The 144,179-nt window shown below is 36.0% G+C and overlaps 4 protein-coding genes across 6 annotated transcripts; 3 read left to right on the top strand and 1 right to left on the bottom strand.

The window, feature by feature from the left end:
- Positions 1–50,131: 50,131 nt before the first annotated feature.
- LOC149212775 (uncharacterized) lies at positions 50,132–56,786 on the top strand. 3 transcript variants are annotated; one of them, XM_089390660.1, is made up of 4 exons: positions 50,132–50,296; positions 52,735–52,800; positions 54,551–54,616; positions 54,719–54,890. In XM_089390660.1, the coding sequence occupies exons 1-4, from the start codon at positions 50,240–50,242 to the stop codon at positions 54,722–54,724; spliced, it is 195 nt and encodes a 64-aa protein (XP_089246786.1). In that variant the 5' UTR covers positions 50,132–50,239; the 3' UTR covers positions 54,725–54,890. The 3 variants fall into 3 exon arrangements, with proteins under 3 accessions (XP_089246786.1, XP_089246784.1, XP_089246785.1); XM_089390658.1 differs by lacking the exons at positions 52,735–52,800; positions 54,719–54,890 and adding an exon at positions 56,423–56,786; XM_089390659.1 differs by having other exon boundaries at positions 54,551–54,890.
- Positions 56,787–56,792: 6 nt separating this feature from the next.
- On the top strand, positions 56,793–58,127 carry LOC149212774 (uncharacterized). The gene is made up of 2 exons (XM_089388812.1): positions 56,793–57,197; positions 57,309–58,127. Exons 1-2 carry the CDS (start codon positions 56,793–56,795, stop codon positions 58,125–58,127), a joined length of 1,224 nt encoding a protein of 407 aa, XP_089244938.1.
- A 15,006-nt stretch (positions 58,128–73,133) lies between these two features.
- Positions 73,134–75,341, top strand: LOC149212773 (uncharacterized). Its single transcript, XM_089388811.1, has 2 exons — positions 73,134–74,234; positions 74,727–75,341. The coding sequence occupies exons 1-2, from the start codon at positions 73,134–73,136 to the stop codon at positions 75,339–75,341; spliced, it is 1,716 nt and encodes a 571-aa protein (XP_089244937.1).
- Positions 75,342–93,123: 17,782 nt separating this feature from the next.
- LOC149212772 (uncharacterized) lies at positions 93,124–93,912 on the bottom strand. Its single transcript, XM_089388810.1, has one exon. It carries the CDS (start codon positions 93,910–93,912, stop codon positions 93,124–93,126), a length of 789 nt encoding a protein of 262 aa, XP_089244936.1.
- Between the last annotated feature and the right edge of the window lie 50,267 nt (positions 93,913–144,179).

Below are 144,179 nucleotides of genomic sequence, written 5' to 3'. Positions count from 1 at the left end.
ATCTACCTAAGGGTTGGTTGAGAGTTAGAAAGCTTTCTTATTCATTTGCCTGTCAAAGGCACTAAAAAGAAAAGGGTTTCTCGTTATAGAGAGAATAATCACTATGAGATTTAAATCTAGATATAACTTCTATTTCTTATCACTAATGCTCAGGTTCACTTACAGTGATAAGTCTCATTTCTATTGAATTACAACAATGAAAAATATAGTTAGAAATAGAATTAGGTTAAAATCTAGTTAGAAAGAGAATTAGGCAAAAGAAATAGCTCTATGCTCTATACTAATAGGAGACAAATTTAAATCTTACCTTTTTCTTTCTATGGACCTAGAAGTCTCATGTCCGTAATAGGCTATGGAACTTACTGCTTATGGTTGACACACTCTAAGGCTTAAGGAGCTTATGGTTGGCACACTCTAAGTCTTAAGGATCTTACTGATTATGGCTGGTAAGGCTTAAGGAAATCTTGAACTCCATGGAACTGGACTTCAACTAGTGCAAGTAGACCTTACTCCAGAGAACTTACAATAGTAAAGCTTGTATGGGTGTCTGTTATATTCTTATTCTTTCCATGGACCACAACTAGTCACACGTGTGCGCGGGTCAAAGGGGGCTTTCGCCTCTTGTTTATTTTGTCTTATTAGAAGTACCGGAGATCATAGGGGGCTGCGCTCCCTGTGAGGAATTTCAGGGGTGATAGCCTCCTTATAGGGTGCACCCCTTACAGGGTCTAGGGAAATGCCCAAGAAATTTGTTTTTTGATACCATATTAGGTGGGCAGACCTACATATGGTTTTGTGCATGGGTTTTGCTGGGTATGATGGTTTTTTTCCCATGGTATTTTGTAGATCCGATCAAAGGAAGAATAAGGGGCAAGACTCACTAGTACTGTCTAGAGGCCATGGAACTAAAGCTCAGAAGAGGGCTAGTCTTAGCTCATTGACATTAATTAACAAAACTTAGATACTACCTTGAGAAACTTCCTACCTGGAGAAACTACCTTATATGGAGAGATGTTATAGCAACCATTGACATTAATTAACCAGCCTTAGATATTGCCTTATATGGAGAGAGGCTATAGCAACCGGTCGGAGGAGAATTCGACCACTAGTTCAATTCTTACTTTAAGAAACTTGCTTATATGAAGAGAGGCCATAACAACCAGTTGGGGCAGAATTTGACCACTAGTTCGATTCTTCCTTTATCATCTAGGTCAATTCTTTATGCTCGGGTGGGGGAAGGAGCTATATTAGTTAGGGAGGGAGCTTAGGTTGGAGAACCCTATAGGTAATATGAGAGGACTTACCTACATTACCTATCTTCTAGCTCAGGATTCCATGTCATATCAGGTTCATTCTCATCCATGTCACATGTGGGCTATGCAGAGGCTATTTAACTCAAGTATTTTTTCTCCTCAAACTCGGACCTAGAGATCATTTGGCCTCCTCGCCATCTTTCCTTCTCCTCAAATTGTTACCTAGAAGGTAGGTAAGTTAGTCGAGTAAGAAAGGTACATGTTTTAAAAGCCTGTGACAAAAGCATATGAAGAAGAACGTAAAGAGAAGAGCCAAAAATGCAAAGCCTGTGACAAAAACGGAATAGTGTAAAAGCTTCTTTAATTTTTGTAGTCCAACACAAGGATGAAGAACTCTAGCTTAACCTGTGATTTGTTGAAAACAGGATGGTGGCATCACATGCCTTTCTATGGCTTCTCATGTTAGAAATGAGTTTTATCTATTAGATAATGGTTTAGCTAATATCGAAGTCATTTCTATCTCAACGACGTACTGTATATTTTTTTCCCCTGTAGGCTAAAAACCTCCAGGATCTTATAAAGAAAGACTATGACATTTGAAAATGTTGTTTTTCGTTTTATATTCTCATGATGTGTTGTACTTTTGTATATTTCCCTTACAATTTTCTTTTGATATTCTTGTTGTTGGAAGTACCACACACCTACATGCAGAGTCTTAGTTAGAGCATGGGACTACATGCAAGATTCCTTTTGCATGATTTACTCCATGATTTTCTCCTTCTTTAACTCCGCAACTGGTTAGTTCTTCTGCATGATTTACTCCCTGATTTGCTCCTTCTTTCACTCCGCAACTGGCTAGTTCTCTCCACAACTTGTTGTAGGTGTTGAGTCTTCTCATTAATCACCACTATGGTGCATTACCTTAGGGTCTTCACCTAGTAATGTTATATCATGAGCATTGTAACCTATTTTCTAATTGAATCATTCTTTTGTTCTTTCGATTTTCTTTTAGTGTTTTTGCTCTGCAAAGCTGTGTGTTCAACCTTTACAAGCTAGATTCATCTATGCAGGTTTTCTAACACATTTACATGGTATCAGAGCCCACAGGTTGCTAGATAAAAGGTGCACCAATACTTTATTTTGCAGGTATTACAGCTTGGAGATCGAAGATCGACAGAAAAATGGAGTTTCCCAAAGCATCGATCCTAACACCATACAACTATCATGAATGGAAGGACCAAATGTCTCGATAACTTGATCAAAAAGGGTTGTACAGGATTACCATGGCTGCAGAAGTGGAACCCACTTCAGCCATAGAGAAATCCAGGTACCTCAACCACATGCATGAGATCCACGAATCCATATGCATGTGCATCTCTCCAGAGTTGCAGTTTCATCTATCTGCCTGCAATACTCCCAATGAGATTTGGATGAAGGTTGAAGAACTCTATGGGAAATAGGATGAGATGAAAGGACATCTACTTGAAGTGGAGTTAATGTCATTAGATCCACCAAACTATGACAGAATTCATGACTTCTTCACCAAATATAATGATTTATTGTTGCAACTGAAGGGTTGTGGAATTGACAAATCCAGTGAGGAGAGTCGCCAATTTATCTCTATTATGTCAAAGCTCGGACAGGAATACTCGGTCTTTGTGTCTACATTTGATTCAGTAAGGCTTGCAACAGGTAAATCTTTCACTATGCCTTCTCTCAAATAATTCATGGAGTCCCTTACTTTTGAGCAAGATAAACTCATTGGCGTGGGGAAAATCAAACCTCCAAAAGAGCATTCACTCACTGTGCATGATGGCATCCACAATAAAAATCATAGATCTGATCCAAATCAGAAAAATTAGTAGAAAAAAGACAAGGGAAAAGTGCATTCCCATCCAAAGAAGGAAGGGTACACCAAGCCCTTCAATGACTCCTCTGGCTCGAGAAATGAGAAAGGGAAGAAAGGAAACATACGCACCTATTGTCAAAGAGGACTCCATGTAGAATCCTCTTGCATGAAGAAACAAATTGACCAAATGGCAGAAATCCTTCAGAAGCACAACCTTGGGGACCACATCCCTCAGGGCGCCAAGAAGAAAACTAAGGATCTGCCACATGGGAAAGGTAACAATTTTCATGCTTTAGTTGCAATTAATTCTTCCCCTGATGCATGGAATATAGATTATGGTGCATCACATCATATGACTACTGCAAAGGAAGTCTATTACTCTTTGGATGCATGCAAAGGACCCCCATCCTCATGGGAGATGACTCACCTATTTAGGTCACTGGAAAAAGTAGAGTGAAACTTTTACACAGAAGCTTTGAAGATGTGCTTCATGTTCCAAAACTTTCTATAAACTTGCTTTCATTTTATCAGATCACTCATTATGGCACCGGAAAGAGAGTGGAATTCACTCCAGATGCAGTGAACATATATGACCTACATAGCAGTTCCAAAATTGCAACCGGTGACGTAAACAATGGAGCCAGACTATATAAATTTTCTGAATTTATTGAATCTGAATCCTCCTTATTGCTTACACATGCTGATGATAGTAGTAGGCTTTGGCACGAGACGTTTGGTCACTTAAATTATAGGAATATGAGGCAGCTAAGAAAGCATGATATGGTGGAAGGCTTGCCAAATATCAGTTTCTCCAAAGGCGTTTGTGAAGGGTGTGTCCTTGGCTAACATCCTAGAGAAAAGTTTGACATTGGCAAGACTCACAGAGCATCCTCTCCTCTAGATCTGATCCATAGTGATCTCATGGGGCTTTTTCCTCATCCTTCCATCAACAAAGAAAGGTATGTGCTTACATTTATTGATGATTTCTCATGGTCTACTTGGGTGTATCTTCTCAGGGACAAATCTGAAGTTTTTGCGCACTTTGAAGATTTCAAAGCACTAGTTCAGACACAGTCAGAGAGAAAGATCAAAGCCCTCCATACAGACAATGGGGGGGGAATATGTTAACACGGCACTTCAGAACCTTTGCCTTCAGTTCAGAATACAGTTGCAGTACACAGTTCCATACACTCCACAGCAGAACGGAGTTGCTGAGAGAAAGAACCGATCTCTCAAAGAGATGGCTTCCTGCATGTTTCATGCTAAGTCACTGCCTCATAAGCTATGGGATGAAGCACTTAATTGTGCGAAGTACATCCATAATATATCTCCTCATAGGTCTGTCAAGGATCAGACCCCCTTTGAGGCTTGGAGCGGCACTAAACCAGAGGTCACCCACTTCCGTGTTTTGGGCTCCCGAGCATGGGCCAGGATCCCCTTTGAAAAGAGGAAAGCTCTTGATCCACATAGCATTGAGTGCATCTTTGTTGGATACCCTGATGGTGTGAAGGGATATGGACTCCTGAATTCCTCTACAGACAAGCTCATCATTGAGGGAAGTGTCAAATTTGAGGAAAGTCTCTGGCATGCACCTCAATCGCCACATGCAAACACCTTTTATCTACCTCATGTCCGAGATGATGACTCTGTACACTCAGATGTAGATACAGAGCATGCCGATGCCGAGGTAGAGCATGTAGATGCAGAGACAGAGTCTTTAGATACAAATCTAGTGCATGCATATGATGATCCATATCCAAGCCCAGACCGAGCTTCCAGTAGTGAATCATATTCCCCTATCATAAATCATAGAACAAGGAGCTTACGTGAGATCTATGCCCAAGACCACCCAGCTGCTAGAAATGGTCTTGTGGGGGATAATTCTAATCCATGGAGGACTAGCTCAGAGTTTATTGAGCCTCCTCTTGCCCTCACTTCCACTGAACCAATTCCATCTTGGCATTGTCATTTGGTTCAGTCTGTTGATCCATAGTCTTATGCTGAGGCTGCTGGGCATCCATCTTGGGAGTCCGCCATGGAGGATGGGTATAACTCCCTCCTCGAGAACCAGACCTGGGACCTAGTTCCCCTTCCTTCAGGAAGGAAACTTGTCCGATGCGAATGGGTCTACAAGACCAAGAGTGTTGCAGATGGGAAAATCACCAGACAGAAAGCTAGGCTAGTAGCCAAAGGCTTCCAACAAGTGCATGGCATTGATTATGATGAGAACTTTTCTCCAGTAGAAAAGATGGATTCCATACGCCTTACACTTGCCATTGCGGTTGCCCAAGGGTGGGAAGTACATCAGATGGATGTGAAGAATGCCTTTCTTCACAGAGACCTATCTGAGGAGATCTACATGGAGCAGCCACATGGTTTGATTCAGGATTCATATTTGGTCTACAGACTGAAGAAATCTCTCTACGGCCTTAAGCAAGCCCCGAGAGCTTGGTATGCGAAGATGGATTATTTTCTCTTATCACAAAACTTTGAAATATGTAAGTCTGATCCGAATGTTTACAAGCTTAGGACACATGATTCTCTTCTTATCTTAGTTTAGTATGTGGATGATCTCCTAATCATCGGCAGCTCAACTTCAGCCATTGCTAGAGTCAAGAGGGCCTTGCATGATAGGTTCTTGATGATGGACATGGGTCCATTACACTTCTTTCTTGGTCTTGAGATCAGCCACGATGCCACAGGCATCAAACTCTCTCATGCTAAGTATGCACGGGATCTCCTCGAGAGATTTTGCATGACTAACTGCAAGCCAGCACCAACTCCTTTTCTGTCTGGGGTCCGCCTTGAGGATGGAGGTGACACTCCATTAGTTGACAACACTCTCTACTGACAACTAAGGGGAGCTTATTGTACCTCACCCACTCCAGACTAGATCTCTGATATGCAGTAGGGGCAGTTTCCAGATACATGCAGGAGATGCATGAGCTACACTGGAATGCTGCCAAGTGCATCCTCCGATATGTGCAGGGCACCATCACCTTCGAGATTCATTATGCAGCAGGCACTGAATTGAATCTCCTTGGCTTCACAGATTCTGATTGGGTGGGAGACAACATTGATTGCAAGTCCACCTCCTGATATTCACTCAGTCTAGGATCTGGCCATATCCGTTGGTCGAGCAAGAAGCAGGTTGCTATTGCTCTCTCTTCAGCTGAGGCCGAGTAGAGAGGAGTAGTCAACATCACCATTCAGGCTCTATGGCTACAGTACTTCCTCACTGTGTTGGGCATCCATTTCCACCACCCCATTGTCATATGGCGTGACAACCATAGCACTCTCAAATTTTGTAGGGATCCAGTATAATAGCAGCAGACGAAGCACATGGAGATCCATATGCACTACATCAGATACTTAGTACATGATCAGGTCATTGATTTGCAGTTCTGTCCTTCAGCAGAACAGACTGCAGACATCTCACCAAGACATTCATTGAGTAGAAGTTTCGCTCTTTGCGTGATCGTCTTGGAGTGAAGGACACAGTTGCTTAGAACTTGTCTTTTCTTCCTCTTTTCTTTTGATTACATTGTATTTTGAGGGGGGATTTTTCCCATGAGGTTTTCCCTCTTTCGTCAATTTTAGTACAAGTTGCACTGTATTTTGGGTGACCTTTGGCCTTAGTTGCGAGGACCCATTTACTATTTTTCCCCATAGTGGTGTTTAGGGGGGGTGTTGGAAGTACCACACACCTACATGCGGACTCTTAGTTAGAGCATGGGACTACATGCAAGATTCCTTTTGCATGATTTACTCCATGATTTTCTCCTTCTTTAACTCCACAATTGGTTAGTTCTTCTGCATGATTTACTCCCTGATTTGCTCCTTCTTTCAGTCCGCAACTGGCTAGTTCTCTCCAGAACTTGTTGTAGGTGTTGAGTCTTATCATTGATCACCACTATGGTGCATTACCTTGGGATCTTCACCGAGTAATGCTATATCATGAGCATTGTAACATATTTTCTAATTGAATCATTCTTTTGTTCTTTCGATTTTCTTTTAGTGTTTTTTCTCTGCAAAGTTGTGTGTTCAACCTTTACAAGCTAGATTCATCTGTGCAGGTTTTCTAACAAATTTACACTTACGATGTGTTATTATTTTGTATATTATTTTATATATTTCCCTTCAACTATAAGAGATAAAACAATTCACATATTGTATCATGGTTTATGCTTTTTATATCCATTTGCAACTAAAAGGGATAAAAAATTCACACACAGTGTCGTGGTTTACAGGAGAGGCTTGCTAGTTGGATGAAAAGATGATGTATCATTTGCTCTTTAGAGTATTTCGCCTCTTTTCCTACCCAAAGAAAACATACTATTGTTTTGGATGTCCTGCTAACACATACATTATATATGACACAAAATCATTGCATATTTAAAATTTCTTATTCAATCAAGGGTAAATTTCAATATTACCCTTGCTAAGACATAATCATGGGAAATGCATTGGAACTGATGATGAAGAATGCAAGTGGCAGAATTTTCTAGTTCAACAACCATCACCACAATTTCTGCAGCAAAATTTGCAAGTTGGGATTACCGCAATTTCTATTGCAAAATTTGCAAGTTCAACAACCATTATCGCTATTTCTGCAATAGAATTTGCAAGTTGGTACCCTGCAAAATCACTCAAGCAAGCCTAAAATTTATACTCAAATCATTTTTTCCATAATATATGAGCCTAGAATTTTATGCCCAACTCATTGGAATCTATGCAAAATCGCTTGTATATAAGCTTGAAATTTTATGCCCATGCCCATCTCATTGGAATCTATGAAAAATCGCTTGTATATAAGCTTGAAATTTTATGCCCATGCCTAGCTTATTGGCATCTATGCAAAATCGCTCGTATATAAAATTTTATACCCATGCCCAACTCATTGGTATCTATACAAAATCGCTCATATATAAGCTTGAAATTTTATGCCCAACTCATTGGTAGGAACTTGCTACTTCGCAACTATCCTTTTTTATTGGCATAACTAAATTAATCACAATCCATCATAAATATAAAATATTGTTGAATTTTAATATATATTGTAAGAGGGTCGATCAACTAGGAATTGAAAAGTTAGAGTAGTTTTAAACTTAGGTTGAATCAAACAAAATGGATGAATACAAATACAAGGAATAATCTCTGTTGTAATTAAATTAATCACAATCCATCACAAATATAAAATATTGTTGAAATTTAATATATACCTTAAGAGTGTCTATCAACTAAGAATTGAAAAGATAAAGTAGTTTTAAACTTAGTTTTGAATCAAACAAATTGGATGAATACAGATACAAGGAATAATCTTTAATAATGTTAATAGAAAATGATAAATTAAGAAAAAGTATTATGAAAATTGAGATATAAATATGAAAATTGAGATATAAATATGGAAGATATAGTATGAGAATGTCTATATTTAATAATTTAGATATTAAAATTTCAGTTTGCCTGATTAAATCGGTTTAGATTCATTTAATTTAGAATCTATCATGTAAAGAGATCAAATTAATATTGTCAAATATTATAATTTTGATATGGACATATTTATAATTTTAGTGAAGATGTTTAAAATTTTATTAAGCAGACATTAGCCAAAATTATTTTCGGTATTTGTTTTTTATATATATAGGATACATGTCATACTTACACATTCTCATCATACAGGGTAGTAAAATGTGCTTCTCGCCATAATCATATTGGGTTGTAGAATGCACCTCTCAGCATAATCATATTGGCTTGTAGAATGCACCTATCAATCCAATAAAAATAAAAATAAAATAAAATAAGTGTCAAGGTTTTTGAGTGGTTGGAAACAGGATAGACCAATTCCTTAATACATATGGAATTTTTTTGCACTTGTGAAATTCTTTCTAGCTTATGTCAATAGGTTTACTCTCATCTGGTACTTGAAAAAAAAATTGAAATCAAATAAACTGAAAGTTCCTAAAAATCCTTAAATAAAAGTCAATAACCTAGGCTAGAAAAATGTTTTTCTATATCATTAGGTAGTAATTTATCTAAATAAATTTCAAAGCTGCCAAGAAGTGGAAAATAAATTCTTACCTTTTGGGCATCTTTACCATGTATCAAACTTTTATTCTTTCAAGACTAATAGCTATTCAATCTCCTTTATGAATTATGAAATTATTTTCACATAATGGAAAGAAAAATACAAAAAAGTATTGATAGGAAAGATTCTTCTTATTCTCCAATTAATTGGAATGAAGGAGATTCCCCTTTGATATAGATTGGAGGTGATCATTGTTTACCATGAATTAAAAAAGGTTGTCTCAAAAACATGAATGATAAATCACTTGTTCAAACCATGACCATTATTATGAGAGGTTATAGCCCACTATGAGGAGATGTTGTGACATTACCATTAGATATCATTCTATTTAAAAAAATAAAAAGTAAATAAAATTACTAGTCACATTTAAATTTTAACTTTAAATTAATTTTTATATTGAAATGCTATTTGTATTAATAACATTACAAACTTTTACTTGGGATAAAAAATCATAATATGCATATCACATTAAAAAAATAAAACAATGATGATTCATATTCTTATACAAAAATAACCTATACATTTTTTTACTAAGCTTTACACATACAATATAGGGATTGAAAGAATAACCTATTACATAAAAAAAAATGTTTCTCCTTACATTTGGATTCACAAGGCAAACCTTTTCAACTAATACATTTGGACAAAAATATCTAACATTAATGCTAATAGGATTTATATTTCAATTTGTTATTCAATTCTTATTAATTATATCTTCTATAAACCTTGGATGTGGTGATGAATGTGGTAGAGGCGGGGTGGGGGGGAGGCGATGTGGGATGGGAGGGGACGTCACTTCCCTACCTGGAAATTGAGACAAGGTATGTGGCACCCAGCCCCAATGATGTTTAATGTAGACAACACTTAAGATTGATGGACTCTGTGAGAATTAATACTCTCAATGGGAAGTTAGAGATGGCAGGTTGCAAATGGGGAGCAATGACAGTGCATCCATATGAAGACAAGCGAGGAAAATAATTCTACTTAGGTGGTTAAATTTGTAGCAACAAAATGATTTGCACCTTCTTTTAGATAGAGGGAAACCACTAGTGAAAATTATTAGCACCCTGTTGATGGTCGGGAAGAGTATACTAGGGGATGGTAAGGTAGATGCTTGGAAAGTAGTTATCCCTTTCTCTCAAGTGGTTAATTTTCTACATGTTATTGGTTTCTTTGTTCATAAATCATGGCTTTGTAGATCTCTTACTCAATGGGTCATCCAACAAAAAGGGTTTACCTTTTCACCTAATCAGCCACAAAAAATCCAACTTATGGGTAAATTTCTATTGTCTTTTGGCTCTATTTTTAACATTTTACGTTGTCCTAACTATAGGCTCGTCAACACATATAACATGCAATGAAGAACTATAGTGTTGTTTGTGTTTCAATATGAAAGGAATGTTTTCTTCTAGGTCATTTTCCTTGGAATTGTAGCCATAGTCCTAAAAGTTGTCTATACTCCTATAATTGTAGGTTTCATTTGTCTCCTATCTGTTTGAATTCATCTTTGTTGGCCTGGACTTGGATGAAGAATTGGATATTTTCTGTGAATTTTCAAAGTAATCATATGGTCCAGTGTGTTAGGGAGGTTGGGAGGGATCAATATTTGGATTACTTAGCTCCTCTCCCCATTGCACCAATATTTATGTTTTCCTTTGTGTATCATCCCTCACATGGAATCAACCATTTGGGAAATTTTGTGGTCAAGGGTGGAAAGTAGTGATGGGATGTATCTAGTTGTCGCAGGGGTTCTTAAGAGTCCTGTCATCAACTCTAGCTTGCATAAAAGTTCTTTAGTTCCTAGTTTTTGGCTATATCATTGTAGCCCCTACTTCCTATTTTTAATTGACTATTTGAGATTTTGGACCACTGGTTCTACATAGTGATTGTGGCTTTCCAAGGGAATCATTATAGTATTGGTTTATAGTGGAGGCGAATAGGATGTAGGAAGCATTGTTCAGAGCATACTACATTAGTACAATATTGGCTAATGGCATGTCAGTGTCTCCCCTTGTCTGTTACAGGTCATTAGTTTAAGAGATTCTTGGCACTATAAACTGTCTAAGGTTTAAATTTTTTTAGTTGTCTTCAATCCCTTTTCCAAGTTACCATTTGATTGAGTTTATTCCCAATACAATGTCAAAGGGCATGAGTTAGGAGGGTGGAAGCATATTATCAGGAGTGTTCCCAAAGGAGGGACACTTGCATGTATCATCAATTGGAGAAACTTTCTGGATAATACTAGGAATTGAACTTATGCCTTATCTAGGAAGACATTTCTCAAGAAAAGGGAGAGGCATCCATCAATAGAGCCCCTCTCTCAAATACTGAGGTATTAGTAGAGTAGGGTGATGAGATTGCTGATACTAGGCATACCAAGGATCTGTTCAACTAGTAAATACAAACCATTGAATTGTATTAGGGATGAAATACTTATTATGACACACATTAGTGGATAGGAAAGAGCATCAAGAGGATACTCTCCATTCACTAGAGTGCCTTCACTGCCATGTGAGAAATGCAGATCATAGGGTACACAAAATAGAGCAACGCCTTCACATACCCCCTGCGATGGGAATAACTCATGAAGGCCCTAAGGAACTAGTTTAGAATACAATGTCAAATTCAAATTGTTAGACACAACAATGACGAAGATAGGAGATATGAAATAACAGCCTTGAATGCATTATTATTCACAATGACACATATTTATACAAGTCTAGTGACCCTTGGTTTCATATTCCAAGTGGTCTCTTGGACTCCCTTTGACTGCTCAGCTTCCACACCAACCCTTAGAGGATTAGGTGTCCAACATTCTCCCCCTTAATCTGAAGGGGTATTCCTCAGTCCAAGAAGAGATGTGTAATACAAAAATGCAGAAAAATATGCATGGAAGCACTAGGTTGAATGTGCTCTCTGAAATGTTGGCAGAAGGGGGTGATTTAAGGATGACCAATGACACTGGAATGCTTAGTGAATTTCTCGGAACTCTTCCAAATATGGCAAGAAGCTGAAATATTCTACTAGAGGAAGTGTCCCTAATAATTTGGATAGGGATAGATTCAACCATGGAAAGGGAGGTCTACAACTTGCGGTAGTTTAAGGATGACCACCAACTCTGGAATGCTTAATGAAATTCCTGGAAATCTTCAAAAAATGACAAGAAACTAAAGTCTTATACAAGAGGAAGTGTCCCCAATTATTTGAAGAGGGAGAAGCTCGACCTAGAAAGGGAGGTCTCAACCTCACATAGATGGTTTAAGGATGAACACCAACCAAAGGCATGATTTGGGGAATCTCTGTATCTGGCTACAACTTTGAATCTGTATGGTAGGTTGTGGCTCAGGCTCGCTTGATGTGACTTTGAACCTTATATATGACCAATACTCCCCCCTCCAAGATACAAGGCAAAATAATGGAGAAAACTCAACTACAATATTGTTCAGTACTGTAAAACAAGTTCTAACATATGAGTGAAATATCTTCTTGGATATTGAAGCCCATTACCAAGAAGTGATCCATCCAATGTGAATATTTGTTCTTGCAGGAGGTTTGTTTTGAAGCATCTTCTTGAAGAATGAGTGGTTTTATGATAGTAATCACATGGATGTAGATCAAAATAATGATCTTTAATATATCCAAATCTGTCACAATGTTGCCATTTAACATTCTGTTATGGTTGTTTTTGAAGAGGAGTATGATCTAGAACAACTGAAGATGAACTGTCATAAAGAAATCTAGCACTCTAAGACTAGATTGGCTTTGAGTAATCTGAAATATGAAAGGACACATCCTTGTCATATCCAAGACCAATTTTGTGCTTGTTATGGAGAAGCTCTTCCCAAGGTTTGATGATGGGCTTGGGAAGTGTATGTTGAATTTTTTCTTTTGCATTCAAATCTTCTCTTGTATCGGGCTTAGTGATTTGAACAATTTCAACATTATTGACTTGATGCTGATGGGAGTTTGTCTCAATGTTATGAACATAAACAGGTTCAGAGTTATGTCTTTTATGTTGTAACTCATCTCGCTGGAATTGAGATTCAAGTTGCAGAAACTTGATCATTTCCTGTGCATTTTGTAGATATGTTTGAATGTTGAAGAGAGACTTTGCTAATTTTTACCATCCCATCAATAGTGGAATGAATTAGGGTATTCAACAACTCTAATGCATCACAAATGTTAGCCATTTTCCAAACAACTCAAGCTGAACAAAAGTAACCTGGAAATGTGAGCTATTGAGACATCGACAAATCTACAAAAATAGAGGGACCATATAACACTAAAATTTTGTAGCTTGTGTAGATTCTAAAACCTCCTCTAGCTCCCCCAGAAACAATACCTCCTTTTGACAGTTTTTAATAGGCCAGTACTTCAATAAACCCCTAATAACAATATCTACCAATTTGTAGTCTTTTTCAACAAACTGTGTGATGCAATAGGAGAGTTGTTGATGATAAAGAGAAACACACTTAGGCTTGTGTAGAGGAATAAGAGCTCTTACTAGAAACAAACAATTTATGCTCCTCTTTCATGGGTAGTGCAAAACCATTAATTATGCTCCCTAAAATTTGTAATAGCTCACCAATGCCATATGAATTTCTGTCTCCACTACAAAATGATAGAATATATTATTGATTGATTTCCGTATGAAGGGACGGTGCACCATGAACTTCCCATAAATATGGTGCAATATCATTTTCAAATACTCTCTCTCCCGATGATCCTCATAATCAAACAATTCAAGCAATCTCAAGACAATAGAGTGATCAATATATCTCTTTGTAATTTTGGGAAATATTTCTGTAGATATTATGTATCGCATAAGAACATTAGAAGTTCATACACTATTTCAAAATATAGCTAGGTGGTCTCCACACATGGTTCCTCTTCTTTAGGGTCAAATATCTCAGAGGGAAACTGCGATATATGTGATAACTCTTTGCCACATGGGGATCTTGGATGGCTTCCCTGGCTTTGAAGGAATAATATCTTGGCTATTTAAGATGACATTATGTCTTGCATAAGCAAAGGAAACACAAATAGTTGACAATGCACGACCTTCAAGACTCCAATCATTCACATGTCATTCATACCATTAAACGTGGGAATTAAACATAGGAATTAAACATCACACAAGATGTAATTCAAGCGTAGATGGTGGTAGTTAAAATACTCACTACAGAGATAATATAAATGGGTATTGGAGTAGACTAAGCATACAAAGATAGAATGAAAAGAACGCAGACTAAGGTGTACGATCCAATTCCTCATTTCTCAAGATTCCTAAAAATTTGTCTTCCATAGTAACACCCATGTCAGTTCATGCATGAATATTATGTCTCAAGGACCACATTTAGATAAGAATTAGGGTGTTGCATTACAACATTGGCAAAGAGAAGGAAAATGGTTTGGTCTTCAGGTAAAGCACTCAAGTGTGGTTATGAAACCATGACATTGTGCCACTTTAAAAAAATAACAAAAGAACCCGAAATGGTCGAGGATTTCTAAGTTATCAATGTCAAGATCCTCGCGTAAATGGGTATGGTGGACAAAATAATGTACATAGACTACGATAGTTAGGGATCTAGCAGGTCAGACCAACACAAAAATTGGAAGAATGCACTAAAATTATAGAGGAAGAGAAAAATTAGACTAGGAGATATTTAGAATACCAAAGTGCCCAAGTGTAGAGCCCAAGGAAGCAGGACTAAAGGCAGAATTGGTCACAAGACAGGTGGCTCAAATGGAGCAGGGCCATAATTTACCTTGCTTTTATAACATGTTAGAAAAAATAATGACAAAGACAAGACATATGAAAGATCAACCTTGAATGGATTATTATTCACAATGATACCTATTTATACAATTCTAGTGACCCTTGGTTTCATATTCCAGGTGGTTTCTTGGACTCCCTTTGAATTTTCAGCTTCCACACCAACACTCAGAGGATTTGGTGTCCAACACAAATCCATCAAAATATCCATCCTATACAAATGTTATATATGTCTTATTTCACTAGTAGTTTGACAACGTATCCTAATATAAGCCTTGGGTTATCTTTTGAGTTTTGTAGTCTCATTTTCTTTTCAGTTATCTCTATCCCCTCTCGGGAGAGTTTTGTTTTGTTTATGGCTAGGTCTCCTCAATAAGAAGCTGAGAAGACAGATCATATTGATGTAATCTACTATTTTTAAGGCAATGAAAGTTCACCTTACAAAAACAAATCTAGCTTCTATAATAAAAACAATCTACATAAAATTTTCCCCTCTAATATCATAGAGTAAGATATTCATAACTTGAGGAATGAAGTTAATATCCTCTTCTTAGAGAATTTAATTCTATAATTTCAACTAAACAAGCTATTCTTCTAAGCAATTAGTCCAACTATAATCCTTTGGGTCTAGATAACAAACTTTTTTTAGCTAGAATACAAAATAAACTTTGAATACCTATCTGAAATTTTATTTGGTACCAATCTAGTGAAGTGTTGTAGTTCTGAATATCTAATAATTTTCAATGGAATAATTAAACAGCCAAACTCCAACAATATCACTTTTTTATTTGTCAGTCAATTCAATTGTACTAGAATTCTGGAACATTTTATTATTATCAATTTGAGTTTGTAAGCTTAGGAAATGTAAAGAAAAGCATATGCAAGGACATAGATTCTAATTCTATCAGATTTACATTTACATTAAAAGAAATTATGTTCTATTAACGAAAATGAATCTAATATATCTCAACATGATCATGGTTTTGAGACATTTATAGACCATCTTTGCCATGTAGAAATTCAACAATGTTTTTTTAATATCTTTCGATATAATTGTTTGTAGTTTTAAGCATTTGACTCTTATTCAATATGAATTTTCATATGATCAACCTACATCATATTGACATACCAAAAGTAATCAAGATGCACACTGTTAAAATTGAAATGCACACTGCAAATAAACCTTAGTGATCACTTGACCAATTCTATAATTCAATTATTTTTGTAGTAATTTTTCAAGTGCTTGCTTGGAAAACTACATTGAAAACCTAGTACTTATTTAATGGCTAAGGAAAACAAAGTATTTCTAATGTTGTAGGAACTTGAGTATGTAAACTAGGCTATGAAAAATAAATAAAAGTAGACTATGAAAATCTTATGAAAAGCGTTGCATATCACTAGCACTGGAGGGCCTCCTAGTGGTCAAATGCACTTTAAAGGAAATTAGAACCTAACTACTAATCAATCATAGTTGCATTACACACAAAGATAATAGAACACCTCTAGTGTGAAAAATATATTTAACATAAATATTTAACACAGTAAGCTTAAATGCCAAATATATCTTGGCTCTATTAAGTGATACTGCAATATATAAGTTTACAAAAATAAAAATTCGCAGAATTCTCTTGCTATAAATAAGAACTAGATTCGATTACTAAGAGTTCTAATGTTATAGACCATACAAGTTGAGTTGTGTGATGATGTACAAGTCGAGAAGATCACAAATTTCAACATCAAATCTTGTTCTCCAACACTTAATCCTACAAAGGTGCTTTATCATTATCAATGCTCTATCATAATGCCATGTCACAATTATTCAGGGATTTTCCTCTATGTTATTATGAGATGATTTACTATCATTTATTGATGACGAGGATTTTTTCTAGAATTGTGCCTCTTTTAATCCTAGGTTATAGAGACATGTCCATTATTCTATGTTCTATTGTTTTACGTTAATAAAAATAAGCATATGTTTTACCTTTGTTCCCTCAGCAAGTTGAATGTTATTTGAAACAATACCTTTGAAGCTATTGTTATTGTTGGAGTTGAAATTTTTTATTCTTCTACTTGATTTTTTATGCTGGATCACTGCTAAAAATATCTTTGGCTACATAATTTGGTGAACTACTAAAATTTACGGTAAAGGATTTTGATTTTATTATGAACTTAAAGATGATGCTGAATAGTCCTCTAATGTTGTTGTTACTAATTATTTTGATCTTGTAAAGAGAAATAAATTTCTACATGTTGAAAATTGGTAGACTTACAAAAAAAACCAAATTTCAAAGATATTAAGGGGGAGAATCCTAACTGGCAAAAAATTGTTTCAATTATAATTCTTGTATAGTTATGCAAATACCAGGGTACCGACAAAGCTATACAAGAATTGTAATTGAAAACAAGTTTTTGGTATATATATATATATATATATATATATATATATATATATATATATATATATATATATATATATATATATATATATATATATATGTTGAGTTTGGTGGAGAAGAAGAATGATCTCCCTTTTTTACAAAATCAATTCCTAAATGTTGCCGCAAATTTTGATCAAAATCTTCTGTTGTTAGGGGCTTATGATATGATTTTAATCTATGCCCATTAACAAGAAAAGTAACATCTTCTTCATCAATACTTTTAATCCTTACTAATTTATTCTGATAGAATGCTTCTATCTCATATGGACCTAACCAATATGTTTGAAACTTTCCTTTAAATCCTTTAATCTTTGAACCAAATAAGAGAACCCAATTACCTAGTTTAAACTTCTTCATCTTGATGAACTTGCTATGCCACATTTTTCTTTGTTACTCGATGATATTAGTTCTGTGAATGACATCTTGTATAATTTCATCTAGTTCATTTAACTATGTTAACCTTTAATGTTGCACCTCTAAAATATTTAGCCCCAATCTTGTTGTTTTTCTAAAGGTCTCCACTTGGAATTCTATGGGAAGTAGAACTTGCTTTCCATAAACATTTTCATATATTGCTTGTCCAATTTCATTCTTCCATATGGTATGGTATGCCCAAAGTGTTTAGGGAAGCTTATATGCCCAATGTTTCTGATATATATGAATTGTCTTGGTCATAATAGCTTCAAAAGGTTTGTTTGTTGACTCTACTTATCCATTTGGGTGATATGGAGTAGACTTTCAATGCTTGATTTTATTGCTACACAATATGTTGTGCAAGCTTAGATGTAAATTGTACATATTGGTGTATAATAATTTCTCTTGGGACACCAAAACAAGTGAATATACCCTAAAAAAAAAATGTTACAACAAAAATTTCAATAGTAGAAATTAAAGGTTTAGCTTCTACCCATTTTGTTACATAATCCATATAAACACATTAGAGGAAATTTCAGCCTTAAAGTGGCCTACTAAGGAAAAATCAAGAAATTTATAAAAAATGCTATGTAGATAATATTTTAATATTATCTTACTTTTATCTATGTTCCATAATATTTATTAACACGCAATTTAATAAAGCATTTAATATATTATGTCTATTTTTTTTACTTTTATCGAGATCTTCAATATATGACACTTTTATTAAAACAATTGTCTATATAATTTTTATATTTAAAGTTAACGACCTATATTTATATTTTATATTTAAATGTGTATATATATTTTATATTTAAGAATTTATTTGGTGTTTTTTCTAACGACATTATCTACTGAGATCACAATTTCACATGAAATATATTTTTTAGATGGAATTCAGTAATTTGTCCTTTCTCGAATAACTTTTTTTAGCCATTTAATTATATTATATTTAGATTTTTTTTTAGCTATTTAACTATTTTTTATTTAATTATATTTAACTGTTTAACTATTTTATATTTAACTATATATTTTATATTTTTGGCCAAAATACTGTAATTTGTCATTTTTGGAATATGATTTTTAAATATTTTATATTTAACTATATATTTTATATTTTTGGCCGGAATCCAATAATTTGTCCTTTCTCGAATATATTTTTTAACTATTTAACTATAACTATATTTTATTTTTAACTATTTAACAATTTTATATTTTATATTTAAGTACTTTTTAATCGTTTAACTATTTTATATTTAACTATAATTATATTTTCTTTTTAATTATTTAAATAGAATTGTCTATATTTATATTTTATATTTAATTGTCTATATATATTTTATATTTAACTTTTTTTTGGTGTTTTTTTTAGCATGGTTATTAATGTCAAATGGACCTGCATTTTTAATTTATATTTTTTCACTAATATCAAGATTTACATTGCATTAATAACTTTTTCGATATTCTAATTCATATGGGTAAGGTAGGTAAATAATATTAATAAAATATTTCACGAATACCCAAATTAATAATAAAATATTTCATCGATACCTAAATTAATAATAAAATATTTCACAGATACCCAAATTAAACAATTTAAAATTATTTAGGACATGTACCTCTTTTTAAATTTAAAGGATTTTGATTGGTTTACATATTATGACATGGAAATTACGTGAAAATTTCATGGGCACTTTTAGGCTGAAATTTCCTCTAATGAGAGTATACCTTTTCTGCATAGATGTTGGATTAATTGGACCTACAAAATCTAGATCCCATTTGCCAAATGGCTCTACACGTTCCTGAGGTTACAAAGGAATCTCATCTATTTGAGCTAGTCTTCCCATTATTGTCACATCTTCTGACGTATTGTTTGGCATCCTTAGAAAGGGTGGGTCAAGAATATCTAGAAACAATAACTTTGTATGCAATTTTATTGTCAACAAAATTTCCTCCACATGGTTCATCATGGCATGCTTTTAGTATTTCTAGCACTTCATCTTCTCTTACACACCTTTGATGATCAATTCAGGTCCATTTCAAAAAATGTATCCTCATATCCAAGGAAAGGTGCACAGAGTTTGATAACTATTTTTTGCTCTTTGGCTCATAATTGTGTTAGTAATTTCTTGTTGCCAAATATCTAATAATATCTACAAACTAAAAAGATTTAGTAGAAATAGTAAAAAGATGTTCATAAAGAAAATTATCTTCTATAGTAATTGTTGTATTATCATTTTGGATCCTAGAAAGAAAGTCAACAATTGCATTTTATTTTCTAGGTTTATCCAATATATTGATGTTGAATTCGTGTAATAACAAAATCCATCTGCCAAATCTACCATTATTTATTGGTTTATTGATTAAATACCTAATTGTACAATGATCAGTATCAATAAGGTTTTCATGTCCAGTTATATAATGCCTGAATTTATTGATACCATGGAGTATTGTTAAAAACTCATTTTTAGTAATTGTAAAATTTAACTTTGTAGGAATTAAATCTTACTTATATAATAAATGGCATAAGGAATCTGTGGATATTTTTTTCCAAGTATAGCCCCAAGGGTTGTATCTGAAACGTATATAGACATATGGAATGGGAGGGGATCAAATTGACCCTCTTATAATAGATGCTTTAGAAACTTTTTGTTTTAAATAATCAAAGCTAATTGACATGAAGAATTCCAATAAAATTCATAATCTTTAGTAATCAATTTGAAAAGTGGTGAAGCTCATTTTGTAAAATTTTCAATAAATTCTATATAGTAGCCTGCATATTCAAAGAAACTTCTTACATCCCTATAGCACTTAGGTACTAAGAGCTAAATAATCAAAGCTAATTGACATGAAGAATTCCAATAAAATTCACAATCTTTAGTAATCAATTTGAAAAGTGGCGAAGCTAATTTTGTAAAATTTTCAATAAATTTTGTATAGTAGCCTGCATATTCAAGGAAACTTCTTACATCCCTATAGCACTTAGGTACTAAGAGCTTGATAATGACCTCAATATTTGTTGAATCAACTCTAATTCTATTACGAAAATATAATGTCCCAGAAAAATACCTCCATTAAACATCATAAAAAAAATCATGGCTTAACAAAAGGTTATTTTCCTCGCATCTTATATGAAATTTTTTGAGATTTGCTAAAGCTTCTTCAAAATAATTTCCATATATCGTGAAATCATCCATATAAACTTGTACACAATCATGAAGCAAATCAAAGAAAATGCCTAGTACTGCTTTTTGGAATGTTGCGGGGGCATTGCATAGTCCAAAGGGTAATACTTTGTAGGCCATGTATGTTTCCCATGGACATGTAAATGTAGTCTTGTCCTGATCTTCAAGTGATATTTGAATTTGGTTGTGGCCAATAAACCATCAAGAAAACAAAAATATTTTTTCCCTACTAATGTATCTAAAAATTGATCTATGAAGGGAAGTGGAAAATAATATTTTAAAATAGGTTTATTTAACTTTATATAGTCTATGCATACTTGCCACTTATCATTTTTCTTTGGCATATAACCAATGGAAAAACCCACTACCTATCAAAAATTGGATATATGAAGTTTAGATTTAATAGGTTTTGTCATTTTTCTCTTACAATTTCCCTCACATTAGGATTCATCCCTTTTTGAGGTTGTGTAATAGGTATATAATTCTCTTGTGTGTGTGTGTGAATACAAGTATTGGGTTTAACACATTTCATATCTGTATATTCCCATGCAAAATCAAAGGAATGTATTTGTACTAACCTTCCATAGTTTATCTTTTTGAAAATCTTCAAGTTTGGTATTAATGTTTAAATTTTTACCTAGATTAATTTCTATAGGAATATTACCAAATTTATCCATAGAATTTAATGATTTCATGGAAGTGTATGATGAAAAATATTATATTTTGCAGTTTTGTTGAAAATCCTTTTTATAACATATTCACATGATAATTTTGTTCTTCAAAACAATGAGGAAAATCTTAATTATTTATAACATGTATTATTTTATTTTCTTCATCATCTTTCTTAAAAGACATTTCTTGTGAGATTGTTATAACAAGTTGTATATATTCTTGATCAATTTCATCATGAATCTATTTACTATCTTCAAATTCAATAATTGCTTTAGCTAGAGGATATAGTGCAAAATTCTTTATTGAATTTTTGATAGATATTGTCATATCACAAGATATACAACTAATAAATGCATTGACCATGGCTAACCAAGGCCACCATAATATTAATGGATGACCACCTAGATTGGTTTTTGGTGTTAACACCATGAAGTCAACTGGTTATTCTGAAGAATCTAAAGACACAAGGATAACTTCTAGTACACCTTATTCTTTTATGGTGGATCTATCTGCTAATTGTAACACAAGCATGTATATCAAAGATTGCTTAATGTAATTCATCCATGAAAATTTTGGTAATTACATTTATTATTGCTCCTAGATCAACCAATGTGTTTGGAATTGAAATACTATTGATATGAATTTTCATGATGGGACTTCTTGCATCTAGATATTTTTCTATGTAAGTTTTTCCCATCATGATATCTATTAAATTTCCACCAAGTTTTACTTTTGGAGGCTCTTTTATTTTTCTTCTTGGTTTTTTAATACATAATTCCTTTATTGATTTTGCATATATATTAAAATGTATTTTATTCCTTGCAATAAAGAAATTTGAATAACAAAATTTTGTAACTCATCTAGCATATCCTAATAAAATAAAATCAATTGCTTCTCTACATTTATATCTATTTTTAGTCTCTCTTGAAAAGGAGGATTTTGAGAAGATTTGGAAGGTTGTTCTGCTAGAGGAGTAGGGAGAGGTTGTCTTATTATTGTGCCATATATTTTATTAGGATTTGTTTCCTCTTTTGTTATTCTATGGAAACAAGGGAATAATTTTGTAATGCTCTTCCTAATCTAAGATGAATGTTATAAATATTAAGAGGAACAATCATATATGTTTGAAATTTACATATCTCAACATTATAAGTTGGTTGAGTTACTTTATTGTATGGATTAATAAGTGGTTGTGCAGGAAATTAGGTAGGTCTTAGAGGTGGTTTTGTATAAGGTAATTAGAGATGTTGACTAAAAGTCAATTATAGTTTTGGTTATGGTGGAGGAGGTTGGTATGGTTTTTGGGATTGATATTGAGGATATTGGGGATATTGAGGATATGATGGATAATATTGAGGATTATTCGCCCCATATGCCCCTTTCCAACCTTGTTGCCAATATTGACTTTGAGCTTGGGGTGACCAAGGTTTCCAAGGTAATGGTGTATTCTAATTACTTTGACGATATTGTGGATAAAATTGAAGTTGTTGAGTACATAAATCTTGCATAGGAAGTGGTTGTAAAAGCTTCCAAGGTCTTCTTGGTGCCACAAAGCAGTGTTGTTATGAAACTTCATTTGCTCCTTTGTATACTTGATAAATTACTTTTGATCCTGGTCATTATAAAAAATATTTGGTCTCTTGCGTTTCTACACAAATAACATAAATCTCAATTTTATCTAAGGGACATTATATTAAAGGATGTTTCTTTCTACACCTAGGACAAGTATAGACAATGCAACATTTTTATCCTTTTCCTTATTTTGTACTCCTAACATGTACATTTTATCTCTTATTTTTCCGAGAAAATCAATTTTAAATATTTTCCAATAAATTTCCAAGTTATGCTTAACTTACTGTACCAAATGAAAATTTTCTTACTCTAGCCATGATTGGGTCTCAAGGACCTTAACCATATTTTTTCCTTCCTTGTGATATATGATTACACAATTCACAAATGTGTTCAACTGAAATCTAGGATACATCTCCTTTACCCAACATATTTAATAGATCAATCCATTCATTCCTAATTGCTCAAAGTAAACGGCCTTTTAAGGTATCAAATCCTAGTTCATGTTGTTTTTCCTTTTTAACATTATAAACAATTTTTGTTCACAAAATCTTTGATATTTTCATCCTCTCTTTGGCTCATTTTAAAAATTTCTTCTTTGATATCATGTTGAATGCAATAATATTTATATTTATTTAAAAGGAATTTTCTCATTACATTATGTATTACTATAGAACCTTTTCCTTACCCCATAAACCATTTTAAGGCCCCATCTTTTAATGTTATCGGAAGAAACTTTCATTTTTTAGCATCTTGTAGATAATCATAACTTCTACAAAGTACTTCAAACTCAAGGAAAAATTTCTGGATCTTTAGTTCATATACCATGAAAATTGGGAAGTACTAATGGAGAAATATTTTTCATATTCACATTAGTGGTCATGTCTTGAATAGGAAATCAAAAGTGGTCTTCTTCATTATCATCATTACATCTCTTCCTTTTCTTCCACCTCCAAGACATGGTTTATCACCTCTCCTTATCATTCTGCAACTGATTCTTCAAAAATAAGATAAAATGGTTCTTCTATTAGATTTCCCTCAATTGGTTCATCATCCATTGGTCTTCCAATGATGATTCCTTCTTCTTCTTCTTCTTTTTATTCTTTAGTAGTTTGTTGCACATATTATTTCATTGATGACGACAAGTGCCATTGATTCCAAATGGGATTTTTGAGAGAGTTATAGTATTTGTCATGGGTCAAAGGAAGTAGTATGACAACTAGATATCTTACATACCCTCATAAGGTGAAATTAAATTAAGCTTGAATTTTATTTAGTTTTTGACAAGGTAATGATTCCCTAATGATCCTATAAATACCATGGTTTCACAGGCATCATCGATAAATTTCCAACAATATATCCCACTCTAAAAAACATCTCTGAGATGAGAAGTTATGGCCATTTGGAAAGTATTATTATTGATGGCCCAAAACTAAAGAGAAAAACCCCCAAATATTAATTGGTTAAATAGTGTGCACCTTCAGGTAGATCTATGGTAAATGGAAGTATAACATGCATGAAATTTAGCATCACTAAATTTGGAGCATGTTTTCATCGATTAGATGAATCTAGTAATAAAAGGATATCTTTTATGGTAGATGAAATAACAACTTGCATGTTGTTTAACATGGGTCATTGGCATATCCTATAAATACATGAAATGACCAACTATTGCTTAGAAATGATGATGAAATTTACCCCTTAGTGATGATGCGATAGCTCGGCAACATGGAAACATATTATAGGGCATTGATCTAGACTTAAACAGGAACGCAATAAAATATAGAGATAACCATAAAGACATATATGCAGCAGAATTAATACTTCATTTCATTAATGGGAAATACTGAAATATGCTTGCAAATAGAAATAGAAATAACCCAGCTAGGGCGATGGTGGCTTATCTCTGAGAAGAGATGTGTCGGCTACATGCCTCGGAACTATTCCGAACTCTATTTACAATGAGGCTCGAAGGCCTATTTATTATTGGGAAACAATGGAAAACCCTTCACATTCCAAAACCTAACCCTAGAAGACGAAACGCCAAATTGTGGGCCCCGTTTTGGGGTGAGTTGGACAGCCAACTTCCCGGGGTCGCGAATTGGTCGTATTATCTCTGTTTGACGCGCATGATAGCCGTTAGAAAGATCTCTCTGAGGACTACGATGGAAAAGACAATTTTTATCAAAAAAATCGTTGGCGGTGGATTTCCCAAAAAATGTTGTTTAGGGCCTCAAAATGGCTCTGGAAGTTTAGGACCCGAAAAAACTGCTAAAATTAGTAAATTGTGCTATAATTAAGGAAACTGAAAAACTGAAAGAGACAATTGTGGGGGTCCAAATGGGATAGGTGGGTGGCCACCAACATCCACCTGGATGAGGCATGATGTAGTAGCTTATATGAGATGGCATTGCATGTGATCTAATGACAACATCAAAGTGACATAGAACCAGTAGGGGATACCATGTAGCAAGTATAATTGGTTGTTTCTAATTCGTGAAGAGCCCAAAGATTGGCACATTCGAGGAATTTTGAGGTCCAAAATGGGCCTCCTAAGGAAATTAAAAAATAATAATAATAAAATAATATTAGATTACATCATCAAATTTTAGTGGGAAAAAGGAAAAAACTATTTTTTCAACTTGTATTTTCAACTTATCCCCCTATGGGTTTACTCAAATTCTGAGTGGGAACACTTGTTCTATGTATAATTTGATTCCTCATCCAAGGCGTGCCCATGTTGCATACATTCAATGGACCCTGCTACATGAAAAATGGGAAATACATGAAAAACGTGATTGTAATAATGTTTTCCATGTATTTCTTATTTTTCATGTAGCAGGGTCCATCGAAAGTATGCAACCTGGGTACTCTTTGGATGAGGAATTAAATTTTGCATCCAAAGAGTACTCTTTCTTGAAATTTGAATAAAACATTGAGGATATAAGTTGAAAATACCAGTTGAAAAATAGTTTTATTATTTTATTGTTTTTTAATCTTTTACTCCAAAAATGGTGTATCATCCCCCATGGTTGAACACATCATCTTGAATCCTATTGGTTCTTATAAATTATATTTTCGTTGTACATTTTTCTTAGGAGGCCCATTTTAGACCTCAAAATTCCTCTAATGACAGTGGCACCCCTCATGGACTACCAGATGGAATGATGACATCATGTTGACATCGTCATGCAGATGACAAAAACCCTATCACGAGATATAGTTATATGGGACCTTTGAATGAAACTAAATGTTCGAACAAAACAACATTTTCATATCGCGCATGACCAAAAATATCAGCCTTTGGTCATATGGTGCCAAGTGATCGCATGGTTGATGGGTAGCCTCTTTTAGTTGTAATATGTAGAACAACCATGAACCATGGGCCTATGATTAGACCACCCATGAGTGAGGTCCACACACTCTTGTATTTATATTCAACCAAGTGATCGAAGATATCATCATTCATGACACACATTTGTTACAAGCCTTTTGGTTGGTTCAAGTTTGTTGCTACAGTTTCAAGTCATCGCAAGTGAAGGATAGATATTTTGTTTTGGTTTTTTATATTGTTCTGGTTTTGTCGACTATGGCCAAGATTGCAATGAAAGAACAGAGTTAGGGTCAATCCAATGGCTACATTAACACTCCAAGAAGAAGTCTGATGAACAAGACCAATCTTTACATTCTAACAAAAGTCGAATTCTCAGAATGGTTGCAACTTGGTTTCATTATGGAAGCATAGTTCATTATTTGATTAATATCTAAGTACAAGTAGTGGATAAGTCATACCTAGCCGAGATAGTGGTGGTTATGTTAGTATATAATTTTGGTAGATTTCTTGACTAAATATAGCAGAGACGAGGTCTAGAGGTCTATAAGAAGATGCATTAGTTATGATGTGGAAAGTTATGACATATTCCAGGGTTCCAATTCTAATATGGTAGTCTAATCACCAAGTATCATAGTGAGGAGGTGAAAAAATGAGTATTTTTTGGATTTTTTTCATACATTGTTGGCAAGACACAATGGATGAGATTAGTCATATTTTTTGAAGTTGATCCCACTGTATGTGTGGTTTGTTCCTAGTCATTAGAGATGATTTGGTTTGTGTATAGCCACTGTATATGTGGATCTCACCCCCAAAGTTGTATCAGTTTGTATATTTCTATCACATATGTGTCTTGCACTACTAGAGTTGAATTAGGTTGTAATTCCACTTTATATCCCATTATATATGTGGCTTTTCCCCTTAGATTTCGATTGGCTTGTGTATTTACAAGAACTTGAATCAACTTATGTATTGCCATTATAGATCCTACTATATATGTATCTCTCATCTCTAGAGTTGAATTCACTTTTTTATTTCCATGTTAGATCCCACTATACATGTGGAATGTGATACCAATGTTGAATTAGCTTCTATTGCCACATTTGATTCCATTACATATGTGCCTCATGCACCTATGATTGAGTTGGTAGATACAACGATAAAAAGGTTAATAGGGATGGTCGAGTAAGGACTTTCGTGTAGCACAATTGGTAGGAAGTTTGCATTATATAGATGAGAATTATCTTTGATTCCTGATGGTTGTTAGGTTAGATTATTTTTTTATTTGTCAATATTATGTTCATTTCGTCGAATGTTTAACTGGTCGTCATCGTGTTCTTTGTAGCACTAGTGTCATAAAAGCTCCATTTTGTCTAGCATGCCTAGAAAGGGGCATTTTGTAGATTCCTCGATATAATATATGGATTTGAGCAGTTGTTTGCGGTTTCTGGACTCATTTTAAGTGTAAATTGATTTTTGAAAGATGCATGATGACCAAGGCTCAATGGTGAGTAGTCTTAGAGGCATGGAAAGTATTGGTGTTGTTTTTTTTTGTGATCAAATTTTCTGGTATATGTTTTGGAATATTATGAGTAGGTTACAATTAGTTTTGGATATGTGTCAATAACAAGTTTCAAGATGGGCCTTATGTGACTAGATTTATGAGTTGAAGCAACATTTTGATAGGGTATGATAGGGCAGTGATAGTAGTATGACAACAATAGGTTATTTAATTTCAGGATTTATATTGCTTGAGGACGTAGTGGATAAGTCTTGAAATATTTTGAAAAGAGGTCCACAATAAGTTAAAGAAAGAGGTGGATTCCTCCACTTAGGTCGATGTCTCAACCAAGTTGGAGCTTTCTTATCACCTGGGGCAGACCCTAGATAAAGTTGGAGTTTGCTCACCATTGAGGTCAATGGATCAATTAGGTTGGAGCTTAGAGCACATAGAATCATGATCATCATTGATGTTGGTGCTTCAATTAGCTTGTATGCAATAATGAGTTGTTGCTTGCACATTTTCTAGGTTGGTGTCTCAATTAGGATGTAGCCTACCTCAAGTAGAAGCTTTCATATCTTGGGGTGGATGCCTCGAATAGGTGAGTTCCTGCAAATCTATGTAATGAATTGAAGGAAAATAAGAAGAAGAATATGTGGTTTTGTCCCCTGTAATTTACCATGTAAAAATCTCGTGTCTCCTTGTGTTGATGTGACAAACTACTGATGTAATATTGATGTGATGAAAGCTTCATCGTGAATTTTTATATTTATTGATATGTTTTTGATGGTTATGATTCATTGTTGCATAATTATTTATTGATCAAAGTTGTGAAATGATAAAATTGCTTCCACAATGATTCATCCCATAATATTATTGTGATAGTTGGTCCAAGAAGTTGTATTAGAGCATGTTTCCTTCAGGAATAATTAACTACTAGAAGGCTAAGTTCAAGACAAAATGGGCATAATCAGAGTGACAACCATGCCCCCAGTATTTGATGGATGCAACTATGCTTTTTGAAAGATAAGGATGGAAGCCTAATCATTTCCTTGGGATAAGTTGTTTGAGCAATTGTGGAGACTGATTAGAAATTCCCTAGTAATATTCCAATAATTGCAATTGATAAGGCACTTTGTACATCTAATGCCAATTCCAAGAAATCAGAGTGACAACCATGCCCCCAGTATTTGATGGATGCAACTATGCTTTTTGAAAGATAAGGATGGAAGCCTAATCATTTCCTTGGGATAAGTTGTTTGAGCAATTGTGGAGACTGATTAGAAATTCCCTAGTAATATTCCAATAATTGCAATTGATAAGGCACTTTGTACATCTAATGCCAATTCCAAGAATTTTATTCTAAGTCGTTTATTAGATTCAAAATTTCTCTAAGTGATGCAATGTATGTTGGCTCATGAGGTATGGAAGAATATCAGAACATAGTATGAATGGAATTGAAATTTTGACAGGCTAGGCTACTATCTTTCAGGGGCCAATTCAAAATCTTGAAGATGGACGAAGATGAGGATATCACTTCATTTTTTCTTTGAGTATAAAATATTGTTAGCTCCATTACATGTCTTGGTGAAGAAACCAATGATGTTGTTGTTGTTCAAAAGGTATTAATATCTCCTCCATCCAGGTTCAATCCCAAAGTATTTACCCTTGAAGAATTAATATATGTGGACAAGATGACTATAGATATACTTCATGGGACACCTTCAATACATAAGTTGAGAATAAAGGAGGAACAATTGGGATTAAAGGAAATAAAATTCAAAGTAGCTAAAGAAGAGAAAATGCATGAAGATCAAGAAGAATCTAACTCTAATGAAGAAGAATTCATGTTTGTTCGAAAGATAAAAAGAGGAACCAACAAATTCAAAGTTAAGCTCCCTTTCAAGTTCTTTGAGTGTGGAAGGATAGGGAATTATGATTCTAAATGTTCATATGCTAAAATGAATGATAGTGATGATGGGTCAAGATTCAAGTCTAAGCATCAAAAGAAGAAGCAAGCAAGTAAGAACAATAATTTCTACTCAAAAGAGTAGTGATTATGAAAGTAATGAAACTGTGACTGAAAATGAAGGGAGTGAAATATTCTTCATAGTTGAAACATAAGAACCTGAAGCAAACATAGACTATGAAGGATAACTTAGAATTGCATTGAAGTAAATGAATATCTTTATAAAAATGGAAGGTAAGTAATGCAACAAATTCAAGATAAAAACCTAAATGAAGACACCTCCCTTGTTCTCTTGAAGGATGAATTGGAACAACTCAAATTAAAGTTTCACAAAGGGATTAAAACTTTAGATCACATTCTTAGCATGAAAAGGTATCCCCTCATCAAAATTGGTATTTGTTATTAATAAAATAACAAATCACCCAGAAAAAATGGTATTTCAAGCACATAAAATTAAGATCATCCTATGAGGCTTGATCAAAATTTATTGCATTAGGAATAAAATCACTTGAAGGTTTGAAAGAGGTGATGAATTAGCCCAAGCATGTTCATTTAAATGACTCTAAATATAATTCCACAAAACAACAAAGTTCACAAAATGAAGGGATCCAAAATGGAGGAGGTGCATCTCCCATAATAAAGAAAGGTTCTACAAGCAATAAAGAAGTAGGTGATAGAAATCAACAAATGAATGAATCTCCTTGAAGGAAAAACTTCAGAAGATCATGATCACCCTATACCTCCATGTATGAAAATAATTTATTTGATTATTGTTTCTCATGAACAAAATTTGGGCACAAGGCACATGTTTGCAAGACATATGATATGGTCAAATATAACGAATATGATTAGGTTCATAGATGGAGACATGTGGAACAAATTAGAGGAATTCCCTAGCTAGTTCTATAAATTTTGAAGCCTAATGTTGAATGTTATATATGTCACAATGGTCATGCAATAAAAGATTGTATAATTAACTTGAGATGGCACAAGGTTCCTGTCAATCCAAGGGTTAATTCTATAGGATGGAGAAGAAGACATGAAGACCATCTGTTAGAAATCACCCCTCAAGTCAAACACTTGAGGGGTCTTAAAGGCTTCTTCAAGACTATTATTTGTTGAATCAAAAGTTGAAGAAGAAATTAGGTAGAATGAGTACTTTGACATAAGGGAAACATATAGACATGAGGATATTCTAGATGGAATGTAAAGGCAGCAGGAATGTAAAAAGAAATGGACAATCAATTGAGTAGCTAATGAAAATCATAAGTCTTAAGGGAATAGTTCACCAGGTCCACAAAAAGGTTCAATGTTCATTTCAATGGAATATTTTATTAGGCCTATAACACTAACAACATGCTCAGCTCCACAAGAAAGTACTTTAAGAGATAGTAGTATGATTTTAGGCACAGTTCTATCAGGTTGACAAGAACTTTCAAGCACAATTGTAGCAAATGAGAACATGATTCAAGGGGGAGACACTGTCAAGTCCACTGGAGAGTGCAAGAATAGTTGGATAAGAATTAGTAACATGGTCATAGGGGGAGACTTCATCACTTCTAGGAATACTATGTGGAATTTTAATAGGAACTTAGATATAATACACATTGAAAAATATGGATGATCAAGAAAGCTTTATAGGATTAGGTTTACAAATGATAATGGAAATTTTGGGTAGAAAACCATGTCCCTTTTCCATTCATGTCAATGTGTGAGGGAATGCATACATTCATACAAATATTGGATTTTAGCAAAAGGAAAAGGAAGATTAGAGGTGTGAATATAAGTATTTACATAAGGAAAAAGTAAAGGAGGATGCATATTCAAAATCAGATAGGGGGAGTCCTTCGAACTATGATAGGGGTAGTTTGATGCATGGATTAGGGGGATTTTAATACCAACACTATGACAAGGAAGTTTGATGCACATAGTGTTGTCATTAATGACAACAAGTGTCATTGATGTCAAAGGGGATATCTAAGACAAAAGATGTACCATTCATGGGTCAAAGGAAGAAATATGAAAATTAGATATCTTACATACCCTCATTAGATGTTGTTAAAGGAAGCTCGAAATTTATTGTGTTTTTGACAAGATTATGATGTAGTAATGATCCTATAAATAATATGGTTGAATAGGCCTCATCGAACTTTACTATGGCATATCCCACTTTAATAAACTCCTCTTGGATGAGAAGTTATGGCCATTTGAAAATTAGTATCAGTGAGGGCCCAAAACTATAGAGAAAAACCCAAAAATATTAATTGGTTAAATATTGTGCACCTTTGGGAAGATCTATGGTGGATGGTAGTATAACGTGCACAAACTTTAACATCATTAAATTTCAATCATTTTTTCATCGATCAGATAAATCCAATAATTAAAGGAGAGATTGTCTAGCAGATGACATAACAACTTGCACAATTTTTAACATGTGTCACTAGCCTGTCTAACAGAGACACATGGTAGCCAACTATTGGCCAGAAATGATGATGACATGGATGCTTTGGTGATGACATGGTATCTCATACATGTGGAAGCAAATTAAAGGGATTGATGTGGTATCTTGTATGATGTGACACGATGTTTCATCTAATGGCATCATCAAAATTACATGGCACCACTAGGGGTTGCCACGTGGTAGGTACAATTGGTAGATTTTAATTGGTGAAAAGCCCAAATATGGGTGACATGTGGCAACCCTCATGAGCTGCGACATGGCATGATGATGTCATGTTGATGTCATGATGTGGATGACTAGGGACATGGTCACGAGGTATGGTCATATGGAACCTTGGTACAAAACTAAGAATTTGAACCAAACGACATGATCATATGGGGCACAACCAAATGGATAAGCCTTTGGTCATATTTCACCAACTAATTTCATGGTTGATGTTCAACTCATTTTAATTATAATAATTGAAAGTCCCATGAACTAGGCCTATGGTTGGCCCTCCCATAAACACAGGTTCACACACTCTTATATATATATTCGACCATGTGATCATAGGATATCATAAATCGTGGCTCACATTTGATATGAGCTTTATGGTTGGTTCGATTTCATTGCTATGGTTTCAAATAATTGTAGGTGAAAGACAAATATTTGTTTTTTGTTTTTTTTTATTGTTATAGTTTTTCTAGGCATAACCAAGATTATTATGAAAGAGTGGAGGCAAGGTTAAGTCCATGGATACATTAACACTACAAGAAAAATTTGATGGATGAGATCAATATTTGAAATCTAGAAGTATTCAAAGTCTCAAAATGGTTACAACTTGGATGCATTATAGAAGAAGATTTCATCATTTGGTTACTATCTAATTACAGATAGCGGACAAGTTGGAAATATTCAAGAGAGAAGAGTTGATGTTATATAAATTTTTTCAGAGTTATTGGCTAAATATAGTGGATCCAAGGTCTGGAGGTTTGTAAGCAAATGAATTAGTTTTGATATGGAAATCATTGCCACGTCCCAATGTTCTAAGTCTAATACATGGGTCTAATAACCAAATAACACAATGTAGAGGCACAATAATAAGTATTTATTAGATTGGTTTCGTGCATTGTTGGTGGGACATAGTGGATGTGCTTAGTAATATGTGATGAAGTCAATCCCACTATATATGTTCCACGTTCATTGTCAATGGAATTGATTTGGTTTGTGTATAGCCACTCTATATGTGGCTTGCACCCCCAAAGTTAAATTGGGTTACATATTTCCACGGAATATGTGGCTCACACTACTAGAGTTGAATTGGTTTGTAATGCCATTTTAGATCCCAATGTATATACATTTTTTCCCTTAGAGTTGGATTGACTTATATATTTCCATGCAGATGAATTGGATTGTGTACTGCCACAATCAATCCCACTATATATGTGAATCTCACCCTTATAGTTGAATAGGATTGTGTTTTTCCACGTTAGATCCCATTGTATATGTGGTTCACACCCTCGAATTTGAATTGGAATGTATTCCCACGTTAGATCCCATTTCATATATGGATTTCACACTCATTTTTTATTTGTAAGGTACTATGATAAAATGGTTAATAAGGATGGTCGAGTAAGGATCATCGTGTATCATAGTTTGTAGGAAGTTTATGTTATATAAGTGAGACCAGGTTTGAGTCTCGATTGTTGTTAGGTCCCTATAATACTAGTGATTACCCCATTACTATTATCATTTTAGCCCTTATTTTTATTGTTGTGCCCCTAATGTCCCCATATTGTTATTATTGTGCCCTTATATTATTATTGTTTTGTCAACTTTGATTATATTATGACCCCTTAGACTGCTACATATAGAAAGGAGGTCTTGTTATTTGTAGCATCCAAGAATTGTTCATTTGTGGAATGTAAAGGAGGTTTCCCCCTCGAAGAGGCTGATTTTGAAGGCGTTGATCTATATTTTCTTCTATTTTGAGAGCTATTTGCATAACATTTGGTACCAGAGCTTTGTATTCTAGGGTTTCGCTGCTCTAAACAGGTCAACGTGGAATTTTTGCTATAATGTTTTTTATGCAATGTTTCAGAAGTTAAAAAATAGATGCATTTGAGCCGAAATCACACTGAACCTTAGGACCAAATTTCAAATCTTGTCTTGCTATGTGTTTAGAGATATGTTCCAAGAAAGTTAAGGTTTTTGTAGGATCTAGAAATATATCTCAAACCGGTGACCTGGGGAAAATCACCATAACTTTCTTTTTGAGCATCAAATTAAAATTTCATAAGAAAGTACCAAAATAGGATGGCCTATAGTTTTATGTGTACCGTTTTTAGGTCCTAAGGTCGAAACAATGACACGTGGCACTTTGTACAAGTTCGTTCTACTGAACCAGTCTATAATCAGGTCATTGTGGGAGATTTGCAATAAATCTTCCGTGGAGAATCCAATCTTGATCAAACTTGTGGGGTTGGAAACAAAACTCAAAGGACTACTACAGGACGTAATTTCAGACCTTGATGATTGAAATTACAAAGATACGACAAATTCAATATTGAACTCCTACAAAGTGAAAAAAAGCGTGTAGTTTTTTTTTAAACTTTGCATAAGTTTGGTTTGAAAAATTAGTTTAAAGGAATTAAAAGGGCATAGTGAAGCACTACTAATTGATTCCCCAAAGAAAGAAAATGGAAACACCTAATAAGTAAGCAGAAAGCTCTAGCATGACTCATGAATAAGAGGAAGAAATACAACATGATATATCAAAATTATGAGACCAAGTGCAACAAAATTCACTCTCACAAAAGTAACAGAAGCTAAGATGGATAGTTTAAAGAAAAGAGTGGAAGCTATGATGGATGGTGTGGAAGCTAAGATGGATGGTTTAAATAAAGGCGTGGAAGCTAATATGGATGGTTTAAATAAAGACATGGAAGCTAAGATGGATGGTATAGAAGAAAAATTTAAATGCGACATGGAAGATTTGAAGACAGGCGTGGAAGCTAAGATGGATGGTATAGAAGAAAACTTTAAAGGCAACATTGAAGATTTGAAGAAAGATTTGACAAATTTTCTACAAGCAATGCTTCGTAATGGCAAAAGGGTAGTAAAGGAAACTCATGAGGAGAACAAAAGAAATGTTAATCATGATTTCATAGACTCTAACAGTGGATTGAAGACCCACCATGTTCCAAAGATCGATATGAGGAAGTTTGATGGCAAGGATCCCGTAACATGGATACTACAAATGCAGAAATATTTTGATCTCCATAATGTGCAAAATACACAAAAGTTATGCATTGCAACTTTATATTCGGAACCAAATCAATCTGTATTGTATCGATGGCTTTACTCTCGTAAACAAATTGTCACTTGGACAATTTTTATGAAAGAAATGACAACACATTATGAGGATACAAAAGGCAACACTTTTTTTAGCCAATTCATAAATCTCAAATAAAATGGTTCAATGATAGAGCACATTAAGGGCTTACAAAAACTAAATATAAGGCTAAAAGATATTCCATAGGAGCATAGGATTGATGTGTTCATAGGAACTTTAAAGGATCACATCCAACATGAGGTTCACCTTTGGGACCCTGATTCATTGGAGAAGGCATTCAGTTTGGCAAGAAAAATGGAAAGAAAAATTATGGCCACAAGGAAGCCTACCAATCACAACTATAAACATGGAAGTGTTGTTGACCGCAGCCTTCCACAACCTACAAGGTTAACACCACAACAATTGGAAGAAAAAGGAGCAAAAGGGATTTATTATAGTTGTGATAGAAAATACACTAAAGGTTATAAGTGTGACAAGAAAAAAATATTTTACATATATTGTGAAGAGGAGGAAGAAAAGGAACAAGAAACATCAAAAGAAGAGGATATACACCAGGAAAAAACCCTAGAGAAAGAAGAAATGAATCCGACCATATCTTGTAATGCATTGGTCGGACTTACCACTCCTCAAACTATCAAGATAGAAGGAGATATCAAGAAGAAAGAGGTAATAGTGTTGATTGATTGTAGAACGACCCATAATTTTATTCATTGCAAGATAGACAAGGAATTGAAGTTCTTCCTATATCCAACGCCAGAGTGTCAAGTGATGGTTACAAGTAGAGGAACCATAAATTTCTCTAGAAAGTGCCATAATATCAAGCTATCCATGGGAAAATATGTATTGAATAGCCCAATGCTTTCCATTCCAATGGGTGGTGCTCAGAGGAGATTCTAGGGGCTAATATTCACAAGTGGGCTAGTTTTCCATGTTTCTTCCCAAAAAAGATTCGCCAATTTCCATTTTTCTAAAACTGATCCATCGACATTTTATGTATAAAATTATTTTACCCTAAAAATCATCAAAATTTTATATAGACTAATATAAAATCATTACAAATATAAATATGTTTACTAAAATATTGCCAAACATTTTACAATTTGCATGTTAGGGACTAGTAAGATTCACCAAGGCTTCTAAACTTTAAGATAAACTTCCATCCTTAAAATTTTCCTTGGTGGTGTTGATGTTGTACTAGAAGTCCAATGGCTACAATCGTTGGGTACAATAGCTTTTATTTTTTAAGAATTTTTCATGAATTTTTCTTCAGAATGAAAGGAAGTTGAATTAAGGGCTATCACAGGCAAACCAGGAAAGATAATCAGCTATAACAGAATGAAAAAGCTTTTAAAGAAAGAACAATGAGGCATAATTGCACAATTATGTTCACTAGAGGTTCCCACATTGGAATGATCTATTTCTCCAGATCTCCAAAAACTCTTGGACAATCATTCGAAGGTATTTGAGATTCTCAAAGGCCTCCAACCTTTTCCTGATCATGATCATGCTATTCATTTGATTCCAGGAAGTGTTCCTCCAAACATCAGGCCTTACAGATATTCCTATGCCCAAAAGAGTGAAATTGAACATATGGTTGCATAAATGCTAGAGGCTGGTATAATTCAACCTAGTCAATGTTCTTTGTCTACTCCAGTAGTATTGGTGCACAAGAAGGATGGGTCATGGCGCATGTGTCCCGATTATAGGGAGCTCAAGAAGTTCACTATTAAAGATAAATTTCAAATTCTTGTGATTGATGAATTATTGGATGAATTGCATGGATCAATTTACTTCACCAAGTTGGATCTTCATTTAGGATATCATCAAATCCTAATGAAGACTGAAGACATTCCAAAAAAAACATTTAGAACTCATCAGGGTCATTATGAATTTTTCATCATGCCTTTTGGCCTTACCAATGCACCTTCTACATTTCAAGGTTTGATGAATTCCATTTTAAAACCCTTCCTTAGTAAAATTGTGTTAGTAATTTTTGATGATATACTAATCTACAACAAGTCTTGGAAGGATCATGTTCAACATGTTGACATGGTGCTCAAACTATTGGAGGAGAAACAATTATATGCAAAAATCTCCAAATGTTTCTTTGGAGTGCAAGAGGTGGAATATATGGGTCATTTTGTATCTCATCAAGGTGTGAAGGTAGACCCTAACAAAATTAAAGGAATTAAGGAATGGAAAGTCCCCACATCCATAAAGAATCTATGAGGCTTTCTTGGGTTGACAGGGTATTATTGCAAGTTTTCTAAGAATTATGGGCGAATAGGAGCACATCTAACAACATTATTGAAGAAAGATGGATTTTCATGGACTCCAGAAGCAAGGAAGGCCTTTGAACATCTTAAAGAGGCAATGTGCCAAGCACCGGTCTTAGCTACATGAACCTCACAAAAACCTTTGTTGTCGAATGTGATGCCTCAAGAAATGGAATTGGTGTTGTTTTAATGCAAGACCCATTTCTTTTGAAAGTCATCCAATTAAAGGAAAGTATTTACACAAAGCTATTTATGAGAAGGAAATGTTGGAAATACTACATGCACTTAAGGAATGGTGACCCTACCTAATGGGAAGACACTTCAAGGTAAAAATGGATCATGATAGTCTTAAATAACTTTTAGAACAAAGATTATCTTCAGAAGAGAAGCAAAAATGGGTCACAAAGATGTTGGGTTATGAATTTGAAATCATCTACAAAAAAGGGAGAAAAAATGTTGCAGTAGATGCACTCTCAAGAAAGGATGAGGATGTCAAAGCATTACTTTGTGTCAATTCTATGATCCAACCAAATTGGATAAGTGAAGCAAGGGATGAATGGAAGAATGATGAAGAAGTGTGGGTACTCATTCAAAAGATACAACAACATCCCAGTACATCTGATACATTTAGCTAGAAAAATTATTTGTTATGATACAAAGATCACTTATACCTATGTAATAATTCCCAACTCAAACAAAATATTCTTATGGAATTGCACACCTCTCCCTTAGGAGGGCACTTAGGACTTTTATAAACTTACCCTAGGGTTAAGAAGGGTTTTTTTTGGGATGGACTTAAATCATATATTCAAAGTTTTGTGGTAGAATGTTTTTTTTTCCAACAAAATAAAGTTGAAACATTTATGACCCCAAGTCTATTACAACCTTTATCCATTCCAAGCCAACGTTAGGAGGAGGTTTCAATGGATTTTATCACAGGCTTACACAAGTTTGAAGGAAAGAGTGTCATCATGGTGGTAGTCAATAGACTTACCAAGTATGCACACTTTTGTGCATTATCACATCCATTTAAAGCTAGCACAGTTTCTACTGCATTTATGGAAACAATTCAAAAGCTACATGGAAACCCAAACATTATTGTAAGTGACAGAGATCCCATTTTCACTGGAAATTTTTGGAAAGAATTATTTTCTTGTCTTGGTACTAAGTTAGCTCATAGCTCATCTTATCATCCTCAATCTGATGGGAAAATTGAGATAGTTAAGAAATGTTTGGAAGGATATCTTTGTTTCTTTGTATATGATAAGTAGACACAATGGATCAAATGGTTCCCTCTGGCTGAATGGTTCTATAAGACTTCCTTCGATACTGTAGCAAAACTGACCCCATTTATGGCACTTTATGGATATCATCCACCATCCATCACATCATATTTAAGAGAAAATTCTAAGGTTCAAGCAGTGGAAGATCACATCGAGCATCAACAACAAGTTCTCCAACTATTAAATGATAACCTCACTTTGCCACATAATAGAACGAAACAACATGCAGATCAACATCAAAGTGAAAGAAGTTTTGATGTAGGTGACTAGGTATTACTATGGCTACAACCAGATAAACAAATGTCCCTCAAGCAAGCTAAGAAGGATAATAAATTATCACCAAAGTATTATGGTCTGTACAAGGTGTTCCAAAAGATCGGTACTATGGCATACAAATTGGATCTTCCTGCAACATCCTTAGTGCACCCACTTTTCCATGTTTTATGCTTAAAGAAGGTTATAGGTGACAAACTCCCAGTTCAAACAATACTGCTAGAACTTGAAGAAGAAGGAAAATCTTATTGGAACCTAAAGCAGTCACAGAAACAAGAAATTGACGGCTGCGAAATCGATCAATTTTGGAGTATCTCTTCAAGTGGAAGAACTTACCTGCTGAAGATTCCACATTGGAGAGTGAGAATTTTATACAGAAGCATCCAGAAATACTTAAGCTTTGAGGACAACACTTTTTTGAAGGAGAGGGACATGTTAGGTCCCTATAATACTAGTGATTCCCCCATTACTATTGTCATTGTAGCCATTTTTGTTATTATTGTTCGCGTATTGTCTACATATTTTAATTATTGTGCCCCATAGAAGCCCACTATTGTTATTGTTGTGCCCTTATATTATTATTGTTATGTCGGCTTTGATTATATTGTGACCCCTTAGACACCTATATACAGAAAGGAGGTTTTCTCACTTGTATCATCGAAGAATTATTCATTTGTGTAATGTAAAGAAGGGTTCCCCATCAAAGAGGCTGATTTTGAAGGTATTGATCTATCTTTTCTTCTATTTTGAGCGCTGGTTGCATAAAAATTGTTGTCACGTGAGATCAATTTTTTATTTGTCACTATTATGTTCATTTTGTTGAATCTTAAGAAACCATTGGTGTGTGTTTTGTAGCACCATTGATGGAAAAGCTTCATTTTGTCTAGCGTGCCCTTAAATGGGAATTTTATAGAGCCCTTAATTTAATATATGGTTTTGAATGGGTTTTTGGTGTTTCCGGACTCATTTTAAGTCCAAATTGAATTTCCAAAGAAGCATTATGATCATGCCTCTGTGGTGAATAGTATTAGAGGCATGGAAAACCTTTATGTTGTATATTTTGGTGAATAGATTATTTGTTATATGTTTTGAAAGCTTATGAGTAGGTTACAATTGGCTTTTCATATGTGGTGAGAGTAGGTTCTGAGATGAGTCTCATGTGACCATATTGATGAGTAAGTCGAAGCAAAGTTTTGAATGGCAGGGCATTGATAATAGTATGACAATAGTAGGTTATTCAATTTAAATATTTATACAGTTTGAAGAGTTGGTGGGTTGTGTTTGAAATATTTGGGAAAGAGGTCCAGAACAAGTTGAAGAAGGAGGCGGGTTCCTTCACTAAGGTCAGTGCCTCAATCAGGTTGGAGCCTAAAGAAATATGAAGCTTGCTCATCACTAAGGTTGTTTCCTTAATCAAGTTAGATCCTAGAGCAAGTCATAGATTTCTCATCGCTAATGTTGGTGCCTCAATCAAGTTGGAGCCTAGAAGAAGTCAAGGCTTTCTCATCATTGAGTTTGGTGCCTTAATCAGGTTGTAGCCTATATCTAGTTGTTGCTTGCACTTTTTCAAGGTTGGTGCCTCAATCAATTTGTATTCTATTATAAATAGTGACTTACATATCTTAGGGGTGGGTGGCTCTAGTAGGTTGGTGCTTGTAAATCTATGTAATGAATTGAAGAAAAAGAAGAAGAAGAATTAGTGGTTTTCTCCCTTATGTTTTTTCACTTAAAAATCTTGTGTCTTCTTTGGTTATTATGATGGTCTCTTGATGTAGTATTTATGTGATGATAACTTCATGATGTATTATTCTATTTGTTGATATGATGTTGATGGTTATGATTCATTTCTACATAATAGTTTATTGATAAAATTTATGAAATGGTCAAATTGTTACCACACCGATTCACCTCCCGCCACTAAGTATTATCTGTGGTACAACATAAGTATCTCAAGATCTTGTGCAACAAATTGTTCTCCTATTGAGAGAGAAAGAAATATATCTTCTTTTTTTGAAGATGTTGCTTCATCCACAACTGCCTTTGTTGAAGAAGATGGTTCCTCTCTAGTTCTGATTTCGTATCATTGCACCTCAAGACACTTTCTTCTACATGAAAAAGTGGGAATACATGATGTGGTTCTTACTGCACCATGTGATCTAGTGGGGATGGAAGGTGATTATGGTATTGAAATTCTTTCCCTAACTAATCTACCTCTTGAACATCTTTCTCCATACATGCATTCTAACTTATCGAGCTACAACACCCCTTAAATTTTTCTAATAGGAGCCAAATTTTAGGGTCCTCCCTTTCAAAATATTAAACATCTATGTGATCTAGCCCCTAAAACTATACTTCATATCCTTTGGTTTGGAATGGATGAGAAAGTTTTTAACTTCAAAAATCATTGAAAGAAAAAGGTCACATCGCGTGTTAGCATTGCATTGCATCGCATGTGTGCATTGCACCACGTCATATCACATGTTTACATCATGATGCATCCCATCTTTTCATCACCATATTTCATCACAAATATATTTGTGGTGTCACATTAAATGCACATTTAATGTGTATCAATGGAATTTTTTTCATATATAACACTCCTTCCTATTTCGTTTTCACCATATTATTTATCACAAGTATATTTTTCTCCCTTGTGAAGTGCACTTTTATAGTTCTTCCCTATCATTTGGAGTTGCGTTGCAATGTCAGGGTTCATAACAATTGTGCCACATTGCATGTATGTATTGCACGTCCTTTATCTGTAATCAATTTTGTCAGTGATTTGTAATCATTACCTATTTTCATGTAGCCTTTCACCTACCCGACCTTACACCTTCCATTATATACATGTGAGAATGACTGAGCATTCATCCTTTCAATGCTTAGTTGTTTTTCTATCCCCTTGCCTTCACATCGTGACTTCTCTTCCCATCCTGTGCCTCTGCCTTAAACAACACAATGTGCATCACATGATGCACACTGTGCCTTACCAATCTATCATATCACACTTATGCTTGTTAATCTAGGTTTGTTGCTTAGAATAAGTGCCAGTGGAAAGTAATTTGGGGCATTAATGCTCCATTAAAGGCCAAGATCAACTCTTGGCTAGCTCTTAGTAGAAAACTCCTCTCATTGGAATCCCTGCTCAAGCGAGGTTGGATTGGGGCAAATAGGTGTCCTTTGCGCAAAATCGGTGAGGTATATCACTTACATATTTTTTTCAAATGGAAATATGTAACCCAAGTCTATGATATTTTATGGAAGGAAGTCAAACCAAAATCCAAGTGAAATGGAAGTACTGTGAATGATGTGTTCAAGGCTTGGTTAGTGGAAAAACAAGTTAAATCCTTTTGTGGCATCCATTGTTTATTAATTGCTTGTATTTTGAGATCCCCAAATCTATGTGTTTTCCAAGACTCTTATACAGGACCATGAAGGTTTACGCAGTAAAAGTCATAGTGTTGGTTTATGAGGTTATGTATGATCCCCCCCCCCCCCCCCCCCCAAAAAAAAGTAGAGGATCCTATCATGACAGAAGTTGACCTTGACACTCCTTGGGGCTACTCTGATGGTTCTTTTCAAGGGCATCCCCACTCGCTATGGTGTATGTGTGGTTCTTTATTTCAGTCATACTCGTTTTATGTACTATTGGTATGCTCCCAAGAGGGGATCAAATAATATGGTCAAATTTGCAGTGTTATGGTTTTTGTTGGAAACGACTAGAAAAAATAGTTTGGCAAGACTTTAGGTGATGGGGGATTTAAAAGTGGTTATTAAGTAGATCAATCGTAAGATTGGAGTTTCTAATATTGGACTTGACTCCCTTCTCATTCACATTCAAGAGAATGTAGACTCCTTTGAGAAAAACTCTTTATGTCATATTCTTTGGGAACTAAATGTAGAAGCAGATTGTCTATCAAAGGAAGCTTTAAATCTTCTCATTGGATCCATAGGCTTACATGAATTTGTGCATAGTAATAAGATTGAGTCTATGGAAGCCAAGCTCTCCTTTCTCCCTTTTTTGTTTCTTAAGCTATGTAGTCATTCTAATACAATTAGTGTGGGATCTGTTGATGTTGATATATTGGGGAAATCATCCCCTAAATTTTGGATGCAAGTTTCAGTATTAATGATTATAAAGCTTCTATTATAACCTAATCTAGGAAGATGAGTTCATAGAAGTCACCTTTTGGGATTGTCTACATTTTTAAATGTTGCACATATATATGTATATATTTTACTTCATAATATATATGATTTATTCTTTTGAAAAAAAAGAATAATATAAGGAAGGTAAAAGGGGGAAAGGTAAATGACGACAATTAAATTAATAAATTGGTTTAAACAAAAACAAATATAAATTAGAATAGATTAGATGGAGGGGGATATTAACTAAAAACTTAAAGAAGTTTGAAAAGGTACAAAAAGGTTTAGGATAAAAGGAAACAAATTAGAAAACAAATAAAGGATAATAATGGAAAGAAATGAGGGGAAAATTATAAATAAGGGGTATTGAAAAGAGGAATATAGAGAGAAATAATTAAAAAAATACAGAGAGAAATGGGTGGGAATATTTATAAAGGAAGGGGGAAAGTATCACGAGAGTAAAAAATGTGGGGCTTTTGGAATAAAGAACTCAACATAGAGGACAAAAAATGAGATACAAGAATAAATGAAAATTTAAGGAAAGACAAAAGAGAGGGCTATGAGGAAAGAGAAAAAGAGAGATGTAGGAAGAAAAATATATTAAAGAGGGAAATGATAGGTAAGAAAGGTATGAAAGAAAAGGAGGGGAATTCTGAGAGATTATATTGAAATAAGAAAAATAATCACAATAGGGAGGAGGAAAAGGGGAAAGGAGGAGGGGAGAAGAGGAGGATGAAGAGGATGAACAGAAGGGCGGGGATAAGAGAGGGATCAAGAAGAGAAAGATAAGAACAAATAGTTTTCCAAGCTTGGGTTAAGTTGTGACCATTTTCACTACTAAAGTTTTTTGGCTGTTTTTCAATTTTAGTAGCTTCCCGAATCATACGAAAATGGTAATAGACATTAGGGACCAAAAATTTTCCTTGGTCAAAGCAAATTAGGTTTTTAGAGTTATGAGAGTGATCACTCATTTGGATATATAGTTATGATGAATCTAAGTGGTGTGCTCTTCGAGAGGGGCTTTGAAGAAATGAGTTGTCTTCCCAATGTAGGATTTATACCATAGGAGCAAGGAATTTGGTATACTCCACGGCCTTACATCAAGTTAATCTTATCCTTAATGGATGTAAATAGTTGCTTTAGGGTGTTGAATGGTTTAAATATAGTTTTAATGCTTTTTTGAAAAGAACTTTAAAGATACGATCGCTTCAAGAGAAAAGGGATAGAAGGAACCAGAGTATGGTTAGTCCAAAAGCGAAAAACTTTTTAAATTTAGATTGATAAATATCCATAAACTTTTAAAAATTAACCAACAATAAATACATTTAAATCCCTACGATTCAATGATAATTGTTAATAATTGAATTAAAAGTTTCTAAATCCATTATTCATAACCCAACACACCTACAGACCTAATTACAATCTTTCCAATGTCTAACAAAAATCGTCGACCAAAAGCCTTCTCGGCTAAAACCACAATTTCAAACTTTTTCTATTCTAAAACAAAACCTTGGTCAGTAAACTTCTGAACTTCTTATGTCACATGTGTCACATTGGACTGTACACTTAAATGTACTTTGAAGTACACTACATCATCCGTGAATAATATGAGAAGCGTAAAGTTACACGTTGTCACCTCAGTTCTTCAAACGTACCTAGTCAATAAATGCCATTAACTATTGTCTTATCCAGACTGGAGGCCATGCATGTAAACAAGGATACGTGTTCCAACTTCCCGTCGATCGATGTGCCATTCACAGTATCAGTAAAGGTATTTTCGCAGACAGGTAGACATTAAGGGATAACGTGTTTCTGGTGCGTGGCCACACGAAGATAAGATGTTATTGATTTAAATGTATTGTACGAAAGTGAACAGACAAAAATCAACTTGAAATAATGCAGCCTGTTCCAGCACGCTGACAACGAAATGCATTAAATTTAGGGTCATCTGCTTTTCAAACGATCATGATTCAGAAATGATATACCAATTCAAGAATGAATTTCATTCGAGAATTCCACTGAAAGGTACGGGAATAGGATAATGCTAATACGCCCGACCATAATCGTATTGTTGACTTTGGATATTGTCGATCGAGAATTACATTGAAAGCTATAGGAATGAACTTTGAATAATGTTAATACACCTGAGCTGGTAGATTTTGAATATTTTGATGTCTAGATTCATTAAAAAAAAAGATTTTGAATATTTTGAGTGTAATTATAGCGTAGAGTTTGAAATATTTTGAAAATTTAATGGATGAAAATTTAATTTGGTTTTTTCAAATTTAGTGTTGTAGAATACGGGTGGGGTTTTTAGCAAATCAATTTTAAATATTAAATATTTTTATTAGTGAAATTATATAAAAATAAAATAAAATTAATTAATTAATAATTATAATTAGTCTAGATAGATTGTAACTCCCAAGCTCCAAAAAGGATCAAATCGTTTTTCATTCTAAAAGTAGTTTGCATATGAAGACAATTGATCTCTCTTGTAGCTTTGTAAATCGAGTTAATTTTAGATGAATCTACCTTGATTTATCTAAAATTTGGGAATATTTTGAAATATGTAATAAGTTTTAAATATTTAGTGGATAATGATTATTGACCCGCCTTAGTCTAATCACGCCATAATTTCGCCCGACAAACAATGAAAATTCAGACATGTAGAAATTTTTGGAAATCTTGGTTACACTTGTCAATCTTTAGGATTTTGGATACCAAGGGGTTCTTGATGGTGTTGAATCCATCGTCCACCCGAAATTGTGGCCTCACTAGATAACTCTTTTGAACTTTAATATAATGTGAAGAAAAATAAAATTTAATAATAAAATATACTAATTCAATTGTATTCTTTATTAGTATGTTGTCCCTTCATTAATGTAAATTATAATTATCACAACCACATTAATAAATGTGGTTAATACTAGGCATCAACTTAATATATATCATATTATAAACTTAATATGCTATACTAATATATTAATATATCAAATATAATGTTAATATACAAAATTCGAAGATTACAAACTCTAATATATTATTATACATATCAAGGATTAATATTATAAAGTCAAGGAATCATAAACCTAAGATATTTTTAATATTATACACCTAAAGAGTTAAGAAACCAATGAGATTAATATTAAAAATCTAGGGGAATAATAATAAACCAAAGGAATTAATATTACAAATCTAAGGGATTATTATCGATAAACCCAACACATTAATATTAAAAACCCAAGAGATTACTAATATTGCAAACCCAAGCAATCCATAAACCCAAGACATTAATATAATAAATCCTTGGGATTACTATTAAAAATTGAAGGGATTAAAAAATCCAAAAGAGTATTAACATTATAAATGTGGTTGATATAAGAGATAGACGTAAACTTAGAATACGTTATTTTATAAACTTAATATGCTATATTAATGTATTGATGATGATGATGATGATGGTTAACGTCCACTAAGACCAAATTGGTCTATCGGACCTATAATTTCTTAATTTCTAATTGTCTGGCTCCTTGTCTTTCTTGACGAGATTGGTGATGTAGCTTTCTTTTTCTTCTCTACGGTCTTCCAACTTCCTTTATCTTGCATCTCCCTCATCTCTTCTGGTTCTTGGGACATTGGTGTCTCAGCTTCATGATCTATTGTGTTCATCCTTTAGGAGATAGTCGAAGAAGAAGTTTGGTCTAGGAGATCTGCTTCGCTGTTAAATGAAGATTTATTTTGCGCCTTATTCGAAACCTCATAACTGTCGATGCTTTAGGGGTTGTTGAGTTCACCTTTTTGTTGTTGGGCAAGGCTTCCCCCCTTCTTGTCTTGAGAGTTGTTTCTATCTTGCCCGATTTCTTGTAATTCAGATTTTTCTCGAGAGTATTCTTCTTGGATGACAGTGTAGTGTTCTTTTTGTGCTCCTTCCCACCATGTAGATCTGTGGTGATTTTTTCTAACAAAGTTTTTCTGGGAGGCTTTTGGGCAAAACTAAGATTAATGTAGAAAACTCTAAAATTATAATCTCTAATATATTATTATACATATTAAGGATTAATATTATAAAGTAAGGGGTTTATAAAGCCATTGGATTATTAATATTATAAATCGAAAGATTTAAAAAACTAATAAGACTAATATTATAAACCCAAAAGATTAATAAACCCAAAAAATAATATTAAAAATAAAAAAGAATTAATATTAAAAATCCAAATTAACCTTAAAAACCGTTAAAATTAATATTAAAAAAATAAAAATAAAAATTAATTATAAAATATACTATTGCAACCATATTCATTTTTAGTATATTGTCCTAATATAAGTTATAGAAGTTGGCTTCACATATTAAGTGAACATTTAAATTTGCAAAACAAATTTTTTTAGTTTAGTAGTTTTTTTTTGTTATATTCATCATTTATTTTTAAATTCATAGGAAGATTAATGACATTTATAATTTTATGATAGGAGTTTCGCTGTAAGTTAATAATGGTTATAGCACGCACCAAGGTCTTAAAGTTTTCCTCAAAGCCAACAAAGGTCCCAAGGGTAAGAAGGACCCTAAGGATTGGGTATCACGGGTTCATCTCCCTTTCATCTAGGGGACCACTGATAAGATTGTGATGATCCTTAAGAGGCATGATTTTTCCTCTACCTTTACACCCCTTAACACCATCAGTAGCTCCCTTAGGTTGGTAAAAGACCCTATTGACCCCAAGGACATGAAAGGCATCTACGTTATTCCTTGTTCCTGTGGGACCCCCTACGTTGGTGAGACAGGGCGGTGCATTAATGAAAGGATTTATGAGCACTCAGCTGACATAAAACATGGGAGGATCCGTTCTTCCGCCTTGGCGGAACACACGGAAAAGACTAAGCATCACATATGTATTGAGGAGGCCTGTGTTATTGCCAAGATTGCCCCTTCTCATCACCATAAGTTTAAGGAGGCCATAGAAATTGAGAAGAGGCCGAGCAATCTCAATAGGGATGTCGACTAGAAAATTAGCAATTGTTGCATCGCTGCACTTTCATCTTAACCCCCCGTCCCCGCCCCTTGCGTTGTCGTTTTAGTGAGATCATCTTTTTTCTTTCCTCCTAGTCTTCTCGATCATTTGTTTTACCTTTTTATTCCTTCTCTGCTCTTCCTCTACTATTTATAGTAATTTAATTTAATTTTTCTAATTCTCTTGTAGATTACAAATAAGAACATAATGGTTCAGTATGAATAAATAATAAAAAAATTTTTAATTAATAAAATATTTTCACCGAAACATAAATATAGGTAGTTCAAAGAATGAGAATTAAATTAAGTTAATTTTGAACCAAGTACCGAGAAACAACTATATACGTTTTCAATAACTTGAATCTATTTTACTAGTGATTCTAAATTGTTACATTTTCTAATATTTAACTAACTATATTAATTATACTTCTAATAAACTCTTAATTAATTCATATACTATTAATATTATAATATTAATATTTACAAAGTTAATTATAAATATTAACTTAACTAGTAATATTATCTTATTAGTAATTAATATATTCTTTCTCCTAGGGGTTGTAATTAGGAGAAATGGTTACTAACTAAATTAGTTATTCTTTTAATAAACTTTTATTAATTTTTATATTCCATTATAACTTTTTATCTATATACAATTAGTAATTAAATACAATAAATTAATATTAGTTAATTATGGTAATAAATATAGCATAACTAACTTATGAATTAACGAAACTATTTTTCCTTGTCCCTATCCCTTGGTACAGTCCAGTCCTATCCCTTGGTCCAGTCCAGTCAAATATAGCTGTTGTCCCTATCCCTTGGTCTAGTCCAGTCAAATATAGCCGTTTCTTAGTTGATTATAGTCATTTCCTAGTCAAATATAGTCATTGGATGATCTCCTCTCTCTATTTAACATGTAGCCATGATCTTGTTCTTCAAGTTGTCCTCACAATGAACCACACTTGTTGATTCGCGTCGACAAATGATTGATGATGTGATTTAAGCCCAAACCCCCTATCATAAATTTATTATGGATCACAAAAACTTAAATTCAACATTTATAATGTTATCACCTTAATTTTATGTAAACATTTATATTAATACACTAAACTTTATAAATCTATATACTTAAATTTTTAATCTTTACTAAACTTTAAAATCTATATATTTACGCCGTAAGGCGTTTCCCTCTGAGATCGATCCCCCATTTTGCCTACGTGTCCTCCTCTGACGACGTACGATGAAATGTTAGACGATTACAAACACCAGAACCGTCGATCAAAAATGTCACTGAGACGGTCGGGGTAATGAAGAGCGCGGAGTGCCAATCGCCATTCCACATACCGATATTTCTTCCTCTGTTACTCCGGTTTATTGTGTAAATAATATATTCTTCCACATTCTGCGCTGAAAATGGTGTCAAACGACAAGGCCTCCGTCACGAAGGAGCTCAACGATAAGCACAGAAAGGTAAAGCTTCAAGGTCTCATGTTTTTTCTTTGAATAGTTCCGAAAATGTAGTGTGGATTTTGATTTATCTGTAAATGGGCCGAAAGCCCTAGAATTTGCCATCTTATGAAGGATTAATCGGCTGGGTTTATTAGAAATCAAGTATTTTATTGTCGCCGACCGTAATTTTGAACGGTCTTTGTCGAATTTCGATAATTTAGGCCATAGATCTTCTCTTAGATTCCCGGTCTCGACGATCCTGGGCTCAAATTCTTCTTTTTTGGGAGGATTTCTGTTATCTAGGGCCTGAAATTGTGTTGTTAGGGTTTCTTCTCATTTAGGTTTGTTTCTGTCGATACACGCACTTCCACGGAGATTGCTTTTGTGCCAAAGTAATCCGAATAATATTTCATTGGAATATTAGGTGGTCGTCGTCATCTTTTTAATTGTTGGTTTTGGGGTATGCATTTCCGCCATGAGTTGTCCCTTTGATCACCCGCGTGATCCGTCTCTCTTATGACTTTCTTCTTGGTTAGTTGGACGAGGATCAATTTAAGTCATAAACTTAATTTCAAGTGTAAGCGTGGTTGGGAAATTGACAACTTTTGACTGGAAAATTTGTTGGTCAAAATGTTGAGTTTATCGGAACGATTTCATGGCAAAAAATGTCGCTGGAGAGCGGGTTAAGTATACATCTCAGAAGCTGTGCCCTGACAGGATTTTTACACATTTTGGAATCTGATTCCTTTGGACAAAGCATGAAGAATTGTAAAGTTCCATTTTAAAGAAACGCTTCAGGTCATTCTTTTTTCTTTCAATGGAATCAATCAATTTTTATTTGCTAAGCGAAACAATTTTGTTCTATTTTCATACGATTTTAAGGCAATTTCAATTCTTGTTCTTGGCAACTGTTTTAAGGCAATTTCAATTCTTGTTCTTGGCTCTTGACAAATACTTATACCTCTAGATTTTGAGTAGACCATACTCTTCAGATCATAAAAAAAAATACTTTTAACAAATACTTATGCTTCTGGATCTGGAGTGACTTACGTATTTAGAAAAATAAACTCTTAACTCATATTAACCAATCAGAAGCAAAATCAAAACCTATTCTGGGCGTACTCGAGTTTAGGGAATTCGTGGAATAACATTTATATGTGTTTATTTATGAAATTTTAGAAACACATACTTCAGCCATTTCTGGCTTGTGGCATACCATACAACATCCATTTTTCTTTACAATATGAAGCTTGATCGCCCTTCTCATAGCATAAACATCCATACATCATACTTCAGAAATCAGAAAGATTTATTTTTTGGAAATATGAATAATATTAGTTATCACTTGTGTTATTTGGGAATGTAGGTGAAATAATCACTATATACCAAGAAAACCATACCATTTTGAATTATCTGCTGTGATAAATGGTTGATAATGGTGTGTAAGAAGCTGAGTTTTAACTCTGCTGATGATTTACAGTAAGGAGTTAGGCTTTAACTCTTGACAAATACTCATACCTCTGGATGTTGAGTAGACCATACTCTTCAGATCATAAAAAAAATACTTTTAACAAATACTTATGCTTCTGGATCTGGAGTGACTTACGTATTTAGAAAAATAAACTCTTAACTCATATTAACCAATCAGAAGCAAAATCAAAACCTATTCTAGGCGTACTCGAGTTTAGGGAATTCGTGGAATAACATTTATATGTGTTTATTTTTGAAATTTTAGAAACACATACTTCAGCCATTTCTGGCTTGTGGCATACCATACAACATCCATTTTTCTTTACACTATGAAGCTTGATCGCCCTTCTCATAGCATAAACATCCATACATCATACTTCAGAAATCAGAAAGATTTATTTTTTGGAAATATCAATAATATTAGTTATCACTTGTGTTATTTGGGAATGTAGGTGAAATTATCACTATATACCAAGAAAACCATACCATTTTGAATTATCTGCTGTGATAAATGGTTGATAATGGTGTGTAAGAAGCTGAGTTTTAACTCTGCTGATGATTTACAGTAAGGAGTTAGGCTTTAACTCTTGACAAATACTTATACCTCTGGGTTAGGCTTTAACTCTTGACAAATACTTATACCTCTGGATGTTGAGTAGACCATACTCTTCAGATCATAAAAAAAAATACTTTTAACAAATACTTATGCTTCTGGATCTAGAGTGACTTACGTATTTAGAAAAATAAACTCTTAACTCATATTAACCAATCAGAAGCAAAATCAAAACCTATTCTGGGCGTACTCGAGTTTAGGGAATTCGTGGAATAACATTTATATGTGTTTATTTTTGAAATTTTAGAAACACATACTTCAGCCATTTCTGGCTTGTGGCATACCATACAACATCCATTTTTCTTTACAGTATGCAGGTCATTTCAAAAGTGTCTATTGCAGGAGTTGCTATTAAATCTATTGTGTTTCCTTGCAGATTTTATTAGATGACAGTCACTGGAATATAGCCACAGGAAAGCGTGTAGGCCTGCAAACTGTATTGGTAAGACTATATCTTTCTAAATGGGATATGAGGCTTTTGTAAGATCGTTTAATTGGTCCAATCTTCTCCAAATTCAATATTGGTGTTCACTGTCATCATCAGGTGTGAACTTCAGTCCGAACAAAGGAATCATGTTTTTCCCTTGAAAGTATTCACAACAACATTAGAGAAGCCCTGCCTGAGATATGGGAAGAAAAAGATGTAGAGAGCACCAAAAATGTTGTGCGTTCAAGACTAGCAAGTGCAACTATTGAAACTGTTGTCACTGCATAATCCATACCCTCATTGAATAAGGGAATGGTCGACTCGACTAATCCCTTTGGAGCGTTTGTCTCTGGTTAGAGGAAACTCCAATTATCGGTAGTCTTTAAGTTTAAGATTAAACCAGACCCTGTGCTGAAGAACTTGTTATTAAGCATGCCTGAGAGGAAAATTGTAAGATCATATGGATCCCTTCAAATTCTTTATATGATGATAACACATGATGAAGTCGTAGTTTTATTTGGAAATATATAAACATACTTCTCAACCTTTTGTAACTTTGTTGTGTAAAACAGATATTTACAAACAATGAAAAAGTTCATGTTAAAGGTCCTTAACAAGCTAGGGTTGGATGATTACTTTGAAGGCATAATATGCTTTGAGACACTTAACCCTCCTTCAGAAATTACTGAAAGCAATAACGACTTGGATATGCCCACTCATAACTCTACAACCCGGAAGGCACCCATAATTTGTAAGCCCTCAAAAGAGGCCATGAAGCAGGCTCTTCACCTTGCAAATGTTGATCCACAAAGAACGGTATGGGACTAAATATTTTGATGGCCATTTTCTTTCAACTATCCCTCTTTTCATGAAAATGAATTATATAATCCATTAGCAATCAATATAGGTCTAAATTAAGATTGACTCATCTAGGTAAAATAGAAATTTTATACCAAACCTCCCTTGGTACACAAATAAGGATAGCTAGCATCTGTGCTTTGGCCCAGTGTGAGGGCCCAGGGTTATCTATATGTTTTTTAAAATGGCCATCTTGGCTAAGATCTGCTTTCAACAATTACCACAGAGAGTGGATACACCATCGATTATGTTAAAGACAAATGGATTGAAATGAAATACAAAACAAGGAAGCTTGATCGCCCTTCTCATAGCTTAAACATCCATACATCATACTTCAGAAATCAGAAAGATTTATTTTTTGGAAATATGAATAATATTAGTTATCACTTGTGTTATTTGGGAATGTAGGTGAAATTATCACTATATACCAAGAAAACCATACCATTTTGAATTATCTGCTGTGATAAATGGTTGATAATGGTGTGTAAGAAGCTGAGTTTTAACTCTGCTGATGATTTACAGTAAGGAGTTAGGCTTTAACTCTTGACAAATACTTATACCTCTGGATGTTGAGTAGACCATACTCTTCAGATCATAAAAAAAAATACTTTTAACAAATACTTATGCTTCTGGATCTGGAGTGACTTACGTATTTAGAACAATAAACTCTTAACTCATATTAACCAATCAAAAGCAAAATCAAAACCTATTCTGGGCGTACTCGAGTTTAGGGAATTCGTGGAATAACATTTATATGTGTTTATTTTTGAAATTTTAGAAACACATACTTCAGCCATTTCTGGCTTGTGGCATACCATACAACATCCATTTTTCTTTACAGTATGTAGGTCATTTCAAAAGCGTCTATTGCAGGAGTTGCTATTAAATCTATTGTGTTTCCTTGCAGATTTTATTTGATGACAGTCACTGGAATATAGCCACAGGAAAGCGTGTAGGCCTGCAAACTGTATTGGTAAGACTATATCTTTCTAAATGGGATCTGAGGCTTTTGTAAGATCGTTTAATTGGTCCAATCTTCTCAAAATTCAATATTGGTGTTCACTGTCATCATCAGGTGTGAACTTCAGTCCGAACAAAGGAATCATGTTTTTCCCTTGAAAGTATTCACAACAAAATTAGAGAAGCCCTGCCTGAGATATGGGAAGAAAAAGATGTAGAGAGCACCAAAAATGTTGTGCGTTCAAGACTAGCAAGTGCAACTATTGAAACTGTTGTCACTGCATAATCCATACCCTCATTGAACAAGGGAATGGTGGACTCGACTAATCCCTTTGGAGCGTTTGTCTCTGGTTAGAGGAAACTCCAATTATCGGTAGTCTTTAAGTTTAAGATTTAAGTTTAAGCTAAACAGTTTTTTATAAAAGAAAAATTACAATAAATTCCATTGATTTGACTTGCATTGTTTACGTTGTTTGGAATACCATATATTGCTTTTGGTAAAAAACAGTGTCTTTCTTCACCCACTGGAATCAAATATTTCTTATACAACTTTTTTCATGGAGGGTTTCCATATGAGAATCTTAAACCAGACCCTGTGCTGAAGAACTTGTTATTAAGCATGCCTGAGAGGAAAATTGTAAGATCATATGCATCCCTTCAAATTCTTTATATGATGATAACACATGATGAAGTCGTAGTTTTATTTGGAAATATATAAACATACTTCTCAACCTTTTGTAACTTTGTTGTGTAAAACAGATATTTACAAACAATGAAAAAGTTCATGTTAAAGGTCCTTAACAAGCTAGGGTTGGATGATTACTTTGAAGGCATAATATGCTTTGAGACACTTAACCCTCCTTCAGAAATTACTGAAAGCAATAACGACTTGGATATGCCCAGTCATAACTCTACAACCCGGAAGGCACCCATAATTTGTAAGCCCTCAAAAGAGGCCATGAAGCAGGCTCTTCACCTTGCAAATGTTGATCCACAAAGAACGGTATGGGACTAAATATTTTGATGGCCATTTTCTTTCAGCTATCCCTCTTTTCATAAAAATGAATTATATAATCCATTAGCAATCAATATAGGTCTAAATTAAGATTGACTCATCTAGGTAAAATAGAAATTTTATACCAAATCTCCCTTGGTACACAAATAAGGATAGCTAGCATCTGTGCTTTGGCCCAGTGTGAGGGCCCAGGGGTATCTATACGTTTTTTAAAATGGCCATCTTGGCTAAGATCTGATTTCAACAATTACCACAGAGAGTGGTTACACCATCGCTTATGTTAAAGACAAATGGATTGAAATGAAATACAAAACAAGGAAGCTTGATCGCCCTAGGAAGCTTGAAATACAAAACAAGGAAGCTTGAAATGAAATACAAAACAAGGAAAGCCCCAGGTGTGATTACTTGTTAACATGTCTGAAGAAGTTCTATCTACAAGAATTTTAATTTGCGGCAATGGCCTGATATTAACCAAATGTATATTGATAACCGTTAACATTGAGGGAGCCCCATTGGCCTTAAGCTATACAGGCTGAGTTTATTTGGAACTGAAACTGCCCATAACGGGTTTATTCTATTATGCTTCTGTATAGATTCTGAGTTTTGTTTCTTGATTATTGAATATACTTAAATAGGATTTCATCCTTTAAATTATCACAGTTGAAAGGCACTTTGTCTATGGTTTATGCTATGCTCATAAGGAAAAATTAGTCTTCCATTTCTCTTGATTTAATGTAGTATAACTATCTTGTTTCTGAAATTTTCACCTTTTAATAAACATAACTCTGCTATTTTTCCTTCCAGTCACCGAGGGCAATGGAATGTCGTGGTGGCAAGTCTTCAGCCCAACCCACAGCATTTCAGTTCTTAATTCAAACTCACATAATCATTTTTATACTGGGACCGACTCTATGCTGGCTCACAAATTTTACGCACAATTTTTGGAACAGGATTTTATGGTCATGTTTTGGCTGCAAAACAAGCTGCTCAAGAAAATCATTCCATGTTCTTTATTCTTGAAACTCCACATAGAGACGGTCAAGGTGGTGAATTAGGCACCAATAGTGAACATGATTCCAAGCAGGATGTACCAAATAAAAGTGCCATAAAACCCTTAGCAGAGATAGCTCAGGGCAGTGGCCTTTTGGGAAAAATGACACCATCACCAGGTGACATGGCTTCAAGTGTTCCCATGGGCTCACAGAGGCATATCTTGGCCAGTCCACTTCACTCTTCTGCCCTAAAGGCTTTAGCCTCATCGGCTTTCACATCGCAAAATTTATTGGCACTGGATTCGGGATCAAATTGTGCTTCCACTGCAAGTTCTGCCTCTTCTTCTGCAGGTTGTGACTTCCGTGATGTGGATCAAATTCCTGCGTTTACATATTCTTTCTATTCCTTACTTGTAGATTTGCATGATATGTTTAACAATCTTCCTGCCCTAGAAAGGGCATTAGTTTGTGTTCGGAAGATGCTTCTTGAGGTGGAGAAAGGCAAAGAGGTGGATTGCGAAGTGTTATCTCATGTTAACAAGTTTCGGATTGCTGTTCAGGGACTCAGAGTTGCTCTGAATTCTAAGGCACGTAGTCCTCTTAAGCAAGAGCAAAAGCTCCCGAAAGATGCAGACTTCTATGAGCTTCCTTATGAAGACAAGTGCCATGCTCTGTTTGCCCAAGCCCTGAAAAGATAGGCTAAAGATTTTGGAACAGTAGTTGCAATTGTCGACGCCAGTAGCTTCGCTGGAATTAGAAGTTATTGGAATACTTCTTTGCCCCGAGACGTGGCCGACTTAGCTGACAATTGTTTTATATCTGATACTTTTGACGATGCTTCTGAAGGGGAAGATCCAAAGAGAAGAAATGTGCTTGGAGGAAAACCTGTAGTAGCAGTCGGTGCAGGAGCAGCAACTGTTGTGGGTGTAACCTCATTTTCAAAAATTGTTCCTGTTTCAACTATAGCGAAGATGGTCACCTTTAAAGTTCCTACTATTGTGAAATTTGGCCTACTGCAAACAAAGAGAACTGCAGCTGTTACCTTAGGAAAAGTTTTCACTCCTGCTAAACTTCTAGCTCCAGCTTCTAAGGGAATTATTCCTGGGAAAATAGGCTTTGGTTATGGAGTTCATGTTCCTGCTACTGCGAAGACAGCAGCTGCAGCAGAAAAGCTCCGAGCTGCAACTCACAGTGTTATAGCAGCTGCTGAACGGTCGAGCTTGTCAGCTATGAGAACAGCCTTTTATGGTATCATGCGTAAAAGACATGGAAAGGCAACTGGAGGTACTCCTTGGGTAAGCTTTGGTGGCAGCATTCTGGCTTGTACAGGGCTTTTAGCTTTCGGGGATGGGATAGAATGTGCTGTTGAATCTGCTCATGCAATGCCTACAATAGCCCGATTAGGACGTGGCCTTGAAAAGTTGCGACATGCATCCCAAGTTGTGCACCAGATGGATTCTGCACAGGCATGGGAAACAGTTTACAATTCATTGTATAATCTTCATAACAAGAAATGATCTGTCTGAACATATTCTTACTTAAGATTACCGTGAGACTGAATCAAAGCTTCGTTCTTTATTAAATGTGCACAAAATTCATACTCTAGGCCAAGCTATATCTATGGTCAGGTGGGGAAAGTGGAATAAAATGGCAGCAAGGGATTAAAGTTAATACTATCGCGGCAATGATTTCCAACCTTGGAGTCTATTAAATCTGTCAAATACTGTAAATATACGAGGCTCAGAATTGATTTTGAGAAAGCTTGAAGTGACAATAAACTTGTGTATACATGCTCTTGGAGGTTCTGAAACTAATGCAACAACAGATATAACTAGCATTTTTGGCCCTTGCGTATGTTACTGAAGAACATGCTGTGACATGTGGTGCGTCTGCTAAGGCAGAGATGTTTATGGTAATGGAGTGGCGCTTTTGGAATTACTTGCCACCTCTGGCAAGAAGTCTTTGGATCCATCGTTTTCTTGCTATGGGAATAGATGCAACATCATTGCTTGGGCATGCATGCTTGTTAACGAAGGTAGGGAACATGAGGTTTTCACCCCTGGCTTACGGGACACAGCGCCTCGTGAAGATCTCAAAATCACTTCACCTTGCTATAATGTGTCCTGTAGATATACTTTCGGCTTCTCCTTCACTGAGGCAACTTGTGAAGCGCTTAACACAATTACAACATCCTGCACTGAGCTAGTCATGGCCGTTCCATATTTTTTTCCGAGTATGGAATTCAAGGCTGAGAATCCAGTCCTTTCAATTCTAATACATCCAGTCTCCTGACCAAACTTGGGCTTAATTTTTTCAAATGATTGGAGCAGATGCTTTAAAGATATGAAAGCTCAGTCACCAGTTTCTTGAAAATCATTATACTTGGCGATGCTTACTGGCTATAGTACCTTGCACATGTAATGAATCAAAATTACGAGCAATCTACTCCTCCCGTTTTGGTACATTGCACATGTAATGAATCAAAATTACGAGCAATCTACTCCTCCTGTTTGGTGTTACAGTTGCCACAGAGGGTTTCTTTTAGTGTTTTTATTCTCTTCCCAAAATGTCCATGTTTTTGAATTCCCAAAGAAAACATACCATAAGGGTGCAATTGTTCATAAGTTTATGTCCATCCCAGTTTGCCCCTTTATAAAATAATTAATAAATGAAAAGCTGCTAATCTTTTGGATACGTGAATGTCTCATATGGATGTGCTTCTACTGTTAAGCCTGTTGACCCATAGGCTTTTGGTCCTATTAAAATTTAAAACCCATACATATGAATTCTCAGCTTAGGAATTATGAGGTTGCATGACTAGATTTCTCTTTATTTGCATGCAAGCTGCATTGTCAAATTAAATGGATCAGTTGCATTGCTTAGTGAACTCTAATACTGTAGACAGTAATACTTAATTACAATTGTTGGAAATACTGAGAGATGGGGTTAATCAGTGTTTCATTACAATTAACAATTTTTTGCTTAGTGAACTCTAATACTGTAGACAGTAATACTTAATTACAATTGTTTGTTGGAAATACTGAGAGATGGGGTTAATCAGTGTTTCATTACAATTAACAATTTTTTAGCTTTGAAAACATTTAATACACCTAAATTATGAAACAGATATAATATAAGAAACACTTAGAATGCTTTTCAAAACAGTCTTCAACTTATTTAATACACCTAAATTATGAAACAGATATTTTATAAGAAACACTTGAATGCTTTTCAAAAACAATCTTCAACTTATTACAACACTTGTGAGGACACCACTCCTCTGTAAGCACCGACTTACAAAATTAGCAGATCCAACCTGTCAAGAAGATGAGGACACCAATCCTTAGTAAGAACCAATTTACTATTTTTGTAGGTACCAACCTACAGGAGACTCCAATCTCCTCAGCTGAGCACCAACTCAGCGATTTGTAGGCACTAACCTATTTTTTCAAAATATTTCACTTTTCTTGGTTCCCACAAATTGCCTTTCTTTACTAAGGGTTGTCACCCAACAATGCCACTCTCAAGTTTGCACCTTCAATCCTGGTCATAGCCACTTGTCCTTCTTCTTTGTCCTGCTTTCTGGTCCTTGACTTGTCGTTAATCCTTGTTTTTCCTTATTGTTTCTGATCTGTTCCTCTTGACCTATTCAACCCCAATTCTTCTGCCCTAGTCACCATGAAGTCTTCACTTCATCCACTTCTGCGTGTAACACACCTGCCTCATACTGAAACATAACTCGGACTCCTCAACTTTACCTCCTGAACAGAACTCGGCCAGACTTTGCCCTCTTCAACAGAACTCGGGTAGGACAGCGAACTAGCCTCCACAAAAAGCCAGAACTCGGCCTGCAACTAGCCCTTAAAAGAGACTGAAACTCAACAACATCTGGACTTGAACTACACAGGGCTGAAACATGGCCTCCACAGGGCTAAAACTCGGCCTTCAAAACAGAGTTCGGTCTCCTAAATATCCAGCAGAAGTAACACTGAATTTGGCCTCAGAACTGTGCTATAGAAAGACCTCCAACAGGGCTAGGGCTTGGTTTCCTTAACTGCTGAACTTGGCCCTAAACACACCAAAACTTTAGCCCTCAAGACAGGCCTTCAAGATACCAGAACTCGCTCTCAACATTAGTCCCTGAACTTGGATTCAATAGGGCTACAACTTGGCCTCATCAACAGGCCTGAGATTTGGACTGAACAAGGCTGCATCTTGGCCTCTTCAACAGGCCGGAAATTTATCCTTAACAAAACTGTAATTCAGCTCTTAAGATACCAGCACTCTGCCCTTAAAACACACTTCAAACAACCAGAAACCCGTCCCAAAAAATTATGCTAAAAACCTTCCCAACTCGGCTTCCTTGCTACTCCTCAAACTTGGCTCTCCTTCAGTTCGGATTTGTGGTCTGTCTCAGACCTAATTCTTCACTCAACCAAGTTTTCCAGCCTTAAAATGAGCCACACATGTGGCCTTAAAAAGACCTCCAACAGGGCTAGGGCTTGATCTCCGTGACTGCTGAACTTGGCCCTCGACACATCAGAACTTCAGCCCTCAAGACAGGCCTTGAAGATACCAGAACTTGGCCTCAACATTAGTCCTTGATCTCGCCTTCAACAGGGCTGCAATTTGGCCTCTTCAACAAGCCTCAGACTAGCCCTCAACAGGGCTGCATCTCAACCTCTTTAACAGGCCTGAAATTTGGCCTTAATGAAACTATACTTCAGCTTTTAATATACCTGCACTCTGCCCTTAAAACATACTTCAAGCAACTAGAAACCCTTCCCAAAAAATTATGCCAAAAACCTTCCCAGCTGGGCTTCCTTGCTACTCCTCAAACTTAGCTCTCCTTCAGTTCGGATCTGTGGTCTGTCTCAGACCTAATTCTTCACACAACCCAATTTTTCAGTGTTAAAATGGGCCACACATCTCGCCTTAAAAAGATCTCCAAAAGGGCTAGGGCTTGGTCTCCTTAACTGCTGAACTTGGCCATCAACACACCAGAACTTCAGCCCTCAAGATACCAAATCTCGTCCTCAACGTTAATCCCTGAACTCAGTTTCAACGGGGCTGCAACTTGGTCTCTTGAACAGGTCTGAGACTTGGCCTCAACAAGGCTGCATCTCAGCCTCTTCAAGGGACCTAAAATTCAGCCTTAACAAAACTGTAATTCAGCTTTTAATAGACCAGCACTCTGCCCTTGAAACTTGCTTCAAACAAGCAGAAACCCTTCCCAAAATATTATGCCAAAAACATTCCCAACTCGGCTTCCTTGCTACTCCTCAAACTTCAGTTCGGATCTGTGGTCTGTCTCAGACCTAATTCTTCACACAACCGAGTTTTTCAGCCTTAAATGAGACATTGACTTGCTCTTGCGGCTCAACTGAGGACATAGAAAGCAGGATGCATAGTTGGGGTCACCAATTTGGATTCATCTCTCTTAGGAGCTTCCATGTCTAACACCAAAGTAAGCCCAATGACAAGATAGAGTTTGATGGTTATTAGTTAGGAGGATGACCATCAATAATTTCCACCATATTCTCATTCCTAGGGCCAGAAGTGAAAAGGTATCACCTTATTCCTTTTTGTCTTGTGAAGTAAATATTTCTATTGCCTGATAACATAGGGTTACATTTAGTGTTGATATAGTCTTCCATTGGACAGGCCCAACCAGATACAAAATTTCAGTCTTTTCAAAAGAGTTTTAGTCCAAAAACTAGCCTTGTTCACTATATCTAGAAGTCTAAAAAATGTAACTAGGCCTCTAGGGCCTGTAAGGAACTAAAAAAACAAAAATGTTGCATGAGGATAAACAAACTAATTGAGAAAACCATCATGAGGAGTGATTAGATTCAGTGGCTTTTACTTGTATGGGCTACTTATTGCTGCCGAGAGAGCAACTTGGTTTTGGAGGGATGACCATGTGCCTTTCAATGTGTCAAATCCTTTGATCTATTGCTGCCAATTGTCTTTGCATACGATCCAAGGAGAGAAGCTTCCTGGAGAGCAGCCTCGTTCTAGAAGGATGCCCATGTGCCTTTCAATTTGTCCAAGCCTCTGAACCATAAACACTAATTGTCTTCGCATATGATCTAGGGAGAGAAGCATGTCCTCTCTGGTTGCATTTTTTCAAGGAGAACCCTACCAAGGAAAAATTTCAGGTGCCAGTGGATGTCCACAGTGTACATATATTGGTTGTATCTTCCTCGAGTATGACCAATGTTGGTCATCCACTATGCAACCTCAGCCAAAACTTCGGAATCAGTGAGGGTGCACTGCTCATTTTCCAACTCTCGTTTAAGCTGAATCAATTCATCTTGAATTGGCTGCAGTGTAAGTTCCCTAAACCTGGCTGCTGAGCTTTCTACTCTCGTTTGGGCCTTGGCGAAGCCACGCTCCTGGTAATGAGTCGCACCTAAGCGGATTGAGCATGTTGATGCAGCATGTCTTGCTGCTCAAACAGAGTAGGGGAGTCTGCTGGAATGGAAAGTGTTTTTGACTCGAGGTTGGACCTCCCAGAGTGTCTTGGGGTGGGCTGTGAAGATCCAAGGATGATCGTCATTGGCTTGGGCGGGGGGCGAAGGGGAGCTAATAGGCCCATATCTAGGGGCAAGCCTTGTGCTACTGCTAACCCCTTAACTGAAAACTACAGACCACTAAAAAACGACCATAATGAGAATTTAAAAAAAAATGTCGTAAAGAAAAGACCCTAGACCTGCAAAATGTGGCACGAACACATTCCATCATTGGAAGAGAGTGAAATTTGGAATGAGTGCTCCTACTGGCATGGCTAATTCCATCCCCTTCCTCACTGAGATTCAGGAAAGCCTAACAATGGACTAGGAGGTCACTAGGGAACCACTGAGGCAGGCTAGAGGTCTCAGCCTAAACGTCTGACTCCACTGCCAATGTGTGCATTATCCCAAAATAGCCACAAGACACAGAACCATAACAACATAATCCCGAATTCGCTCTCCACAACAACTAGAAGACAATGAAATTGCAAGAGCCAAGGACGAGCATTTTCTTGATAAACATCCTGAGACTTGAGAACTGTCTAGAGGCTTTCCAATATACAATGCATAATAAAAGCTTGGAGAAAAATGCAAAAGCTAAGTGCCTTTGCCTGCCCTTGAATAAATGTTGAATTGATGGGGCAGAGCAAAATGACAAAGCTCTTGATTGAGCTGAAATCCATCAAAAATACAAAATCAAGTTGGATGGTGCTACGTCTCATTGAGCAGTGTATGGTGTAATGAGGGAGGAGCTTCATGTGTGTGTTGGAACTCCCTTGCTTGTTCCATGTACCTTTCAATCCTCTAGAGGGGTGTGCTCCCACGTCCCCTGCGCGTGTTGATTGGTGGGATGGTGGCATCCCATCCCCCACCCTCTCATGCTTCTGGCATCCCATTCGGGGAGTACTACCTTATTCCTTTAAGGTAGTCGTGTATCATATTTTGTCCCAATAAAATTTTATTGTTAAATAAACATAGGTTTGAAGTCTATCTTGCAAGTGCATTACTAATTAATAAATGATCATAGTTCCAAACTTGCATGCATCAACTGGGAAATGGTGTGCAACTCCATTACATCCATATCCTTGAGAGCTTGTGTTATCCATGTTGATGTAATTAGATGTAGCCTTAAACCTATTTATTTAAGGAGAAGCACCATTAGGAAATTTTAGGAAACTTCTCTCAAGAGTAGTAAGTTCCCACAAATTCTTTTTTGTATCATTTTCGAATAAGAATTGATGTTTATCTTCTTTTTTTATTTAATGACCTTATCTTCTTTAGCACATCTCTAAACATACTTAACTACTCTCTAAAATATCTTAATATGTTGTTAACAGGAAATCTATATAAGATTCTTTATAAAAGTTGTTACTACACTTTTCCCAAGCTACCTTATCCTGTTCATTAGCAAGCATCTCTTTTGTAACATTGAGTCATTTGTGGACATTAAAAGCATTTTCCTCTGTCTTTCTTTCTTTGATATTAAGTTTTTTCTACTGATTGGAGATCATATTACATGATGCATGATTAACAAATGCCTCTTATTTGTACGAAAAATACACTGGAGATATAAAAGACTTAAGACACATGATAAATGAAGAGTTTGGTTTTATTTATCTAGATCACAATATCACGCATATGAAAATTATTTCACCATTTGAAAAACTTCTTATTTCTTTATCCACTCACTATATGAGTTCCATTGGGAATGTAGAGCCTTACAACAATAATATATTAGTGCAATTTTCAAAATTTCATATAATCTACTAATTATCAGCACTAAACTCTTTATAAATGAAGTTGAAGCACTAAAAAATTGTGCTTGCCTTTTAATTTAAAAGAGAATTATCATGGTAAATTGGTATAAGAATATTAGTAGAAAAAATCACCTAGTCATAAGCCTAAAAATTGGCAAAGGCTAATTCTTTATGTGGCATGATCAATTAACCATGTGATCTTGCTACATGATGCAAAAAAAATGACCCATGGATCCTAATACTTTTTAGGGTTCTTTTTCAATTCAATAGGCTTTTCTTCTTCTTCTTCTTGAGATGGTAAAGATAATGACTCAAGAATGACTCTAACCTTACTAGATAACCAAATTCTCAGCATACCTTGCAATTTTCACACTAGCCACTTACGGATTTTCAATCAATGTTTAGATAGTAAATAATGGATGGGCATAAAAAAACATAAACATTAACACCAAAAATAATAATAATCACATGAACCTACTGAGAAAGTGGAAACACATAAGATATCATCTTCACATTGGATACTTTGGAGAAAGGCAATCTTGAGTACCATTATCAAATAAAGAAACACGGAAACACATAAGATATCATCTTCACGTTGGATACTTTGGAGAAAAGCAATCTTGAGTACCACGATCAAATAAAGAAACACCAGACTACGGGAGAAGTGAGTGTTAATTTTTAAAATTTTGATATAAACATTGGTTTTCAAGAGAGATTGCAATTAATAATGTACAAATTACTGAATAAATAATTACCAATTAAACTTTTAAGTCACGTTTTAAAGGTGCAATTAAGTTGAGCTTTCATCTTGTCATTCAATTGAAAGACATTGAATATTAAATATAACATAAATATATAGGAGTAGCATGTGAGTGTCAGCTTTATAAAGAAGATTCTTTTTATTATTAATAAAAATATAGATAGTCAGTTTCATTTTAAAGGGTTATAAATATGGGTTATAAATACAAGACTTAAAAGGTTGTAAATATTTAAAGGGTTGTAAATATGAGCTATTAATTGTTTTTACTCAAAACCTGATAAATAGCAATTTAGCAATTTCTTTTTAATTGAGTGACTCAAATTCATGTTTCTTTAGGTTGAAGGTAAACCCACTAAAGTGGAAAAACTGTGATGCCAATAATTAGAGGGATTGTCATCATGGGGTGATAAGAAATTTAATATTCCAAGAATTTAATATTCCAAGAAGAGGAGGTAGTAGTAGATTCTAAATAAATTAGAAATGCAACAACATAAATGTTTGCAACAAATTTAGAGAGATCCACCTTGTTGAATAATGCACACATTACATGGATGATGGATTTCCGCACTTTATGCCTTACGGCATTTTCTTTGCAACATCTGGTGCAAATGCTAGTTAAATTTTTAATCTTTACTAATTAAGAATAGTCTCACAAATGATTAAATTTAACGAATATCTTTATATTAATATAAAAATATATAAGTCAGTCTACATAGTTATAGATATTTGCCAATCATCTAATTTATGTAACTGCACTAGTTACGAAAACAACAATGGACTAGATATTTGCCAATCATCTAATTTATGTAACTGCACTAGTTACGAAAACAACCACTATCCATTGGAGGCGCTGATGGTCCCCCTCTGTACTTTTTATCTCCAGAATATGAAGGACATGTGACACCGGTGTGCCATCGAACTTCGTTAAGATCCCTCAAATTTCTCAGGCACGGGCATTCTTGCTGATCTTTTACTATATTTTTGTTCATATTGTGAACCAAAACATCTGTCCAGCTTGCTGCTTAATACTATTTATATCACGATGATATTTCTATACTCGCAATATAAATCCTTAAAGGAGCAAGGGAAACGAGATAATCCAAGATATTCTCCACAGCCAAATGGCCAGGAAGTGCCATGCCATAGCCAATGTTCCAAAGGCTTTCTCACTCAAGAGATGGCGCTATTTAAGGCTGGATTGGGGACATGCAGATTTAGAGAAGGTGAAGATTCCCAAGGGTCACATTCCGGTCTATGTTGGAAGCAAGCGCAGGCGGTTTATCATACCCACTTCGTATCTTAACCACTGTCTCTTCCGTTGGCTCCTCCGCAAGGCCGAGGAGGAGTTTGGCTTCGATCACCAGATGGGCCTAACCATTCCCTGCGAAGAAGTTGAATTTGAGTATCTACTCTCAGTTATGGCAGGGAAGGATGCAGAGGCTATCACAACAATCGACGACCTCAACCTTGCATGGTTGAACATTGAAACTACGAACTTATTTCGAGGTCTACGGATTGTCTGAGGAATATTAAAAAGCCATGACCACGTTGATCTCCCTTATATAAGGCGGTCAAATCCACTATGAGTGATACAACTTCTGTAATTGGTTGAAAGGTGAGTTGTTTAACAGATATGCGGTTTTTCGAAACAAAACACATTCAGTTTGAGCGGCTCCAACCTCGAGAATGATCAGGGAGGATACGGTTTCTGGAAGAATAAGATAAGGGCTTGGGTTGATGAAGCCGCAATCTGTTACAACTTAGATGTGTACTTTTGGAAAATGTTGTTAATGAGATTCTGTTAATTGTTTTTAAAAGTGTGTATTTGATACACAGGAGGGTCTATTTTTTGGCGAGTATTATTTCACATATCATTGAAACATAAATGTTTCTAAATGTTTCTAATATGTAAGGGAAATAACAGTTTTTTGTTGCTAAAACGTCAAAATCAATTTTGGAAAAAAAAATAAATGCAAAAAAACTGCTATACTCCTACTATGTCAGACTGCATTTATGTTTCAATGAAATCTGAAATAGTACTCGCCCTATCTTTTACTACGTGCCGACCTTTAACTTTATCATAATTTTTTCTCTGTGGGCACTGGGCACGGAGCAACATCCAAACTCCTACTGGAAATCTGATGCTGGTTATTTGTTTTTATTTGAAATTAAATTTGATGATGGTTATGATGCTGGTTATTTGTTTTTATTTGAAATTAAATTTGATGATGGTTATGATGCTGGTTATTTGTTTTTATTTGAAATTAAATTTGATAAAGGTTATTTGTGTTTTTAGTGGTAATTTAGTAATGAATATTTGTTTTTTCTTTCTTTCTTCAATTTTTATGTAAGTTCATAAATTTGATGATAATTATTTGTTTTTCATTCTTTTTCTCTGCCTTTCATATAGATTCAACCGTGCCGATGGTTGCCCCTAGGTTCGTGAGTGTGAGACAGGTGGTGGTTACATATAGAAGAAGAATCTTAGAAGTATATAGCATAATTTATTTACTTTTAAATGAAATGTATGTCAATGGTGTTGAATAGAGAATGTTATTGTTCTATGTATTTTTTTTAGTTTTTATAAAAAAATTATTTCCAACTAAAAATAATATTGTGAAAATAAATAAATAAATATATTTAATGTTATAAGTAAACAAATTGTTTTAATGAATAGCTATAACTTATTAAAAATTACTATAAACAATTTAAATACTTACACTTTAAATTTAAGATTTCAAATTATGTTTGTTAAATCTAAGACTTTTGTGATTCATAATGTAATGTGGATAAATGTCTTTCTGATTAATCATATCATTATTTTTACTTTTTACTTTTAACATATCAAATTCTTACATCACTATCAAGTATATTAAAAAAAAATTCTACACCACTATCAAATAAAAATAAAACCTCTAAAAGGTCAAATTCCAACCCTAATTCGTGATAGAGAGTTAGCGTAATTTTGGTGCCAACCATCGAAGAGAAATATGTCAGAGGTGGGGTATAAAATTGACTCGTAATGTAGATTAGTCTTTTATTTAAAAAAAAATCATATATATATATATGTGCATGTGTTTTTTTGTGATAATAAAAAAAATATAGGTTATAAATATAAAAGTATCATATTTATGTACCCATTTATTTTGAAATATAAAATTCCAAAGAAAAATTGCATTTTTTAAGGATTAAATTAAAAAAAAAGTTTATAATTTAGGAGTTGATTTCTTCCTAAAATTGATTTTATAATATGGGATTATTTAAATTACTCTATTTCCTCATTTGATTCAAGATCTATAAAGTAGTTTTTTTTGGTTTTTATAACACAATTTGTTAAGTACTACCCTTATGTTTATGTTTAAAATTATTATACTCATTTGAATTTTACTCACTTGCTTTATTGCTAATATCATTGCAGTTTATTATTTTTTCTTATTATTAAAATCAATGGAACTATTTGATACCTATGTGATGATGATGGTTAATGTTCATGATATGGTTTATCAAAATTTAAGAAGGGAAGAGATTACTCAAAAACTTTTAGTTTTTTGTTTTTTGTTTGAGGAACATTAAAAGAAATATATAGTTTTACTAACTTAAACTTCAGAGAGCTAGGGTTTATGCGATCCAGCGCTTGAGACAGGGCTGGAACTCCACAGAGCCAGACTAGCAGCTTTGTTTCGAAAGGGGCAGCTGCTGTCGGACTGGATGGGAGCAGAGGGGTCCAGTGGGACCCCAACGTTCAAGCAAATTGTCATGCAGAAACAGCAACAAAAAATGAAAGAAGGAGTCAGAATAGAGGGAATGAACAGCAAGGTGCAGAATAACAGAAAAAACAAGGAAAAGACACCAATGATACCTGACAAGACAGAAAACACCTCAGAAGTCAGGAATAAAGAGAAGCAGAATAGAGAAGACACAAAAGACAAAACAGATGCAAAGTCTCAACCCTCAGATAACGAGGAGGAGCGACCTAGAGAAGACAAAGGGAAAAAAAACAAAAGCGAGGTCCCACCGGAGAAGGAGGGGGAGTCCAGCGCGAACCCCAACAGGGCCCCTTTGACCAGCAATGCCTGTAAGCCCAAGAAAAAAGATAACCTAAGGGTGACTATCACTGACCCTGAAATCCAGACCTATAGGGAGCACATGGCTGAACATGCCATCATTTGTAAATTTATGGGAGTCTGGCCATCTGAAAGGACTCTGTGCCAAAGGATAAGACAACAGTGGAAACCGAAAGGAGATGTGTAGCTGCATCTGGGAGCTAAAGGATTTTTCACAGTAGTCTTTACAAGTCTAGAAGATAAGGACAGAATCTTCGAAGGTGGCCCTTATTTTCTAGCAGCAGCAGGCCTGTATATGAGACCTTGGAAGCCAAACTTCGTCCCGGAAAAGGAATCTTTCACTCAAGTACCGGTCTGGATCAGACTGTTTTCTCTCCCAATAGATTACTGGGGATTGAATGCCTTGAAGCAGATAGGGGATAAGCTAGGCACCTTTGTTAAAGCCTCGGAGGCAACCATGCAGAAAAGGTATACCTCCTACGCTAGAATCTGTGTGGAACTGGATGTGTCCGGTGCACTGCATGAAGGTTTATGGCTCGAGTATAGGGATGAGGAATATTTTCAGGCTTTAGACTATGAGCAAATACCGTTCAGGTGTCGGAAATGCCACGAGCATGGGCATCTGATAAGGGACTGTCCACTCAATAGAAAGGAGGTAGAAGATGAGAAAATACAAAGCAACAAACACAAGAACAACTTCACCAAGCCAAAAAACAGGCAACGTGCAAATAGAAGAAGGGCCAATAAAGGCAGCACAGAAAGAAACTACTTCAGTAACCCCTTTGAGATCCTTGATCTTGAGACTGACTCGGAGGAAAAGCAAAATATACCTAATGTGGAGGCAGAGCAAGAAGGACAGGAAGAACCAACAGGGAAGAAAACTACGGAAGGAGATTTCAATGATGAAATCCACATGCAGGATAGAATAGCAGAAACGGACGAAGAAACAGAGATGTTAACAAGTGAAGCGGGAAGTGAGGATCTGGAGCTGGAAGAGACCCTAGCCATGGAAGGAATGGACCTCACGGCGATAGTAGAAAGTTGGAAAGCCAAAGGGATTGAAGCAGTACCGGAGGAAGAAATTAGGAAGGTCAATGACCTCTTCATTGCACGACAGAAGGCAGTAATAGAAAAACAAAATAGAAAATTAGGCATCATCAAAGGTAACAGCCCACACTACAAAGCAACACTGGGAAAAACCTCTGGTTCAAGGCGCAAACGCCGTAGAGGCCGCAAGTCGAGCGGAGAAAATCTGCAGGAACTTGGAGAGATGTTGCTCAATGCAGGTAAAATCAGGCAGCTAAGTGATTATCCGTCCTTCCAAAGATATGTTTAAAATGAAGATTATATCATGGAACGTAAGGGGGATCAACAGCCAGGCCAAACAGAGGATCATGAAGCGGCAAATGCAAAAATACAACCCAGATATGGTGTTTCTTCAAGAAACCAAATGTAACAGAGTCATTACAGATCGACTGCGAGTTAAGTTGGGAAATTTTTTTGAAGTCCTAGAGATCGAAAGCCAAGGACGAGAAGGAGGCTTAGCTACTTTCTGGGACACAAGAAGATACCAGATTCTTTCAGCGGAAGCAAGAAAAAACTAGTTAGCACTGGAAGTGCAACCTACTGGTAATTCTATATCTTTCCTATGCATCAATGTCTATAGTCCTCAGAAATTAGAAGACAAGATTAATTTCCTAGAGTCTTTATCCAAATTTATAGAAAGGCACCCTGGTGCTAAGTACATTGTGGGGGGAGATTTCAACATGATCACCTCCCTCCTGGAGAAAAAAGGAGGCCTCAGAAAACTAAACAGGGATGCAGAGACCTTCATAAGTTTTATCGATAATACAAGAATGGTAGATGTCTACCCTAAAAGTGGCAAATTCACCTGGAACAACAGAAGGGGAGGTGAAAGGCTAATTTCTTCAAGACTGAATCGTTTCTTAGTCTCGGAAAACTTAATTTTAGATGGAACGGTAGTTGAGTCGAACATCCTCCCAAGTGGAGGGTCGGACCACTGGCCGATCTCACTAGCGGTTGAGCTTCAGGGTACCCCCAAAAATAAACCCTTCAGATTTGAAAAGTTCTGGATAGAACACCCCAAATTCCTCACAGTGGTGGAAAAATGGTGGTCAGAACCTTTAGTTGAAGAAGGATCCAAAATGTTCAATCTTCAAAAGAAACTAAAAAACATCAAGATGAGATTAAAGGAATGAAATAAAACAATCTTCAGAGACATCTTTCAGGAGAAAGCTATCATCGAAAACAAGCTGGAACAAATTCACAAAGATGGTGCGGCAGGCTATAGAAATGAAAAAACCTGTGAACAAGAAAAAGAGCTTACTCAACAATGGCACAATAGATGTAAGCAGGAAGAATCATTATGGAAGAAGAAATCAAGAATCCTTTGGTTAAAGGAAGGGGAGCAAAATACTAAGTTCTTCCATAGATCAGCCATGGACTATAGAAGTGCCAACAAAATCCTTGAACTAAAAAACAGGGAGGGAGAAATTCTTAGAAATCATAACGAGATATCAGCCTCCCTATCGGATCACTTCAGTTTCATAGCGCAAGAACCAGGGATCAACAGAGAGGAAGCCATCAAAGAAATCACCAATGTCATACCGAAAACCATTACAGAGGATCAGAATTGGGCCCTAAGAAGAACCATTACCATGGAAGAAGTAGAGGAGGCAGTCAGAAGTATGCCAAGCGACAAAGCTCCTGGACCGGATGGATTTACCATCAACTTCTATAAAGCCTACTGGAACATTGTAAAGCAAGACATATGGGAGATCGTGGAAGACTCAAGACGCTCCAAAACGATCCTAAAATCTCTAAACTCAACTTTCATTGCTCTTATACCCAAAGTGGAGGAAGCTAATACACCAGAAAAATTCAGACCCATAGCCCTTTGCAATGTCATCTACAAGATCATTTCAAAAGTCATAGCCAATAGGCTGAAAGCAATTCTCCCTGGCATCATCTCACAAGAGCAGTCTGGCTATGTGGAGGGTAGGAAAATTCTAGACAATATTCTGCTTGCACAGGAGATGATTCACTCACTTCACTCGTGGAAAGAAGTCGGAATGCTCATGCATTTAGACCTTTCCAAAGCTTATGACAAGGTAAGCTGGTCTTACCTGGAAGCAGTTTTAGAAGCTTTTTGTTTCAGTAGACAATGGATCAAATGGGTTTTAGCCCTCATAAAATCTCCTAGATATTCCATCCTTGTGAATGGTGCCCCTTTAGCCCTTCCAGGGGCATCAGAAAAGGAGATCCCTTATCCCCATTTCTGTTTGTCATCCTTATGGAAGGCCTAAGCAGAATAATTGCCAAGAAAAAAGTAGAGGGTCAAATTAGAGGTTTGCAACCTATCAGATCCATTCCAGCTACAACGCATCAATAGTTTGTGGACGATACCATGTTACATGGCACTCCAATAGTAAAAGAAGCTTTAGCTTTCAGAGACATCCTCAATCTTTTTAGCAAAGCTTCCGGAATGGAGATTAATTTTTCCAAATCCACCATCTTCTTCTTCAACACGCATCAGGTTATTCAATCTCATCTGTCTAGGCTTCTGGGGTTCAAAATTGGCTCATTACCTTCAAGATATCTTGGTGCCCCTCTAACTCTCAAACCTTGGCAAAAGGCTCACTGGGAGAAAGTCCTAGCAAGCATGGAAAGGAAGTGCAAACATTGGACTAACAGGGCTCTGAATTTCGCAGGTAGGTTGATACTAACAAAAGTGGTCTTGCAGGCTATCCCTCAGTATATGCTTTCAATTCTTCCTGCTCCAAAAGGGATCTTAAATCAAATGAGAATCATTCAGCTCTCCTTTTTATGGAGTGGAAACAACGAAAAGAAAAAATGGGCTTTGGTGGCTTGGCAGAAACTGTGCAAACCTAAGGACAGGGGAGGGCTTAACTTGGTTGATCCCTCAGTAGTAAACAGAATCTGCGGGGCCAAAATATGGTGGAAATGGATCTCTGACACAAGCCTACCATGGGCCACTCACTGGAAGGAAAGGTATATGCCGAATAGCACCAATCTAGAACTTATAAGAATGCAGGACGCTCCCAACGGTTCACCAATATGGAACCATTCCAAGAACAATAGAAGTATTGTTCAAGACTATAGCTTCTGGGAGATACGTAATGGAACTCAAGCACTCTTCTGGGAGGATGCCTGGCAGCAGTCCCCGAAACTGGAAACCCCTCAACTTCGACCCGTGAAGCAAAACTATCAAAATGAGGGCAAGTACAGAGTCAATCAATACTGGAACTCAACTAGTGCAGACCCAGAATGGCGGGAATGGACAGTCTTCAACACTACCCACAACGAAGACATTCAGGAAACCATCCAAGCTTTAAATCAACAAATCCTCAAAAGAAAAATCCGAACTGCAGCTGAAAATGATAAGCTCAGATGGGGACCGACAGGCAACGGTGAGTTCTCCCTAAAAGAAGCCAAGAGCATCATAGAGAGGGAAGAGCAGCCTGTTACAGTGCCCTGGAACGATAAAGTTTGGGACTGTCTACAATGGCCGAAAGTTAGAACTTTTCTATGGCTTCTTATGCAGAAGAAAACCCTAACCTGAGAAAACTTATTAAAAAAAGGGTTCAGGGGACCTTCTAGATGTCCCATGTGCATGGAGGAGGCGGAGACAATGAATCATCTCTTTAATTCCTGTGAGTGGGCTTCCTAGCTCTGGCACTGGATGGAAGAAATTCTTGGAGCTTCTGATCGGGACAGAGACTCCATTCAGGAAACCATAACCAATTGGAGGAGAAACTTTTCTAGAATTCGAAGAGTTGAAAGCATATGGAAGTGCGCCCCAGGCTTCATCTTATGGACAGTATGGAAAGAGCGGAATCGAAGGATATTTCAGGAGGAAGTAAGGAACATAGAATGTGCAAAAGAATCAATAACAATTAACATCAAACAGCTCATACAGACAAAGTGCAAATAAGAACTAAATGAAAAACCTTCGGTCCGGGACTTACGCATATTGAAGAGTTTTCAATTGGAGGCCTCCGGCAATCAACCGACTGGGGGAAACAGGTCACCACCCTCACTGCAAATCCTCAGATGGCAATGCCCGCCAGAGGGAGGCCTAAAATTGAATTTCGACGGGGCATCGAGGGGCAACCCAGGAACAGCAGGTATCGGAGGCGCAATCCGCAATCAGGCGGGCGACATTGTTCATATCTACTGCAGAGCGCTTGGAGAAAGCACCAATAATGAAGAAGAGTTTGCGGCTGTTGAGCAAGGATTGAAAATTTTAAGAACAATCCGACAAGGAAATATCATAGTGGAGGGGGATTCTTCCTTGGCCATCACGACGACCAAACGCTTACAAGCAGGCACAAAAGCCAGTAAAGCCACCAAACATTGGAGACTGGCTAAAGCTACGGAGAGCATAGCGGAGCTGATAGCAGAAAGGAGAGGTTTGGTTTTCCAAATAGTAAGACGAAAGGCGAATGGGTTGGAAGATTTCTTGGCAAACCATGGAGCTGACAACCCAAGTAAAATTTTGGACAGCTGTTGGCAGGAGGTTAACTGCCCAATCCTCAAGGTGACATGTGCACAGCTGGCAGAGAAGGATTTAATCCAAGCCGATCCAACCTAGCAGGGGAAGGGGTCGGGTTACGGGACCGGATGTTTGAGGACACCGGAAAAAGCAACAATAACAACCAAGGCAACGGAATGACAGGACATCTCTGGCGGTGGAGCACCTGGCGGCGGCAGGCGAGACAGACGAGTGATCATTATAGATCGAACCACATAGCTTATAGCATCAACAGATTTAAAATCAAGACACATGGAAGGAATCCGTATGGGGAGGCATCAATCACATTTATGGTGATATCTAAAGAGGCGGGCTGGCTCGAGGCAATGCACAGGAGAACCAAGCATGCAGGCAAACAAGGATTTTCAGATACCACTATTAACCATAGCAACAAATCTAAAGTACAGGACACTTGGCATATTCTCAATTGGAGGATGCGCAGCCACTTCCATTCCAATTCGACCTGCAGCGGCCTAGCTTGTGCGAACCTCATTCCAATTAATTGCAACAGTACTCACACTTCTAGCGGAATCATGAAAAACCTCAGGAGGGCTCGCAAACGAAAACACTATAAATCTGAGGGCAGATACCCTGTTTTCTCCATTGTTTCTCTTCACAAGATCGAGCACGCATCCGTGAACAACAATTGTATTAGTTGGGAGGAGCACAGAGAGCTAGATATGGAAGCGGGAGATTGCCGCTGTGCTGCTGCAAATCGGGAATTCCAAGAGGCGAAGAGGGCCTATGAAACCCGCACGACAACTAAGAACAAACGTAAAGTTGCTGATCTGGAAGCCAAGGCTAAGCAGGAGGAAGAGGGGCGCACGGAGGAGGAGATTGCAGAGGAGGTCGATTGGATGAAGGATCCGGGCACCCCCTCGAAGACGGCAACTCAGTTTGTTAGATCAAAAGCAGAAAGCTGGCGAACCAAGACTCTCATCGCCAAAGCACTGGAATCGATCGAGAAGGAAAAGGAGAAAATTGTAACTGAGGTGAACCTCACGGAGGCTCAAATGGCAAAGATAATTGACTACAACAGCTCGCTGGACGGCCGAATCACCACGGTGCATGAAGTTGTTCAGACAGTCAATAGAAAGCTGACTCTGCTCATCAGGCACCTGAGGGATTTTGTTAACCCAGCACTCGTTACTCCGCAGCAGGCCACAACGGTGGTACAGGACAACGAATCAATTGAAGCCATGCAAGAAAGAATGGACAAACATATGCGGGAGATGGGACTGGACACCATCAGCCAGATGGGCAAGTTTATCTAAGGAAGTCACCTCTGTTGTTTCCTTCGTCTATATCTATGTTTCGGCCTAAGTCTATCTATGTTAATGTCATGAACTATAATGTCTCGGCAGTATCGTTTTTAGGCACAAGTATAGCTCGGGCCACCCTGCGTGGTGTGCATTTTGCAGTCTTTTTTTTCTGATATCTCTGAGCAGGTGATCAACTATGAACTATTGTACATCCCTGCTCTTGATCTACTTCTGCGGATTTTTTGTACTCTATTTTGTATTTTAATATAAACATCTGACTTACACAAAAAAAAAACTTAAACTTAAATGGTCTAGAAAAATGGTAAGTCCTAAATGTTTGAAAATTAGATTGAATGTGAATGTAACATAAACAATATAAAATAAAGTGATTTTCATTTTCAACCTTTTTCGTTAGCAAATATGAAAATTTTGTCATGCCATGGTATTTTGGAAATTGACCAATACCTAATTCCACTATAAAAAGAATTTGATCTTATCATTATTAAAATCGATAATTTCTTTAAATTTTTTTTATTATATTATTACTTTGTGTGGCCATCTCAATACTCATAGCACTTAACAAATAAAAAAATATATCATTATTAAATTCAATTCAAATGATATCTAATTAATATGTATTCTTTCTTCATTTCCATTATTATAATATATTAATTATATAATATTTATTCCTTAAAATGTATTCATTTAAATTAATTATTAAAATAAAATCAAATATCTCAATAAATATTTCATTCCTTTACTAATTACATATCTTAATAAACATATCTCATAGTGAATTATAATATAAAACAATTTAATAACTTATCAATTTAATATCGTTGAAGTTTAAAGGAAATTCCTAATAAGATTTCATATTTCTTTGAATATTTGTACCACTCAATTATCTATAATATGCATATTACATTTGGATGAAGTTTCTATATGCTCCGTAATGTTAAAAAATTACAATGGTCATTACCACTCTACTCGGCCAGAAATCTATGACTAATATGTATAAAACCTTTACGCTTGAATTAATGGAATATTTAGGGAAAATTAAAAAATAATCTTCCTCGTATAAATATAACGATGGTGCATGCATAAATTAATGGCTTACCAAACGACTAAATCTATCACCATTTTTGCATTGGGATAAAGGCTAATGCAAATTTTCATAGACATGAAATCTAAAAGTAATTAATTTCTTGGCATATAGTTAAATCTCTAAAATTTAAAATTTCACAGCCTATAGCTTAAAATGAGCTTTTTCGCGGCCTTAATTTAAAGTGAAAGTCTGAAATGGTAACAACCGCCTCGTTTTTACTTATATATAGATAAAAGTTGGATTAGATTATTTCTACAATCTTGTAGTTGGATTAAAATATCTCGATTTTATCTTTAAAAGTTTTCGTTAGACCTTACCAATATTGTTTTGAAGTCATAATTACGTATCTTCTTTCTCTAGGTTGTAGGTTGAGATAAAGGCTTCGCAAAAGATTTGGCAACTTTGACAAATAGTTGCAGAAATTATTTGGATCATAAGGACAAAAATGAATGTGCATATTTCTGTGGAGTATGCATTCCTTTATCTTAAAGAGATTTTATAATTGACTCGTCTTATAAACTTAGATTAATGAAGTATGATTTGTGATAGAAAATTTAATATATATAGATGGATCTAAAATAACAATTATCTTTAATATTTTGAAGTAATCTTTTATTGAAGAAACTTATATTGATTTAAATTTTATTTTAATTTTAAGGTGGAATGATAAGATGATCACTCACGCTTGTTTGGGAGTGCGGAAGAGCGGTGGAGTGGCGAACTAGCATTGGGGGTTTCCGCACAAGTTTTTCTCCATAGACGGGTGCAAAGGAGGGAGCTCCACTCCCTCCTACCGTGAGGCAGTGGATAACAAGAGCAAGGCATCTCTAGTTTCAGGCAGAGGTAACACGATGGAAGGGGGCAAAAGTGGGGAAAAGGAAACAAAATGCAACAAGGAGAAGGAGAAGGATGGCACAAAGGATAAAGAGGAAAATGACAAAAAAACAGGGAACAAAAGATAGGAAACAACAAGGCCCATGCAAGCCCAAAGCTGAAGTCACTCCTAGAGTAATCTTAAATAACCCTGAACTGCAGGCCCACAGGGAGCACATGCAGAATTATGAAATCATATGCAAATTCATGGGACTATGGCCCACCGAAAAGGCTTTACTAATGTGGATCAGATACCACTAGAAGCCCAAAGGAGGCATTGATCTTCATCTAGGATCCAAGGGGTTTTTTACCGTGGTGTTTGCGAACATTGAGGACAAAGACAGAGTGTTTGAAGGAGGGCCCTACTTCTATGCAGCAACAGGGTTCTACATGCGGCTGTGGATGATGAACTTCGTGCCGGAGCGGGAAACCTTCACCTCAGTCCCGGTATGGGTAAGACTCTATTCACTACCTCTGGATTATTGGCAAATAGAATCACTAACAGCAATAGGAAATAAATTAGGAAGGTATGTTAAAACTTCTGAAGCCACGAGAAGGGGAAAATATACCTCCTTTGTTAGGATTTGTGTAGAGATGGACCTATCTGGAGCACTTCCGGACGAGGTCATATTAGAGGTATATGATGAGGAATGGGTGCAAACGGTTGACTACGAGCACATTCCTTTTAGATGTCGAAAATGTCATGAACACGAACATCTTCTTTGAGACTATCCTATCAGTAAGGCTAAGAACAAAAGTAAACCTAACACAATGAAAGAGACAGATGGCTTTCACAAAGTAGCTCACAAGGATAAAAATGGAAAAAAAGGGCCAAAACATCACCAAAGTGGATACCAAAAAGGGGGGCCAAATCAGTTCCATGTTCTTGAAGAGGAGGAAGATGCAGCAGTCGAAAATCAAGTTATGAAGGATGGAGATGATAAGCAGGAAAAGGAAGAAGAACAAGATCAGGAACAGGCAAAGGAAAAACAAAAAGGGATCATGATGAGTGAATCAGAGATGGATATGGATTAGGAAATGAGCAAGAGTGAGATGGAAATGGAAGACAATGAGTTACAAGAGATTCTCAATAGAGAAAACCTAGATCTAGAGGGTTTGTTGAGTAAGGGAACAACGGGTGGAGTAGAATCTCTACCACAAGAAGAATGCAATCAAATAGAGCAGTTATTCTTATGAAAAACTCAGAAAAAAGGCTTGGAAGAAGATAACATCATGGAAAGACAAGGTAATGAGGGAATGAAATCAGTAAAACCAACTCCAGTATTGGCTCCAAGAATCCTGGGAAAAAAGGGGTAGAAAAAAGCAGAATGAGCTATTAATGGAATGTGGAAAGCTCATGATAGACTCAGGTAAGATGAAAGACCTAACCAGTTACTCCTTTTCCAATCAGTAATTATGAAGTTTACAACTTGGAACATCAGAGGTCTAGGAAGTAAAAGAAAACAATTAATGCTGAATAATAGAATGAAACAGGTAGCTCTGGATATAATTTTTGTCCAAGAAACAAAATGATTTGTTCAAAAGATAAGAGAAATTCATAGTAAGTGGCTCAGTAGATATGAGTTTATAGAAGTCAAAGCGGAAAATACAGCAAGGGGTATCCTCATCCTTTGGAATCCCCAAAAAATAGGTATTATTGATGCATAGGCATCTAGGAATTATTTATCAGTGGTTATACAACCAATAGGAGACAGGGACACCTATCTTGTAACAAATGTTTATGGCCCTCAAAGGTTAGATGACAAAATCAAGTTTATTGAATCTTTAGTGGACCTTCAAAACAGATTTGTAGGGCTACCGTGGGTTATAGGAGGAGATTTCAACATGATTAGATCTCTCTCGGAGAAAAAAGGGGGCAGAAGAGCACTAAATAAGATTCCTCATCTTTCCAATGTTTTTTAGAAAACATGAAACTGGTAGACATTGAAACAAATAATGGTCTTTGCACTTGGAACAATAAAAGAGGAGGGGATTCCTAGGTAGCTTCCAAGCTGGATAGATTCATGATCTCTGAAGAGCTCATGCTTCTCGACAAGGAAATAATAGCTGACATTCTTCCTTATGGAGGCTCAAATCACTGGCCGATTCAAATGGAGATCAAGGGCATTGGTACCCCAAGAAACAAACCGTTTAGGTTTGAAAATATTTGGCTTTCACACCCAGATTTCATTAGCAACATTGGAAACTGGTGGGCTGATAACCTACAGATTCAGGGCTCATCCATGTTCATTCTACATAAGAGACTAAAGCACATCAAGCAGAAGTTAAAGGAATGGAACCAGAAGGAATTTGGTAATATTTTCACAAGTAAAACAATAGTGGAAAACAAAATCCTAGAGCTCAACCAAGCTCTGACCAAGAATGGCTTTGATAAAGACAAAAATGATCAAGAAAAGAAATATCACCAAGAATGGGAAATGTTGTGTAAACAAGAAGAAATTTTTTGGAAACAAAAATCCAGGGTTCAATGGCTAAAAGAAGGAGAAAGAAATACTAAATTTTTCCACAGATCTACCATTGCAAACAGAGCTCACAACAGAATCTCTTCGATCAAGGACGAGAATGGCCGAACTCTTCAAACCCATGAGGAGATAGATGCAGTGTTGGTAAAGAATTTTCAGGACATTACCAAGGAAAACTTCTCAGAAAGAGAACCATTCATTAAGAACTTAACTAAACATATTCCTAAACTGGTATCTAGAGAGGATAATTGTAATCTCAACAGACCTGTGACGGAACAAGAGATTAGTGAGGTCCTCAAGGAAATGCAAAATGGCAAGGCACCAGGTCCGGATGGATTCAATGTGGATTTCTTCAAAGCCTACTGGAATATTGTTAAAAGGGATATCATCGAGATTGTCGAAGACTCCAGGCAGAACAAGACCATTTTGAAAGCTCTCAATACTTCCTTTATTGCCCTCATTCCAAAACAGGATAATGCTCAAACTCTAGAGAGATACAGGCCCATCGCCTTATGCAATGTTGTCTACAAGATAATTTCCAAGGTTGTGGCTAACAGACTTAAACCCCTATTGCCCACACTCATCTCTGGGGAACAAACAAGGTACGTAGAAGGAAGACAAATTCTAGACAACATAATTCAAGCTCACGAGGTGATTCACTCGTTAACTTGCAACAAGAGAGCAGGAATGATCATGCAACTGGACATAGCCAAAGCATATGATAAAGTAAATTGGATGTACATCAAAAAAGTTCTCACAGTGTTTGGTTTCGATCATAATTGGGTCAAATGGGTCATGGCCCTTGTGACTACTTCCAGCTTTTCAATTTTAGTGAATGGCTCTCCTTCTGAACTTTTTCTCCCTTCCGGAGGTCTTAGACAGGGAGATTCGCTTTCTCCTTTTCTCTTCATCCTCATGATGGAAGGGCTAGGGTGGTCCATCAAGCATGCAAAAGAAATGGGAAAAATTCAAGGACTCCAACTTTCGGAGAATGGGCAAGTCCTGACTCATCAACAGTTTGTAGATGATACCATGTTATAGGGCATTCCCACAGTTAAAGAAGCACTTGCTTACAAAATTTTTTTGAATGACTTTGCGAAGGCCACAGGTATGGAAGTAAACCTTTCCAAATCAAAAGTCTTTTTATTTAACTCTCACATTGCCATCCAGAGAATTTTCTCCAAAATTTTAGGCTTTTAAAGAGAATCCCTTCCCTCTAAGTGTTTGGGAGTTCCTCTTACTGCTAAACCCTGACACAAAACTATATGGGATCCTCTAGTAACAAAAATGCAAGACAAAGTCAGGAAATGGACAAATAGATCTTTAAATTTAGCTAGGAGATTGGTGCTTACTAAAGCAGTTCTCCAAGCTATCCCAATATTTATGCCATCAGCCCTCCCAGCTCCAATAGGAGTCTTACAACAATTCTGCAATATTCAATGAGATTTTCTTTGGGGCAAAGAGGAAACTAGGAAAAAATGGGCTTTAGTCTCATGGGAAAAGATCTGCAATCCCAAGAACCAAGGTGGCCTGGGTTTGGACAATCCTGAGATTCTCACCAAGGCTCTTGGAGCCAAGCTTTGGTGGAGGTGGGTTAAGGATCCTAAAGCTCAATGGGCAAGCATCTGGAAGGAAAAATATGCCAATGCTTGGCTGGATTCTGAAATCATACGTATGACTGGAATAGTGAAAGGCTCCCCCATATGGAACAAGGCCCAGGAGAAAAGAGAAGTAGTTCAAAAATATAGTTTTTGGGAAATCAGAGAGGGCGATTTGGCACTTTTCTGGGAGGAAAAATGGCAACAAGAACCTAAACTGTTGAAGGAATAATTTTTAGGCCTCAAGCATGAGACTGAAAATCAAGGTTTAGTAAAGGTGAAAGACTTTTGGGAGAATCCACATAATGTTGGAAAATGGAGAATTTGGAAAAGAATTGAGGACAGAGGGGATAGTATCCTCAACAATAAAGAAGAGTCCCTCAAGAAACTGCTGGATCAGAGAATAATTTTAGTCATGTAAGGGCAGGACCAACTGAGATGGGGTAACAACAAAGAGGGCAACTTTAATATCAAGGAAGCTAAAGGTTTGCTCCTTGATATGGAACCCCAAAATCCTAATGAAAATTGGCAGATGCTTTGGAAGCACAAAGGCTGGATGAAAATCAAACTTTTTATGTGGTTAGTTCACCACAGGAAAATATTAACCTGGGACAACCTTAAAAAAAGGGGCATGCTGGGACCCTCCAAGTGTCAACTCTGTGAGACCCAAGAGGAGACTATAGAGCACCTTCTCAACAGCTGCAGTTTCACCGACAGGATATGGGAATTTTTTACTAACATCTTCAAACAGTCTGATAGAGACAAAGAAAGTATTGCCAACACTCTAAACAACTGGAGAAATAATTTCTCAGATAATGAAATTCTCAACTCTGCCTGGAATCTTCTGCCCTCTTTCATCATTTGGAATGTGTGGAAGGAAAGGAACAAAAGAATATTCAAAGAGGTAAAGTCTGCCTCTCTTAGCCTGGTGGAGCTGATCGTAAAACAACTAAAGGAGACAGTGAGCACCATGGTTAGGAATCTCCCCAAAAATCCTCCCTCTGTGGCAGAGTTGAGAATCCTCCAGTTGTTAGACATGTAGAGGCTTATTCCTCAAATTCTAGATAGGAAAGTAAGCATGAGAGAAAAGGTGGAGGATTTTTGGCATCCCCCCCTGAAGGTTTTTTAAAGTACAACATTGATGGAGCTTCCAAAGGCAACCCGGGAGATGCTAGTTTTGGAGGAGTTCTAAGGGATGACACAGAAAACATTATCTCCCTCTTCCATGGTCACTTAGGAAAAGCCACTAACAACATGGCGGAACTAATGGCTTTGGAACAGAGCTTAGAATTTTTGATACAAAGTAATTGCCAAAACATCATAATAGAAGCAGATTCTTAGTTAGTCATAAACGTGGCCAAGAGAATCAGTAATGGAACAGGGCCGGAAAAGGTCACAAAATAATGGAGGTTAACTAGATTCCTTCAAAGAATTCAAGTGCATCTACAGGAACTCCGTACTCTCAGATTTATTCATGTGCAGAGAAAGGCCAACAAATTGATGGACATTCTAGCCAGCTAAGGTGTCAGTAGCAGGGACAATGCAATCTCAAGAAGGTGGAATATAATGGCATAGAGTAACCTGAAAAACCTATGCCACAACCAGGCGGAGGAGGATAAAGAAGAATACAAAGGCAAAATGACTGAACTCAATCAGTAATGGTCAGCGGTCAGAGAGCTACACCAAGTGGGATTAAAAGGTGCACAATGAAAGGTAAGACAAGGCAAGAGGTAAAGTGGACCACGATAAGGACTTTTCTCAGTGCCAGGAGTCAGAGCTTCCCAAACAGAAGAAAGCAGACACAAAATTTTTTGCGTCATCTTAATTTTTTAGTGACAGAAGTCAAAACCACCTCTGGGTGGTTTCGTAGCGATCACACCGCTTTCCTGTCAAAGGTGGTTTTTGAATTTTTGCAGCAATGCCACAGAAATCATGCCACGTGGAGGAGGGCCCAGTCCCAAATCCACTTTCCCTGCACCCTAAAGGTCGATGACCTCGGGCGTGCGATTCTCTGCTCAGCCATCCGATGGTGCCTGGTTAATCAATGCTCAGGATCCATCGTGCTATTTGGTGGGGCCCGTGGTTTTGGTCGGGTTGGCGGTTTTGTTTGTGATCGCACCACTTTTATGTTAAAGGTGGTTTTAGTCTTATTGGGAGCGATACCTTTAGGCTTCCGACACGTGGCCAGCGCGGGGAGTGGAAACCACCCTCCATTGCAAGGTAAGTTTCACACAGGTTTGGTGATGTGATACTTTGGAGTGCCGTCCGATTTCGTGGGGTGATGCGAACCGTCAGATCTGTTGGTTCCTTTTTAGTGGGGCCCCATGTATTGACGGACTTTTCACTTGGGCATTGTGGTTGGTTGTTTGCCGTAGATTAGGCTTTTGGGGGGAATGGTTCTTCCTAAAGTTTGTTTTGAATGTTTTTACTCTTTGCAGCGGAATAATGCTTTTCTTGGGCATCATGCCCTTTGTTTCCCTGTCTCCTCTTGGAGTTCAAGGTTTATGTAAATTTTTCTCGATTTAATGAAATAGAAGGAACTACTCTTGCTTTAGCAAAAAAACGATAAGATGATCACTCACATTTATTCATCGAATGAAATAGAAATTTTAGTAAGAAAATGGTTACTCATTAGAATATTTTAAGTTTTTAGTATGTTTTGATTATGGGTCTTTAAGGGTTTCAGAATCTCATTTTCTAGTTGGTAGGTGGGGTTATTTGATGGACTATGTGACATATATTGTAAATGTATATAATTTTGTTTATATATGTGTATTGGAGTGCATTTATATGTAACTAATAAAAATCTATTTGAGTCGATTTTTGTTATTATATTATTTTGAACGTAATTTTAAAGGATATGAAAAATTTCTTCCATATCAATTTTAGCATATTTTTCAATGAAAAAATATTTTATTATTCTTACATCATATGGAATACAAGCCTATTAAAATAACAAACAGAAAATAAAACAACATTAAATATTTAAGGTTATTCTTAATTAAATATCTTTCCAAATTTTTATACCCTATCCCATTCTAGTTATGATGAATCTTGTCCTATTAATGACACTCACATCAATGCATCTAATTTAGTCAATGATAATTTTGTTTTTCATATATCCTTTATTATGTTTTGTCTCGATAATCCTTTCTTACATGTCGTAATGTCACATTAGAATTAAGGAACATGGAAATTCCACATAAGTCGTCTAAGTTGATTGTCATAATTTGACATAACTATATTATCAACTTTTTGTGTCCAATGTGACATAATCATATGTTCAACCAAGGTTAATGAAAGTCAACCAATGTTAACCATAGTCAAACATAGTAAATCATGGTTGACCATAACTAAACATAAATAAACAAGGCCAACCATAATCAACTAAAGTAAATCACGTTTGAACATGGTTAGGCACAGTTAAACATGGTTGAACATTCGAGCATGGTCAATCATAGTCAACGACGCTCATACATAATCAACCTCCATTGAACATGGATAACGATAGTTAAACATGGTCAAACCTTATACTCAACCGTGGTCACCTATGGTCAAGCATGATCTACCATGGTTAACCATAGTGAACCATAGCCAGAAAAAGTCAACCATATTCAACCATGATCAACCAAATTCATCTACCATCAACTATAATTAAACATTGTAAGCCACAACTAACCATGGTCATATGATAGTCAACCATGATTAAACAACATTAACAATGGTTAAACATCATTAACCATGGTCAAACCTCGTAATCAACCACACTTAAACATGGTAGCCAACCATAGGAAAAATTAATCAAATAAAGTAAACCACACTTAATCATAGTAGTCAAGCATAGTAAACCACGATCAACCACAATCAACCATTGTGAAACATGGTTAACCATGGTTAAGCATAAATAAGCATGGTACGTCATAGTTAACCATCAACCATACTTAACCATTGTTAATCATAATCAATCATAGTCAAACATTATCAACTATGGTGAAGTCAAATATGCTTAATTGAGTTCAGACCATGGTAAATAATGGTCATACATAGTTAACCACTATAAAACATAGTCAACCATATTCAAATATGGTTAACCATATTTAATGATGGTAAAAAACATTCATCTGTTATCACCCATGGTCAAACATACTTAACCATACTCATTCAAACTCAACCATAGTTAAGTTTTGAAGAACATAAAAATTCAACACTAATAAACCAAGATTAACAACATAATGCAACATTACAATATTATATACTACTTAGCATCATAATATGACATAGTCATATTATCAAACATTGTTAACAATATGTAAGTGAACATCAACCTTAGCCAAATAATAGTCGAACATGGTTAAATATTCATATGTAATTCATCCAAATTTCTCACAGTAGAAGATATTTTTAATTTATGTTTGAAGTCCTTAACACAATTCATCCTTAGGACATGAAAACCTACTTCACCATGGTTAAACATAATAAATCATGGTCAAGCATAATCAAGCATTCTCAAACATGGTCAAACATGATTAAATATTAGTCAAACTTTATAAACCGTCATCAAACATGATTGAACATAGTCAACGATAGTTAAAGATAATCAAACATATTCAACCATAATCCAACATAGCCGACAATAATAAACCATGTTCAATCATAGTCAAAATTTGGTTAACCATAGTGAGATATGGTGAAATGTTTTCAGCCATAGATGCCATGGCTAACCATGTTTAACTTTGGCCAACCATTGTTAATCATCATCATCTATGTTAAACCATAACCAACCATGATTATTTTATATACATTTTTAGAAACACTACATCCATTGTAATTATTTCAACGTTTAAGACCAACCACTATGGTCCATCATTAGAAAAGAATTGATATTTTTTTTAACAATAATATATAAAAAGAAGAATATGAAAGAGGGAAAACACAAAAATGTAAAAAGTAATATCAACCACTAAGAACTAAAATTATTATATATATAATTATAGATATTTGTAGATACACAACTATAATTTAAAAGAACCAATAATTTAAATGTAAAAGACTAAAAATTTAAACTCTTTATCAAAATTATAAATATGGCAATAATAATTCTAAATAAAAAAAATTATGGTTATAATTATAGTTATAAAAGGTTGAAAATTTAAACTTTTTATACAGATTATAAACATGATAATAATAGTTCTAAATATAAAAAATTATGGTTATAATTACAGTTATTACGTGGAGAGGTGCTCTACATCTAAGTATGGTGTGTTGTTGTAATGGTGTAAACATTTATAAACATTTACATGTTTTCTCAATTAAAAAATAATAAAAAGTTAAGAGTCATATAGGAGTACGAGAAGGATGTTGTATAGTCTATAAATAAGTGTAAATATTTAAATGTTGGATCAATTAATAATAAAAGTTAAAAATTAATTATAATAATAAAATTCAATTTGTTATATCGTAATTTTGTTTTTATTAATAAAATTATGAACAATTTGTTAAATAAAAGAAAATCATAATATACATGTATTGCATTAAAATATATAACATACAAATAGTAGTTATAAATTAAGATCCATTTTACCATATAAATTAAAAGAATTATTCTGTCACTATATTTAAATTTAATTAATCATTCTAGATCCATCTTAATTTTGGATCTATGTGTCTAAAGGAATCAAATATCTTTTCACTCTAAAATAATTTTGCACCTCAAGAAAGAGATTTGATTGCTATTGTGACTTGGTTGATCTATAATTTTTTTTTGTAAGCTACGGTATGACCTTTTCTATTATATACAACAAAAATAAAATATACATTCGCAGGTGACCTCAACCCGCCCCGTAGGGAAACCGGGTCTGTTGGTCACCCATAGTTTGAGAATGTCTACTTGCCATCTTAGCTTGAAAAACAACATGTTTAAAACTATAGCAGCATCCTATCTACATTCTGTCTCTTAATGCCTAGTCTCGAATACATATCATAAACTGCCATACTGGCTGGTTCTCTAATGCTTATCAAAAAATTCAAAAAATAACAGAGCAAAACATTCAGTCTACCATGATTTCTTGCTTGATTTCCTCCTCACGCTTCGCCTTGGTTAATTCCTTCAGCATGCCGCAGATTTCCTCCATTTTGCTGTCCTGCTTCCGTATCATGAGCTGTAGATTGGTCATCTCCTTTTTCATATCCGGCAGACCTTGAGCTATCTCTGTTATCTCTACAGCGACCTGCTCCATTGCTCTGGCTAACAGATGTTTCATAACCCAATACATGTGTAATGCCTGTTTATATAACGTTAGGCGCCCTCTTGTATTCCCAGGATCCAGAATGAGGGTGTTCCATTCCTCCATTTCTGGATCAGAGGGTTCTTCCAGAACTTTGTTTTCCAGAGCATCTATTATCCTTCTGATATCTTCGTTGGTCCCTTTGACATATGCTTTCTCCGCTTCCTGAGCAACCTGCTCTGTGGATCGTCGACCTCGTTTCTGCTGGTTCGAGGCCGGAATCTCAGTCTCGCAATGGTCCGCCTGCCATGTTCTTCCGCGACCCCTGCGCCTCCTGCCTTTTCCTCTTCTCGTAGGTCTGCCCCTATTGTTACTCCTGCTGCTTTGCCCTACTTCGAAAGTCACCCTCGCCCTGCATTCCTCCTTCCCTATCTCCATTTCCCTTTCTCTGCAATCTCCTTCTTCTTCCGTTGTTCGTTCCTGCTCCCTCCGTGTATTCCTCCCTTCCCCCTCCTTCACCTGCCTTTCCTTCCTTCCTCCCTCCGCCATATCGTCTTGCTTTCGTTTAAGTCGATGCCCCAAGTCTCTCTGCCAACCTGCTTCGCTCTTCGCCACCTTTCCGGTCTTCAGATTATCTGTCTTTCTGCTTGCTCCTGCTCTTGAATGAATACCGCCACCTAACCCTTGTTGCACCAGATGATCGCCGCCGATCTTCTCCCCTGCCATTTTCATAATTCTACCTGTTTCTTGTCTTGGTATGCGTTCTCCTCTGCATGCCGTCGCTGCTAGCCTAATAATGATAGCTTTGATGTGTGGCGTGTACTGCCCTGTACTACATCCCATCACGGCCTTATGTTGTCCATCTTTCTCCACCCCGATCGGGGTATGTGTGTTAGCATGATCATGGTTGTATTGTATCATTATTATCCTGTTTGGTGATTCAGTTTAGGTTTTCCCATCTTTTCGTGGCCAGCTGGGATGTCCATATGGTATCTACTTTTCCATCCGGCTCGTTGCATCCCCAGTTTGCCAAGTAGTCTGCTGGTCTATTGCCTTCTCTTCTTACATGATGAATGACCTTATACTCAATACGTTTCATAGATTCTTCTAAGTCCTGGATGAGACCCGCCGTCCTCCAGCTCTTAGCCACCTGTTCCCATGACTTGCCATGATTTAGTTTTCTGATTGTCTCTATTACCAAATTTGAGTCACCTTCTATTTCTAATTTCATATATCCATTTCTTATTGCGATCCTGATTCCTTGATATGCTGCCATGAACTCGGCTTCGTTGTTACTCATTATACCTCCTCTGTCTGCATAGATCCATCTGGTTTGGCCTTGGCTATCTCTAAAGATCCCGCCATATCCAGCAGGTCCCAGATTTCCTTTTGATGCTCCGTCAAAATTAAGTTTGATGAAACCGTCTTGAGGGCGAATGAACACGGCTGGGCTTTGGTTTTTTATACCCTGTGTTTTTTGTTGATGAGGGTGAACCATCCCAGGTTCCAAATTTAGCTTTCTTAAAATACAACTCTCTTCCTCCGAAGTTCTCCAATCTTCCTGATCCTACGCTTCCGATAGAATTGTTTCTCTTATTAGGTTTTTAGTTCTTTTCCATAAGTCCTCAGGGGTAGTGGTCTTACCTTGAAAAATCCTTCTATTTCTCTCTTTCCAGGTGTTCCATATGTTGAAACCCATTACCAAGTTCCATACTCTTCTGACCACCGGGCTTTGAAATTGTCCCTTCCCCCATTGGAATAGAGTTTGTACTATGTCCAGGGGGTTTCGGTTCGACTTTCCAAAGAGGCTTCTAGTCTCTTCCCATTGATGCTGGGCTACCGAACAACGGTTTAAGATATGTTCCTGATCTTCGACATTTTGTCTACATAAGCTACATCTTGGTGGTCCTAGGAACCCTCTTTTCTGGATTTGATCCCATGTAAGTATGTGTCTTCTGCCCACTAACCAGGCAAATATGGTGACCTTTGGCCACCACCTATTCTTCCATAATTGATTCCACTCTTGTGTTCGATCCTCCTGTGCTTTCTTGGCCTTTATAATATATGCTTCTTTGACTGTGAAGGTGCCTTTTGTGGTTCCGCCCCATCTGAGGATATCTGGTCCATCTCTGTTTTTAATCCTTCTTGAGTCCATCTCCTTTATTATCCTGTCTTTTAGCTCCTCATCGATGTTATTATCCCATTCTTCAGGTCCTATCCATTCCCTCCACATCTCATTTTCTCCTCCTTCCTTCCAGTAGTCTTTGACATGGATTAAGCCTTTGGCCTTGGATTCCCTGTAAATGTTTTGCAGCTCCTGAATTTCCACCATTCTTCCCCTCTGTTGCCAGGCTTCCTCCCAGAATTTTGTTGTCCTTCCATTTCTTATTTCCCAAAAAGCATGTCGATTTATGATGTCTCTGTTCTGGCTCGCCAGTTCCCATATCGTAGATCCTTTTGGCATCGCTTCCTTTCTCATAATTTCTTCAGCTGCTGTGGGCATGTTATATTTTAGTGTCCATATTTCCTTCCATAAATCTTTGCCTCCATTCATCCACCGCCACCAAAGTTTCGCCGCTAGGACTTGATTTAAGATCAATGGATCTCTTAGCCCTAACCCCCCTTCCTCCTTTGTTTTTGTTAAGCTGTTCCATGAACTTAGGGCCCATTTCTTCTGCTGTTTTGGTCCTCCCCATAGGAATTTCCTGTAGATTTCAATCATTTTGGCACAGACTACTTTCGGAACTGCCATAACCGATAGGGGATAGATTGGGATTGATTGCAATGTCGATTTAAGAAGCACCAATCTAGCTACTATATTCAGAGTCCTAAAGGACCAGTTTTCTAATCTGCTCTTAAGTTTCTCTAAAATGGGTTGCCAGTTAGCTATCCTTAGCGAGCTTATATCGAGCATGGTTCCTAGGTACTTGGTGGGTAGCTCTCCCTTTCTGAACCCCAAAGTTCTTGTCAGGTGGGTTTTAACCATTTCAGGTGAGTTGAAGATAAAGGTGCTCGATTTATCCTTATTTATTTCAGTACCTGAGGCTTCCATGAATACCTCTAGGATCTCCTTTACCTTTTTGACTTCTCTCAGTGATACCTTGCAGAATATCATGATATCATCTACGAACTGTTGGTGAGTAACTGGGATGTTGTTTCCCCATAGGCGCAGCCCTTTAATTTTCCTTTCTCTTAGCTCTTTCTTGATGTACCTGCCCAACCCTTCAGCTGCTATTATAAACAAGAATGGAGACAGAGGGTCTCCTTGGCGCAGACCTCTTGAAGCATTAAAGGTTGCAGTTGGTGTACCGTTTAGGAGGATGGAAAAGTTCGGCGTGGATATCATGTTGAATATCCATTTCACCCATCAGTTGCAAAACCCATAGGCCTGAAGAATTGATTCTAGATATTTCCAGTTTAGTCGGTCGTATGCTTTTGACAAATCCAGTTTGATCATCATGCCTGGTTCCTTTTTTTGTTTTAAGGTATGTATAACTTCTTGAGATACTACCAGCCCATCTAAGATTTGCCTCCCTTCCACGAACCCTGTCTGTTCTGGGGATATTATGCTAGGCAAGATTGGTTTAAGTCTTTTGACCATTAAGGTGGCTATAATCTTGTAGATAACGTTACAAAGGGCAATCGGCCGGAAGCCCTCTGCTGATTCTGAATGAGTCATTTTGGGAATGAGGGTTAATAAAGTAGAGTTTAGTCTAGGCCATACCCTTTGATGTCGGCGCGCTTCCTCCACCACCTCTAAGATTTCTTCTCCTATGAATTGCCAACAAGCTTGGTAAAATTCCGTTGTATATCCATCCGGACCTGGGGCTTTATTTCTTTTCAAGCCCTTCACTGTTTCCTCCACTTCCTCTAGGGTTGCTGCCCTCATCAAGGCTAAATTTTGGTCTCTGGTTACAAGCTTGGGAATTTCCTTACTAATCCTGCCTATGGCCTCTATTCTGTTTCTTTGGGGTTCGGTGAGTATACCTTTGAAGTGACTTACCAACTCCTGTTCCATTTCCTCGTGCTGAGTTATGCATTGGCCTTCCGTGCTTTTAATTGGGAAGATCCTATTCCTCTGTCTGTGCTGGATCATGGCCTTGTGAAAGAACTTTGTGTTTCTCTCTCCTTCTCTGAGCCACTGAACTCTGGACTTTTGTTTCCATAAAATTTCTTCCTGTTTTCTTCGCTCTTCTAATTGGCCTATTACTATGCCTTCTTCTCTGCTTCTCTCTTCAGTTCTGCCCTCCAGTATATCCTCCTGTTGTAACTCACTCATTTTCTATTCTAAGCATTGTTACTCTTTGAAGATGTCCCCGAATTCCTCTTTATTCCATTTTTTTATTTTCCCTCTAAGTTCTTTCAATTTAAGTTGGAATGTTTGCATCTTACTTCTTCCACTTTGCCTGCTCTTAGTCCACCATTCTTCTATTTTAGGTAGAAACTTCTGGTCTCTAAGCCAAAAGGCTTCAAACCTAAACGGTCTTCTTTTGGGGCTCTGCTTGAGGTCGATCTCCAACTTTATTGGCCAGTGGTCTGAGCCTACTACTGGTAGGATCATGGCTTTTATGAACACATCTTTCATCATGATTTGTTCAGAGATAAGGAATCTATCCAATCTTGAGGCTATTTGATTTGTCCCTCCTCTACGATTATTCCATGTATGGGTACCATTTATTGTTTGAATGTCCACCATTCTTTGTTCTGATATCATATCTCTGAACGCTTCCATATCTGAATCTATCCTTCTCAATCCTCCACTCTTTTCTTCTAAGGTCGTAATCATATTAAAATCACCACCTATAATCCATGGCTTCTCTGGAATAAGTCTTCTCATTGCTTTTAGATTTTGAAGGAATCCTTTTCGTTCTGTTGGGGAATGTGGTCCATACACTCCTAATAAGACTACCCACTCCGATGATCCTATTACCTTAAACGTTCCTGAGAGAATTCGTGGGAGGCTTATCCAATTTTCGAATTGTATTTCCTCCGGGTTCCATATGATTGCCAATCCTCCTGCACTGCCTGTCGCATCCTGCCCCATTATCTCATACCCAGTATTTCCCCTGCTCATTATTTCTTTCATTTTTTCTGTACTAATCTTTGTTTCTTGGACTATCATTATACTTGGTTTATCTCTTTTTAATCTATCTTTCAGGTATCTTTGTTTACCTCTACTGTTAAGGCCTCTGATGTTCCAACTTGTAATAATCATTTTAATAATTTTGGTGGTAGTTGGAATACCTCTGATAGAGGTATGACTCTTCCAGAGTTCACCAGCATCTCTCCTACCTCCTGAATTGTCTCGCTCATCAAGCGCCTGCCCCTCTTTCTTCCTCCTTTTCTAGAGCTGCTCATTCCCATGTTCTGATTTCCTTGTATTTCTGTCTGTTCCAATTTATTTGCTGCTGTTTCCCCTACTTTTTTCTTATATTTTTGGAAGGCTTCTTTATATATTTGCTTTTGCTCCTCCGGAATGAATCTTTCATCTAACAGCCTCCATTCCTACAACAGTTTCCTCATTATGCGCTCCTCTTCTCCTCCGTTATCTTTTTGTGGATCTATCTCCATTTGTATTTGTTCATTTGTCTGTTCTCCTTTTTCCTCTGCCTCCCCGTGTTCTATTTCTTTTTGTCCTGATACTTGTTTTCCTGATTCTTTTGAGTTTTCCATTGTCTCTTCCTCACTGTCTTCTTTTTCCCCCATCTCGGTCTCTTCTTCCTGGAGGACTTTGAATTTGTTTTGCGTTTCCAGGGAACTATTTTCCTTTGGCATTTGTTGTTGGGGTTTATTAAACCTTGATTTCTTTTTATGCTGAACTTCTTTAAAACCCTCTTCCCCCCGTCCAGGTTCCTCTGTTGTTATTCTCTCTTCTTCTCTCTTATCCTTTGCATCCTCTGTTCTGTTTAATGGGCATTGTCTAAAAAGATGACCATATTCATGACATCGTCTGCACCGCAACGGTATGTGCTCGTAGTCCACTGGTTGTTGCCATATCTCATCATGATATTCCAACTCAATGAAGTCTGGGAGGGGTTCAGTTATATTCATATACACGCATATTCTGGCATATGATGTGTATCTTCCTCTTTTTCTAGATTCTGCGACTTTCATAAATGACCCTATTGTATTCCCTATTCCTTCTAAAATCTCCGGGTCCCAAACTCCATTGGAAGCCCGAAGAGTCTTATCCAGACCGGGGCTGTTGGGTCCCTATAATACTAGTGATTACCCCATTACTATTGTAGTTATACCCCTTATTAATATTGTTGTGCCCCTATTGCCCCCATATTGTTATTACTGTGCCCCATAGAATCCCTCTATTGTTGTTTTGATGGCTTTATATTATTATTGTTAGGTCGGCTAGATTATATTGTGACTCCTTAGAGTCCTATATATAGAAAGGAGGTTTTGTCATTTGAATCATCCAAGAATTGTTCATTTATGTAATGTAAAGGAGGTTGCCCCCTCGAAGGGGCTGAATTCTAAGGTGTTGATCTATCTTTTCTATCTTTTCTTGAGCTGGTTTCATAACATTTGGTATTAGAGCTTTGGATTCTAGGGTTTCACTCCTCCAAACAGGTCATCGTGGCATTTTCGCTATAACTTTTTTTCTACGACATTTCAGAAGTTGCAAAAAAAAACCTATTTGAGAAGAAATCGCGCTGAACCTTGGGTCCGAATTTCAAAGCTTTTCGCGCTATATTTGCGGAGATATGATCTGAGGAAGTTGGTCTTTTTGCAGACTCTTGAATTCCATTCCAAACAGGTGACCTGGGGAAAATCGTCATAACTTTCTCTCTGGGGATTGGATTGAAATTTCGTAAGAAGGTATAGAAAGATGACGGATTGTAGTTTCTTGTATTCATTTTTTAGATCGAAAGGTCCAAACAGTGACTCATGGCATGTCGTACGAGTTCGCTCTACTGAACTAGTCTATAATCAAGTCACTGTGGGAGATTTCACATAACTCTTCCTTGGAGAATCCAATTTGGGTCAAACTTGTGGCATTGGAAAGAGGACACAAAGGGCTACTGCAGGTCACTAATTCAGAACTAGATGATTGGAAAGTACAGAGATACATTAGAGGAAATATCGAGCTCCTACAAAGTGAAAAAAGGCGTGTAGATTTTCTTAAATTTTTGCTTAAGCTTGGTTTGAAAATTTATTTTGAAGGAATTCAAAGGGCATAATAGAACATTGTTTTCTGTAACTGATGCCCCGAGGAAAAAAAATGCAAACACATAGTAAGGAACCTGAAAGCTCTAGCATGACTCATGAAGAAGAATAAGAAATGCTATATGATATATCAAAATTACAAGAACAAGTGCAACAAGTGTCACTTGCACAAAAAGAAACAGAATCTAAGATGGATGGTTTAAGGAAAGATGTAGAAGCTAAGATGGATGGTTTAAAGAAAGGTGTAGAAGCTAAGATGGATTGTTTAAAGAAAGGCGTAGGAGCTAAAATTGATGGCATGGATGATAAGATGGAAGAATTGAAGATATATATGAATAAGTTGCTACAAGAAATGGTCACTAAGGGTGAAAGGGTACTAAAGGAAACTCATGATGAGAACAAAAGAAATGTTAATCATGATTCCATAGACTCTAATGTTGGATCGAAGACTCACCATATTCCAAAAATCGATATGAGGAAGTTTGATGGCAAGGATCCCCCACATGGATATTACAGATGGAGCAATTCTTCGATCTCAATAATGTGCACACAAAAGGTACGTATGGAAACTTTATATTTGGAACCAAATCAGTTTGTATGGTATCAATGGCTTTGCTCTCGTAAACAATTTATCACTTGGGCAATTTTTACGGAAGAATTGATAGCACATTATGAGGATACAAAAAGCAACACTTTTTTTAGCCAATTGATAAGTCTCAAACAAAAGGGTTCAATAATGGAGCACATTGAGGAGTTCCAAAAATTGAACATAAGGGTAAAAGATATTCCAGAGGAGCATAGGATTGATGTGTTCATAGGGTCTTTAAAGGATAATATCCAACATGATGTTTGCCTTTGGGAACCTGATTCATTAGAGAAGGCATTCAGGTTAGCAAGAAAAATGGAAAGCAAAATTATGGCAACCAGGAAGCATACCACTCACAACTATAAAGATGGAAGTGTTGTTGCCCCTAGTCTTCCACAACCTATAAGGTTGACACCACAACAATTGGAAGAAAAAAGAGCAAAAGGGCTTTGTTACAGTTGTGATAGCAAATACACTAAAGGTCATAAGTGTGCTGAGAAGAAATTATTCTACATAGATTGTGAAGAGGAAGAAGAAAAGGAGCCAGAAAGGTCAAAAGAAGATGATATACTCAGGAATAAAGCCTAGATGAAGAACAAATAAATCTGACCATATCTTGTAATGCATTGGCGGGAATTACCACTCCTCAAACCATCAAGATAGAAGGACAAATCAAGAAGAAAAAGGTAATAGTGTTGATTGATTCAGGAAGCACCCACAATTTTATTCATTGTAAGGTAGCAAAAGAATTGAATTGCTTCCTATATCCAGCACCAGAGTGTCAAGTGATGATTGCAAATGGAGGAACAATAAATTGCTCTGGAAAGTGCCATAATATCAAGCTATCCATGGGAGAATATGTATTGACTAGCCCAATGCTTTCCATTCCAATGGGAGGTGTCGATGTTGTACTAGGAGTCCAATGGCTACAATCCTTGGGTACAATAGCTTTTAATTTTCAAGAACTTTTCATCAAATTTTCTACGGAAGGAAAGGAAGTTGAATTAAGGGGTATTGCAGGGAAACCAGGAAAGATAATCAGCTCTAATGGTATGACAAAGCTTCTAAAAAGGAGCAAAGAGGTGTAATTGCACAATTATGTTCACTAGATGTTTCCACATCGGAATCATCTATTTCTCCAGATCTCCAAAAAGTCCTGGACAATCATTCCAAGGTATTTGAGACTCCCAAAGGTCTCCCACCTATGTGTGATCATGATCATGCTATTCATCTGATTCCAGGAAGTGTTCCTCCAAACATCAGGCCGTACAGATATCCCTATGTCCAAAAGAGTGAAATTGAACGTATGGTTGCAGAAATGCTAGAGGCTGGTATAATTCAACTGAGTCAAAGTTCTTTCTCTGCTCCAGTAGTATTGGTGCACAAGAAGGATGGATCATGGCGCATGTGTCCGGATTATAGGGAGCTCAACAAGCTCACTATTAAAGATAAGTTCCCCATTCCTGTCATTGATGAATTACTGGATGAATTGCATGGATCAATTTACTTCACCAAGTTGGATCTTCGTTCAGGATATCATCAAATCAGAATGAAGACTGAAGACATTTTGAAAACATCATTTAGAACTCATGAGGGTCATTATGAAATTTTGGTCATGCCTTTTGGCCTTACCAATGCACCTTCAACATTTCAAGGTTTGATGAATTCAATTTTCAAACCATTCCTTAGAAAATTTGTGTTAGTATTTTTTGATGATATACTAATCTACAGCAAGTCTTGGAAGGATCATGTTGAACATGTTGACAAGGTGCTACAACTATTGGAGGAGAAACAATTATATGCAAAAAGATCCAAATTTTTCTTTGGAGTCAAGGAGGTGGAATATCTGGGTCATATTGTATCTCATGAAGGAGTTAAGGTAGACCCTAGAAAAATTAAAGCCATTAAGGAATGGAAAATTCCCACATCCATAAAGCATCTGCGAGGATTTCTTGGGTTGACAGGGTATTATCGCAAGTTTGTTAAGAATTATGGGAGAATAGCAGCACCTCTAACAACATTATTGAAGAAAGATTCATTTTCATGGACTCCGGAAGCAACAAAGGCCTTTGAACATCTTAAAGAGGCAATGTGCCAAGCACCGGTCTTAGCTACACCGGATTCACAAAAACCTTTATTGTGGAATGTGATGCTTCAGGAAATGGAATTGGTGCTGTTCTAATGCAAGATGAAAGACCCATTGCTTTTGAAAGTCGTCCAATCAAGGGAAATTTTTAAGCAAAGCTATTTATGAGAAGGAAATGTTGGCAATACTCCATGCACTTAAGAAATGGCGACCCTACCTAATGGGAAGACACTTCAAGGTAAAAATGGATCATGATAGCCTTAAATACTTTTTAGAAAAAGATTATCCTCTGAAGAGCAACAAAAGTGGGTCACAAAGATGTTGGGTTATGACTTTGAAATCATCTACAAAAAAGGGAAGCAAAATGTGGTGGCAGATGCACTCTCAAGAAAGGATGAGGATGTGGAAGCATTGTTGTGCGCCATTTCTATTATCCAACCAGATTGGATAAACGAAGCAAGGGAGGAATGGAAGAATGACGAAGAAGTGTGGGCACTTATTCGAAAGTTACAACAAGATTCCAGTACGTCTGATACATTTAGCTGGCAAAATGATTCGTTATGGTACAAAGATCGCTTATACCTCTGTAAGAATTCCCAACTAAAACAAAATATTCTTATGGAATTGCACACTTCTCCCTTAGGAGGGCACTCCGGATTTTTAAAAACTTACCACAGGGTTAAGAAGGAATTTTTTTGGGATGGCCTTAAATCAGATATTCAAAAGTTTGTGGCGGAATGTTTGGTTTGCCAACAAAATAAAGTTGAAACAATTAAGACACCGGGTCTATTACAACCTTTATCCATTCCAAGCCAACGTTGGGAGGAGGTTTCAATGGATTTTATCACAGGTTTACCCAAGTCTGAGGGAAAGAGTGTTATCATGGTGGTAGTTGATAGACTTACCAAGTATGCACACTTTTGTGTATTATCACATCCATTTAAAGCTAGTACAGTTCTACTGCATTTATGGAAACAATTCAAAAGCTACATGGAAACCCAAAGATTATTGTAAGTGACAAAGATCCCATTTTCACTGGAAATTTTTGGACAGAATTATTTTCTTGTCTTGGTACTCAGTTAGCTCATAGCTCATCTTATCATCCTCAATCTGATGGGCAAACTGAGATAGTAAACAAATGTTTGGAAGGACATCTTCGTTGCTTTGTATCTGATAAATGGGTCAAATGGTTTCCTCTGGCTGAATGGTGGTATAACACTTCCTTCCATACAACAACAAAAATGACCCCATTTATGGCACTTTATGGGTATCAACCACCATCCATCACATCATATTTAAGAGAAAATTCTAAGGTTTAGGCAGTGGAACATCACATCGAACATCAACAACAAGTCCTCCAACTCTTAAAGGATAACCTCGTGTTGGCACGGAATAGAATGAAACAACAGGCAGATCAACATCTCAGTGAAAGAAGTTTTGATGTAGGTGATTGGATATTCCTATGGCTACAACCATATAAGAAAATGTCCCTCAAGCAAGCTAAGAAAGATAATAAATTATCACCAAAGTATTATGGTCCGTACAAGGTGTTGCAAAAGATTGGTACTATGGCATACAAATTGGAGCTTCCTGCAGCTTCTTGATTGCACCCAGTTTTCCATGTTTCATGTTTAAAGAAGTTTATAGGCGACAAGCTCCCAATTCAAACAATATTCCCAGAACTTGACGAGGAAGGAAAAATTATATTGGAACCGGAAGTAGTCACAGAAACAAGAACTCGATAGCTACGAAATCGATCAATTTCAGAGTATCTTATCAAGTGGAAGAACTTATCCGCTGAAGATTCCACATGGGAGGATGAGAATTTTATGCAGAAGTATCCAGAACTACTCAAGCGTTGAGGAAAGCACTTTTTTGAAGGAGAGGGGCATGTTGGGTCCCTATAATACTAGTGATTACCCCATTACTATTGTAGTTATACCCCTTATTAATATTGTTGTGCCCCTATTGCCCCCATATTGTTATTATTGTGCCCCATAGAATCCCTCTATTGTTATTTTTGTGGCTTTATATTATTATTTCTAGGTCGGTTGGATTATATTGTGACTCCTTAGATTCCTATATATAGAAAGGAGGTTTTGTCATTTGAATCATCCAATAATTGTTCATTTATGTAATGCAAAGGAGGTTGCGCCATCGAAGAGGCTGAATTCTAAGGCGTTGATGTATCTTTTCTATCTTTTCTTGAGCTGGTTTCATAACAGGGGCTGCTAACATTTTCTCTTTGTCTGGGTTGTAGCAGTCTTCCCAGTGCTGGATAAATAGACCTGCATTATTCATGAAATAGGGTCCTCCCTCGAAAATCCTTTCCTTGTCTTCTATGTTAGAGAATATTACGGTAAAAAAACCTTTCGCTCCTAGTTTTAGTTCCACATGCCCCTTAGGTTTCCATCTCTATTGTATCCATTTAGATAAGTCCTTCTCTGACGGCGAGAACCCTACAAATTTACATATTAATGCATAGTCTTTCATATAACTCCTATACTCTTCAAGTTTGTTACTTGGTATTACGAACCTGGGTTTCTTCGATGCCCTGGGGAGACATTTACCCCTCAGACCCGTCTGCCAGTTTGCTCCGCTTGCTGGGTTCTCTCCGTTATTTGGCTTCATTCCATTCCGCATTCGCTCCTTGCTTGCCTCTCCCATTGCCATGCACTTGTAGGAGGGGATCTCTCCCCTCCCCTTGATTTTTTCCATTTGGCCCCTCAGCGCTTACTTCTCCCTTCGTTCCCTCTTTGCTATGGTCTGGAAATCCCTGATTTGGACTTTCGCAGTTTGGACCGCGCTCCCTGCGTTTCTTCTTTGCATCACAGTTTCCTACAGGACAGTCTGTTCAGATTTTCTCCTCCTCTAAAACCCTCATCCACCGGAACCCTAACCAGAGCTCGCTCCGCGTATTGCTTGAGGAAAAATCGACTTGGTTGATCTATAATTAACATAATCCATATCCTCTAATTTATCAAGCTTCATTTTACTCAATTTCTCTATCACACTCTATTTTTAGTTTTAGTTTTCTTCATAAGCACATGAACCAAAACAATAAGGATGAATCAAGTACATATAAATTTGGCTTTAGTATTAACACCTTTCCTTCTTTATTTTCTATGTGTATAAAAAAATTTGATAAAACTATTGTATATTTTTAAAGAGGTTTAAGTTCTAGAAAAACTACTCATGTATTCTTAAACTAAACACAACCATCCACAAACCAAACTAAATAAATTAGTTAAATTTTAAACATAAAAAAACTTGAATTACACTAATCAAGCTAATTTTCTTAGTTACACTCGATCTCATTTCTAAAAAATTTGCCACAGTACCAACCTTTATAACTTGTTAAGTTAGCAAACAATAATAATTTAAAAACATTTGCCACATTACCAACCTTTATGACTTGTTAAGTTAGCAAACAATAATAATCTAAAAACATTTGTCACATTACCAATCTTTATAACTCGTTAAGTTAGGAAACAATAATAATCTAAAAACATTTATCTCCCTTTTTTTAATCATTGAAATAAAATATTAAAAATCTCAACTAATATCTTAGTTTTGACGACAACGATTTTGACTTCGTTGGGCGCAGCGGCAGCGGCCACCACGACCACCACTACTCCCACATTTTCTTTAATCAAGTCATGCAAAAGACATTTTTAAATATTCCTAACTAGCATTTGCACCAGATGATGCGAAGGAAACGCCGTAAGGCATAAATTGAGGAACAATCACGACATAGAAAGAAGCAAATGTAAATACGATGCATAGATGTAGTAGAAATGAAATTCTAACGCTATATAAACCAAAATTGATTTATGGTGTCTAAGACTATATTTTTAATTAATTATTGAATTAATATTGCATATAAATCTCATAAAATTCTCTGTTATTATAACTTGTAGCATCGTTCCAACCAACGAAACCATCTTCACATTTTGGAATATCATTTGTCATATATAATATGTATATTACAACAATCCTCACTAACTCTCAACCATGTCAAGGATAAATATTAATTCACCTTAATTCCCCAACAACATTAAATCTTTGACGGTAATCCACCTTTAACACTAATGTGGATATATGTCATTTTGGCTCAACATGTATGTAACTCTCAACCATATCAAGGATAAATATTAATTCACCTTAATTTCCCCAACAACATTAAATCTTTGATGGTAATCCACCTTTAACACTAATGTGAATATATGTCATTTTGGCTCGACATGTATCTTATGCCTACAACTTGTGATGTCATATTGTTCTATCATACTTCGGAAAAAATATATAATTAAATAAAAATAAAAATAAATTTTAATGTTCCTTTAAAATTTATGCATTGAATCTTTTATAAAGTTGATGAATACGATGAATCCTAATGTAAAAACCATATATTGTTTACAGAATCTCTGAACACTACAAACTGGCCAACTTAGAAACAGGTTTGCTGGAAGGCCAATAAAAGCAACAGATGGGACTCCCAATATTATATTTTTCAGACAACGACTTTAGTTTCAAAATTTCACATTGTAATGTCAAATAAGTTTCCAAACTCAATACTTAATTTATCTTATTATCTCAGTATGGTATGTAAAGTATAGATTTCCTAATTTACTTTGAAAAATAAAAATATCTGGAAAGCTCAGAAAACCCCACACAAATGCTATTTGCATCTTTTCTATGGCTGCACAGCTCTTGATAGTGATGATGACTGCTGTAAAATTCTGCAGTGCAGAATCATGCCTTTGTTTTCAACATATAAACCGTACTACTAAGATGTAAGCACCAACACTTTTAACTCACATAATACCAAGACCTTATCCGAGGTTAGGTAAGGCTTTTTCTTTGTAAAGAAAGGAAATACCTTAAGCCCTTGACTAAAAGGTTGGCCCTGAGGTCTGATCAGATAAGGTGCTGGTCCTAAAGTCTCATATATCAAAAAGGAAAAAAAATAGTTAAGAATAGTAAGCTGACTACATATTGCCATTTCTACTGCTCTCCACCCCAATTTTCACAGATCTGTTTGGTTTGATCCTCCTGAAATACCAAATTATAACACTTGCAGAAATCAATCCACCAACAGCAACCCTGACCACGGTCCCTGCCATCCAAGAAGCCAACGTTAACTTTAAAGCTTGAGATGGATGAATAGAAGCATATCAAATGAAACCACTGGAATTGTTCACGTAATCCATAATTGAGTCCTATGTTTTACCTGCAATCACCCGGCCAATCTTGTGGTGAAAATGGCCATGATCTGTAAACCAGCAAGCATATATCAATAGCTAAAATTCGTCGTACTCCTCTGGAAGATATATTTTGTCATCAGTGGAAAGTTTTGGTATTAGAAATAACCATAAGTTTCAAACTTTTCATATGTGGATATGGATCTTTAGAGGAGGACTTTTACTTTTTAATGACAAGGAATGGGCAACTAGGAACAGAGTTGATGTTGACCAATCTATAGGTTCCTATATTTGTCTTTTCTTTAGATATGGGTAAATAAGAGGATTTGAACATCATATTTCTTGGCAATGGTACATAACACTTCATTATCATGGAAATCACCATTTAAGCCGGCTGCCCCAAAGATTTAAAATTTGAAGAAAGACATTGTTTCCAAAATCTTATCTGAATCATAAATATTTAAATTCCATTAGATAGATTTATGTTGAATTTAGTATAAAGAAACAAAAATAAGGTGTTGCAGGGAGTTCTCCCAGATATAACCTTATTTCTTATAATATTGGGTGTTGTTTCTTACATATTACATGGCTTGTAATTGATTTGTGCAGATCACTCTGCTTGTGGCTGAGATGAATGTCATAGACGAAGAGAATCAGAAACTCAAGTCTATGTTGAAGCGCATGAGTATTAAATATAATGACTTGTAGAAGCATCTCATGTCTCTGGTTGAACAGCTGAAGGGGAAGGACGTTGATGGAAGCCAGGTATTTTATACTGTTTTTCATTTGGTTTTGATGATAGGTAGAGTGTTCATTTAAAAAGTTGCATTGAAAATTAGGCTGATAAAAGATATTGATGGAAGCCAGATATATTATCCTGTTTTTCATTTGATCTGATAAATAAAGTGTTCACCCAAAACACAACACTACAATCTACATGCTCTTAACTAATTGGTTTTAGACCATTAGGTATCATGGTATCATCGGTTTCCAAACTTCTTAGGGTTTTTTCTAATCAATCCAGATCATCGAAGCAATGATGTATCATATGCAAGGTACTCCAGTGGTGCAGTTGCTCCTCAATATCATCAGTTTTTTGAGTGCCATGAAAAAGGATGGGAAACAGAGAAGAAGATTGCCAAATTTGTGGACTATCAGCCACGGTCTTCAAAAAAGAGGACAGTTAATTACTTGGAGTTGGCACAGATTGAGAATCGTCTCAATTCGCCCCTGAATCAAAGCACCGACAGTCGTAAGAAGTTTCCGAATAAGAAGCATCACACACTCAACAGAGGATCAGCGGCCGCGCCCAGAAGAACTGTGTCCATGCTGACAACATCCGAAGCATCCGTGGTAATAATCGATTTATGTCATGTAGAATATATGTGAACAATCGCAGACCATCTATTCACATTGAGATTTTTAGTTAAATTAAAACGTGTAGTAGTAAATTTACAAACTCTTATTATCATTATAAGTGGTGGGTATACTAATACATTTGAACCCCATAACTTTAAAGCAACGAGAAGTTAAAATGTTTTATTTTAATCTCTGAACCCTGGAGCTTTTAAACAACAAGTATACAACTGTTTCTAAAATTTAGATTTTTTTTGTTTCTTTTCTACCGTCCAAATATTTTTGCTTCTCACACTCCCTCGAGGAGATAGTAGGCAGACAGAAATTCCCCTCTTTTGCATTAGACACTCCCTGAAAAGGATGTTAGGCAAAGATAAATTTGCCACCTTGATCACAAAAATGTACTCAAAATCCCCAGCTGCAAAAAGCCATTCACTATTTCAAAGTTACTAAACCTAGAATGCTCACTTCTAGGCAACAAGCCACTTCCCATCAGGAAGAGGGCAAAGAAATTTCACGAAAATTAAATTGGAGTTTTGCTCCATTTAATTTGAAGACGCAGAAGCAGAAAATTTGCTCTAGGCTTTTAAATTTTTTGTGTAGAAACAGACCCAAACAAGTGTCTCAAAGTGGTTTTTCGAAGCTTTGTTTTGCCTTTGTGTGGCAGTGTCATTCCGTTAATACGAGATATTCAAACATGAAAAAGTGTTACTTCGAAAGAGATTGGTGGGATTCAGCTGCTTTATTGATCGAAAAATGGCACGGTGATTTATTAATAACTGGTTGACCAGCACCAAAATGGTTCGATTTAGCTGGATAAATAGTTGGATGTTGGTTGGCTGGAAAGGAGAAATACCAAATTATAACACTTGCAGAAATCAATCCACCAACAACAACCCTGACCACGGTCCCTGCCATCCAAGAAGCCAACGTTAACTTTAAAGCTTGAGATGCATGAATAGAAGCATATCAAATGAAACCACTGGAATTGTTCATGTAATCCATGATTGAGTCCTATGTTTTACCTGCAATCACCCGGACAATCTTGTGGTGAAGATAGCCATGATCTGTAAACAAGCAAGCATATATCAATAGCTAAAATTCGCCTTACTCCTCTGGAAGATATATTTTGTCATCAATGGAATGTTTTGGTATTAGAAATAACCATAAGTCTCAAAATTTTCCTCTGTGGATATGGATCTTTAGAGGAGGAATTTTACTTTTTAATGACTAAAGGAATGGGCAACTAGGAACAGAGTTGATTTTGACCAATCTATAGGTGCCTATATTTGTCTTTTCTTTAGATATGGGTAAATTAGAGGATTTGAACATCATATTTCTTGGCAATGGTAAATAACACTTCATTATCATGGTAATCACCATTTAAGCTGGCTGCCCCGAAGATTTAAAATTTGAAGAAAGATATTGTTTCTAAAATGTTATCTAAATCATAAATATTTAAATTCCATTACATAGATATATGTTGAATTTAGCATAAAGAAACAAAAATAAGGTGTTGCAGGGAGTTCTCCCAGATATAACCTTATTTCTTATAATATTGGGTGTTGTTTTTACAGATTACATGACTTGTAATTGATTTGTGCAGATCACTCTGCTTGGGGCTGAGATGAATGTCATAGACGAAGAGAATCGGAAACTCAAGTCTATGTTGAACCGCATGAGTATTAAATATAATGAGTTGCAGAAGCATCTCATGTCTCTGGTTGAACAGCAGAAGGGGAAGGACATTGATGGAAGCCAGGAATGTTATATTGTTTCTCATTTGGTTTTGATGATAGGTAGAGTGTTCATTTAAAAAGTTGCATAGAAAATTAGGCTGATAAAAGATATTGATGGAAGCCATATATATGATACTATTTTTCATTTGATCTGATAATTAAAGTGTTCACCCAAAACACAACACTACAATCTACCATGCTCTTAACTAATTGGTTTCAGACCATTAGGTATCATCGTATCATCAATTTCCAAACTTCTTAGGGTTTTTTCTAATCAATCCAGATCATCAAGGCAATGATGTATCATATGCAAGGTACTCCAGTGGTGCAGTTTCCCCTCAATATCATCAGTTTTTTGAGTGCCATGAACAAGGATGGGAAACAGAGAAGAAGATTGCCAAATTTGTGGACTATCAGCCACGGTCTTCAAAGAAGAGGACAGTTAATTACTTGGAGTCGGCACAGATTGAAAATCGTCTCAATTCGCCCCTGAATCATAGCCCCGACAGTCATAAGAAGTTTCCGAATAAGAAGCATCACGCGCTGAGCAGAGGATCAGCGGCCGCGCCCAGAAGAACTGTGTCCATGCCGACAACATCTGAAGCATCCGTGGTAATAATCGATTTCTGTTATGTCGAATATATGTGAACAATCCCAGACCATCTATTCACATTGAGATTTTTAGTTAAATTAAAACGTGTAGTAGTAAATTTACAAACTCTTATTATCATTACAAGTGGTGGGTATACTAATCCATTTGAACCCCATAACTTTAAAGCAACGAGAAGTTAAAATGTTTTATTTTAATCTCTGAACCCTGGAGCTTTTAAACAACAAGTATACAACTGTTTCTAAAATTTAGATTTTTTTTTGTTTCTTTTCTACCGTCCAAATATTTTTGCTTCTCACACTCCCTCGAGGAGATAGTAGGCAGACAGAAACTCCCCTCTTTTGCATTAGACACTCCCTGAAAAGGATGTTAGGCAAAGATAAATTTGCCAACTTGATCACAAAAATGTACTCAAAAACCCCAGCCGGAAAAAGCCATTCACTGTTTCAAAGGTACTAAACCTAGAATGCTCAATTCTAGGCAACAAGCCACTTCCCATCAGGAAGATGGCAAAGAAATTTCATGAAAATTAAATTGGCGTTTTGCTCCATTTAATTTGAAGAAGCAGAAAATTTGCTCTAGGCTTTTAAAACTTTTGTGTAGAAATAGGCCCAAACAAGTGTCTCAAAGTGGTTGTTCGAAGCTTTGTTTCGCCTTTGTGTGGCAGTGTCATTCCATTAATACGAGATATTCAAACATGAACAAGTGTTACTTCGAAAGAGATTGGTGGGATTCAGTTGCTTTATTGATCGAAAAATGGCACGGTGATTTATTAATAACTGGTTGGCCAGCACCACAATGGTTCGATTTAGCTGGATAAATAGTTGGATTTTGGTTGGCTGGAAAGGAGAAATACCAAATTATAACACTTTCAGAAATCAATCCACCAACAACAACCCTGACCACGGTCCCTGACATCCAAGAAGCCAACGTTAACTTTAAAGCTTGAGATGAATGAATAGAAGCATATCAAATGAAACCACTGGAATTGTTCATGTAATCCATGATCTGTAAACAAGCAAGCATATATCAATAGCTACAATTCGCCATACTCCTCTGGAAGATATATTTTGTCATCAGTGGAAAGTTTTGGTATTATAAATAACCATAAGTCTCAAACTTTTCATGTGTGGATATGGATCTTTGGAGGAGGAAATTTACTTTTTAATGACTAAAGGAATGGGCAACTAGGAACAGAGTTGATTTTGACCAATCTATAGGTGCCTATATTTGTCTTTTCTTTAGATATGGGTAAATCATAGGATTTGAACATCATATTTCTTGGCAATGGTACATAACACTTCATTATCATGGTAATCACCATTTAAGCTGTCTGCCCTGAAGATTTAAAATTTGAAGAAAGACATTGTTTCCAAAATCTTATCTGAATTATAAATATTTAAATTCCATTACATAGATATATGTTGAATTTAGTATAAAGAAACAAAAATAAGGTGTTGCAGGGAGTTCTCCCAGATATAACCTTACTTCTTATAATATTGGGTGTTGTTTCTTACAGATTACATGGCTTGTAATTGATTTGTGCAGATCACTCTGCTTGTGGCTGAGATGAATGTCATAGACGAAGAGAATCGGAAACTCAAGTCTATGTTGAAGCGCATGAGTATTAAATATAATGACTTGCAGAAGCATCTCATGTCTCTGGTTGAACAGCTGAAGGGGAAGGACGTTGATGGAAGCCAGGTATGTTATACTGTTTTTCATTTGGTTTTGATGATAGGTAGAGTGTTCATTTAAAAAGTTGCATAGAAAATTAGGCTGATAAAAGATATTGATGGAAGGCATATATATTATACTGTTTTTCATTTGATCTGATAAGTAAAGTGTTCACCCAAAACACAACACTACAATCTACCATGCTCTTAACTAATTGGTTTTAGACCATTAGGTATCATGGTATCATCAGTTTCCAAACTTCTTAGGGTTTTTTCTAATCAATCCAGATCATCGAGGCAATGATGTATCATATGCAAGGTACTCCAGTGGTGCAGTTGCCCCTCAATATCATCAGTTTTTTGAGTGCCATGAACAAGGATGGGAAACAGAGAAGAAGATTGCCAAATTTGTGGACTATCAGCCACAGTCTTCAAAGAAGAGGACAGTTAATTACTTGGAGTCAGAACAGATTGAGAATTGTCTCAATTCGCCCCTGAATCATAGCCCCGACAGTCATAAGAAGTTTCTGAACATCATATTTCTTGGCTATGGTACATAACACTTCATTATCATGGTAATCACCATTTAAGCTAGCTGCCCCGAAGATTTAAAATTTGAAGAAAGACATTGTTTCCAAAATCTTATCTGAATACAAAATATTTAAATTCCATTACATAGATATATGTTGAATTTAATATAAAGAAACAAAAATACGGTGTTGCAGGGAGTTCTCCCAGATATAACCTTATTTCTTATAATATTGGGTGTTGTTTCTTACAAATTACATGGCTTGTAATTGATTTGTGAAGATCACTCTGCTTGTGGCTGAGATGAATGTCATAGATGAAGAGAATCGGAAACTCAAGTCTATGTTGAAGCGCATGAGTATTAAATATAATGACTTGCAGAAGCATCTCATGTCTCTGGTTGAATAGCGGAAGGGGAAGGACGTTGATGGAAGCCAAGTATGTTATACTATTTTTCATTTGGTTTTGATGATAGGTAGAGTGTTCATTTTTCGTTTGATTTGATAAGTAAAGTGTTCACCCAAAACACAACAGTACAATCTACCATGCTCTTAACTAATTGTTTTCAGACCATTAGGTATCATGGTATCATGAGTTTCCAAACTTCTTAGTGTTTTTTCTAATCAATCCAGATCATCGAGGCAATGATGTATCAAATACAAGATACTCCAATGGTGCAGTTGCCCCTCAATATCATCAGTTTTTTGAGTGCCATGAACAAGGATGGGAAACAGAGACGAAGATTGCCAAATTTGTGGACTATCAGCCACGGTCTTCAAAGAAGAGGAGAGTTAATTACTTGGAGTAGGCACAGATTGAGAATCGTCTCAATTCGCCCGTGAATCATAGCCCCGACAGTCATAAGAAGTTTCTGAATAAGAAGCATCATGCGCTGAGCAGAGGATCAGCGGCCCCGCCCAGAAGAACTGTGTCCATGCCGACAACATTCGAAGCATCCTTGGTAATAATCGATTTCTGTTATGTAGAATATATGTGAACAATCCTGGACCATCTATTCACATTGAGATTTTTAGTTAAATTAAAACGTGTAGTAGTAAATTTACGAACTCTTATTAGTATACTAATCCATTTAAACCCCATAACTTTAAAGCAACGAGAAGTTAAAATGTTTTATTTTAATCTCTGAACCCTGGAGCTTTTAAACAACAAGTACACAACTCTTTCTAAAATTTAGATTTTATTTTGTTTCTTTTCTACCGTCCAAATATTTTTGCTTCTCACGCTCCCTCAAGGAGATAGTAGGCATACAGAAACTCCCCTCTTTTGCATTTGACGCTCCTCGAAAAGGATGTTAGGAAAAGATAAATTTGCCAAATTGATCACAAAAATGTACTCAAAAACCCCAGCTGCAAAAAGCCATTCACTGTTTCAAAGGTACTAAACCTAGAATGCTCAATTCTGGGCAACAAGCCACTTTCCAGGAAGATGGCAAAGAAATTTCATGAAAATTAAATTAGCGTTTTGCTCCATTTAATTTGAAGAAGCAGAAGCAAAAAATTTGCTCTAGGCTTTTAATTTTTTGTGTAGAAACAGGCCCAAACAAGTGTCTCAAAGTGGTTGCTCGAAGCTTTGTTTCGCCTTTGTGTGGCAGTGTCATTCCATTAATACGAGTATTCAAACATGAAAAAGTGTTACTTCGAAAGAGATTGGTGGGATTCAAAGGCTTTATTGATGGTGATTTATTAATAACTGGTTGACCATCACCAAAATGGTTCGATTTAACTGGATAAATAGTTATTTAACTGGATAAATAGTTGGATGTTGGCTGGTTGGAAAGGAAAAATACCAAATTATAACACTTGCAGAAATCAATCCACCAACAGCAACCCTGACCACGGTCCCTGCCATCCAAGAAGCCAACGTTAACTTTAAAGCTTGAGATGCATGAATAGAATCATATCAAATGAAACCACTTGAATTGTTTATGTAATCCATAATTGAGTCCTATGTTTTACCTGCAATCACCCGGCCAATCTTGTGGTGAAGATGGCCATGATCTGTAAACAAGCAAGCATATATCAATAGCTAAAATTCGCCGTACTCTGGAAGATATATTTTGTCATCAGTGGAAAGTTTTGGTATTAGAAATAACCATAAGTCTCAAACTTTTCATATGTGGATATGGATCTTTAGAGGAATTTTACTTTTTAATGACTAAAGGAATGGGCAACTAGGAACAGAGTTGATTTTTGACCAATCTATAGGTGCCTATATTTGTCTTTTCTTTAGATATGGGTAAATCAGAGGATTTGAAGATCATATTTCTTGGCAATGGTACATAACACTTAATTATCATGGTAATCACCATTTAAGCTCGCTGCCCCGAAGATTTAAAATTTGAAGAGAGACATTGTTTCCAAAATCTTATCTGAATGATAAATATTTAAATTCCATTACATAGATATATGTTAAATTTAGTATAAAGAAACAAAAATAAGGTGTTGCAGGGAGTTCTCCCACATATAACCTTATTTCTTATAAGATTGGGTGTTGTTTCTTACAGATTACATGGCTTGTAATTGATTTGTGCAGATCACTCTGCTTGTGGCTGAGATGAATGTCATAGACGAAGAGAATCGGAAACTCAAGTCTATGTTGAAGCGCATGAGTATTAAATGTAATGACTTGCAGAAGCATCTCATGTCTCTGGTTGAACAGCTGAAGGGGAAGGACGTTGATTGAAGCCAGGTATGCTATACTATTTTTCATTTGGTTTTGATGATAGGTAGATTGTTCATTTAAAAAGTTGCATAGAAAATTAGGCTGACAAAAGATATTGATGGAAGCAAGATATATTATACTGTTTTTCATTTGATCTGATAAGTAAAGTATTCACCCAAAACACAACACTGCAATCTACATGCTCTTAACTAATTGGTTTCAGACCATTAGGTATCTCATTAATACGAGATATTCGAACATGAAAAAGTGTTACTTCGAAAGAGATTGGTGGGATTCAGCTGCTTTATAGATAGAAAAATGGCATGGTGATTTATTAATAATTGGTTGACCAGCACCAAAACGGTTGGATTTAGCCTGATAAATAGTTGGATGTTGGCTGGCTGGAAAGGAGAAATAATTGACATGTATGTCCTGGTCCACTGTTGCCAGCTTCAATTAGGAGTATTGGTCCACCTCATCCATGGTTACTGTACACAGAGATTGGGAGAAGCCGGTGGGAGTACTGGTCCAGAAAAATGTAGCTAGAAAGAAAAAATAGTTGGTAAAAGAACCTAGACAGGCACACATATACACACACGAAAACCATAATAGCGTCAAACGTTTCTGTTAACATGAACTGCAGTTTCTGATTCGATTTTATTTTTAAGCTATAGAATGACATAACATTAAAAGGACAAAACTCGTTTCTTGCCGTATTTGAAATAATTGTGGGATTTTTGAAAGTATTTGAGAAATTCAGTTATAAAGTAAAACCCTCCAAATTCCCATAAGGGTGGATTAAGTTTAAAATGTAAAATGCATGGTAGTCGCACCATATTGAGCTAAATTTCGCACTCGTATAAAAAACGATCTAACATAAAACTAAACAGAAAGGTCCTCTTATAGGAATAGGAAAATTTTCAACTGTTTGAGATCCAAAAATGTTAACTTAGTTAATTTAACGAAACCTGGGTACAGAGCTTAAAATTAAGACTTGGTCAGTGCCGTAATCTATAACCCTAGGGGAACTCCAGGCAACCATGAATACAATTAAGCAGTGCAATCGATAATCCAGATGCTCAGTAAAGCCATTAAATTCTTCAAGAGGTTTAAAGGAGAAAGAGAACCTTGGAAATAAATTACATGACTGAGTCGTTGTATGCGGCGGGGGTTATGAAAAAAGTTGAGACCAGTCACTAATGATTTATCTGAACAAAACAAAGCATACAAAGGCTCTGTCAATGAAGTTGAGGGTTTCAAAAAACCTAAACTTATAATTACAAAGAAAAGATAAAGAATACCAAAGGTAACCAATTACCTGGCCAAATCAAGAAAGGCCTTGTGCGTTTTGGCGCTGAAAGAGAATTTCACACGCACATCCACTTTGAAAAGGATTAATGAAAAAATGAGCATCCAGGTGAGGAGTAAACCACCATATCAACAGCCAACGAATAATATCATCAAAATGAAGATGCAGGTCGGAGAGATTGGGGTGTGGAGATTCATTTCTTGTGCATTAAATTCCGATGCCAGTTGGAAAATCAAACTTGCCTATGCCAAAATTCGGAGAGATTGGGGTGTGGAGATTCATTTCATGTGCATTAAATTCTGATGCCAGTTGGGAAATCTAACTTGCCTATGCCAAAATTTATTAATAAAAATTTGGGCTTGTGGCTGAGATGAATGTCATAGACGAAGAGAATCGGAAACTCAAGTCTATGTTGAAGCGCATGAGTATTAAATGTAATGACTTGCAGAAGCATCTCATGTCTCTAGTTGAACAGCTGAAGGGGAAGGACGTTGATTGAAGCCAGGTATGCTATACTATTTTTCATTTGGTTTTGATGATAGGTAGAGTGTTCATTTAAAAAGTTGCATAGAAAATTAGGCTGACAAAAGATATTGATGGAAGCAAGATATATTATACTGTTTTTCATTTGATCTGATAAGTAAAGTATTCACCCAAAACACAACACTACAATTGACATGCTCTTAACTAATTGGTTTCAAACCATTAGGTATCGCATTAATACGAGATATTCGAACATGAAAAAGTGTTACTTCTAAAGAGATTGGTGGGATTCAGCTGCTTTATAGATAGAAAAATGGCATGGTGATTTATTAATAATTGGTTGACCAGCACCAAAACGGTTGGATTTAGCCTGATAAATAGTTGGATGTTGGCTGGCTGGAAAGGAGAAATAATTGACATGTATGTCCTGGTCCACTGTTGCCAGCTTCAATTAGGAGTATTGGTCCACCTCATCCATGGTTACTGTACACAGAGATTGGGAGAAGCCGGTGGGAGTACTGGTCCAGAAAAATGTAGCTAGAAAGAAAAAATAGTTGGTAAAAGAACCTAGACAGGCACACATATACACACACGAAAACCATAATAGCGTCAAACGTTTCTGTTAACATGAACTGCAGTTTCTGATTCGATTTTATTTTTAAGCTATAGAATGACATAACATTAAAAGGACAAAACTAGTTTCTTGCCGTACTTGAAATAATTGTGGGATTTTTTGAAAGTATTTGAGAAATTCAGTTATAAAGTAAAACCCTCCAAATTCCCATAAAGGTGGATTAAGTTTAAAATGTAAAATGCATAGTAGTCGCACCATATTGAGCTAAATTTCGCACTCGTATAAAAAACGATCTAACATAAAACTAAACAGAAAGGTCCTCTTATAGGAATAGGAAAATTTTCAACTGTTTGAGATCCAAAAATGTTAACTTAGTTAATTTAACGAAACCTGGGTACAGAGCTTAAAATTAAGACTTGGTCAGTGCCGTAATCTATAACCCTAGGGGAACTCCAGGCAACCATGAATACAATTAAGCAGTGCAATCGATAATCCAGATGCTCAGTAAAGCCATTAAATTCTTCAAGAGGTTTAACGGAGAAAGAGAACCTTGGAAATAAATTACATGACTGAGTCGTTGTATGCGGCGGGGGTTATGAAAAAAGTTGAGACCAGTCACTAATGATTTATCTGAACAAAACAAAGCATACAAAGGCTCTGTCAATGAAGTTGAGGGTTTCAAAAAACCTAAACTTATAATTACAAAGAAAAGATAAAGAATACCAAAGGTAACCAATTACCTGGCCAAATCAAGAAAGGCCTTGTGCGTTTTGGCGCTGAAAGAGAATTTCACACGCACATCCACTTTGAAAAGGATTAATGAAAAAATGAGCATCCAGGTGAGGAGTAAACCACCATATCAACAGCCAACGAATAATATCATCAAAATGAAGATGCAGGTCGGAGAGATTGGGGTGTGGAGATTCATTTCTTGTGCATTAAATTCCGATGCCAGTTGGAAAATCAAACTTGCCTATGCCAAAATTCGGAGAGATTGGGGTGTGGAGATTCATTTCATGTGCATTAAATTCTGATGCCAGTTGGGAAATCTAACTTGCCTATGCCAAAATTTATTAATAAAAATTTGGGCTTGTGGCTGAGATGAATGTCATAGACGAAGAGAATCGGAAACTCAAGTCTATGTTGAAGCGCATGAGTATTAAATGTAATGACTTGCAGAAGCATCTCATGTCTCTAGTTGAACAGCTGAAGGGGAAGGACGTTGATTGAAGCCAGGTATGCTATACTATTTTTCATTTGGTTTTGATGATAGGTAGAGTGTTCATTTAAAAAGTTGCATAGAAAATTAGGCTGACAAAAGATATTGATGGAAGCAAGATATATTATACTGTTTTTCATTTGATCTGATAAGTAAAGTATTCACCCAAAACACAACACTACAATTGACATGCTCTTAACTAATTGGTTTCAAACCATTAGGTATCGCATTAATACGAGATATTCGAACATGAAAAAGTGTTACTTCTAAAGAGATTGGTGGGATTCAGCTGCTTTATAGATAGAAAAATGGCATGGTGATTTATTAATAATTGGTTGACCAGCACCAAAACGGTTGGATTTAGCCTGATAAATAGTTGGATGTTGGCTAGCTGGAAAGGAGAAATAATTGACATGTATGTCCTGGTCCACTGGAGCCAGCTTCAATTAGGAGTATTGGTCCACCTCATCCATGGTTACTGTACACAGAGATTGGGAGAAGCCTGTGGGAGTACTGGTCCAGAAAAATGTAGCTAGAAAGAAAAAATAGTTGGTAAAAGAACCTAGACAGGCACACATATACACACACGAAAACCATAATAGCGTCAAACGTTTCTGTTAACATGAACTGCAGTTTCTATTCGATTTTATTTTTAAGCTGTAGAATGACATAACATTAAAAGGACAAAACTCGTTTCTTGTCGTACTTGAAATAATTGTGGGATTTTTTGAAAGTATTTGAGAAATTCAGTTATAAAGTAAAACCCTCCAAATTCCCATAAAGGTGGATTAAGTTTAAAATGTAAAATGCATAGTAGTCGCACCATATTGAGCTAAATTTCGCACTCGTATAAAAAACGATCTAACATAAAACTAAACAGAAAGGTCCTCTTATAGTAATATGAAAATTTTCAATTGTTTGAGATCCAAAAATGTTAACTTAATTAATTTAACGAAACCTGGGTACAGAGCTTAAAATTAAGACTTGGTCAGTGCCGTAATCTATAACCCTAGGGGAACTCCAGGCAACCATGAATACAATTAAGCAGTGCAATCGATAATCCAGATGCTCAGTAAAGCCATTAAATTCTTCAAGCGGTTTAAAGGAGAAAGAGAACCTTGGAAATAAATTACATGACTGAGTCGTTGTATGCGGCCGGGGTTATGAAAAAAGTTGAGACCAGTCACTAATGATTTATCTGAACAAAACAAAGCATACAAAGGCTCTGTCAATGAAGTTGAGGGTTTCAAAAAACCTAAACTTATAATTACAAAGAAAAGATAAAGAATACCAAAGGTAACCAATTACCTGGCCAAATCAAGAAAGGCCTTGTGCGTTCTGGCGCTGAAAGAGAATTTCACACGCACATCCACTTTGAAAAGGATTAATGAAAAAATGAGCATCCAGGTGAGGAGTAAACCACCATATCAACAGCCAACGAATAATATCATCAAAATGAAGATGCAGGTCGGAGAGATTGGGGTGTGGAGATTCATTTCTTGTGCATTAAATTCCGATGCCAGTTGGAAAATCAAACTTGCCTATGCCAAAATTCGGAGAGATTGGGGTGTGGAGATTCATTTCATGTGCATTAAATTCCGATGCCAGTTGGGAAATCTAACTTGCCTATGCCAAAATTTATTAATAAAAATTTGGTTGCTTGGTTTCTTGTTTAGAGTTGCAGAAATGGAACAGTTCTGTGTTTAGAGTTGCCGAAATGGAACAGCCGCGTTGAGAGTCGCAGAAATGGAGAGTCGCAGAAATGGATCAGTCGCAAATGGAGAAATCCTAGGGGCGAAGTGATAAAACCGTAACCGTAAGAGAATCATCCAACGGCAGGGAGTTTTCTAATTGTCTAACAAGTGATCAGACGACGCAAGAGGGTACACATGGCAGTGGAGGGAGTTCTTTTCAGAGGGAAACGCCTTACGGCGTAATAAGTTTTAGCAAACCCCTGTGAACGTGCAATACCCATTCGACCAATACAACTCCAGCTTTCATGCATTGATTTCCTTACTGGGCAACACCGTTTTTTTTTTACCGTAGTAGCTAACATTGAAAAAGATTGTTTTGTGTTTCGTGAAATTTGATCTTGCTGTGGGGTGTTTCTTTTTATACTGGTGAAAAGGAGTTGAGTTATCTGATCAGTGAAATAGGAGAGATATAAGGAAGTGAAAGGAGATAAGATTTTAATAAATATTTGCTCTTTTTCTGTAAGTGGTGAGAGGATTATATATTAAAAGGGGGGGTCTTTCTTGTGATGTGAAATTTAATAGCGGAGGTTTTATTTATCGTGATTGTGGTGTAAAGTTTATTTTATAAATGAAAATTATTTTTATTTATGGTAATTATATTTAAACATTTTTTTTTCTCTCAAACCATTTTGGATCTTGTGAATTTGGGTGCATTTAGTTTTAGATCTAGTGGAGTTGGTTGCATTTTGTTGATTGGAAAAATATTTTTTTTTCATCATATCACATTTTTTGGATGATACTTATTTGAATGAATGCACCAAAATTGGTGAAGGAAATTATGTGAGTTCGAAATTAAAGTTGCTAATAGCTTTAGAGGGTTATAATTTGTGGTCAATTGTGAGTGGAGATGAGCCCAAACCCAATGTCACAACTTATGTTCCAGATTGGGAGAAACGGGAGATGAAAGCAAATGTGTTGTTTCGTATGTCGGTAAAGGAAACATCCAAGGAAATTTTGGATGTGCTCAAGTGTTTGTATGAAACAACAAATACAAATTAGATTTATTTTTGAAGATTAAGCTCTTATCTCTAAAAATGGAAGCAAATGAAAATATGAGCAATTTCATATCTCATGTCAAATATTTAAGTGATAAGTTAGGAGATATTGGTGAAAAGGTGTCTAGTAGTACTGACTTAGTCACCGTCACATTAAATGACTTAGGGCAAGATTATCAAAATTTTATTAAATGAATTAGGGCAAGATTATCAAATTTTTGTTTCAAGTTTTTCAGCTAGAGAGAAGCCTCCTACATTTGATGAATTGATAGGAATCTTCTACATGAGGAGGAAAGAATGAAGATATTTCGTTTGGGCTCTAGTAGTTCATATTTGGAATTGGTAGCCAATGGTAAACAACCATATAGAAGCAAGCCACGAGACAAGAAAAAATGAGGCAAGTTTCAAGAAAAACAAAGAAGTGTGACACAATCTAAATTTCCAACTCATGCTAAGAGAAATGATGATTGTTATTGTTGTGGAAAACCTGGGCACCACTCTAAAGATTTCTATAAAATAAAAGATGACTAGTTTAAACAAATAAAAAGAAGGCATAGTGGAAATTTTGTGGACAGAGAAACCTCAAGTAGTGATGGATTTAAAAATCTTAGATTGTTTGTTTCTGATACTACATTATCGACATAAACTGATGATGTGAATGCTTGGTTCATTGATTCTGGTGCATCACTTCATATGTCTTGTAATAAGGATTGATTTAATGAATATTATGAGAACATTAATGGAACATATGTTTATATAGGAGATAACAAATCACTTAAAGTTCAAGATTATGGAGTAATATGTGTGAATTTGCCTAATGGACAAGCGAAAAATACACATAATTCAATGTATGTTCCTGGTATAAAAAATGATTTAATTTCTATTTCTACTATTTCTAACCAATATTTGAAGGAAGAATTTGTTAAATCAAAATGTGTTGTGAAAGAGATTCAGTATCACTATAAGGTTATTTCCACAAGTACTGGATTGTATAAGATGGATGTGATCACGACATGTCATTAAGCATTCACATCTACAACAATGTCAATAGTAGAGTTATGGAATCAAAGATATGGGCATATAAATCACAATGATTTAATGTTACTTGAAAATAACACAATGGTTGAAGGCCTTCCTATTATGAAGAAGGATCATGTTGAATGTTAAGCATGTGTACTTGGAAAGCAACATAGAGAGGAATTTCCTTCACATAAAGAAAAACGATAGAGGCAAATACTTGAATTAATTCATAATGATATAGGTGGACCTATGAAAATTAGATCTCTTGGTGGAGTGTGGTATTTTCTTCTTTTTATTGATGATAGATTGATGTATACATGGGTCTATTTCATAAGAGATAAGAGTGATTTTTTTTAGTACTCTAAAGATTTCAAAAATATGATGGAATAAAAAACTACAAAGTGTATCAAAATTCTCAAATTTGATTGGGAGGGCGGGGCGGAGCGGCGCGAAGGGGGGGGGGGGGGGGGGATGAGATTGTGCAGAACTTTACAATGCCACAAACACCTCTGAAAAATGGAGTTGTTGAGATGAAAAATAAAACACTAGTAGAATGTGCAGGTAGTATGCTTCAAGGTAAAAATATCTCTAATGGTTTTTGGGATGAAGCCATTAATATTGTTGTTTATTTGAAAAATATGATTCCAATCAAAAGTTTGAATCCTAGAACACATTTTGAAGCGTTTTATGGTATAAACAAAAGTGATTCATTTAACAGTTTTTGGATGCAAATAATTTGCTCATATTCCAAAAGATGAAAGAAGACAACCTAATGCAAAGTCAATTAAGTGGATATTTATTGGTTATTGTGATGATAAAAAAGAATACAAGTTGTTTGATCCTAGTACCCATAGATTGATTGCAAGTAGGGATGTGGTGCTTCATGATAATGTAGATGAAGGTGATAAAATGAATAACACTGGTGTATGGCATGGCACTCATGACTATGTCAAAATAGATACAAGTGTTGAATGGGAACCAAAAAAAACAAAACACATGTACAACTTCAAGATCAAGGAACATCAGGTAGTCGTGACACTCCAATAAGAGGAGAAGAGACTCTACAAAGAAGAAAGAAACATGAAAGTAGAAAAAGTCCAAGAAGGTCATTATGTTAAATTCGACCACCTATAAGGTATAAAGATTACACATTAATATCTCTTGTAATGAATAATGTAGAACCTTCAAGTTATGAAGAAGCTAAAGAATGTGGATAATGGAGAGATGCAATGAATGAAGAACGTAACTCTATAATGAAGAATGATACGTGGGAATTAACAGAATAGCCTAAATTTCGTTTCCCATAGGATGGAATGGTTGTATAAATCTAAGTTTAATGTTGATGGAAGTATTAGTAAGTATAAAGATAGATTGGTTGCAAAATGTTATTCAAAAAAGGGGGAATTGATTATGAAGATACCTTTGCACCTATAGCTGAGTTGAACACAATTAGAATAATGATTGAATTAGCTACAAAACATGGAAAATGCATCGGTTAGATTTCAATGAGTATTTATGAAGGGTGAGTTAAAAGAAGAAGATTATTTGTTTCAACTTGAAGGGTTTCTAAAACAAGGACAGGAGCATCTGGTCTGCTGGTTAAAGAAAACCTTATATGGTTTGTAAGAAGCACCATGATCTTGGTAGGTGAAAATTGATTCTTTCTTCTATGAGAAAGGTTTTATGAGAAGAAAAAATGATCCCAACTTGTACATCAAGAAAGATGAAGATGCAAATGTTTATCTGATATTGGTATATGTTGATGATCTTATCATAACATGAAATGCATCCAAGTTGATTGAAGAAATTAAAGTTGGTTGTCATAGGTATTTGAGCTAAAGGACGTTGTTGAATTAAATTATTGTTTAAGTCTTGAAGTTTGGAGTGAATTTGAAAAAACACCAGTCACACAAAGAAAATATATAAGTGAAATCCTTAAAAGGTTCAATATGATTGAATGAAATGCAATATCTACTCCTTTAGAATAAAATGTCAAATTATAGAGTGATGATGGAACAAACAAGTGAATGGAACCTTGTATTATCAACTGGTGGGAAGTCCGAATTACTTCACGACTACCAAGCCAAATATAACATATTATATTAGCATACTTAGCAAGTTCATGGCTAAGCCTTGTGAAAGGAACTAGAAATCAACAAAGAAGTTCTTCGATATTTGAAAGGAACAGTTAATTTGGGTATTATGTATACTGATGAATTTGATGTTGAGTTGACAGATTATTCTAATTCTGGCTGGGTTGGAAATCCAGATGACAGGAAATGTACTACTAGATACATGCTAAATATAGGTTCAGGAGAAATATCATGGAGCAACAAGAAACAACCAATAGTTTCCTTTTCATCCCCTGAAATTGAGTATAAAGCATTAAGCAATGCTACCTACAAAGCAATATGGCTTAGAAGGATATTTAAAGGTGTTGGAGAAACACAAGAAGTAATCATATGCGACAATCAAAACACTATCAAATTTCCCAACAATCTTATATATCTTGCAAGGACAAAGCATATCGACACACAACATCATTTTGTAAGTGAAAAAGTGTAATCAAAAGAAATTTACTTAGCATATTGTAATACCGACGAAATTGTGGTAGACATATTCACCAAACCTCTTAGAAAGGTTAAATTTAAAATTTGTAGAGGTAAGTTGTGTGCTACAGAAAATCCTAATTATGTTGCAACCCTAGCTGAGACTTAGACCAACAAGTAAGTTAATGTTTAGGTTGTGATTAAGGGGAGGTGTTATAAATAATCATGATAACGCTAGTACAATCTAGATTGTCGGCCACAGTCAATAAAAAATTAATAATCAGTATGAGTCGAAAGTTGATGGACTGATTATTAATTATCTGGCTCATTTAGTACACAAATTACAACACTTGGAATGAAGTTCTAAAGTTTTTGTATCTAGTGTTCAACTATGATAATTTCTTGATGTTCTTTATGTGTTATTTACCTGGCCTTTTATACATACAACTACAAACTGGCATTGTGCAGTGTATTGGCTTCTAATGACGAGAAATTTACACAATTGTATGTAGCCCCATTTTCTTTTCTTCCCACGAAAAGGTACTTGTTCCAAATTTTCCACACACCACAGTGAGTTGTGATAAATCTTTCACACAAGGGATTTTATTTATGGGGAATTCAGTCTGCCTTACACATGCAAGACATGGACACATAGGGAAGAAATAACTTAACATTGGATGATAAAGCAAATGGAGGATGTTTATATCTTCGAAAAAGGCCAAGCTAATTCATATACATGTTTTATGTATATCTATGTGAACAGTCTCGTACATGCCTTTTATTTTATCCAAAGGCTTCTCTACATGGGGTAAATGGAAATTTATTGTGTTATGAAACCATCTCACAAAAAGATAGAAAAGATAGTTGAACGCCTTAGAATTCAGCCTCTTCGAGGGGGCAACCTCCTTTACATTACACAAATGAACAATTCTTGGATGATTCAAATGACAAAACCTCCTTTCTATATATAGAAGTCTAAGGAGTCACATTATAACCCAGCCGACCTAACAATAATAATATAAAGCCACAAAAATAACAATAGAGGGGTTCTATGGGGCACAGTAATAAAAATATGGGGACAATAAGGGCACAACAATATTAATAAGGGATACAACTACAATAGTAATGGGGTAATCACTAGTTTTATAGGGACCCAACATGCCCCTCTCCTTCAAAAAAGTGTTGTTCTCAACACTTGAGTAGTTATGGATGCTTCTGTATAAAATTCTCATCCTCCCATGTGGAATCTTCAGCAGATAAGTTCTTCCACTTAATAAGATACTCCGAAATTGATCGATTTCGTAACTGTCGAGTTCTTGCTTCTGTGACTGCTTCTGGTTCCAATATAATTTTTCCTTCCTCGTCAAGTTCTGGAAATATTGTTTGAGCTGGGAGCTTATCACCTATAACCTTCTTTAAACATGAAACGTGGAAAATTGGGTGCAATCAAGAAGCTGCAGGAAGCTCCAATTTGTATGCCATAGTACCAATCTTTTGCAACGCCTTGTACGGACCATAATACTTCGGTGATAATTTATTATCCTTCTTAGCTTGCTTGAGGGACATTTACTTATATGGTTGTAGTCGTAGGAATACCCAATCACCTACATCAAAACTTCTTTCGCTGCGATGTTGATCTGCCTGTTGTTTCATTCTATTCTGTGCCAACACGAGGTTATCCTTTAAGAGTTGGAGGACTTGTTGTTGATGTTCGATGTGATGTTCCACTGCTTGAACCTTAGAATTTTCTCTTAAATATGATGTGATGGATGGTGGCTGATATCCATAAAGTGCCATAAATGGGGTCACTTTTGTTGTTGTGTGGAAGGAAGTGTTATACCACCATTCAGCTAGAGGCAACCATTTGACCCATTTTGTCTGTTTATCAGATACAAAGCAACGAAGATATATTTCCAAACATTTGTTTACTATCTCAGTTTTCCCATCAGATTGAGGATGATAAGATGAGCTATGAGCTAACTGAGTACCGAGACAAGAAAATAATTCTGTCCAAAAATTTCCAGTGAAAATGGGATCTCTGTCACTTACAATAATCTTTGGGTTTCCATGTAGCTTTTGAATTGTTTCCATAAATGCAATAGAAACTGTACTAGCTTTAAATGGATGTGATAATGCACAAAAGTGTGCATACTTGGTAATTCTATCAACTACCACCATGATGACACTCTTTCCCTCAGACTTTGGTAAACCTGTGATAAAATCCATTGAAACCTCCTCCCAACGTTGGCTTGGAATGGATAAAGGTTGTAATAGACCCAGTGTCTTAATTGTTTCAACTTTATTTTGTTGGAAAACCAAACATTCCACCACAAACTTTTGAATATTTGATTTAAGGCCATCCCAAAAAAATTCCTTCTTAACCCTATGGTAAGTTTTTAAAAATCCTGAGTGCCCTCCTAAGGGATAAGTGTGCAATTCCATAAGAATCTTTTGTTTTAGCTGGGAATTCTTATAGAGGTATAAGTGATCTTTGTACTATAACGAACCATTTTGCCAGCTAAATGTATCAAACGTACTAGAGTCTTGTTGTAACTTTCGAATAAGTGCCCACACTTCTTCATCATTCTTCCATTCCTCCCTTGCTTCGTTTATCCAATTTGGTTGGATAATAGAAATGACGCACAACAACGCTTCCACATCCTCATCCTTTCTTGAGAGTGCATCTGCCACCACATTTTGCTTCCCTTTTTTGTAGATAATCTCAAAGTCATAACCCAACATCTTTGTGACCCACTTTTGTTGCTCTTCAGAGGATAATCTTTGTTCTAAAAAGTATTTAAGGCTATCATGATCCGTTTTTACCTTGAAGTGCCTTCCCATTAGGTAGGGTAACCATTTCTTAAGTGCATGGAGTATTGCCAACATTTCCTTCTCATAAATAGCTTTATGTAAAAACTTTCCCTTGATTGGACGACTTTCAAAAGCAATGGGTCTTTCATCTTGCATTAAAACAACACCAATTCCATTTCCTGAAGCATCACATTCCACAATAAAGGTTTTTGTGAAGTCTGGTGTAGCTAAGATTGGTGCTTGGTACATTGCCTCTTTAAGATGCTCGAAGGCCTTTGTTGCTTCTGGAGTCCATGAAAATGCATCTTTCTTCAATAATGTTGTTAGAGGTGCTGCTATTCTCCCATAATTCTTAACAAACTTACGATAATACCCTGTCAACCCGAGAAATCCTCACAGATGCTTTATGGATGTGGGGATTTTCCATTCCTTAATGGCTTTAATTTTGATAGGGTCTACCTTAACTCCTTCATGAGATACAATATGACCCAGATATTCCACCTCTTGTACTCCAAAGAAACATTTGGATCTTTTTGCATATAATTGTTTCTCCTCCAATAGTTGTAGCACCCTGTCAACATGTTCAACATGATCCTTCCAAGACTTGTTGTAGATTAGTATATCATCAAACAATACTAACAAAATTTTTCTAAGGAATGGTTTTAAAATGGAATTCATCAAACCTTGAAATGTTGAAGGTGCATTGGTAAGGCCAAAAGGCATGACCAAAAATTCATAATGACCCTCATGAGTTCTAAATGCTATTTTTGGAATGTCTTCAGTCTTCATTTTGATTTGATGATATCCTGAACGAAGATCCAACTTGGTGAAGTAAATTGATCCATGCAATTCATTCAGTAATTCATCAATGACAGGAATGGGAAACTTATCTTTAATAGTGAGCTTGTTGAGCTCCCTATAATCTGGACACATGCACCATAATCCATCCTTGTTATGCACCAATACTACTGGAGCAAAGAAAGAACTTTGACTCGGTTGAATTATACTAGCCTCTAGCATTTCTGCAACCATACGTTCAATTTCACTCTTTTGGGAATAGGGATATCTATACGGCCTGATGTTTGGAGGAACACTTCCTAGAATCAGATGAATAGCATGATCATGATCACGAATAGGTGGAAGACCTTTGGGAGTCTCAAATACCTTGGAATGATTGTCCAAGACTTTTTGGAGATCTGGAGAAATAGATGATTCCAATGTGGAAACATCTAGCGAACATAATTGTGCAATTAAACCTCTTTGATCCTTTTTTAAAAGCTTTGTCATACGGTTAGAGCTGATTATCTTTCCCGGTTTCCCTCCAATACCCCTTAATTCAACTTCCTTTCCTTCCACAGAGAATTTCATGAAAAGTTCTTGAAAATTAAAAGCTATTGTACCCAAGGATTGTAGCCATTGGACTCCTAGTACAACATCAACACCTCCCATTGGAATGGAAAGCATTGGGCTAGTCAATACATATTCTCCCATGGATAGCTTGATATTATGGCACTTTCTAGAGCAATTAATTGTTCCTCCATTTGCAACCATCACTTAACACTCTGGTGCTGGATATAAGAAGCAATTCAATTCTTTTGCTACCTTACAATGAATAAAATTGTGGGTACTTCCTGAATCAATCAACACTATTACCTTTTTCTTCTTGATTTGTCCTTCTATCTTGATGGTTTGAGGAATGGTAATTCCTGCCAATGCATTACAAGATATGGTTGGATTCATTTCTTATTTATCTAGGCTTTTTTCCTGGAGTATATCCTCTTCTTTTGACCTTTCTTGCTCCTTTTCTTCTTCCTCTTCACAATCTATATAGAATAATTGATTCTCACCACACTTATGACCTTTAGTGTATTTGTTGTCACAACTGTAACAAAGCCATTTTTCTCTTTTTTCTTCCAATTGTTGTGGTGTCAACCTTAGGTTGTGGAAGACTAGGGGCAAAAACAATTCCATCTTTATAGTTGTGAGTGGTATGCTTCCTGGTTGCAATATTTTTCTTTCCATTTTTCTTGCTAACCTGAATGCCTTCTCTAATGAATCAGGTTCCCAAAGGTGAACATCATGTTGGATATTATCCTTTAAAGTCCCTATGAACACATCGATCCTATGCTCCTATGGAATATTTTTTACCCTTATGTTCAATTTTTGGAACTCCTCAATGTGCTCCATTATTGAACCATTTTGTTTGAGACTTATCAATTGGCTAAAAAAAGTTTTGCATTTTGTATCCTCATAATGTGCTATCAATTCTTCTGTAAAAATTGCCCTAGTGATAATTTGTTTACGAGAGCAAAGCCATTGATACCATACAAACTGATTTGGTTCCAAATATAAAGTTGTAATACATACCTTTTGTGTGTTTTACACATTGTTGAGATCGAAAAATTTCTCCATCTGTAATATCCATGTTGCGGGATCCTTGCCATCAAACTTCCTCATATCGATTTTTGGAATATGGTGGGTCTTTGATCCCACATTAGAGTCTATGGAAACATGATTAACATTTCTTTTGTTCTCATCATGAGTTTCCTTTACTACCCTTTCACCATTAGTGACCATTTCTTGTAGCAACTTATTCATATTTATCTTCAATTCTTCCATCTTATCATCCATGCCATCAATTTTAGCGTCCATGCCATTCATCTTAGATTCCATGCCATCCATCTTAGCTTCTACGCCTCTCTTTAAACAATCCATATTAGCTTCTACACCTTTCTTTAAACCATCCATCTTAGCTTCTCTTTCCTTAAACCATCCATCTTAGATTTTGTTGCTTTTTGTGCAAGTGACACTTGTTGCACTTGGTCTCGTAATTTTGATATATCATGTTGCATTTCTTCCTCTTCTTCATGAGTCATGCTAGAGCTTTCAGGTTGCTTACTAGGTGTTTGTATTTTTTTCCTTGGGGCATCAATTACCGATTCAAACTAATTTTTCAAACCAAGCTTATGCAAAAATTTAAAAAAACTACACACCTTTTTTCACTTTGTAGAAGCTTGATATTGAATTTGATGTATCTCTGTAATTTTGGATCATCTAGTTCTGAAATCGCAGAAAGTAGTATCTCTCTGTGTCCTCTTTCCAATGCAACCAATCTGATCCAAATTGGATTCTCCAAGGAAGAGTTATGCACAATCTCCCAAGATGACCTGATTAATAACTAGTTCAATAGAGCGAACTTGTATGACGTGCCACGAGTCACTGTTTCCACCTTTGGCTCTTAAAAATAATGACAAGAAACTATATTCCGTCCTCTTTTTGTACCATCTTACGAAATTTCAATCTGATGCTCAGAGAGAAAGTTATGACGATTTTCCCCAGGTCACCTGTTTGGAATGTAATTCAGAAGTCTGCAAAAAGACCAACTTCCTCAGATCATATCTCCCCAAATATAGCGTAAAAAGCTCTAAAATTTGGACCCGAGATTTAGTACAATTTCTTCTCAAATGGGTTTTTTGTTTCGCTTCTGAAACGTCGTCGAAAAAGGTTATAGCGAAAATTCCACGATGCCCTATTTGGAGCAACGAAACCCTAGAATCCAAAGCTCTGATACCAAATGTTATGAAACCAGCTCACAAAAAGATAGAAAAAATAGTTGAACGCCTTAGAACTCAGCCTCTTTGAGGGGGAAACCTCCTTTACATTACACAAATGAACAATTCTTGGATGATTCAAATGACAAAACCTCCTTTCTCTATATAGGAGTCTAAGGAGTCACAATATAACCCAACCTACCTAACAATAATAATATAAAGCCACAAAAATAACAATAGAGGGGTTCTATGGGGCACAAAAATATTAATAAGGGATACAACTACAATAGTAATGGGGTAATCACTAGTTTTATAGGGACCCAACGTATTGGGAAATGAGGTTTCTCATACCCAATTCGTATCTCGTATCAAGGCCAACATAACTCGTATACACATTCAATTTTCTCTATGTGAACAGTCTCTTACATGCCTTAGACTTTATCCAAAGGCTTCTCTACAAGGGGTAAATGTAAATTATTAGAAAAAGAGGTTTCCCATACCCAATTCCAATTTCGTACCAAGGCCAACCTAATTCATATACATGTTCAATTTATTTCTACGCGAACAATCGCTTACATGCCTTTGAATTTTACCAAAGGATTCTCTACTAGGGGAAAATGGAAATTTATTGGAAAACAAGGCTTCCCATACCCAATTCCAATTGTGTACAAATTCTATGATTTTGTGAGACCTTCATTTTTTAATTATACTTATTGACGTTGCCTCGATTGAGTAAAGAATTTCAAATTTCAATTATAATTATAATTTTCATTAGGATGAATTATTTTCTCAAATTTGTTTGGATGTATATTTATCACCACAATGTAATGTGATGGATTCTCAGATCATTAAGTGAAATTATTTAATAATTTAATATATGTGAGATGTATCAAGCATATAATATTATAAATAAAAGGATGCTCACTTGAAGTGCCGTAAGTTACATAGATTATGTGTGTAAATTGATAATCCCCAAGAATGATGTTATGGATAATTTCTCTACAATTTAGACTCCTCCACAGATTGAAGAAAGTGTTGTAATCTCAATATGTGACAAGCACGTGGCAAGAAAAAATAGATGGGAAATTAGAGTCGAAATGTTGGCATTATGACTAATGTGTTGTCCTTGATGGAAACCTACTTGATAAATATGTCAAAGTAATGGTAGCAAAATGAGTATACATGCCAATACAGATGTGATAGAGATATTGGACAAAGGAATATCAGTTCAGAGAGAGAGGAAGGGTAAAGGTGATGTTCTAAGAAGTATACGCAGGTTTTGTAAACAAAGAATGCGTACATACATGGGTATGGTGAAGAAAAGTCGCGTATAGTTTCCGCAACATAGTATTCTTAATACTAGAGGTCTTTACCATGTTATTGTCCCATTGTAATGAGAACAACAACAAATATTTGATCCCTTCAAAGAATACCATCATCATAACAACAAAATTGACCTAAGGTAATGGCTAAGGCCTAGGCTATATAAGGAGACGGAGATCAAAGTGCTAAGTATGCATGCATTGGGTTATTGATGAGTGGTTTGATTTGAAATAAGTGTGCACCAAGGTGTATGATCATGGATAAGATCTATTAGACTTGAAATGAATATATATTGAATAATATTCTTATGGTTTGATAGATCTATGATTATGATTTTATGTTGTATATCTCTTATGGTGTATGCCAAGATTTGGGTTTGATAGGTTACTGGTGTGCAACGAAGGTTTGACTAAGTAATTACATATTTTTACACAAGCGTGATTCAAAAAAATCATGTACATACGTCGATCTGATACTAGATAGTCATGTATACATTCTACAGAATAGATAGATATGTATGCAGGTGTCAAGAATAAAAGGCTCATACATATGCAAAAGTTCTTTGTAAGAGTTGCAGATATCTAGTAGGGGTTTGCAGTATGAGATGATGATAATGGTTGATCTATTATGTTATGTTTGTTGTTGTCTTTCAATGAAGTCTCTTATAATTATCTGTGTTTGACAATATTGTTTGACGTGAATTGATTTTCAGGTAAATTATTAACTTGTGATGATGATGCTAGGTGATAATGTATATTTGTTTCAGTGATTTATGTTGGCTTCAGTATCTGTTTGGGTGATTGATTCAATGGTAAAGGGATAGAGATTCAACTATCAATATTTTGAGATCTGTAGGCGAGTATTATTAAGGGGAAACACATAAGTTAGGTATGAGTAAGAACAATAGTTTATTTATTCAGACGTGTGTTTAGACAGGGTTTGTAGTGACAGATTCTGGTTTCAGTGATGAACATTATGTGGTCTGGTATTCTGATGAAAGGGTATACAATTATATAAGTTTGTCTGATTGTTTGAACACGTTATTTATATGTTTGACTTGATGATACAATTGGTTCAGTGATTAGGTGACTTGGTATAGTGTTAGTTTCACCATTGTTATTTTATATTTGGAATGGATAGAGTTTGAAACATTCTAAAAGGTGATCCACAAAGAATATCGTATAAGGGGGTTGTAGCTTCTTGCTAGTAGCACCTGGAAATGAGAGAAGGTAGTAGCCTCTCGCAGGTGGGTGCCTGCATACTAGTACAAGTCTTCTCTAGTACTATTTTGTTAGAAATTTCTCTTTATAATAAAAGAAGAAGACAAATATGACAAAAATGGTGGTTGTTTTTCCCACATTGAGTTTCCACCTAAAAATCCTGGTGTTCATGTGTTGCTTGTGTGTGATGGATTATTTTGTTCTTATTGCACATGGTTACTATTTAATTAATGTTTAATGAACTACTTCTATACTGGCTCAAGTTAAACATATGATAAATTAGCTGAAAAAGTCAGTGAACTAAATATATGATACTTGTCTTCATCTCAACCATGTACATATGCAGGTTTACTTCATAACATTCACACAAAAATCTTTATAACAAAAGAAAAGTTTTAGTAGTTTAAAACACTAATTCCCCTACCGCCACCCCTAGTATTTTTCCTAACAATTACTATCAAAGCAGGTCCTTTAGAAGAATCTTGATCGCTTAAAGGTAGATTCATCAAGATGAGAAACTAAGAGGGAGCAACATCTATCAGGCCATCATTGTTTAATGGATCCATTCTAGCTTTCTAGAAAGTTAGAACAAGAGCTTACCTATAGTGGCTTGGAGTGGATGTTTGGGGAATCGTTGAAGGAAACTATCGATATCCATCGTCCATTCCGCAGATGAAGCAAAAAAGAAAAGGTATGAGACCAATGAAAAGAATGTCAATGATTTGTTAGGAAGATTGGAGGAATCAAAATTTTTCAAAGTCTTGAAGTTGAATACCACAAAGGTTATATGGGACAAGATCATCCAAATTTATGAAGACAACACGAAGGTAAAAAGTGCCAAACTTCAAACTCTTATAATTCAATATGAAAGTCTCAGAATGCATAATAATGAAAATATTGGAAGTTTCCTTCTTAGGGTAGATGAGATCGTTAATTAAATGAGATATATTGGTGATGAAATGAAATAATCATCACTGTTTGAGAAAATTAACCCCAAAATTCAATTTGAAATTCTCTGCCATTGAAGAAATGTAGGATTTGAAGAACCTTACTATTGAGCAACTTCATGGGATTTTAATAGCCTACGAAATGCGAAAGGGATGTTCCTCATATATCCATGAAGCTGCATTCAAAGCTACATCTAAAGGAAAGGAAAAGGATGATCTCAAGGAATCAAGATATGTATCAGATGAAGAAGAGGAAAATTTTGTAAAGAAACTCCAAGTAGGTACTGGTAGATTCATAGGTAAGCTTCCTTTCAAATGTTTTGATTGTGGAAGAGTTGGTCACTATGTTCCTAAATTCCCTTATAAATAAAACCACGAGAAAGGGAAAAAATCAACAATAGTAAATTTTAGAGGAAGGTTCGAAAAAAAGAGAAGCTTCTACACATTGGAAGATATTGATGGTCTTTCAAATGGAGAAGAAGGTGAGTCCGATCAAGAATATCAATTACTTATGGCATTTTAAGATAAATGTATTGATGATCTCTTTATGGATTCCCTAGAAGAAAAGTATAATATTATAGAGGAAATAGCTTATGTTAAAATTTGTTTAGAAGAAGCTAAATTAGCATAAGGTGCTCAGAAGAAACAAATCCGAGAAAAGGAGAGGCATAATGAAAATTTAGAACTAGAAGCCATAGGAAGGGACATGAGAAAGAAAAAATTCTAAACCTTAGATTTGTTAAAGGATCTGATACCTTAGAAGAAATCATCAAAGTACAACGTTGTCCACTTATAAAAAGAGGTCTCACATGTAATGGAGAATCATAAAAAATTGTAAAATGTTTTGAAATAGGTACAAGAAGCTATCTCAATGCAGCAAAAGGAACAAATCAACAAAATTCCAACTCTAGACAAAGGAATAAAGGATCAAATGTTTATCATATGAATCACCCCTATCTCAATCAAAGGGTAAGATACATAAGAAGGTAGTACAATCCCAAGAAATTTTACTTTAATGGTCAATGATTCGCTTGTCATAATTTTGGTCATAAGGTTGCTCAATGTGTTGGTTATAAAACTATCATGACTAGAGAAGAAACAAAACAAAAGAATAAGATTGGGTTAAAGAAATACTCTTACAATACCTTCTCATCTCTTTAATATCACTCTAAATGTTCCTTTTCAAATAAATTTGGGCATAGATAAATTAAATCCAAAAGAAAAATACGATATACTCTTAAGAATGAACAAAGAGCAACAACATCTAAAGTATGGAAAAAGAAAACCATAGATTATGAGAATTGTGATTTAGCATTATATGTAGGAGATCAAGAAAATATGTGGCACATTGATAGTGGATGTTCAAGACATATGACAAGTGGTAAATATAATTTTATGTCATTTAATGAAATAAAGAAAGAAAAGAATGTAACATTTGGAAATAATTCACCTCCTCCTATCAAAGGAAAATTAACTTGTCTCCTCAGAGAAAAGGTTAAAGCTGGAAATGTTTTGTTTCTTGATGGATTAAAACATAAATTATTGAGTGTTATTTAGATATGTGATCAAGGGAATAAGGTGTTTTTTAGATCAAAGAATTATATGGTACGAAATCTCGATACATGTAAGATCATAATAAAGGGAATGAAACTTTAGGTAATGTCCATGTCTTGGAAGGTATTTTAGAACATTGTCACTTGAGCAAATAAGAAGAAAGGAATATAAGATTGAGACACCTAATCTTCAGTCAACTACATAAGTCAAGCAGAATGGGAGCAATTTGTGACTTCCCTAACCCCTCTCTACCGTAAATTACCATACGCAAATCATGTTGATTCAGTTTAATGCGAAAGAAGGTACTTCAAGTAAACCACTTGAACTTATTCTGATAGATATTTCATATTCAGAGGGAGAAATACATATGTTGTTTTAATGGTGACTCCCATGGTTGATTTGATATTCATGTTTCTTATATTACTGATAGTACATCTAATGTAGTAACAGTGAATAGGTACAGATAGTATAGGCTCAGTGGGAGCTGTAGTTATGAGAAATTTGACATTTTTCTTTCTATACGTAGATATTATGAAGGATAATTGTGTATATACGTGATTCCTATTCTACACAATTATTTATGTTTCTCTATGATGAAGAAACAATCGGACAGACATAGGGAAAGACTCCGATATGATTCAGACAATTATTATTTGGCATTATGGTCCTAATGTTGATTGGTTATAGTCTGTTATTGCTCACATGCTACTTAGAAATGCTATTGTCTTATGATGGTTTATGAGTTGCTGCAATATGACATTGGTGCTTTGATTAACTTGCTAATTGATGAAGATACTTTGATGTCCTAACTAATGAATGTGTTAATGTGATAAGATCTCACAATGAACAATTGGCACCAGTTCAAGGGCAGCATTTGTTATGCTTCTAATAGTGCATTCTGGCATTATGATTTCTTTACCATTCTGGTATGATGATGTTCATGATAAGTATATATCATGGATGGTGTTGCTAAAGACACATATTTTTTAAAGTGTTTTTTGTCACACTTAATGTTTATGGTGCAGATCCTATATGGTGTACGATAGTTGCTGATGACTATGATGGTTTTTTTGAGGTATTTTGTTTTGGTTATAAATGTCATAATTATATCTTGATGTAAAGTTCATATAAAGACTCGTGATGTAAATTGTTATATTCAATCATGATTGAACTATTGATGTCAAGTTCATCATGTACGTAATCCCATTATTTTGGGCATTTGAAGTAATGTTGAGTCAAAGATGTAACCCCACTATCATTGATGTAATCATGAGTCTTTGGTGATAGGAAAGGTCAAATTTGGTTGAGCCATAGAATCATCTACTTATTTGTATATCCTCTATAAGTTTTAGCACATGGTTATGGGGAGCATGGTCAGTGCTCATATTCAGCCACATCAGACTACAAAAGACATCTTCATTCAACATTGGTCATCCTTTTGCCCTTGATGTCAAAGGGGGAGAGACTATTAGTGTTTGGGAATGCTTGGTGACTTGGGAGAGAAGATTGGTATACCTATACATGTGGTTGCAAGTATCTACAGGTGGTGGTGAGAAAACACCAAAGTGGTTGCCATCAAGTCCAAAGGGGGACATTGTTGTTATTATGACTACTGTGTTGTCCTTGATGGGAACCTACTTGATAAATTTGTCAACATGATGGTAGAAGAATGATTATATAGGACAGTGCAATTGTGTCATAGCACCATTTACCACTCTTGGTAGATTTGATGCTCTAGTTATGGCCTAGGGAAACTCTTCATTTCCAGAATTGGTCCAAAATCTAAAAAAAAGTGTTTTATTTCCTATACGCTACTTTTCCCTGTGTTAAAAGTGTGTACACATGGATTAGCATATACCCAACCAACGTATATGTCTTAAAACACTTAAAAATAAAACATCTCCTTAATTTCGGGTAGAGTTTACAGGTTTTACCTGTGACTCACCTACTATAGCTCGTGGCCCAACTATTTCCCAACTAAAAGAACTAATTTGGAGAAGTATAAATAAAACTCCATGGGAAGGCCTAAGGGGAGAAGAGAGAAGATATTGATATTATAGTTGATTGATCCCTGATCGAGTCTGAAGAAATCACTGTGCCTCCTGCACTCCCCAAGCTTTAGGAAACTCTTGTTTCCTCTTTTGAGATATCCTTGTGTATGTTGATGGAGAAATATTACTGAGTCTAGGATAGGACAGATCCAGAGGACAGTTCCACTTGGAGCTAGAGGAAGTGTCAGGTTGCAGTTTTCCACCTTTCTTGTAGCTTACATCAATAAAGAAATGTTGTTCAGTCCCTGATATTTATCATGTTTATGCATTTATGCATGTTGTGATCTCTTTATAAATCTTATATTAATGCGTAATTGTTCATTTTCTTATATGATCTAATGTATATATCATGAATATGATTTATTTTATTGCTGTTGTATATGAGTTTCCTAGATAATTTACAAGATCCAAAGGCATTGGAGGAAGCAGAGGGTTTGAACCTTGCAGGATCTACCCAAACATAGAACCTGCGGGTAAGGTCACTTCTTCCCATTTCAGTAGTATAAGCATTTAAATCGTTTGTCTCTACATTTCTTGCTACTATTTGCCTTCCGATCTATTGGGGTTTTCAACCTAAGACCCTAGGGTGTTCCCACCCACAACAAAATTGGCGACTCCACTAGGGAAAACATTCATGTTTTTCGTAGTTTGGGTTATTTGTTCTCAATAAGGGTTTGTTTTCTTGATTGCTTGCTTTTACAATGATATTTGACTTATTAGCTTCCCAGGCATCAAGTCTCATCTTTTGAATCAGACCTTGATTTTTTTTTTCTTGATTGAGTCATTTATATGCTTCTTTCTTAGAGCACAGTCACGTATACATGCTAGTTTCCTCAAGTAGACTCACGTATACACGCGTTTACTGTGTTTGAAATGTGTGTGCATGCCTATGTGTATTTACACAATCGCGTATACATAATTTTGTGTATTTTTTTCAAATTATTTTGCTCAGTTATGTATGCTTCCTGGTGACTTCTGCTATTTTTTGGTCATCCACTCTATGTAGAATTCTGTTCTATTGCAACTTTTCATTTTCAAATCTTGTTCTTAGTGAAAAGACTAGTTGGCCTAGGATTGCTTTTGGAGCAAGCTTTTGGTTTGGCCTTGTTTCTTTTCATGCTTTTTCAATGTCTCTTTGGAAATCTTGGGAATTTTTCTTACTTGACATTTTGGCAATTTGTTGAAGTCCTTTACTATTGTTCGAGTCAGTTTGTGCAATTTTGTAATCCTTCTTGTTTCAAGTTTAATTTATTAATGAGTTTTATAACTTGCAAAATATAAGGACTCCTTGTGCTTGTTTCTTGATCTTTGGTATTTAGTAGTTCTTTTCGTGACCTCAAACGTTTCTTTAGTTCCATTAAAAGGAAAAAGACAAAAACATAGATTTTTCTTCTCTTTTTATTTCCAAGCTTTTGTTTCTTTGGTTTCTTTTGGTTTTGTTTTTTCAAAAATTGTGATCTTTTTGTCAATTTGTTTTGCTTGGTTTTGAGGGAAATTTGTTCTTGAATTTTGTGCCCTCTTCATTGTCAAGTTGGCTTATTGACCTTATAAAGAAACACTTTTGCATATGTTGTGAGTATTCATAGGATCTTGCATCGTCATTTAAATTTTCATTAGGTTAGTTTGCATCATGAGTGTTCTTAGTCTTTTCTAGATTTTGAGTGCTTGTGGAGTGTTTATGAAAAGAAGCGAAAAAGGATTTTTCTTATATAAGTTTTTCATATAACCACGTAGAAATCCCTCTTCATCGAAAGAAAATAAATGCATGCATATAATTAAGTTTCTATTGGTTTCTTTTGCATCAAAAACATCATAAGTTTCACTCTCATTATACCCTTGACTTAAAGAACAACCCTCTTAAATCAAGTTATCTAATAAGAAGAACTAGGAATTTTTTATTTTTATCATTAATGAACACCAACAAGTTTAAGTTCTTTAGGACCTTGGAATAGGTGAGTGGAGAGGTAACTCTCCAAGGCCACTCAAATTATCCAACATAGAAGTTGGACAACGAGCGGAATCCAATATCATCATAAACACCATGAAAGCTCTGTGACTGGGAGTTAAACATGAGGGAGAGTGAAGACAAGGAACAGAGATACCCCCTATCCTACTTGTTGGTTCCCACCTAATGACTTTTCTACCCAGATTTTGATACGAGTTGGTGCGCATAGTTTCCTTTCCTAGGGATGACATAGGTGGTTGCGAAGGGGAATCTCATGGCACCTAAGGCAGACGTTGCATCACACTAATCAATACTTCTGGAGGGTACCCTTGTAAAGAATGGGCACTTTCACCGGAAAAGGTTGTTGTTTTAAGGTTAAAGTAACTGTTTCTATTACCTCTGCTAGTAGGCCTGGGCTATCATTACCTAGACTATTTTTGAAAGGCCCTTTATTTTCAATTTCTTGTATTTTGGTGTCTGGTCCTCATCACCCAGAGTAGAAATACTTGGAAGTAGTTTGATTGAATGTATCTTTAGGAATTTTTTAGAAAATTTTCTTTGCTCCTAGTTGACCTAGCTTTAAAAAATTTTTGAGCCTTTAATTATATTTCTTAAAAATAATTAAAAGTGGCTAATCAACCAGTTTGTCGGTCTAGGAGGCTTCATGGGATTTCACGTACGAGTATTGAGCCTTCTCCTCAAAGGCTTAGGAGAAATTCTTCCAGTGATATTCAATTAGTGGTAGCAGAAACATCGAAGATTGATCTTCCGGTTAGAGTTATTGATTTACACGATAGACCTGGTACAAGAAAAAGGTTGGAGAGGAACACTCCAGTGCTTTCAAGAGTCCTCTTCTAGCCAGAAGACGTTATTGAGGTCGAAAAGCTTCAAGAGTCTCTTTTGGATTTTAGTTCTCCTCTTCCTCCCAATCACCCAGACATTTTATTATATGTTGGGACTCCGACCACCAAGCATTGAAGCCTAGGTTTCTTTCAATATTTTCCTTTGATGACCACTGCAAGAAGCATGGCATCCACCATGAGTGCTATTAGTATGAAAATTCATGTATCCTTACAAGGAGGAGAATTGATTTCCATACCTTCCATTACTGCTAGCACTACTATATTGGAATCTACTTCCATTCCATCTTCTAGTGGGGGTACTCAAGATTTTTCCTCTAGCATTGGGTTTTTCCCTTTTGGAATGTCAACCAACACTATTCCTTCGGTTTCGTTAAGTATTCCATCAGTTGCCTCCACATCCATGACTTTGATTGCAAGTGGGTCAGCTTCTTTTCATGCTTTTTCTTTTGGGAGTGGTCATATACCACATTCCAACCCGTCTGTAGGATCAATATCTTTTCCCTCTACCGGTCAAAGTTATAATCATTTTCAAGGTTGTACGAACCCTGCGGTTAGTGGAATTAGAGCCAGGAATAAATATTGCTTCGGCCAATAGGGGAATATGCCATATTATTCTCTCATTTCATTCCAAAACTTTTATCCCTATGCTCATGTATGGAACCCTTTAACACCTCTCTAAGGGGCAATTCCATTGGCTACAAAATTTTTTTGGTAGGATTTGGTCAAACTCTGGTTTATTTTGGACCACAAGGGGCTCCTTATGGTTTAGGTGGGTCTATGAATTACTTTAGGCAACCTGGTGCCTTCACAAATCCAGGGCATTCTTTTCAAAACTTTGGGAATTGCACCCACACCAGGTGGAATCATCAGGGTCCTCCGTGACTACCTTTTTTGGAAACGTTAAACTTGTCAGATATTTCTAAATTGACTAATGATCCAATTATATATAACCCAGTTTGGCCTCCGACTCCGACCAAACTTCCCTCTGAGATACCTAAATTTGAAGGGAAGACTGGTGAAGATCCAGGTGACCATGCAACCACTTTCCACTTATGTTGTTCGTAAAACTCCCTCATTGATGATTCAATCAGGTTGATTTTATTCCAATGTACCCTAACTGGAAATGCATCTAAGTGGTGCGTTGAACTTCCGAGGGGCACCTTCGCTTCTTTCGGCAATTTGGGTACAATATTTTTGAACCATTTTCTGTTGCCTGTATATTATGATGTTGGAAATGAGTTGTTGGCTAATTTTCACCAGAATCAGGCAACCCACATTTCATATCACATCCAATAATGGAGGAGAAGGAAGAGGCTCATTAAAGCCGATATTCCACAAGAATTCCTTCATGAATGGTTTCTTAAATCTCTACAACCTGATATCTCTAAGGATGTGTCACTCTCTGGTGTTTTCACTCAAGAACATGCTATTTTTAGGGCCCAACAATTACAACTTATATATTCTCAATCTAGGGTTCTTCAAAAAGTTCTATCTAATGCTCCTAGGTCCAAGGTTGATATAGCCAAGCTGAAGCCAAATCCTCATGCCTACAAGGTAGTCAGATCGATTGATGCTAACATGGCTAACTTGCTAAATAAATTGCAACAGTTGTGTTTACAAACTTCTTCTTCTATGTAGGCATCGCCATCAACACCTATGCCTTCTCAACCTACGTTTATAAATTCCATCCAAAACTCTAACCCCAAAGGAAACCAATAATCTGATGGAAAGAGGAAAGGACGAGGTAAGCAAAAGAACCACGATGGGAAGGGTAATGTAAAAAACCAAACAATGATGGTGGAGGGGGTAGGAAAGAGTTTAAGAAAAAAGTGAAATTTCCATGGAAGTTGTGCAATGGAGATGATTTGACTCATCTTTCCCTAATATCCAAGATGCTCAGCACTTATTAGTTCAGAAAGGGTCTTCTAGCTCCTAGGCTATCCTCACTAACCCTTTTCCCCAAGGACAACATTTACTTGCTAGCGCAAACTCTAGTACTGGTACCCCCGCTGGGGGCAACCAGGAAAGGGATAATACATCAGATGTCTACATTATGAGTTCACATGTCGACATTTCTACGCAATCACATGATTATGGTGAAACAAAGTCATCTAAGGCTAATTCTGCTTTTGATGCTTCACAACCACTCCATATTGAGAGGCCCTTTGTTGAGTCTATACCTCAGATGCTGAAAGGCTCTAAAAAATGCTCGACCATTAAACCTAATGCTAGGGCACCCTAGAACAATTCGATTGTAGAAGATCTAGCTCGGAGTCCCTATGCTATGTCGGCGTTAGAGGTACTCTAGCTATGCCCCAAATAAAGGAGTGTGCTACTCACTGCGATCGGAGAAATTGATTCAAAAAATTCTCTTGTGCTTACATTCGATATGTCAAACACTAAGAAAAGACTCCCACATCATATGGCTTTCTAGATAAAGTCTACATATCGAAAGACCAATATCTTTCAAACTATAATCGATGAGGGAGCTTCCACATGTGTAATGTCCATATCATGTTGGAAGGCTATTGGATCACCTCAAGATGTTCCTTCACCAACTTTGTTGACAACATTTGATGGTCATTCTCATAGGCCGCACAGGATTATCCTAGCCTTTCCCATCTCTGTTGGGGGAAAGGTGGTAAATATTGAAGTAGAGATAGTTGATGTGATTCTGGAATACAAATGCCTTTTAGGAAGGAATTGGATTTATGAGATGGATGTCATTGTATCATCTTTATTTCGCATCCTTTGTTTTCCTCATGAAGGGAGAATTGTAAAGGTTGATCAGATGGATTATTCTCCAGGTGACTCCCACGCATCTTCTGAGTCTACTGTTCCATCAGTGGACAATCCCAAGCAGCCTATAGAGAATTTAGGAGTTGGAATGCACTCTTCCTTAATGGGTACTTTTTATCTTCCTACTCCTATAGATAGAATTAATGATATTTCATCCTCCAAGGGACCTTTTCTAAGAGAGTTCTTTAGACCTCATTATTTTTCAGACCCTTTCCCCTTAACCACATCTACCACCACATTAGCTAAGGGGCAGGTAGGTGGAATGGCATGTCTGCAGTAGAAATTGCTTATCAGTCTATTGTTAACTCTGTAGACTCCAATCCTACTCCCTTTTCACCAAAGGAGTTGGATGGAGATGTGGCTTCGGCTTGGTCTCTCGATTCGAAATCTGCTAAGGACTGCTTATATAATGTCTTGCCATCCGAAGAAGAAATTCTAGAAGAAATGATGGGTGTTGAAAGACCATGGAATGATTGCATCATCATTCGTATTTCCTTCCTCATTTGTGGAAAGTAAATTCAAGTTTGTCCAGTCCTTCTACTAGTGATGTTCATGCAGTTTTAAACCCTTTGGCCCCAACACATTTTTCTGCCAAAGGTAACATGTCTGTTATCTCACAAACTGTACCGGTGAACATCTCTAGGAATCCCAACATTATTGAAAATATCTTCATTGGAGCTGGCTGTTCCCCTGAAGAAATTCAAACTTATACCAATCTCTTTAAAGAGTTTCATGATGTATTCTATTGGTCTTATGAGGAAATGCCTAGAACAGATCCATATATAGTCCATCATGAGATCAAAACATACGAAAATGAAAAAGATATTTGTCAAAACCTTCAATCGGTTAACCCTAGAAAAGAAGAATCTATCAAATCTGAGGTTGAGAAGCTGCTTAAGCAAGGTTTCATATAACCCGTTGCTTTAACTCAGTGGGTCTCTAATCCAGTCCTTGTAGACAAAAGAAAGGAACGATTCACTTATGCATTGACTTTAGGGACCTAAATAAGGCTTGTACTAAGGACAATTACACCATGCCATTTATTGATCAGATTATTAATGAATGTGCAAGTAATGAGATTTTTTCATTTATGGATGGATTCTCTGGTTATAACAAAATTACTATCCGTTCAAAATATCAGCACAAGACAAATTTTATTTGTCCTTGGGGTACATTTGCGTACAAAAGGATGCCTTTTGGCCTCAAAAATGCTGGAACTACTTTTCAGTAGGCCATGTCATATGCTTTTCATGACATCAAGCACATTATCGAAGCATATTTAGATGATTTAGCTCCTCATTCTCGAAAGAGAATTGATCATCCTAAACCTCTTCAGTTCATTTTTGAACGATGTCGTTTTTATAAAATCCGGTTGAATCCGAATAAGTTCATTTTTGCGGTCACATACATTTAGTTGTTGGGATTCATCATGTCAACAGAGGGGATTCGTGTAGATCCCTTCAAGGTTGAGGCAATACTTCAGTCACCTCCCCCATCTTGTATACGTCAACTTCAGAGCCTCCAAGGAAAAGGAAATTTCTTGAGGATATTTATAGCCATTTATGCCGAGATCACAAAAGGATTTATGTGATTTCTTAAGAAAGGGGTCCCATTTTTATGGGATGATTTCACGCAACGACCTTTTGATGCTTTGAAAATAGCATTAACCTCTGCTCCTTTGTTGAGTCCACCTGATTATAGCAAAGATTTCATCTTGTATCCTGCTGCAGCAGAATCAACTATTGGTATGGTTCTGGTTCACGAAGATGATTCCTTATGTGACCATCTAATCTACTATCTGAGGTGAGGCTTGGTTGGTCCTTAAACACGCTATTCTACCATTGAGAAATTAGCTTTGGCAGCTGTTCATGCTGTCCAACAACTTCGACATTATATTCTGCTTCACAAAACTTTCATCTTAAGACCCATCAATCCATTTGTGTTTGTCCTCAGTAGGCGAGTGATCAGGGGAAAATATAATAGATGGATTTTCATTTGACAAGAATTCGACCTTGAATTAATGCTGGCTAAATTTAAGAAATCTTTAGTATTTATAGAGCTGATCTCAGAGCTTCCTTGTGAGGAAGAAATCATTCACGAAGAAAATTTTCCTGATGAAAATCTATTTCTTATTTCCTCACAAGATCCTTGGTTTGGAGATATCATTATATATCTCCAAACTTCAAAGTTTCTACCCTCTTTTTCCAAGGACGAGCATAGAAAATTGCATCACCTTGCTAAAAATTATTTTATTATAGGTGACACTTTATATCGTCACGATATTGATTCAATCCTTAGATGTTGTTTAACCTTGGAAGAAGCTGAGTTAGTGCTTAATTATTGCCACAATGGAGCTTGTGGTGATCATTTATCTGGGCTTGCTACAACCCAAATCGTTTTGTGAGCAGGCTACTTTTGGCCTTTGATCTTAAAATATTGTTTTGAAGTGGTCAAGAGATACCATCCTTGTCAGGTTTATACTTGAAAAATGTGTGCACATCCAGTTCTGCTTTTCCCTATGATCACCGTCGATCCTTTCAAAAAGTGGGGCATTGATTTTACTCCTTGTAATCCGCCTTCAACAAGAAATCACAAGTATATCATCGTGGTTGTAGACTACTTTACTAAGGGGGCTCAAGCTATGCCTACTTTCAGGAATAACATTGAAACAATGAACTTTTTGCTCTTCAATCAAGTTATTTCCTTGTTTGGTATTTCTAAAGAAATTATCATTGACCAT

The sequence above is a fragment of the Pinus tabuliformis genome, chromosome 1_1, assembly GCF_031772625.1.
Source record: "Pinus tabuliformis cultivar Carrire ecotype Pingquan chromosome 1_1, CPIR1, whole genome shotgun sequence".
Lineage (NCBI taxonomy): Eukaryota > Viridiplantae > Streptophyta > Pinopsida > Pinales > Pinaceae > Pinus > Pinus tabuliformis.
This window is presented reverse-complemented; position numbering and strand designations above follow the sequence as displayed.

Bases quoted from the DNA above. Each gene is read 5' to 3' on its own strand.
- LOC149212775 (XM_089390658.1), top strand. From the start codon at position 50,240: ATGGTGTCAAACGACAAGGCCTCCGTCACGAAGGAGCTCAACGATAAG. The intron at 50,297-54,550 runs GTAAAGCTTCAA...GTTTCCTTGCAG, and splicing joins TCAACGATAAGCACAGAAAG to ATTTTATTTGATGACAGTCA. The intron at 54,617-56,422 runs GTAAGACTATAT...TTTTCCTTCCAG, and splicing joins TAGGCCTGCAAACTGTATTG to TCACCGAGGGCAATGGAATG.
- LOC149212774 (XM_089388812.1), top strand. From the start codon at position 56,793: ATGGCTTCAAGTGTTCCCATGGGCTCACAGAGGCATATCTTGGCCAGT. The intron at 57,198-57,308 runs GCACGTAGTCCT...CTGAAAAGATAG, and splicing joins GAGTTGCTCTGAATTCTAAG to GCTAAAGATTTTGGAACAGT.
- LOC149212773 (XM_089388811.1), top strand. From the start codon at position 73,134: ATGTTACATGGCACTCCAATAGTAAAAGAAGCTTTAGCTTTCAGAGAC. The intron at 74,235-74,726 runs GTTTGGGACTGT...CGCATATTGAAG, and splicing joins CAGTGCCCTGGAACGATAAA to AGTTTTCAATTGGAGGCCTC.
- LOC149212772 (XM_089388810.1), bottom strand. From the start codon at position 93,912: ATGAAAGAAATAATGAGCAGGGGAAATACTGGGTATGAGATAATGGGG.